The sequence below is a fragment of the Choloepus didactylus genome, chromosome 3, assembly GCF_015220235.1.
Source record: "Choloepus didactylus isolate mChoDid1 chromosome 3, mChoDid1.pri, whole genome shotgun sequence".
NCBI classification, from domain to species: Eukaryota; Metazoa; Chordata; class Mammalia; order Pilosa; family Megalonychidae; genus Choloepus; species Choloepus didactylus.
Window position 1 is genome coordinate 45,577,593 of NC_051309.1, and position 144,179 is coordinate 45,721,771.

At 39.9% G+C, this 144,179-nt stretch overlaps 2 pseudogenes; both read right to left on the minus strand.

Annotated features, from left to right (window-relative positions):
- Nucleotides 1-28,727: 28,727 nt before the first annotated feature.
- LOC119528597 lies at nucleotides 28,728-31,513 on the minus strand (annotated as a pseudogene).
- Nucleotides 31,514-44,635: 13,122 nt separating this feature from the next.
- LOC119530249 lies at nucleotides 44,636-75,070 on the minus strand (annotated as a pseudogene).
- Between the last annotated feature and the right edge of the window lie 69,109 nt (nucleotides 75,071-144,179).

Here is a 144,179-nt window from a genome sequence, read left to right on the forward strand (position 1 = left end):
CATCCAAAGTGTACCATCAGTGATTCATAGTATCATCATATAGTTGTACCTCCATCACCACTGTTCTAGTTTGCTGATGCTGCGGAATGCAAAACACCAGAGATGGATTGGCTTTTATAAAAAGGGGGTTTATTTGGCTATACAGTTACAGTCTTAAGGCCATAAAGTATCCAAAGTAACACATCAGTAATCGGGTACCTTCACTGGAGGATGGCCAATGGCATCCGGAAAACCTCTGTTAGCTGGAAAGGCACATGGCTGGCGTCTGCTCCAAAGTTCTGGTTTCAAAATGGCTTTCTCCCAGGACGTTCCTCTCTAGCAAGCTTGCTCCTCTTCAAAACGTCACTCACAGCTGCACTCCGTTCCATCTCTGAGTCAGCACGTTTATATGGCTCCACTGATCAAGGCCCACCCTCAATGGGTGGGGCCACGCCTCCATGGAAATATCCCATCAGTTATCATCTACAGTTGGGTAGGGTGCATCTCCATGCAAACAACCTAATTCAAACGTTCCAACTTAATCCCCACTATTATGTCTGCCCCACAAGATTGCATCAAAGAATATGGCTTTTTCTGGGGGACATAATACATTGAAACCGGCACCACCACAATCAATTTTTGAACATTTTCATTGCTTCAAAAAATAAAAATAAGAATAAAAATAAAAAAGAACACCCAAAACAGCCTATCTCCTCCCTATTATTTATTTATTTTTGTCTTTATTTTCTTACTCATCTATCCATACACTGGAAAAAGGGAGTGTCAGTTACAAGGTTTTCATGATTACACATTCACACCATATAAGCTATTTAGTTACACAATCATCTTCAAGAATCAAGGCTATTGGATTACTGTTCAACAGTTTCAGGTATTTCCTTCTAGCTATTCTAATACACTAAAAACTAAAAAGGGATATCTATATAATGCATAAGAATAACCTCCAGAATGACCTCTCAACTCTGAAATCTCTTAGCCAGTGAAACTTTTTTTTGTTTCATTTCTCTTCCCCCTTTGGGTCCAAGAAAGCTTTCTAAATCCTAAATGCCAGGGCCAGGCTCATCACTGGGAGTCATGCCCCACATTGCCAGGGAGATTTACAGCCCTGGGAGTCATGTCCCACATCGTGGGGAGGGCAGTGAATTTACCTGAAGAGTTGGCTTAGAGAGAGAGACCACATCTGAGTAACAAAAGAGGTTCTCTGGGGGTGACTGTTAGGCATAATTTTAAATAGGCTTAGCTTCTCCTTTGCAGGATTAAGTTTCATGAAGGCAAGCCCCAGGATCAAGGGCTTGGCCTATTAAATCGGTAGCCCCCAATGCTTGTGAGAATATCAGGAATTCCCCAGGTGGGGAAGATTAATATTTCCACATTTTCCTCCAGTCCCTCAAGGGAGCTTTTAAAATATGTTTTTATTCTGTGCCCAAGTTACTCTGGTATGTATCAGGGCTTCACACTAACCTGTACAAACCAACAAGGTCTCACTCCCTACTCAAGATTCCAGATAATTAGGGTGTTCGAATAAACTGATCTTAGATGTTAAATTAGATGGTGTGCTACAGAAGATATAAATTTGCACCAAATAAACATCTCTTCCTTTGGTCTCACACAGAAGTTGAAGTTTTAAAACACAGTCTGATTTGCCTAAGTCATAGCCAAATCAGCTTCATTCATATCTCTAATTGAAGTCTGAGCTCTTTTTCTACTTTTTTTAACAGTGGCTGTATGGGGTGAAGAGCTGCATTGCTTTTTGTGGCAAACAAAAAACATGAAACAACCTCAATGTCCATCAACAGAACTATTGAATAAGAAGATTCATACATTAGAATATTATGCATCCATTTATTTTTTTATTTTTAATTCATTTTTATTGAGATATATTCACATACCATGAAGTCATACAAAGCATACATTCAATTGTTCACAGTACCATTATATAGTTGTATGCATCCATTTAAAAAAATGAATTCCACCTATATCTGTTGTCTTGTAGGGATATCCATAATGCAGTTAAAGGGCAAAAGGTAAGCTGCAAAATTATGTGAAGGGTATGATCCAATTTTGTATCTATATTTTATGTGGATAGAAAAATATATGAAAGTATACATATTGATTTTCTCTGGGAAAAGAGTGAGAATGGAGGGACGTGATAAGGGAGATTTTAACTTTTTCTTTATGCATTGTTAAATTCATGTCATTTGGTACAATGTGCGTGTGTCCCTTTTAAAATTAAAAAAAAAAAAATTAAAAGTGTTAAAATGACCAAATGAGATAATGGAAATGAGGTGCCCTGGTTGATTGACATTATTTCTACACTCTGCCAGATTTTTATTTTATTTTATTATTTTATTTTCTATTATGCTCAAGAATTAGAAAATCATCCTATTGAGAATGGACAATTTTCCCTGTGATTGGATAATATTTTTCCAAATATAAGCCATGAAGTAATACTTCCCAAGAGTTCTCAAAGCCCAGATCCTCAAATTCCAAGTTCTTATATTCAGACTCAAATTACTTATGGACCAAACAACAAACAAACAAACAAACAAAACTAAACAAAACAAAAAACAACCACACACACACAATGGACAATAAGACAACTTACAACACCTAGATTAAAAAGCCCTCTGGCTGTGAAATGATGTGGAGTCAGCTTCCAAAAGGAAGAGTTCTTAGGGCCTTTGAACCTCTTATAGGGTCCTGGTCTCACAGCCAGTAATACTGGTTCCAACTCTTCCAACTTCTGTCTTAGAATATAGTCCTATGTTATATTTCCACTGTCCTACACTGCCACTTAATATGGGCAAAAGGCATTAAAAATTGTTCCAAACGAAAATGTTTCTCCCTCCAATTTAGAACACCTTTGAGGATTTTACAGGCTATTGTAATGAACTATAAGTGTCAGACACCCCTGAGAATATTCTGCTTCTTTGAACTCTTTGGTTTTGAGGATAATGAGTAAACAGAAATTTCCTTTTATATGTTGGCCATCACCATCTCTTGCCAAACCTGGCATAATGAACCGACGCCAACTTCTACCTGTCTTGTTTTAGAGTTTACAGCCACCAGAACAGAAATTTGGGATGGTTTGCTTTCCAGTGAGAGTTGGGAGCCTCTTGGTTAGACTCCACTATTCCCTGCACATGTGACTTGAGGCAGGTTATTTAAGAGCGGCGATCTGGTGGGACGGACAAAGCTTATAGTTTGGAATTAGAGAGCAGCTGTAGCCCATGCCTTTGTGTGTATGTATTTACAAGGCTTAGAATTGCCTAGATAATGATTGTAAGCACTTTCTGATGTTTGTAACCTGTAAACAAATGCCAGTAATTGACTGACTGGCTGAGCCAGATGAGTTTCCCAGAGGATGGGTTCCTGGCAGCTTTCCTGTGTATCTTCAAGCATAGCTATTTGTAATAGAAGAAATAAAATTGGAGCAAGAGAACAGCTTGGCTTCATTCCTTTGATAGTGGGAAGGGGTTGTGACTTGAACTCATCTGTCTGTAGCCTGATGTTAAGAGTAGCTCAGATGAAAATTTCAAATTAAATAAGTAAGTCTAAGAGAATGCATTATGAGCTCAATGTTCAATGAACAAAATAAAAATGATTTCAGCCGAGGGAGTTAATTTGACTCTGGGGATGAGTTTATATATTTCCTCTTTAAACATGATTGGAATTCAGTCCTGAGGATCAAATATTGACATTTACAAGATGACTTCTTATACTATACAGCAATGGGAATGAATAATTGTAGCTACATGCAACAATATGAACGAATATCACAAATATGATTTTACAAGAAGACAGATACAAAAGTACTTGCTGTGTGATTCCATTTACATAAAGGTCAAAAACATGCAAAACTCTTCTATGGTGTTAGAAGTCTGGAAAGTAGTTGCCCTTGGGGAGTTGAGTGACACAAAAGAGTACAAGGCAGGGATTTAGGGTGCTGGTTTTGTTCTATTTCTTATCTAGGTATAGGTATGTGAGCGTGTTCAGCTTTTGAAAATTTCATTAATCTATATACTAATGATAAGTACGCTTTTCTTGTATATGTTACATGTCAATAAAAAGTTAGAAAAATCAATTTCTTTTGGCCATCTTCCCATCCCTTCCATTCCTTTAACTGACCTATTTGGTGTCCTTGGTAGCTGGTAACCATCCTTCATCCCCCATCACGCTACCATCTTATGGGTAGGTAAATCTTTAATAAGGGTTACAGTTGATTAACATTAAATTCCTTTGAGTCCTTGACTACTTAGAGTGGGTTCAATTATTTTAGTCGTTTCCACCTGATATTTTCCAGAGAGGATCATCTGATAAATAAGTCTCATTAAAATTCCAGAGTGAAGGGTGCCATAATCATATATAGAAAGTCAAATTTCACCTTCTTCACAAACTAGTTTAGGGCCTGGTCTGCTAACTAAGCTTTTTTATTTTTAAGTAGAGAAGTTGTGAGTTTACAGAACAATCATGCATAAAATACAGGATTTCCACATACCATCCCACCCCACCCTGTTACAATTAATGGTAGCCCACTTTCACAACCACACCATTAATCAAAGTCCGTGGTTTAATCTAGGGTTCACCGTTTGGATAGTGTAGTTCCATAGATTTTTTAAAAAAATTTTTTTCTGTTGCCATGTATATGATAGAATGCTTCCCTTTTTAATCATATTCAGGTATATATTTCAGTGCTGTTAATAATGTCCACAGTGTTCTGCTACCATCACCACCATCCAATACCAAAAGATTTCCAAAACAAATAGGAGCCATGTACATTTTAAACTTTAGCTTCTCATTCCCGATCCCCATTTCTACCCCCATCCTCACCCCCACTTCCCCTGGTAAACTATAGTCTAGATTCTAACTCTTTGAGTTTACATATTCTAATTGGTTCATATCACTGAGCTAATAAATATTTGTCCTTCTGTGTATGGCTTATTTCACTCAACATATCTTTGAGGTTCATCCATGTTGTTGCATGTATCAGGACTTCATTCCTTTTTATGATTGGAAAATATTTCATTATATGTATATACCTCATTTTGTTTATCCATTCATCAGTTGATGGACACTTGAGTTGCTTCCATCTTTTGGCAATTGTGAATAATGCCACTATGAACATCAATGTAAATATCTGTTCCAGTCCTTGCTTTTAGTTCTTTTGGGTATATATCTAGTAGAGACATTGCTGGATCCTATGGTAGTTCTATACTTAGCTTTCTGAGGAACTGCCAAACTGCCTTCCACAGTGGCTGCACTGTTTTAAATTGCCACAAGAAATGAATGAGTGTTCCTATTTCTTCGCATTATCTCCAACACTTTTTATTTTCAATTTTTTAAATAGCAGCCATTCTAGTAAGTGTGAAATGATATCTCACCGTGGTTTTGATTTGCATCTCACTGACGGCTAATGGATATTGAGCATCTTTTCCTGTGCTTTCTGGCCCTTTGGGTGTCTTCTTCGAAGAAATATTTATTCAACTCTTTGGCTCATTTTAAAATTAGGCCTGGCTTTAATACTACAATATTGAGGACCAAGAAGGACAAAGAGGATGGAGGGGTGGGGAGGTTTCAGGTCATTATGACTTGTCTGAGAACAAGTCTGAGAATAGATTCTTAAAACAGCACAGGGCAAGAAACAAATAGCCTCATTAGCCTCAGAGAAGGTAAACTAAGAGACCATTCCCTAAAACAAAGTCCTAAAGACGCTTCCCTATGTTTTCTTCTACAAGTTTGATAGTTCTAGCTCATACTTGTGTCTTTGATCCATTTTGAGTTGATTTTTGTATATGGTGTGAAGTAGGGGGTCTTCCGTCTTTTTTTTTTTTTTTTCAAATGGAGATCCACTTTTCCCAGCACCATTTATTAAAGAGACTATTCTTTTCTAATTGAGTGGTCTTTGCCACCCTGCCAAAAATGAGTTGGCCATAAATGTGAAGGTTGATTTTGGAGCCCTCAATTCTATTCCATTGTTCTATATGTCTGTCCTTGTGCCAGTACATTGCTGTTTTGATTACTGTGGCTTTGTAATAAGTTTTAAGTTCATGAAATGTGAGTCCTCCAACTTCATTCTTCCTTTTCAAGACGGCTTTAGCTCTTTGGAGCCCATTACCCTTCCATATAAATTTGATGATTGGTTTTTCCATTTCTACAAAGAAGGTTGCTGGAATTTTGATTGGGATTGCATGAATCTATAAATTGCTTTGAGTCATATTGGCATCTTAACAATATTTAGTCTTCCAATCCATGAGCATGGAATATCCTTCCATTTATTTAGGTCTTCTTTCTTTCTTTGGAAGTGTTTCATAGTTTTTGTATACAAGTTTTTTACATCTTTGGTTAGATTTATTTCTAGATTTTTGATTCTTTTAGTTGCTATTGTGAATGGAATTTTTTTTCTTGATTTCTTCTTCTGATTGTTCATTGCTTGTGTTTAGGAACATTACCTATTTTTGGGGTGTTAATGTTGTACCTTGCCACTTTGTTGAATTCTTTTATTAGCTGTAGGAGCTTTATTGTGTTTTTTCAGGATTTTATGTAATAGGATCATATCATCTGCAAATAGGGAAAGTTTTACTTCTTTTTTTTTTGCAAATTGGATGCCTTTTATTTTTTTTCTTGCTTAATTACTCTGGCAAGAACTTCCAGTACTATGTTGAATAAAAGTGGTAACAGTGTGCATCCTTGTCTTGTTCCCAATCTTAGAGGGAAAGCTTTCAGTCTTTCACCATTAAGATTGATGTTAGTTGTGGGCTTTTCATATATGCCCTTTATTGTGTTGAGGGTTGAGGAACTTTCCTTCTATTCCTAGAGTTCTGAGTATTTTTATCAAGAAAGGGTGCTATTATTTTGTCAAATACTCTTTCTGAGTAATTGAGATGGTCATGTATTTTTTTTCCTTCATTCTGTTAATGAGGTGTATTACATTAATTGATTTTCTTATGCTGAACCAATTTTGCATACAAGGGATAAATCCCACTTGATCATGGTATATAATTCTTTCAGTATGCTTTGGGATTCAGTTTGCTAGTATTTTGTTGAAGATTTTTGCATCTATATTCAAAAGAGATATTGGTCTGTAATCTTCTTTTCTTGTGGTATCTTTAGCTTTGGTATGAGGGTGATGTTGGCCTCATAGAATGAATTAGGGAGGTGTTCTAGTTTGCTAATGCTGTGGAATGCAAAACACCAGAGATGGATTGGCTTTTATTAAAAAAAAGGGGGTTTATTTGGCTACACAGTTACAGTCTTAAGGCCATAAAGTGTCCAAGGTAACACATCAGTAATTGGGTACCTTCACTGGAGGATGGCCAATGGCATCCAGAAAACCTCTGTTAGCGGGGAAGGCACGTGGCTGGCGTCTGCTCCAAAGTTCTGGTTTCAAAATGGCTTTCTCCCAGGACGTTCCTCTCCAGCAAGCTTGCTCCTCTTCAAAATGTCACTCACAGCTGCACTGCATTCCTTCTCTTTGAGTCAGCTCATTTATATGGCTCCACTGATCAAGTCCCACCCTGAATGGGTGGGGCCATGCCTCCATGGGAATATCTCATCAGAGTCATCACCCACAGCTGGGTGGGGCACATTCCAAGCAAATCTAATCAGCACCAAAACTTCTGCCCCACAAGACTACATCAAAGATAATGGCATTTGGGGGACACAATACATTCAAACTGGCACAGGAGGGTTACCTGTTCTTCAATTTTCTGGCAGAGTTTGAACAGAATTGGAATTAAGTTTATTTGACAGAATTCCCCTGTGAAGCCACTTGGTCCTGAGCTTTTCTTTGTTGGGAGGTTTTTATGACTGATTTAATCTTTTTAATAGTAATTGGTTTTTAAAGATCTTCTATTTCTTCTTTTTTTGTTTTTGTTTTTTTATTTTGAAATAAATTCAAAGTTACAGGAACAGTTGCAAAAACAATACTAACCCCAAACACAGAATTCCATCATACCCTGACCGCCCTCCCCTGATAGCTCAATCCACCAACTTTAACGTGCTGTCACATCACTATTTCTTTCCCTCCCTCCCTCCCTCCCTCCATATCTATCATCCATCATCTTTTGCTCTGTCTTCTGAACATATGAGAGCTAGCTGCACACATCCTTGAACATACACTATAATTCACGTATACACTTCCCATGAACAAGAACATTCTTTTATGCTTTCCCATTAAGTGCAGCTAAGAAGTACAAGAGATTCAACAATGATATGAAGCTTACATTCTATATTTCCTTTTCCTTATGTCTCAACTGTGTCCCTTTGAGCCACCTGTCCTCTATCCTCCAATCTCATCCAAGTTCATCCTTGGCATTCAATTGTCATCTATTTAGACTGTCTTTTTTTTTTTTTTTTCAATTGTGGAGACATATATACAGCCTAAATCTTCCCATTCCACCCACTCCCTAGCCTTCCATTAGTGGGATTAATCACATTTAGAATGTTGTAATGCTCTTTCCCATCATCCATTACTAGAAATTTCCCTTCACCTCAAACAGCAACCCTACACTCATTTCTTAACTCCCCATTGCCCCTTCCCCCATTTCTCTTAACCCAAACTCTACTTTTCATCTCTATGGTTATATTCTCTGATAATTTCTTTGTGTTTACTGTGGGGCTTAAAATTAACCTCTTAAATCCATTTCAATCTTGTTTTTCTTTGATACCACCTTCACTTCAATAGGACACATAAACTATGTTCCTATACTCCTCCATTCCCCCACATTTATATAGTTGTCTAAAATTACATATTTTATGTTGAGTTCAAAACCACTGATTTGTCATTAGAGTTTGTGTATTTTATATCATGTAGGAAGTAAATAGTGGAGTTACAGTTCAAAAATTATTGACTTCTATTTGTATTCCATTGTGGTCAGAGAATGTGCTTTGAGTATATTCAATTTTTTTTTTTTTTTAATTTCTTGAGGCTTGTTTTATGTCCCAGCTTATGGTCCCTTCTGGAGAAAGATCCGTGATCACTGGAGAAAAATGAGTGCCCTGGTGATTTGGGATGTAAGGTACTATATATGTCTGTTAAAATTCTCTATATCTCTTTCTCCTTTCTTTGTTTCTCTGTTGGTAGGGCTCCCTTTAGAATCTGAAGTAGGGCAGGTCTTTTATTGGCATTTGTTTGTCTGTGAAAAATTTAAGCTCTCCCTCAAATTTGAAGGAGAGTTTTGCTGGATAAAGTATTCTTGGTTGGAAATTTTTCTCTCTCAGAATTTTAAATATGTCATGCCACTGCCTTCTCGCCTCCATGGTAGCCGCTGAGTAGTCACAACTTAGTCTTATGTTGTTTCCTTTGTATGTGGTGAATTGCTTTTCTCTTGCTGCTTTCAGAACTTGCTCCTTCTCTTCAGTACTTGAGAGTCTGATCAGAATATGTCTCGGAGTGGGTTTATTTGGATTTATTCTATTAGGAGTTCTCTGGGCATTTATGCTTTGTGTATTTATATTGTGTATAACGTTGGGGAAGTTTTCCCCAACAATTTCTTTGAATACTCTTTCTAGACCTTTACCCTTCTCTTCCCCTTCTGGGACACCAATGAGTCTTACATTTGGACGTTTTATTTTATCTATTGTATCCCTGAGATCCATTTCTATTTTTTTGATTTTTTTATCCATTCTTTCTTTTGTTCTTTCATTTTCTGTTCTGTGGATTTCTAGGACACTGAGACATTGTTCAGCTTCCTCTAGTCTTGTATTGTGAATATCCAGAGTCTTTTTAATTTGGCCAACAGTTTCTTTTATTTCCATAAGATCTTCTATTTTTTTATTTACTCTTGCAATGTCTTCTTTATGCTCTTCTAGGGTCTTCTTTATGTCACTTATATTCTGGGCCATGGTCTTCTTGATGTCTTTTAAATTCTTTGCCATGTTTTCATTCCTCAATTGTAGTTCTTTGATTAATTGTGCAAGGTATTCTGTCTCTTCTGATATCTTGATTTTTGTGTTGGAGTTGGATTCTCCATATCATCTGTTTTTATCATATGCATTAAGATTTTCTGTTGTTTTTGGCCTCTTGGCATTTGCTTTGCTTGATAGGGTTCTTTCAAGTTGTAAAAAAAAAAAAATACCTATCTAATTTTTCAGAAACAGAGTTTGGTGGCATACACTTTCTCTAACTACCCAGCAGATGGCGTCTATGAGTCACCTTTACCCCTCAAGTCAGTTCTCCACCTTGTCCCTGCGGTGTGTGGGGAAATGATTCTTGTGGGGTTCAGTTGGAGAACTCAGTTTGGGTGTGTTGCTGGAGCCATCTACCCTGAATGTGGGGCATGTGTATGGGTGGCCAGGGGGGAAGAACAGTTTTAATATTCAAATCTCCCAGGTTCCCGGGGATTCAAGGCCACCGCAAGTTTCATTTCAGCCCCAGACCCTCTCTCTCGCTGTCCCACAAACCACCGGACTTGGCGTAGTGTCCCTGGGTCCTCCGAGCAGGTCCCCCCGCCCAGCCACAATCCTCCAGGACCTCTGCTGAGGGAATGCTGTGCTACATCACCAGTGCACGCCATCCCTCAAGGGAAGCCCCGGGCTGCCGGGCCATGCTGGGGCACTTTCAACCTGATACAAAGATGGCCAAATGGGGCATCTCCACACCCTCCTCCTCGCACAGTTCCTCCTTCCCAGCTCTGGGACAACTGGCGGGACTCTGGGCTGTGGGCATGGCCCCGGGCAGGAGTTTATCCAGCCCTCCGGGGAGCCAGCTGCTAGCCATGGGGTTTCTTTCTGCTTCTGGCTCTCCTCTCCATTCCCCTGGCCCCAAGGGTATCTGCAGCAGGCTATCTTCCAGGCCAGATACCAAGAGGCCAGCCCAGGCCCCTCTTACTGTGTTTTACTGCATGGTTCCCACTATTGCAGCTGCAGCCGCTCCTGGGTTTTTCCCTTTTTTTTTGTTTTTTTTTTTAAAGAGCCCGTCGGTCTCCAAATGCCAAACCCTGGCTTTCCCAGACCGCTGCATGGCTGTGGGTCTTCTAGCCAGCTTACTCACTCATTTCAGAGTGCAGACTCCTGGTTTCACCAAGTATACGGCCTCTGTGGAATTAGAAGACCTTGTCCAGCTGGTGCATCACTGTAACTGGTATTCTGGGTCACTTTCTGGTTTTTATGTAGTGTTTTTCATGGAGGTGTATTTTTGCCCTGTCTCACCTAGCCTCCATCTTAGTTTCTTCTATTTCTTCTTGACTCATGTAGATAGTTTGTGTATTTCTAAGAATTTTTTTTTTATTTCATAAAGGTTATCTTATTTATTGCCATACAGGCTTTCATAGTATCCACTTATAGTCCTTTTTATTTCAGCAGGGTCTTCAGTAATGTCACCCTTTTCATTTCTGATATCATTATTTGTATTCTCTCTCTTTTTTTCTTTGTCAGTCTAGCTAAAGATTTGTCAATTTTATTAATCTGTTCAAAGAACCAACTTTTTGTTTTGTTGATGCTCTCTGTTATTTTTTTGTTTACTATTTCATGTATCTCCACCCTCACCTTTATTTCCTTCCTTCTTCTCATTTTGGGTTTAGTTTCCTCTTCTTTTTCTAGTTCTTCCAGTTTTGAGGTTAGTTCTCTGATTTGAAGTCTTTTTCTTTTTTAACATAAGAATTTAGAGGTATAAATTCCCTCTCATTACTGCCTTTGCTGCATCCCATAAATTTTGGTATGTTGTATTTTCATTTTCATTTGCCTCTATATATTTCCAGATTTCACTTCTGATTTCCTCTTTAACCCATTGGTTGTTCAAGACTATGTTGTTTAACTTCCAAATATCTGTGAATCTTCCCTTTATCCCTCTATTATTGATTCCTGGCTTCATTCCATTGTGGTCAGAAAATATACACTGTATGGTTTCAATATTTTTTAATTTAGTGAGACTTGCTTTGTGACCCAACATATGGTCTATCCTGGAGAATGATCCATGTGCACTTGAGAAGAATGTGTATTCTGTTTTTGTTGGGTGCGGTGCTCTATATGTGTCTATATATGGTTTAATGTATCATTCAAGTCCTGCACTTCCTTATTGATCTTCTGACTAGATGTTCTCTCCATTATTGTGAATGGTATGTTAAAGTCTCCTACTATTAATGCAGAACCATCAGTTTCTCCCGTGAAATCTGTCAGTATTTGCTTCATGTATTTTGGGGTTTTGCTGTGAGGTGAATATATAAAATATGATTGTTACATCTTCCTGTTGAATTTTGCCCTTTATTAGTATGTAATGACTATCTTTGTCCCTTGTAACAGTTTTTGACTTAAAGTCTATTTTATCAGATATTAGTATATCCATTCCAGCTCTCTTTTGGTCACTACTTGTGTTCTGGTTTCCTAATGCTGCCATTATGCAAAATACCAGAAATGGATTGGCTTTTATAAAGGGGGTTTATTTGGTTACAAATTTACAGTTCTGAGGTCATAATAGTGTCCAAACTAAGGCATTGACAAGAGGATACCTTCACTGATGAACGGCCAATGGCATCTGGAGCACCTCTGTCACCTGGGAAGACACATGGCTGGCATCTGCTGGTCCTTTACTCCCGGGTTGCATTTCAAAATGGCATTCTCCAAAATGTCCCTGGGTTTCTCTTAGCTTAGCATCTCCAAATGCCCTCCTGTCCACATCTTCCAGAGTCTAAACATCAGCAAACATCTGGGTCTGTGTTGGCTCTTAGCTTCTCTCTTAAATACTCCAGTAAACTAATCAAGACCCACCCTGAATGGGCAAGGCCACATCTCCATGGAAAAAATCTAATCAAAAGTATCAGCCACAGTTGGGTGAGTCACATCTCCATGGAAAAACTCAGTCAAAAGTTTACACCTAATCAAAAGACTAATAAATATGCCCCCACAAGATTGCATTAAAGAATATGTTTTTTTGGGAGACATAATATATCCAAACTGGCACAATTTGCATGGCATATGTTTTTCCATCCTTTCACCTCCAACCTCCTTGTACCTTTGACTGTAAGGTGAGCCTCTTGCAGACAGCATATAGTTGGTTCATGCTTTTTTATCCATTCTGCTAGTCTCTGCCTATTGACTGGAGAGATTAATCCGTTAACATTTAAATTCACTACTGATAATACAAGACTTTCTTCTGCCATTTTGCTACTTATCCTTTGTAAGTCTTAAACTTTTTTGTCCCCCACTTCTGTTAATGCCTGATTTTATATTAATTTGCTTTCTTGTGTTGCGCTATATTGAGTGCCTTCCCATTTCTAACTGGATGTATTTTTCATCTATTTTCTTTGTTGTTAACATGGGTTAAAATATAACATCCTAAATATATAACAATCATATTTGGTTTTATACCAACTTAATTTCAATAGCATGCACATATACTTTTCCTATACCCCTCCATTCCTCCATCATTTTTTTACTTATTACCAGTTATATCTTGGTTCATTGCATGCCCTAGAACCTAGATTTATCATTATTTTTTATGTATTTGCATTTTAGCACCTGTAGGAAGTAAGAAGTGGAGTTACATCCCAAACAATACAGTACAATAATTCTAGCATTTGTAATTACCCAAATAGTTACCTTTACCACAGGTCTTTATTTCTGTTATGCTGCTTTGAACCACTATCTAGCATGCTTTCATTTTGTCTGAAGATCTCCTTTTAGCATTGCTTGTAGGTCCGGGCTACTGATGGTGAACTTCCTCAGCTCTTGTTTATCTGAGAATGTATTAATTTCTCCCTCATTTAAAAAATTTTACTAAAGCAGTTGTAGATTTACAGAAAAAGCATGCAGGAAATATGGACTCCCCATATACCTCCCCTATTAACATCTTGCATTATTCTGGTACATTTATTACACTGTACTATAATCCATAGCTTACTTTAGGGTTCTCTGTGTTGTACAGTTCTACAGATTTAAAATATATATGTGTGTGTGTATATATATATTATTGAGATTGTTCACATACCATACAACTATCCAAAGATCCAAAGTGTAAAATCAATTGCCCATAGTACCATCGTACAGCTGTGCATCCATCAACACAATTAATTTTTTTTCAATTTTCAGAACATTTTCATTACTCCAGAAAAGAAATGAAGACAAAAAAAGGAAAATAAGATCCTCCCATACTTCTAACCATGCCCCTCTCCATTATTGATTCATAGTTTTGGTATAGTACATTTGTTACTGTTGATGAAAGAATGTTAAAATACTACTAACTGTGGTATATAGTTTGCAATATGTATATATTTTTCCTATATGCCCCTCTATTATTAACTTCTAGTTATAGTGTGATACATTTTTTCTAGTTCATGAAAGAGATTTCTAACATTTGTACAGTTAATCACAGACATTGTCCACCACAAGATTCATTGTTTTATACATTCCTGTATTTTAACCTCCAACTTTCCTTCTGATGACATATGTGATCTGAGCTTACCCTTTCCACCACCTTCACACACCTTTCTGCACTGTTAGTTATTCTCACAACATGCTACCATCACCACTGTCCATTTCCAAACATTTAGGTTCACCCTAGTTGAACATTCTGCTCATAATAAGCAACCACTCCCCATTCTTTAGCCTCATTCCATATCCTGATAACTTATATTTCATGTATTTGAACTTACATATTATAATTAGTTCAGATCAGTGAGATCCTGCAATATTTGCCTTTATGTGTCTGTCTTATTTCATTCAATATAGTGCCCTCAAGTTTTCTTCATCAACCTATTTATTTTAAGAGGGTTTTGTTCACACACCATACATTCCATCCTAAGTAAACAATTGTTGGTTCCCTATATAGTCACATATTTATGTATTCAGCACCATTGCCACTATCTATATAAGGACATCTCCATTCCTTCCACAAAGATGGAGGAAGAGTCAAAGAAAGCAGAGAGGCAAAAGAAAAAGGAAAGAGAAAGAGAGAAAACAAACAAACAAAAACACACAAAACTTGATAGCTAGAAAGCAACAAAAGGAAAAATAGTATTAGCCTAAAGTAGAATAGAGTCAGACAACATCACCAATGCCAGGAGTCCCATACCCTTCCTCTATTTGCCACCCACCATATGCATTTAGCTTTGATATATTGCCTTTGTTATATTAAAGGAAGCATAATACAATGTTTCCGTAAATTATGGTTTCTAGTTTGCAATGACTGTATTTTCCCCCCCAATCCCACCCTATTTTTAACACCTTGCAATGTTGACATTCATTTATTCCAACTCATGTAAAAACATATTTGTACCTTTTATTACAATCGTTGAGCCCCCTAGGTTTCCCTGAGTTATACAGTCCCAGTCCTTATCATTTGTCTTTCGTTGTGGTGTCCCACATGGCCCCAGCCTTCCTCTTTCAACCATATTCACAGTCATCTTTGTTCAATGTACTTACATTGCTTTACTACTATCTCCCAAAATTGTTTTCCAAACCTCTCACTTCTGTCTTTTCCTTTCTGTCTGCAGTGCTTCCTTTAGTGTTTCCTATAGAGCAGGTATCTTGTTCACAAGCTCTGTTGTTGTCTGTCAGAGAATATTTTAAGGTCTCCTTCATATTTGAAGGATAGTTTTGCCAGATATAGGATTCTTGGTTGGTGGTTTTTCTCTTTCAGTATCTTAAATATATCACCCCACTTCCTTCTTGCCTCTATGGTTTCTGCTGAGAAATCCACACATAGTCTTATCAAGCTTCCTTTGTATGTGATGGATCACTTTTCTCTTGCTGCTTTCAGGATTCTCTCTTTATCATTGATGTTTGATACTCTGATTATTAAGTGTTGTGGTATAGGCCTATTCAGATCTATTCTGTTTAGGGCACACTGTGCTTCTTGGATCTGTAATTTTACGTCTTTCATGAGAGATGGGAAATTTTCATTGATTATTTCCTCTATTATTGCTTCTGCCCCTTTTCCCTTCTCTTCTCCTTCTGCAACACCAATGACACATACATTCTTGTTTTTTGTTTTGTCCTTATGTTCCTGGAGACATTGCTCATATTTTTCCATTCTTTTCTCTATCTGTTCTTTTGTGTGTAGGCTTTCAGGTGCCTTATTCTCCAGTTCCTGGGTATTTTCTTCTGTTTCTTGAGATCTGCTGTTGTATCTTTCCATTGTGTCTTTCATCTCTTGTGTTGTGCCTTTCATTTCCGTAGATTCTGATGGTTTTTCGAACTTTCAATTGCTACCTTATGTATGCCCAGTGTTTTCATTATATGGTTCAGCTCTTTCACCATATTGTTCCTAGACTTTTTGAATTGACTTATTATTCATTATTTAAATTCCTGTATCTCAGTTGAAGTGTAAGTTTGTTCCTTTGGCTGGGCCATAACTTCATTTTTCTTGGTGTAGGTTGTAGTTTTCCGTTGTCTAGGCTTCATTTCCTTGGTTACCCCATTCAGGTTTTCCCAGACCAGAGCAGGCTCAGGTCCCAGAAGGAAGAAATATTCCATATCTGGTTTCCCTGAGGGTGTGTCTTAGAAAATTGGTACACCCTGTGATGCCTCAGGTCACTGTGCCTTTCTACCCAGCAGGTGGCGCCTGTCAGGCTGTAGCTCCACACTGCTATAAGGAGGTGTGGCCTGTGGCTGTTCTCCCTCAGGCTCTGGGGTCTGATTCCGAATGGAAGGCAGGTAGTAGAGCTAGGCCCTACCCCTTTACTCTTAGAGAAGATAGACTCCCCAGGGAGAGGTCATTAGCATTTCAATTGTCTCTCTCTGCCTGTGCTATCTCCACCCTTGTCTGGGTCAGAGTACTGGGAACTGAAAATGGCTGAGGCTTTCTCCACTGAGCCAAAACAGGGACAGAAATTCCCCTTCAGAGCTAGTCCATGGTGACCCTCCAGTTCACCAAGGTCAGTCGTCACCCAAAACCTCTGTCTGCTTGTTGGGGATTCGTAATGAGCAGTCCACACTCTCTAATTAAAACCCCAGTTGGAGCTCAGCTGAGCTATATTCACTTGCTGGGAGAGAGCTTCTCTCTAGCACTATCAGGCTTTGCAGCTCAGGCTGTGGGGGGAGGGGTCTCCCCTTGTGGATCTGCAGTTTTTACTTACAGATTTTTTGCTGTGATCTCAGGCATTACTCCCAATTCAGGTTGGTGTATGATGAGTGGATGGTCACATTTGTCCCCCCACAGTTATTCCAGATTATTTACTAGTTGTTCCTGGTTTTTCATTAGTTGTTCCAGGGGGACTAACTAGCTTCCACTCCTCTTTATGCCACCATCTTCTTTTCTCTATATAGCTTTTTTTTTTTTAATTCTTTTTATTCTAGTAACATACACAACCTAAAATTTCCCATTTTAACCATGTTCAAAAGTATGATTCAGTGCTATTTATTATGTACAGTGTTGTACTGTCATCACCACCATCCATTACCAAAACTTTTCCACCAACCCAAATGGAAACTCTGCACAATTCAAGCATTAATTCCTTTCCCTACCTCTTTCCCTAGCTTTTTTTTAATTGCATGTCTTTATTTTATTACTCATCTAACCAAACACTGGATAAAGGGGGTGTCAGTCACAAGGTTTTTACAATCACACGGTCACAAGATAAAGGCTATATAGTTATAGAATCATTATCAAAGATCAGGGCTACTAAATTACAGTTCAACCATTTCAGGTTTTTTCTTTTGGCTAATTTAATACACTAGAAGCTAAAAAGAAATATCTCTATAATGAGTCCATAGTCATAATCATTTTTAAAATCCTAGCTTCTCAGTTACAGCTCCCCCCTTTTATTTGAACATTGTTTCACTCTTCAGGGATATCTGGGCAGTGTCCATTCTAGCTTCATGCTGAAAAGGGGTGTAGGCACAACAGGGTAGAGGAATGAAACTGGTTGATATTCTTGGAGAGATTGGTTCATCTGGGTTTAGAGCTTATCTGACATAGGTACAATCTGGAGGCTTTACATTTCTGAAAAAAATAATCTTAAGTAAAATATTTAGAGTCTTATATATAGCCCAGGGTATTCTTCAGGGTTTTCAGGAATACTGTTGTTTGGGGCTTGGCATACTGTTGCAATTTGCAATATCTGGCTGAAGCTTGCATAAGGGTAACCTCCAGAATGACCTCTTAACTCTCTTTGAAATCTCTTAGCCACAGAAACTTTATTTTGTTTCATTTCTTTTTCCCTTTTTGGTCAAGAAAGCATTTTCTATTCCATTTGCCAGTGCCAGGCTCATCCCTGGGAGTCATGTCCCACGATGCCAAAGAGACTTACACTCCTGGAAGTCATCTCCCATGTGGGGGAGAGAGTAGTGAGTTTATTTGCAGAGCTTGGCTTAGAAAGACAAGCCATATCTGACCAACAAAAGAAGTGCTCTAAGAGTAACTCTTAGGCATAATTTTAAGTAGGCTTAGCTTCACCATTACAGAAATAAGTTTTATAAGGGCAAGCCTCAAGATCAAAGACTTGGCTTATTAAATTGGGAGTCCTATTGCTTGAGAGAATATCAGGAATTCTCCAGATGGGGAAGTTTAATAGTTCCATATTTTTTCCCCAGTTCCTCAAGGGACTTTGCAAATACTTTTTCATTTTCTGCCTCAAATGCTCTGGAATGTACAGAATATCAAGACTTCATTTGTATTCTAGATTCTATGTAATTAGGTTGTTTAAATAAACTGACCAGACAAGTTAAATTATTGTGCAGCAGAAAATTTAAATTTTGGACAAAATAAACATCTCTTTCTTTGCTCTCACACAGAAGTTGAAGTTTAAAAATACAGACAATTTCATCCTTTACACTGTATTCTGATTCACTTTAGTTCTCACCAGATGAGCTTCATTCATATCTCTAATTGAAGTCTGATCTCTTTTTCAGCTTCTTTCAACAGTTGCTGTATGGAGTAATGCAGACTTCTAGAGCTGCAGAACTCTTGCTCTGAGTCTCAGGTGTCACACAAAAAAACAAAGTTCCAGGGGACTACCAGGTTATACACAAAAAGCACAACATCTCAATATTTAGAAGTAACAGTTAAAACACAGGAATAGATGTGGCTGATGTAAGAGTTTAAAATCTATGCCTTAATTTTCTTATAGGCATTTTCTAAATGAAGCTATTTTCAGAAATAAAAACATTTGACAGTTGACTTATATTGGGGTCATCAGCCACCAACACTAGCAGAAGTTTTGTCCTGTCTCACCTTCATACATTTACCAGGGTTATGTTAATTACCAGGTAGGACATAATTTATATACTTGCCTTGCTTCTGTCTCTTTTTTTTTCCAAAATGGTTTTATTCACACACCATACAAACCATCCTAAGTGTACAATCAATGGTGTTTGGTATAATCACATAGTTATACATTCACCACTACAGTCATTATGAGAACAGTCTCATTTCTTTCAAAGGAAAAAAATCCCATAACCCATATATCTCCGTTTTTGACATTTAGCTTTGGTGTAGTGCCTTTTTACAATTAATGAAAGAATATTTCAATGTTATAGTTAACTATAGACCTAAGTTTACATTAATTGTGTTTTTTTCCATATTAACATCCTATTATTAACACCATGTGATAGTGACACACATTTGTTCTAGTTCACATGAGAACTCTCTTATATTTATACATTTAAACAACATCATTGTCCACTCTGGGTTTTGCTAATTAATACAGTCCTAGTTTTTATCCTCTAGCTTTCCTTCTGGTGACATAGACAACTCTAGTCTTCCTCTTTCAACTATACTCACACTCCACTTTCTTAATTACACTTAAGGTATTGTGTTACCCTCACAAAGTATTATGCTATTCATTTCTGAACCTTTACAATGAGCCTTATTTAACAGTCTGTACTCCTTAATCATTGACTGCCCAGTCTCTTCCCACTTTCTATTTCCTGATAACCTATGCTCTTGAATTTAATTCTCAGAGTTTGCTCATTATAGTTAGTTTATGTTAGTGAGACCATACCATATTTGTCCTTTTGTTTCTGGTTTATTTCATGCAACATAATGTCTTCAAGGTTCATTCACCTTGTTGCGTGCCTCAGAACTTCATTCCTTTCTACAGCCACACAATATTCCATTGTATGTATATACCACATTTCGCCCTTCCAGTTGTCAGTTGATGGTCCCTTGGGTCACTTCATCCTTTGGCAATCGTGCATAATGCCACCATAAACATCAGTATATAAATGTCTATTTGTGTACCTGCTTTCAGTTCTTCTGGGTATATACCTAGTATGGGATTACAAGATAATATGGAAACCTTACACTTACCTTCCTGTGGATCTGACACACTGCCCTTCAGAGGGACTGCACTATTCTACTTCCCTACCAACACTGAATAGGTATATCTTTCTCCACATCTTCTCCATCACTTATATTTTTTTGTTTGTTTTTAAATAGCTTTTTTCACACACTATACAACTCAACGTAAGTGTACAGTCAATGGTTCCTGGTATAATCATATAGTTATGCATTCACCACCACAATCTTTATGAGAATATTTCTATTTCTCCTGCAATGAAAGAAGAAAATAATAAAAAAGGAAAGAGAAATGAAAAAAAAACAAAAAAAAGAAAAAGAAAAAATCCCATACCCCTCCCTTATACCCTTCTGTTATTGGTGTTTAGCTTGGGTATATTGCCTTTGTTATAGTTAATGAAAGAATTTTACAATGCTACTGTTAACTGTAGACCCTAGTTTAATACATTGTATTTTTTCCATATACCATCTGATTTTTAACACCTTGCAATGGTGACATACATTTGTTCTTGCTTATGTAAAAATTTTTTACATTTGTACAGTTAATCACCATCATTGCCCACTCGAGATTTTGCTAAGTTATACAGTCCCAGTTTTATCCTCTGTCTTTCCTTCTGGTGTCATACATGCCCCTAGCCTTCCTCTTTCAACGACACTCATACTCAGCTCTGTTAATTTGATCTCTACCCTCTTTCTACCTCCTGATAACCTGTGTTCTTAACTTGAACTCTCAAAGTTTGTTCATTATAGTTAGTTCATAATAGTCCTTTGGATTTTATACAACATATCTTATTTTTTTTCTTTCTTTTTTACCCATTTAATTACCCTTACTGATAATCTTCCTTTCTACACGCTCCTTCAAATCTTTCTCTCCTGTCTTTTCCTACCAGCCCCAAACACTCCCTTTAGTATTTCTTGTAGAGCAGGTATCTTATTCACAGATTCACTCAGTGTCTGTTTATCTGTAAATATTTTAAAATCTCCCTCATTTTTGGAGGACAGTTTTGCCAGATTTAGAATTCTTGTTAGGCAGTTTTTCTCTTTCAGTATCTATGGTTTCTGCTGAGAAATCCACACTTAGTCTTATCAAGCTTCCCTTGTATGTGATGGATTGCTTTTCTGTTGCTGCTTTTAGAATTCTCTCCTTTTCTTTGGCATTTGACAATCTGATCAGTAGGTGTCTTGGAGTAGGTGTATTTGGATCTATTCAGTTTGTGGTACGCTGTACTTCTTGGACCTGTAATTTGAAGTCGTTCATAAGAATTGGGAAATTTTCAGTGATTATTTCCTCCATTATTCTTTCTGCACCTTTTCCCTTCTCTTCTCCTTCTGGGACACCCATAACATGTATATATTTGTGTGCTTCATATTGTCATTCAATTCCCTGAGACCTTGCTGATATTTTTCCACTCTTTTCCCTGTCTGTTCTTTTATGTGTAGGATTTCTGATGTCCTAACCTACAGTTCAGTAATCCTTTCTTCTGCCTCTTTAAATCTGCTATTGTATATCTCCATTGTGTTTTTCATCTCTTCTATTGTGCCTTTCATTACCATAAGTTCTATCATTTTTTGTAAGCTTCCTAGCTGTTCTTTATGATTATCCAGTGTCTTCTTTATATCCTTCATCTCTTTTTCCACACTTTCCTTCAACTTGTTTAATTGATTTAGAAGATTTGTTTGAACATCTTTAATTAGTTGTTTTAACTCCTGCATCTCATCTGAAGTTTTAGTTTGCTCCTTTGACTGGGCCATATCTTCATGCTTCCTAGTAGGATTCATGATTTTTTACTGGTGTCTTGACATCCAATTTTCCTGATTAATTTATTCTGGAGATCATTTTTTCTCTTTTGCCTGAAGTTTTCTTATTGGTTGGTCTTGTGCTCTAACTTTTCTTTGACATTTGGTTCAACTTATTCTAGATCTCTAGCATAGCTTCTGTTTAACTGATCAAAATTTTTTATCTCTCATTTTTCTGATTCTTGCTCTGCCTATATGGAAGCTTTTTGAGATTGCCCCTTTTTTTTTGAAGTTGTTTCACACCCAGGAAAAATCCTTCTCTTCCTTCTTCCTCCTCAGGGAATGTTGATCTTCTGTCTGTTTTGTGTTTTTTTTTTTTTTTTTTTTTTTTTTTTTTTGCCTCTATATGTTTTCAACACTCCTTTCATAACCTCTTGCAACTTTTTCCTGGGAGGCTGACTCTGGGAGGAGGGTCCCCCCAGATAGGATCAACCTCAGTCATGTTTTCCCAGACAAGACAGGCCCATGACTCATGAAGGGGGTGTAGATCAGTATCAAGGTTCACTGGGGATGAGACCCAGCAGGGTACCAGTCTTTCCTGTGAAATCTGCTGATTCTGTGCTTTTCCTGCCCTGCCCAGAAGATGGCCCTTGTCAGCCCACTGCTCGCCAGAGGCCTAAAGTGATTTTGTGCCTTTAATTTTTAGCAGACTCAACCCCTGCCAGGGTCAATAATGAGACAGAGGCTGAGGCTGGAGGGCTTAAACTGTTTCTATTTTCCCAGCTCCTGGAGTTTAAATTCTCTAAATAACAGTCACCATCTGTGCTCAGCCTTGCCCCCCTCTTTTTTGAGGGAGAAGCCACTTTTCAGTCCCCTGTATCTACAGGCTGAAAAAGTTACAGGACTCTCAAGCAGCCCCACTTCCACCCCTGTCAGGAGTGTGTTTGAGACAGACTGGGCTCTGCTTTTTGTAGGTTGAAACTTGCTGATATCCCAGCTCCTGGGATCTGAATTCTCTGAATGAGAGCCACCACTTGTGTTGGGCCCTGTCCCCACTTTTATTGGGGAAGATATGCCTTTTAGGGAACTATCTCCTCCATCTGATTAGTTACTTTGTCTCTCAGTCAGTCCTACTTCTACCCTTGCCTGGGGCAGGACTAAAAATGGAGAGTGCCTGCTGCTTACTTTAATGGACTGGAGAAAAAAGCTGTTCTCAGAGCTGGTCCCCAGCCCTCTGTGTTTGCCAATCAAGAGCCAGAGTTGGTACCCTGCTCAATGTGCCCCTTTTGTTGGGGCACAACCCTTTTCCAGTAATCTGAGCTCCAGTAATCTGCTGCTGGGAGAGGGGATGATATAAAACTTCCAATTTCATTCTTGTTTGTGTTGTAGATTTGTCTGTGCTTGGAGCTGGTATTCTGCAGTCCAAATTCATTAATCAAATCCACAATTGGAGTCTGACTGAGCTCCCCCTCCCTTGTTCCTAGTAGAGAGGGCTTCTGTTTCCCCCTGGGGATTGACTCTGAGGCAGCCTGCCATGCCTGTGAGGGAAGGCACCAGACTCCACAGTGTGGAAGAATCTGCTAAGTGCTCTGTGCTGTGATTTACGAGTCTCAGCCCTTCCACCCATTCCTCAGCTGGTGTACAATGTGCATTTGGTCTCCAAAGTTCTCCAGTTTTTCCCTCATTTTTGAAAGAGACTGTCACTGGATATAAAATTCCTGGCTAGCAATTGTTTCCCTTCAGTACTTTAAGTGTTTCAACCAACTGCCTTCTTGCTTCCTTAGTTTCTGATGAGAAATAAACCCTCAATATAATTGGGACCCCCTTTTATGTAACATGTTGCTTTTCTCTTGCAGCTTTCAGAGCTCTCTCTTTGTTTTTGCATTTGATAGTGTAATCAGTATATTATTGGATGTATTTTTCTTTATGTTTATCCTGTTTGGTATTCTCTGAGCTTCTTTTTGGATGTGCACATTCACATCTTTTTCTAAGTTTGGGAAGTTCTCTGTCATTATTTCTTTTACTCTTCCTTCTGCCCCTTTCTCTCTTTTTTCTCCTTCTGGGACTCTCATAATGCAAATATTAGTGCACTCAATGGTGTCCAATAGTTGTCTTAGGCTATTTTTACTCTTAATATTTCTTTTTTCTTTCTGTTTCTCAGCCTGATTCATTTCAAGCGTCTTGTCTTCAAGTTCACTGATTCTATCTTTTGCCAGCTCCAATATGCTCTTGAAACCCTCCTGGGCATTTTTTTTATTTCAGTTACTGTGGTCTTCAACTCCAGTAGCTCTATTTGGTTCCTTTTTAAAATTTCTTTCTCTTTACTTAGACTCTCAAATTGCTCATTCATTGTTTTCCTGATATTCTTTAATCCTTTCTCTGTACTTTCCTTCATCTCCTTGAGAATTTTTAAGATCAGTTTTTAAAGGCTTTATTTGGCTTTATTTGGTATCTCCAATGTCTTCTTCATTGATGTTTTCTGTATTTTTTAGCCTCTTCTTTGGATGGGCCATCATTTCCTGTTCTAAAAGTGCCCTGCTCCAAAAGTGCCCTGTGGAGGGCTTCAGGAAGTTACCAAAAGCTGCTCTGATGTCTCCCTAAAGCAGAGATTTCCTGGCCTTCTTAGCAAATGCAGCCTTTCAGCTAACTGTCCCCTGTAGCCCTGTGGAAGCTCTGCATCTTAAACCTTCAATGCCTCCACCCCTTTCTGGGGAGGGTTGAAACAGTGGCTCCCAACATGTTTGTTGGGGTGAGGTTGAAACAATGGCTACTGTCACCTTTGTCTGGGGTGGGTTGAAACAATAGCAGACTTCAGAGCTGGGACCCAGAGATCCAAATTCACGAATCAAAAGCCATGTTCAGTGATTGGCTGTGCCCACTCCTCTCCTTGGGGAAGAAGATTTTTGTGTGTCTTGCTGTCACCAGCAGCTAGCCGGGGACTGGACCCCATTTCAGCCTGCTGTGAGAGTTGATAAAGGGCACCGGTAGCCACTGCACAGAAAGCAATTTACAGTTCTTTACCGTAATCTATCTGCCTCTTCCTCCTGCTCTTCCCTGGATGCTTTACAGTGTTCTTCTAGCCTCTGGAGTTTCAAAATGGTTGTTTCAGACAGTTCTTATCTGTTTAATAGTTGTTTTGGTGGAAGAACTCAGTCCTGGCACTCCATACTCTGCCACCCCCCCACCCCCCCCAACTAAGATTTTAATCTCTTTCCTGGGTAGTTTGTTCATTTGTCTTGTCTAAGGGCAAGATTTCTATTAGCAAACCTCTGGAGACCTTTTGTAACCCTTTTTATTTTAGAAAACTAGCTCTATCAATGGCTTCTTATTTCAGAAAAGTATGTCTAACAGCAAAGCTGTAAGACCTTCCAGTCACATTTAGGAAATAAGGACAATCCTCTCAAAAAAATAGGACCCCCAGAAACCTGGGGTCCATGAGTGAGGACACTTCTGCTTGTTCTTCAAAAGCGATGACCAAGCAGGGGTCACATGGGGAAGAATGAAGGTGGCAATGAAATCTGCATGGTTGGTTTCTAGGTCAGGATATCTTGCTTTGCAGTTAAGTGGTGTCTCTCTTGCTTCTTTCTGAACCCCTTCCTTCTGAGTCTACCCAAGCTGTCCATAGCTTCACTCACCTTTGGCTTATTTACATCTCTTACTTCACTTCTGTTTGTTGTGATATCCTGGTGCCCACCCTCCGGACTGATCCATCTCTCACCACTGAATTAAGTTCCTGGACTTCATTATTAATTAATTATTAGATTTTTATTGTGGTAAAATATACCTAATATAAACTTTGCCATTTTAATCATTCTTAAATGTACAATTCAGTGGCATTAATGACTTTTACAGTGTTGTGCTACCATAACTATTACTAAAACATTTCTGTCATCCAAAACAGAAAATCTCTTCCCTTTAAATAATAACTCTGCATTTTGCTCACCAACCCCCATCTCCTGGTAACCTGAAATATACTTTCTGTGTCTATGAATTGGCTTTTTCTGGATATTTCATATAAGTGGAATCTTATAATATTTGTCCTTTAAAGTCTGGCTGATTTCACTTAGCATTAGGTTTTCAAAGTTCATCCATGTTGTAGCATGCATCAGTACTTCCTTCCTTTTTATGGCTGAATTGTACTGTATTATATAGATTTACCACATTTTGTTTATGCATTCATCCGTCAGTGGACATTTGGGCTGTTTCCACTTTTTGGTTATCATGAATAATGCTGCTATGAATATGGGTATATAAGTTATCTGTTTGAGTCTCTGCCTTCAATTCTTTGTGGAAATACCTAAGAGTGGCCAGTACTTCACCTGTTAGGGAAGACTCTCTACCTTTTGGCACTTGGCTAATATTATACTCAATCTTCTTTCTATAAGAGAACTCAACCCAGCTTACCATGGAATGTTTCCTCACCTAGGCTTGGACTACCCCTTCCCTTGCATATTAGTGGCCTTTAGCTGTCCCTAAACAAACAGAAAGCAATGAAGATAATTTTCTTTTTCAGAAAAAATGTGCTAGTTGGTTTTTAGAATACTTTAACTCAAATGTTACTTCTTTATGGAAATTTTCCCCAAGCTTCCTTGCTATGATGGTCCCATCATTTTTCAGTCATATTGCTCTGTTTTATTTTCTTTGTTACTATTGAAATTATTTTGTGTATTTGCTTACTTGTTTGCTAATTCTTCACTGCCCCACTACTGCTATCTCTGTAAAGAAACCTTTACCTATCTTGCTCAACATGATGCCTTGATGCAAACAGGGCTTGGCACCATGGTAGGACTCAGTTAATATATATTTTTCGAACAAATGAAAGAATGAATTACTAAAAACATTTCAAAATGAAGAAGGATTGAGGACTCCTACTTGGAACATATGTATGAAAGTTAAAATAACCTTGATCTATGAGATAAATTCCTAGTATGATGATCTTTCCTTGCAAAACCCAACTGGCTGAAAATTATCAAACACCCACTGGGATTAGTTACACTATGCGGCTGATGTAAATTTTCTTGGAATAAGTAGGGCTAGTTTGCCTATGATGGAGATGTTACTTTTATAGATCAGTTTCTGATTCCTGACTGTATACAGCAGTGTGGCTTTTAGTTGTAGAGTTGGGAAGGCATGCAAGGTTAATTTTGAGTTAAGCCTTAGGGTTTAACTCCCCAGGGAGACCTAGAAATGTCTAAGATCTTACATTAATATGTAACCAAAATTTAAACTTATATTTCAGCAACAAAGAATAGTAAATAATGCATTGCTTCATGAAGATTTGCTTAGTTTATTTACTTACATTATTTATAGGTTATTTTGGGAATAGACTTAGCTTGCTCTGCTTTGTTCACAGTAACATTCCATAAATATAACAGCAAGCAATAAAATAGCATTGATTCAGAAGTGAGCTCATAGCTTCGTATAACATCAAACATAAAAGCTGTATTACAATGATAAGTACTAAATCTTTAAAATATCTTTAAAATATCATTGGCTTTTTACTGCCATTACTTATGCAGTGTGTATTGCACATTTTCATATTCAGTACTGTACTTTTAACATGTGAGTTATGTCCTGGAGCTTTCGGTGCAGTCTGTACAAAGTAGGCATTTAGAACTTTGGGATGGGTGGCAGAAGAACTTCATTCTGGTACAAAAGAGCATCATAAATTTTCACCAGGAAAATCTCAGGAAGAGAAAAAAGGGCAATAAAATACATTGGCTGTGGTAGATTGAATCATGTCTCCCACAAAGTTATGTTCAAGTCCTAACTTCTGCTCTTGTGGGTGTGAAGTCATTTGTGAATGGGACCTTCAAAGATTCTCTTAAGATGAGGCCAAACTGAATTAGGGTGGGCCTTGGTCCAATATGCCAGGAGTCCTTAGAAGTGAAGGCAATTTGAACACAGTAGGAGAAACCAGAGGAGGATATGGAAGGAGACAGATCCATGTGATGGAGGCAGAGATTGTCACCCAGCTAACTACAGAATGCTATGGATGTTGAAGAAAGCATGGCTTGCTGATACCTTGATTTTTGGGCTCCTAGCCTCCAAAATTGTGAGCCAGTAAATTCCTATTGTTTAAGCCAACAAGTCAGTGGTATTTATAACAGCAGCCCTGACAAGCCAAGACACTGGCCTCCCCCCACCACCACCCGCCAAGTGAGTGGGAGGGTCAAGCAATCCAGGCAAAATAGTGAGGGTTTGACAGAAAAGTATTTCATTCTTCCTGTGGTAGGCAATGTCCTTGTTTTCCCAGTTGGTGTGTCCTAGAGGTTTGATAAGGGTCTGAGGGCTCTGCATTGCCTCACTGGTCTGGGGTGGTGCAAGATGGTGCCTTGCAGACAATGAGAGACAGATATATATGTTAAGACCTGGACTAAGGAATCAGGTAGCTCTAGGCTCAAATTTTGGCTCTGCTACTAACAACTTGTATGTCCTTGAGCAAGTGACTTACCCTATTTTTTTCCCAGAGGTTTCCAACACATTTTATTGTGCTGACCATTGGTTTATAGTTTTTGAGGACCAACATCTGCATAAATTCCTACAAATGTCTGATCAATTTCAGTTCTCTAGCAGCCCCACCTCCTGAACACTGTGTGTGGCTTCATCTCTAGGAATACCTGTGTAAGGCCTGCTGCCCATTCATTCCAGGAGGCCACAGCTTCTCAGGAGCCTCGTTTGTAATTTGTATCCATTCACAAATTGACCTAAAGTCACTGGATGTGTCAACATGAGATTGTTGTGGTTTACAGTGTTTAACTGAAGTAACGGTAAAGGAATAGTTCTATGTAAAAACAAAATCAGAGAGCTAGTGTGGCCTGGATTAGGAGGTGGTACCAGGTGTGGGGTTCACATTCTGAGCAGCCACTTGTGTGGCCATTTCAATGATCTGGGTCTTGTCTATGATTCTGGCTGTGCGGTTGCCCTTCTCCACAATCCCAATAACCCATTCTTGGTGGCCTTCCCTGTTCTTGGGGGACTTGATCTTTGGCAGCAGTTTCCTTTGGCAAGAAGTCAAATGGTTTAGGTGGCTTCTGTGCCTGGAAGCAGGAAGTGTTAGGAAATTTGCAGAGACATGGTGCTTTTTGTCTCACAAAGACAGACCCTTGAGGATCTAGTGCACTTGTGCTTGATAACGGGGACCCCTAAAATTGTTGAGTAGCCCAAAATATAAGGAAGCCTCTTTTGAGTAACATGGATAAACACCTTTTTAGATCACCAATCTGTTCTAGAACTACAAAATTTAATTCAAGAAAAAATTTAAGTCCTGTGAAAGACTTACAAGTTTTATAAAATTAAAATCTAGTCCCTGCCCCCTCCCCAATAAATTGTACTTTAGGCAAAACCCTCCCAATGCTTCTAAAATAATACTAAAAGGGGCATCTGATTATACAGGATCAATAAAAAATTAAATATTTATTTGAATAACAACTTTAAGCTGCAAAGTTGGCAATGCAGATTTCAATTCAGATCACGAAAAGCATACACAGAAAAAGCATTGGCACAAAGGACAAAATAGTGCTGAGAATTTGGCTAAATAGCTGCTGGTTTTAAGAAAACAAAAGGCCTGAAATCACTATACAAAATATGAAATGTATTAAACACTAGCATCCACAGTCTTTATTATTGATTATATTTAAAAATTATTTGTATAGTTAATTATATATTGAATTGTAAGTGAGTATTATATATGAGCCCCCTTTTGGGAGGGCAATTCCTTGTTGCACTTTAGAAAATCTAATTAAATTGCAAAAGTATCCTTTTTTTTTTTTTTTTTTTTTGCTGTCAGTAAGGAGTTATTGATATTACTGCAAATACCTGGAAGGCTACCAAAACAAAAGGAAATAAAATTTCTTTTTTGTCTTCAAAGTGCTTTCCCATGCAGAGTCAAGCACTTGCCCCATGTAACTGAAAGCACTACTGGCTATTGTCCTGGGTTGGAGATGCTCCTGAATGATAAGACTGGATAGAATGAAGACTTTCAGAAATTGTGCAGCTCTCCTACTACCAGGATACCACCATATCATTGACTGGTTTTGTCTTTCCAGGATACCGTTCAAGAAGCAAAAAACAGCTCAGACTTATAATGATAAATAGACATAATATGAAAAGACACCAACTGACTGCAGTTGACATTACTCTTCATAATGTCTGTGCCATTTGAAAGTACCTTTGAAAGAGCATGTCAGCAAGAGATGTGGCCGAAGATTGAAAATGAATCAACAGTGTTGGATAACAATATAATTCTCAATTTAGAAGCTGCCTCAAAATTAGGTGCATCTTCAGTTAATGTAACAGGAAAAGAAGACAATGGGCTTTATTTTATTAATTGTATCCACTCACAAATTGACCTGGTCACCTGATGTGTCAACATGAGATCGTGTGGTTTAGTCTTTAACTGAAGTAATGGTAAAGGAATAGCTCCATGTAAAAACAAAACCAGAGAACTAGTGCAGCCTGGATTAGGAGGTGGCACCAGGTGTAGGGTTCACATTCTGAGTGACCACCTGTGTGGCCATTTCAATGATCTGGGTCTTGTCTATGATTCTGGCCATGTGGTTGCCCTTCTCCACAATCCCAATAATCCATGCTAGGTGGCCTTCCCTGTTGTTGAGGGACTTGATCTTTGGCACAGAACAGCATACCCTGCTTGCTTGGTAAGCAGATCAGAAGGCCTCCTGAAGTATCCGGGCAGGTCCTGTGCATGAAGCCGAGCATGTTCCGCAGTCCTTACTCATGGTAGCCATCTTGGCCAGGACAGAGAGGTTGTGGATGATGAAAGACACCTTGTTCCTCTACTGCTTGGCCAGGTTCTGTGCATGGCCCAAGATCCTGAAGCCGGTGATATTGGTTGCCTTGTGGGCATTGAACATGTGCATAAGCCCTGCAGCTGTTTTGTTGAGACTTGGCATATTCATCTTTGCTTCTTGGTATGACAACTCTACATCTTCCTGAGTGACCACTAGGTTAATTGTATTCCCTTTTTCAGGGATGTCCAGACACTGGTGCATAGCTATGGCCACCTGTGCGGCCAGCGGTTTGGTCAGAACAAGCACATCTCCCAGCACTGTGTTATCTGGCATGATGAACTCGTTGGGCTGACAGACAGCCATAGCGACTACACCTGAAACAATCCAGGGGTTTAATACTGTTTGACCATCTGTTACTGATGCCCCTGATTCCTCTGCTTCATCTTCAAAACCCTGTATAATTAGGGGCATCACTTTATCCCTTTCCCTGATGGTCATCTTATTGCTGATCCCAAGGAGCACGAGCATATTGTTGCATTGCGTGACCCCCATTGCGTAGAGGTTGCGGAGGACACTGGCACAGGCTATTCATTATATAAAGGTCACCTACAATAGGGTAAATGTAGTCTGTGGTCTGCACCAAGGAGAGGACGCCATGCCTCATCTGGATGACGCACGTGTCCATCCCAATGCCGAGCCTCAGCATAACTACTTCCAAGAACTGCTCACCTTCTTGTAAGTGGTTCTTTTGAAAGGATTTCAGCAATTTCAGTAAGACGTCTTGGGGCACTTTGCAGCCCGTGCCCTTCAGCTCAGTGAATCCGGTCAGCTGGAAGTTCTTGTCCAATTCGTGACTTTCTGGGTTTAAAGGATTCCGGTACCCACATGGTTCTCGGGTGCACACACCTTTCAGCCTTCCCCTCTCTCTCTTCATCTGCTGGTTTCTTTACAGATCAACCAGCTCGCCTTTCCCCCCCTCCTCCTCTTCCCTCCCTCTTCCCTTCCCACCCCCTCCTCCCCTTTTCCGGAGACCGAGACCACGTTCCCACAATGTGCTGGGCAAGCTGGAGGTCGGGGGGTGGGGCCTGGGATCCCCAGCCTGGGCCTCGGCTGCGTTTGGCGCCATGCAGGTCCCGGCTGCCTGCTCCACTGCCAGCGTGCCAAGTGACTTATCCTTTTGAGCCTCAGTGTCTGTCTGTGTGTGTGTGTGTGTGTGTGTGTGTGTTTGTAAAGTAGGGATAATACCATGTACCTAATAATGCTATAGTGAGTTTCCAATGAGATAACGTTTATAAAGCACAGTGCCTGGCACATACTGAGGGTCCATAAGTGTTGCATTAGCTTGTGAATGGGCTGATGAGGGGGTAAAGGTATCGTGGCTGTGTAACTGAAATTAAAATTTGCAAATTAGCTAACCTTTATGATAGTGATGAATTATCTGAAATGGTCATAATGATACACTGAAACCTGACCTTAACATTGTGTGGCATTAGGCATGTCTGTCTTGGATGCTTTTCAAGGAAGTTGAAATAAATAATAAAGGCCTTGTAATAAAGTGACTTTATGCATGTCTGTTTCTATGGCAAAGGGTTTGAATATGTTTTACATTTTAAAATATAAATGTATTTTAAAAACACAATCTGTGAAATAGGTAATCTGAGTGTTTAGATAATTAAAAAAACTATTTTGTGCTGTTATGAAGGCACAGATTTATTTTCAGTGCAGTGGTCAACTGACAGAGGAATGGAGCATACAGAGGGACCCAAGCCCAGGGAGGGACTGACAAATGGTCTCAAAATGGAACCAGTCAAAGCAAGCCTCATTGTATAGGCCACCACTTTCCACACTGCACATTGGGTGAGTCTGCTACCCCTCACCCACCTCCAGGTCTGCTTTCAGCATGCAGATTCAACAGTGGCTCAGATGTTTTCAATCCCCATGTGATGGGACCTAAACTGCAGCCTCTGTATACTATAACCCAGGGGATTTCAGATGTAAAATTATTTTCTATATTATATGGCAGCTTTACTACTAATTTAATCCTCTCTCAAAATTTCAAGAATACATAAGAATTATGGTATCTTGATAGGGAATGGAAAAAATATATGAATTTTTAAATTAAACCTTTTAATTTGGAAAATTTCAGAACTACAGAAAAGTTGCAACAGTGATAAAAGGAACTCCCATATACCTTCATCTACATGGACCCGTTGTAAATATTTTGCCACATGTGCATATCTAGGATATGATATGTGATACAGGATTTTGATATATATTCTATATTTTTTAATTCCTTTTTTAGAAATATTTGAGTAAATTGCAGCAGTCTTGACATTAACAGCAAGTATTTCTTAAGAACATTAAGTGTATCAATATCATAAACTTATCAAATCCAGGAAATTTCACTTTGTTACAGGCTATTATCTAACATACAGTCCACATTAAAATTTTGCCAATCATCCCAATAATGTCCTTTCTAGTAACTTTTTTTCCCCACTCCAGGACCTTGTATTATTTTAGATGTAATGTTTCTTTTGTCTCCTTTAATCTGGAACCATTCCTCAGTCTGTCTGTGTTTTCATGACACTGACATTTGTAAGTATTTGTAAGATGCCCCCCATTTTTGGTTTGTTTGATTATAGCTCCTTATCATTTGCTTCAAGTTCTGCATTTTTGTCGGGAAGACCGTTGGAATAATGTGGTGTCTTTCTCAGTGCTTCTTGGCAAGGAATACACAATATCAGTATGAAAATTTTCATGGTCATTAAAATATATCTTGAATAGTTTTACTTCTTATTTGTTAAAATGATGACTATGGAGTACTTCTTAGTTGGAAAAGTCTCTTTGAAAATCTTATTACACAAAACATTAACGCCAGAGGCCTGCTACAATTTCTTGGAAAAATGGGTTGTAGATTCATCTTTCTAGTCTTTATCACTAGAGAGAATGGTGCTGATGTGTTTAAATATATAAATATCTTAGGCATTGTTATGGGTTGGATTGTGGCCCCCAAAAGATGTATTAGTATCCTAACTCCTAGCCCCTTGAATATAACCTTGTTTGGAAATAGGGTCTTTCCAGATATGATGAGTTAAGATGAGGCCAAAGTGGATTAGGATGAGCCCTAATCCATTATGTATGGGTCCTTACAAGATGACAGAAATTTGGACAGACAGACAGAGGAAGATGCCATGTGAAAATGAAGGCAGAGGTTGGAGTGATGCACCTACAAGCCAAAGAAAGCTGGCAAACATCGGAAGCTAGGAAGAGTCAATGAAGGATTCTCCCCTACAGGTTTCAGAGAGAGCATGGCCCTTCTGACATCTTGATTCTTGACTTCTGCTTCTAGACCTGTGAGACAGTACATTTTTGTTCTTTTAAGCCACCTAGTTTCTGATACTTTGTTATGGTAGCCCTAGGAAACTAATACAGGCACTACTCTAGGTTGCCTTGTTATAAGGAGAATTGAAGTGTATTGGAAGTTTGAGGGTGCTAATTAACCACATTTCTTCTACAATTTCTTAACCAGTTGAGAATATGATGAGCAAAATGTTGATCAGCTTTATTACTAGTAAAACTGGAAGGCCTTCCATTCCTTCTTCAAAGCAGAATCTTAGTTATTCTCCCACTCCTGACCTAACCATTGAGTTGCAGGCTGAGAAGCTGATATTGGAAAGGTTGAGAGCTTGCTAGGCCTGCCAGAGGTGAGCTCTATTTGTTTACTAGTTGGGAAAGGAAACACAGCTCTCCATCTTGTTGTGTACATACAGCTCAGAGAGGCTGAAAGCAAATGAGAAGGGGCAGATGAATGCTGATCACCATTCTCTGGAGTGACTCTACCCCTTGCATATGTGGCCCATGACTGTCCAGTTCTTCCCAGTCTCATCCTTTTCCATGGGGAGGAGGCAGTGTCAGAGGTGAGAGAGAGACTGCAGGTATTCTCCTTAACACTTCACCCTTGAGGACAGGAAATGAAATCTTATCTATGATTTAGGGTGGGAACACAGGGATAGGAGGAAACTCACTCTTCCTATAACATTGTCCACATTTATTTCTTGGATTGCACCAAAGGGGAAGGAAAATGTGAAGTTCCCTAGAAAGTGCAATCACATCTTTCTAATTAATGCTGCAGATTGCTTTTTCAACTTTGCAAAGCTCATTGAAGAGAGAAATATTTTTCAGCTTTGCCAACCTAGTTAGACACAGTTATTATGACAGCCCCTCCTGCACCATTTTTCTTTTTTAAACAGATAATACATTCACATGGCTAAAAACTTTAAAGTTACAACATTGGCAATGATCTCTTTTTCACCTTTGTCCTCTACTGCCCAGTTCACCTTCCCTGAGGCCACTAGGGCTATCTGTTTTTTGCCCTGTGCTGTTTTAAAAATCTATTCTCACATGTCTGTGGTGCAAACATTCATCTTTCAGACAAGTCATAATGACCTGAAGCCTCCCCACCCCTCCATTCCTTTTACCCATCTTGGTCCCCAATCTTGTAGTATTAAAGCCAAGTCTAATTTTAAAATGGGCAAAAGAATTGAATAAATATTTCTCCAAAGAAGATATACAAATGGCCAGCAAGCACATGAAAAGATGCTCAACATCATTAGCAACTAGGGCAATACAAATCAAAACCACATATCTCATTGTGGTATCTCATGAAATGGCTACTATTAAAAAAAAAGGGAAAATAACAAGTGTTGGAGAGGATGCAGAGAAATAGGAACACTTACACATTGTTGGTGGGAATGTAAAATGGTGCAGCTGCTGTGGAAAACAATTTGTTGGTTCCTCAGAAAGTACAGAATTACCAAATGATCCAGCAATCCCAGTTATAAGTACATACCCCAAAGAATTGAAAGCAGGGACTGAAACAGATATTTGTACACCGATGTTTACAGTGGCATTGTTCACAACTGCCAGAAGATAGGAGCCACCTCAACTCCATCAACTGATGAATGGATAAATGAAATGTGGAAATACATACAATGGGATATTATTCTGCCATAAAAAGGAATAAATTTCTGAAACGTGACAACATGGATGAACCTTCAAGACATCATGTTGACTGAAATAAGCCATATGCTAAAGGACAAATATTATATGATCTCACTGATATGAAATAATTAGAATAAGCAAATTCATACAGTCAGAAACTAAAATACAGGTTACTAGGTGCTAGGGTGGGTATAGGAAATGGAAAGTTAATGTGTGATGGAAAAGCTTTGGCAGTGGATGGTGGTGATGGTAGCACAATACTGCAAATGTAATTAACACCACTTAATTGTATGTTTGAAAGTGATTAAAATGGGAAATTTTAGGTTGTATATGTCACCAAAATAAAAATTTAGAATAACCATTGAACTGTACAACACAAACAGTAAACCCTAATCTAAACTATGGACCATAATTCATAGCTCAATTATAATAATATTGGTTCATCAATTGTGGCAAAAGTACCTCACTAATGCAAAGTGTTAATAATAGGGAAAATTTTGTGTGTGAAGGGGGGTATATGGGAACTCTGTACTTTCTGCACAATATTTCCATAAACCTATAACTTCTCTAATAAGACAAAAAGACTATACAAAACACACTATTAAAAAAAAAAACAGGCCTCTTCTGCTTTGGGTGATGACAAGGTTTTAATAATGAAAGTGGTGATGGTAGCACAGCATCATAAAAGTAATTAATTCCACTGAAAAATGGTTCAAGTGGCACATTTTACATTATATATACATTACCACAACAAAAAAATTGTTAAGACTGAAAAAGAAAAAAGTACTTGGAGTGGGTAAGGATGTCTTACACAAATCACAAAAGGTGGGAACTTTTAGAGAAATGATTGATATAATTGATCATATTAAAATAAAAAATTTCCTTTTGGCAAAGAATCTAAAGAAAAGATAAGCCTCAAAGGCAGAAGATATTTACAACACATATAGCCCAAAAGAGTTATCATTAAGAAAATATTTAAAAAGTATTAAAAAAAGAAAAAAGAGTAAAAGAAAAAAAAAAAGCCAGGCCTGGAGAGTGTCAGCACTAGATTGGGGAAAATTCTAGACATGTATGTATGTATATTTATATGCCTTTCAAAGTCAATAACCATATAAATGGTTTAGGAATTACTCTTTGAGTCAGCTAGTAAATCAATCTGCACATATTTATTATTCACTTGTTATGTGCTGTGGATGATACAAATAAGTACAAGTAATGGTCTCCTGAATCCAGAAAGCTTTAGCATTCATTTGAAGAGGCAAACTTAATCAAGCTATTTTAAAACAACTAAATTCTAAATTGTGTGGCCTAGATTGTGGGTGCAGAGGTAGTCCAGAGGGAATGGTGAATGTGAACTGGAGTATTTGGGGAGGGTTGGTGGAGAAGTTAGGATATGAGCTGGACTTTGAAGGCTGAGTGGTGTTCAGTGGGTGCTGAGGAGGGAGAGGTAACTGCTGAAGTCACACAGCTTCCTTGCTGTTCCTCCACCATGCCAGGCTCCTTCCTGACTTAGGTCCTTGCTCTGGTGTTCTCTTAGCTGGAACATTCTCCCTTTCCCCATATTTGCTTAGTGGCTTCTCTAATGTCACCTGCTCCATGAGACCTACCGTGACCACCCTGTTGAAAAGCAGAATCCACCTCCAGGCTCCCAAAGCCCCTTCTACTGCTCTAGCTTTCCCAAAGCTCTTATCAGTTTCTAAGACACTGTATCATGCATGTTATAAAATTATTTTCTGTCTCCTCTCACTAGAAGGTAAGTTCTGTAAGGGCTGAGATTTTTGTATGCTTTGTTTCCTATTGTAATCCCAGCCCCTAGCAACTGGCTTACGGTAGGAAATCAGTAAATGTCTGTTGGATACATGGATGAATAAAGCCATCCTTTCTTTTCCCCAGACAGAAATTGAGGAAAGAGATGGTCCATAGGTAAAAAAAAAAAAGAATCAATCACACCTATGGACTCCAGGCTTCTCTTTGCATTTCTAAAGGAATAACTATTAAAATGTATATGGCTCAGAGCTTGGCCTCTTTCTTACTTTCTGTAGGCCTGAAGATGTCCAGTGTGGAAGTAGAGAATGAAGGAGAGAAACTAAACATTGTTCTGCAAATTAATGAGGCACACAGACTCTATTGAGAGATGCATCTTGAAAATTAAGAACAATTAGGCAACAATTTTTCTTCATCTTTCTGGGATTATATGGCACTGATGAACTATGTTCCCTCCCCGGGTAAGCTTGGCATTAAAACCCCTCTACATGCTGAGGTTGCCCAAATTTATTTCTGCTATTCTGATATCTCTACTTGGATGTCTTTTAGACACTTCAGACTTAAATTTCCCAAATTGCCCTCCTCTCCGCCATTGTCGAAACCACCCCCCCAAATACCCTCAATCTTCCCCATCTCTGTAAATGGGGCTATCACATACATAGCTGCTAAAAGTCACAAACCTTCCAGTCATCTTTGATTCTTCTTTTTTCTCCACTTCTCACATCTCATTCACTAGCAAGTCCTGTATGCACTTCCTCCAAAATACACTACAGCCCAACACTGTTCACTGTCCATCTCTACCACTAACACCCTAGTGCAAGCCACTGCCATCTCCCCTCTGGACTGGATCAAAAGACTCCAATTGATCTTCCAGCTTCCTTCCTTGTCCCCAAGAATCTATTCTCCACAGATCAGCCTGAAGGAGATCTTGCAAAAATGTAAATCCGATCATGCCACCTTCCTGCTTAAAACCCTGTAATGTTTTCCCATTGCACTTACAATTGAATCTAAACTCCTTACCATATCTGGACTTGCTACCTGGTCTGGCTCTGCCTGCCCCTCCACCTCGTCGCTCATTGGCTTCCTTTTCTTTCTTTGAATATATTGAGCTCATTTCTATTTCAGATCTTTGGCACTTGCATTTTCCTCTACTTGGAATGTGCTGCCCTCTGTCCATTATTCAGGTGATCTAGTCACAGAGTCTTTCCTGATCACCCTGTATAATACCTTCCCACCCCCAGTCCTACTCTTTTCACAATAACCTTGGTTTTATAAGCAGTATCAGGAATCATCTTGATTTTATGTCTTTCTCTCTATATCAGTCAGAACACAGCAAAAGACAGCCCATTCAAATGGGGTAATTAAGGAGAGCTAAATGAAGGGACAGGGACATAGGCAGGGTAAAGGAAAAGCAAAAAGGAATGGTGGAGCACCCCCTTCCATGACTGAAGGGGTAGGGGTGGGAAGCAGTTACTTGAACCTGGAGAAAATGGCTTTAGTTATAGGAGACACCATCTGCCAAGAATTGTGACCCAGTAGAGAGGGATTTGGGGGAACAAACACTTAGAGCTCATTCTCCTCCTTCCTCCTATCTTCTGCTAGTGCCTCTCACTGGCCTAACCCAACAAGAAGTCAAAAAGCAAGGTTGCCAATTGATGCAGTCCATAAAGGTCAGTCTCCCAAGACAGAGTAGGTTTGAAAAGAGTGAAGAGAGGATCTGGAGGGACAAACAGAAATATCCAGCACATGCCTCTACTACAAAGTAAGCTTCAAGAGAGGAGCAATTGTCCCCTAAGTTAAGAAGAGTTTCTGCCACATAAGGTGACTTAGTTTTCCAGAGCTGCTATGACAAATACCATAGAATAGATTAACTTAAACAACAAAAATGTATTGGCTTACAATTTTAGAGGCCAGAAGTCCCAAATCAAGGTATCAGCAGAGCCATGCTTTCTCTTGGAGTTCGTAGTGTTCTGGTTTTGGTTTGCTGCAATCTTTGGGGTTCTTTGACTTGCATCTCTGCATCAAGCACATGGCAATGTCTTTGGTCTCCTCCTGCAGCTTTATCTGACTTCTGGCTTTTATGTCTTCTGGCTTCTCCTGGTTTCTAGCTTCTTTTGGTTTCTGGCTTCTGACTGTGTCTGAATTTCCTCCCTTTATAAGCTCTCCAGTAATGCTGATCAATTTGGGGACACCTTAACTAATAATATCCTCAAAAGGTCCTGTTCACACCCACAGGGACACAGCTTAAGAGTTGAACATGTCTTTTGTGGGTACACGATTCAATCCCCAACACGTACCCAAGAAATATTTGTACAATGAATTAATGAATAAATGAGAATCCTCTGATTTTGAGAGATGTGTGTGTTTGGCTCAACAGTTATTAATTATAAAATTGTGAGAATAAATAGGTGTGTCTCCAGTTTATACCAACGAGGGTGAGGGTGGGGGTCTTGAGTGGACTCACTTTGGAAGGCCTGTGCCATCCCTGTACTGTGCAGCTGGAAGCCTTCCCTTTTGAACCCCCAGCTGAAGCACTGGTCATGGGGTTACTATCTGCCTTCCTCAGAATTGGAGAAACATCCCTTGGATTGGGGTATAGGAGGCGATTGATTTGGGGTTAAGGCCAATCCCTGAGAGGAAAGTTCAGGATTTCCCAAAATATGGGTTGAAATTCACAGGGAGAAAGCACAAAGGAAGTACTTTAAATTGTGCAAATCTGAGGGTAGGGGTTTACATGGGAAGGATTGAACTTGTCATGTTATCTTCTGGATATGGCATCTGAAACACCTTAGCTACCTGCTATGTAAGAATTTCCCCTTCCAATTGGGAGAGACAGTACTAATATTAAAACCATTTTTTTCTCAAGGAGGATATGCCAAGTGTGACTGCATGCATGCTCGCATTAAGGGAGAATGAATAATAAATGCAGATTTGTTATTAGGAATTCTCCTCTCTTGAAGCTTCTTAATATATTTAGAGACTTTGTCCCTCTCTGTAAGGTCTAATGGAATTTCACCGATGCAATGTTTAATGGAATTTTGTCAAGGGTAGAAGCCTAAAGGGATTGGGGCTTGAGGAAAGAAAGGTTCATTGTGATTGTGGGTCTTGTAATCTATGTCCAGGAAAAGTTATGAGAAAGGGGGAAGAGAAGGGAGAGAAAGAGAAAGAGGTAGAGGGAGAGGTAAAGGGGGAGAGAGAGAGAGAGAGAGAGAGAGAGGAAGAGAGAGAGAGAGAGAGAGAGGAAGAGAGAGAGAGAGAGAGAGAGAGAGAGAGAGAGAGAGAGAGAGAGAGAGAGAGAGAGAGAGAGAGAGAGAGAGAGAGAGAGAGAGAGAGAGAACCACCTTTCCAGGAAGAGAAGGGGAGAAGGGGAGGTAAATTTTTATTAAGTACCTTCTTTGTTTTAGGCTGAGGGCTGGACACTTCACATATATCATTTCATTTATTGCTCCCGACAATCTTAAATGATGTATTATTGTTTCCTTTCTACAGATTGGCAAACTGAGTTGCCCAAAGTCACATAGCTAGGAACTAATGGAAACAGCCTCCTGCCTTTAGTCCTGCATCTCTCCAATCCATTCTTCTCACTGCCAGAGAGAATTACCATGAAAGGTTGCAGGGAACTTAATTGTGACACCTAGGGGTTTTCTTTTCTTCCCCTTCCCCTTCGCCTTGGCTTTTTCCACAGTAGGCTCTGTCCTGAACTGGCTTCCCAGTTATGAATGCAGGTTTTCGATGGGTCCACAGAGCCTGGAAGAGGTGGGGGCAAGCGAGAGACTACTGTCTGTGAGTAGAGAAGGGAATTGGTTCATGTGTGCTTCATCCTGTCTTATTTGAAGAACACCACATCTGTTTCAGTTTAAGCAAAGGCTTTTCTTTTAAAGAAGAGATAGTGAGTTTGTGTGAACAATATTTTCCTAACCCGATTATGTCAATGATGATTAGGGAGCAATATGGATAATGCACTGGTGGGTAATCAGGAGTGAACACTGCATAAATTGTTGTAATGATCATCACTTCTTGAATTTCAAAAAGGAGACCAGACCAAGCTTTCTTAGAGGAAATGGAAATATTGGCCCAGAGAAGCCCCCCCATTGCATGACATTTTTGCACTCAGAGAACACCTTTTGTGAAAAGGAAATTTAGGGATGGGAGCGAAAGGAATATGCTGGTTTAAGTTCTTTATTTTTGGATAAAAATAAGGAAGAAAGCAAGGTGTGAATAACTGCTGGGAGAAAGGTTTGTGCAGGAGGGGACATAAAGCTACCCCTGGTTACAGCTGGGCTATGTCATGTTGAGTGTGTATTTACCTTTGGACTGGCCAGCTCCACTGAGCATGAGGAAAGGCAAGGCAACCCACGTGTCATAACACTCCCGTCCATGCTCAATCACACTGAAGTCTGTGAGGTTTAGAGGAGATTCCATTGCCATGGCACCAAACTAAATCTGCACTATGTCCTTTATAGTTGTGGTAGACATTGCTAATACTCATCGATATTTCCAGTTCTCCTTCCCTTCTTGAACATAAGGAAGATTATATCTTCCTGCTCCTCCATTAGTTGCATGGAACTAGTTTCAGTCAAGAGCTTAGGAATAAAAATTACACATATTACTTCCAGGAAAAGTATTTAAAAGCCTGTGCATAATTTTTCTATCTTTTTTCTCCTACTGTGGTGAACCTTGAAGTATCATGTTGAGACTTAAGTGCCCAAAGATTGAAACCTGGAATGGTGAGTGGAAAAGTAAACTTCTTTTGTGTTGAGGCCCTGAGATTTTTAGTGATGTTTTATTACTACAGCCTAACCTGGCCTATCCTGACTAACATACTAGTGGGTGGATACACATGTTCACATACACACACACAGATTAAGTCAAGAAGAATATACAAATTAGGCCATTTGTCCTGGTTCTGATTATATCTTCCAATTCAGACAAAGCACGTGGAGAATGCAGGTTAGGGATGACTCCTCTCTTCTATGCAGCCTGACTCCCTCTACCAGCTACTCAACCAGGGCATCTGTAATCTTGGTTCTTAGGGACACCCCATGTGGTTGCTTCTCAGGTGATTGTTGTTCACACCAAAACTCTCTCCTCTTTGTTTTAACTCCCCTTGCCCAAAGTCTAGCAACATCTGCTTCCCAGCCTCTGCGGTGCACTGCCAGTCATTCTGTTTTGTTTTGAGGGCAGGGATGAAGGTGATGAAGATTCCTGTGTGAGAATCATCAAAAGGAAAATTGGACTTTCCTCCTGCCAAGATGGTCTCCATTTACCAGAGATCCTAAGAGTTATGAGGCTGAAAAAACTCAGTATTCTTCTTTGCTTATCCTCACTTTGATATGTACCTTGTGTCTGAAAGAGGTGTTTAATGACAAGAGGTAGCAAGAAAAGGGAAACAGATCACTTTTCCTCCCACAGAAAGAGACAAAAAAATGAAACTCATCTCTGCCAGGACTCTGTGGATGCCCAGTAAATGTCAATAATGATGATGCCTGACTTTTCATTTATATGGTCTTTTTTTAGTTTCTGCCCTAACCTGAACATGGTGTCAAGGGAACTATTAATGGCTGCTATTCAGGGACATGTGACTCGGTATTTTTATATTGCCTGCCCACTTCATAAAGTGCTAATGAATGTTTGCAAAGCTCTTTGAAATCCTCTGGTGAAAGGTGCAACATTAAGTGAAAAATATTATTATTAGAAGGTAATGGACAGCTTTGAATGATTGGCCATAAGAATAATTGACATAGCATTAAAAGATGCGCCAGAAATCATCCTGACACGTTCAGCTCCTCCAGCCCCATCAGCCTCCACGTTACGTATATTACACTGTTTCCCTGACACCCATTCTAATAACCATATAATTCATACATTAAATCACCATTTCCAGGGAAAGGCTGAGCTTCACTCATAGCTCTATTGACAGTGACACTGAGAGGGTATTAGGTGTGGGACGTGCTCTTACCTGGAAAGGCCAGATCCAGCCACTGAATGGCCACAATGTTTAAAGGTTGAAAGAAGAATGAGTCAGAAATACCTTGAAACCCAAGAAGGAACTTTAAACTAGATGTGAGATTGGAAATCCATGAAAACATTAAAAATCTAAAGTGAGATGTGTCAATACATAGCAGTATTCTTCATTTTATTGTGTAAGCTCTCTGGCTTGAAAAATAGTGGCAGTACAAACTAATGGTTTTCTAACTCCTTTAACTTTGTGTTGTTTAGTATTTCTCTGTCTTCTTCCACCTAAAATTCAATTTCATCAGGGTTGGGAAATGGGGTACAACTTAATTGCCAACACTGGTTGTATAGCAGTAGCCATCAGAAGTACACTGTTAAGAATTGGGGGGGGGGGGGGGGAATAGGAAAGGGTGTTCGATCCACTAGCAATGTCTGCCATGGGAGAGCAAGGCGAAGGGGTGGCACGTATGTGGGGTAGGCCTGACCTTGGAGTTGAGTCCAGGTGTGAGGACAGCTGAAAAGGACACCTTGGACTTAGTTCAAGGTTGTTCTACCTTTGATTTACAACCAAAGCTGCTAGTTTCCCAGGGCTGCTATGTCAAATACCACACATATGTTGGCTTAAATAACAGGAATTTATTGGCTACATTTTGAAGGCTGGAAGTCCAAAATCAAGGTATCGGCAGGCCATGTCTTCTTTGTAGTCCCCAGCATTCAGGTGGTGGCTTGCTGGCGATCAATGTCTGCCCCTGCCGTATGGTGATCTATCTCCTTCTGTCTCCTCCTGGTTCCTACTACCATGTTCAAATTTCTTTTGCTTATAGGGACCCAGTCACACCCGATTAAGGTCCATCCTGATTCAATTTGGCCTCATCCAGTTAGGATATTTGAAGCTTTTATTTACTGAGTACACACTCACAGGACCAGGGGTTAGGACTTGAATAGTCTTCATGAGGGACATGTTTCGATCCCCAAGAATGGGTCTAAAGGATTTACTTGTGAGAAGGGCATAAGCAGAAGGAAACAGCTTCTCTCTTGTTTTCTTACAGGGAACCTCAGTTTGGTGGCCCTGGCAGCCTGCGCAGTGGAGAGTCTCCGGCGTGCCGGAACTTCCGGCCCTTGCAACCGCCCTAGGGTGTGGTGTGGCTGTGCGGGATTCTTGGGGCCACCTCCTGGCCCTTGTGGGGGCAACAGGGCAAGACAGTGCTTCAGCCCTTGGGGGGGGTCCACTACTCCGGGCTCGGCTGCTCAGACTCAGCCCCTACACCCTCAATGTGGTCACCTCCTGAACCCGCGCGCCATCTGTTACGGTTCCTACATCCACAGCTGTTTTGTTTTTGCGACCAGGAAGCTTCATCTTCCGGATCACCTGGGAAACGGACTGGATGGTTGGTTGGTGCGGTTCATGAACAACCCCTTGAGCATGACTTGGTTGAAGGTAGAGTTGGTTCTCCCGGCCAGAAACCTGTCCAGCTTGAACAGCAGCCGTAGGTAGATGTCCCGTCTGGGATCCTTGCGCTGAACCTTTCCGTCCTTGTTGTCAAGGATGTTGACTCCCAAGATGGCAACTTCCGCTCAGTCAGATCTGCAAGGAAGCTGGAGCTGTTATGTTTTATGTCCCGAGCTACATCCGCACCCAGAAACAACTTATACTATCTGCTCAGGAGGTAATTCTGGCACTCTGAGGGCCACATCTCTGAAGCCTGATGTCTGGGGCCTCCGCTGCGGGGTCCGGGAGTTTTCCATTTATGTCCACTTAGGGGCTACCCGTGGGTGGACCTGGCCATGGATCATCATGATGGGCCACAGTATCGTGAGTGGTTCTGAGTGGCGTCCTGTGACCTGCAAGCTTCTTTGGATGTTAAGCTGCTTCTTGAAGTCTTACTGTTTATTATGAAGGTGATCCTATTTCTTACTTTTTTTTTTTTCCATTTGATTTTAAAAAACACATTTACAGAGTTTCTGTTTGCGGTAATGGAAAGGTTTTGGTAATGGATGGTTGTGATGGTTGCACAAAATTGTAAATGTAATTAATACCACTGAATTATATTCTTAAAAATGGTTAAAATTTCAAATTTTATGTTAAATACATGTTACCATAACTTTTTTTAAGTAAAAATAGAAAACTTTATTTGGTCTATTCAACAGAGAAAATCACATACATCTTGCCAAATTTGTTTTAATACAAATCTAAGTAAGGGTTTCGAATGTAGGTAAATATGTCTTCATTTGCAAAATCTCAGATACAGGCTGCCATAACTTTTTAAAAAGTATGATTGCCCTAAAATTATTTTATCAGTAGAGATGGTTTAGGGGGCAAGGGATCCTTGCTCAATAAATTATCATCATCATCGTCATCCTTAAGATCGCTAACATTTACTGAGCATTTACTATGCATGAAGTATGGTTCTAACTATTTGCTTTCATTTCCTCATTTAATACTTTAAAATCCAAATGATTGTTGTCCAGTGTACAGTTAAGGACATTGAGACTTTGAGAGATTACTTTTTCAAGGCCACACAAGTGGAACATTAGGAGTTGGATTTGAACCCAAGCCAGTTGACCTGCAGGCTTGCACTCTTACCCACTTCACAGCTCTTCTTTCCAATGTTGTGCTGACTTGGATAATTGTTACAGCAGACAGGGTGAACTGTTTCTGGTCACTCCTGTTGGTTTGTTAAACAGTCTTCATAGAGAGCTAAATTAAAATATTTTGGTAGTCTGTTCTCTCCATTTTAAAACTTCAATCTCAAATGTGACCTTCAGATAATGTGATTGCATATGTCACATTTATAGCTCATCAAAAGGACTTTGGTTTAAAAAAGAGGATAACATTTCCCTCTATTTTTCATTATTTGGTTTATAAAAAAATCATAAAAAAAGTAAAAGTATAAATTGATAATATCTAACACCAAAAACTTTGATTTGTTGCTAGGTATTTCTTTGATTTAAGTTATTAAATTAGAAGCAATATAGATGTTAAGCCACTTCCTCCTCTAGGTGACATATTGCCATTTAAACCAGCATATAGTTCAATGTGCATTCAATTGGCATCTTGGATTGTTGTCAACCAACTTTACTGCAATGGGAAGGCTCTTATGTTACTATGTTCTTGGGGTTTACAGCTAGAAAACTGAGTAGTTTTACAGCTTTACTATGCATTCTCTTCAAGGCAGAACTATTTTGTCTATATTGATATAACCTGAATATGGGACATACCATAAAAATCAATTTGTCACTGTGGAACCTGAATCTGAGAACAGAATTGCTAATTTCACAAGATTCTCTTGAGGTTCATAGATTTACCTTTGGTGATTTCAAATTTGGGCTATGGATGCTTTTTGGCTGTGGGAAGTTAAAATGGTTGAAATTTGGTAGTGACGAAATCACTGGTTTACTGAAAATGGGCCTTTACTAGGATTCACTCAGGTTCCCTTGAGTCAATTACTTTAGAAAATCATTAGCATATTTACATAAATAATTGCAAACTTCTAATGTGGAGATACTATTTTTTTTAAGTGGAACTTAAAATGTCTGTCTACATAATTTCTTCTCTCCTTTTCTTCCATCCTCAATCCCTGACCTATTTTTGTCAATGCCAGGCAGAGTGAGAAGAGAAATGAAACCAGAGAGGGAAAAATGGAGCCACGGTTGCTCTTGAAAATCTTGTCCATCCACAAAGAAACTGTGGTGGAGATATTCCTGGCCTTGATCCACGTTCTGGTGGGTGTGGACCCAGTGCAAATAAGAGTTCTTCAAGATGTTACTTCAGTTCAGGTGTGGTCCAACTGAATCAAGTGGGGCTTTAATGCAGGTTACTGGAGTCCTTTATAAGCAGTGTGGAAGTCAGACAAAGTGAGAAGCTCCACGAGTCACCAGAAGCTTGTAGTCAGTGGAACCTGGGAGAGAAAAGAAAAGATGCCATGTACATTGCCACTGATGGAAAAGCCAGGGACCAAGAATTGTCAGGAGCCAGACCCAAAAAGCCACAGTCTTCAGGGAGAAAGCATGGCCTTTCTAACATCTTGATTTTGGACTTCTCCTAGAGTCAAAACCATGAGCCCATAAATTCCCATTGTTTAAGCTAATCCATTGTATAGTATTTGTTTTAGCAGCTGGGAAATTAAAACAGAAGCTGTAATTTATAATGCAGAAAATATAGTTGGAAAAGCTTTTTGATTTAATTGTTACTGAAATCTGTGTGGCATCAAATAAGTTAGAGCAGGAAGTGATCTTAGAATTCTAGACGGATTCAAAGTGATTAGACAGTTGGAGAGTGAGGACTGGACCACTCGCTTAGGCATGATTTGGGCATAAACCCTCAGCCAAGAGCTGTAACAGTGTCCGTTAGGCTCCTTGAAGATAGCAACCGGGTTCTAATGCTTTCTGCATCTACAGTGTATTGTATAGTACACATAGTAGGTACTTCATAAATATCTGTTGAATTATTGAACTCTTGGCTCCTAATATGACAGAAGGGTGGGCCTCTCTGTTCCCACATAACTGTTGTGTCCATTGAATACACTGTTTGGTTCCTTTCAGTTCTTTCAAAACCTGGTTTTTATTGAGTGCTCAATACTATATATTTGGAACCCCCCTTTTTTTTTTCCTGCTGGCCAGTGTCTCCCATAGAATCTCTTGCCCACATTCAGAACTTTGAATGAAGAGAATAGTTCTTATTCTGTTCTTCAATAGGCTTCTTCCTTTTAAAAATTCAATCTTGCTTGTGATTCAGAGTTTGTCTCTTCTCCCACATCCAGCACAGGCTGGAGCTGTGGATCTAGTGATTTGGAGTGTAAGTGCATGTGTGTTCATGGAGGGGAAGGTGGTCTGGCTCTCAGATATCTCTTACCTCTTCTAAGAACTAACTTCTCCAAGATTGGAGCTGGGGGAGGGAGAAGAAAAAGGAAAACACGTCTCTGCCATCCTGGGCAAGTTTGCATCCTCCCCTTGGATGGCTGTGCGTGCTCTTCTCACTCAGTGTCCATCCAGGAGTGGTGGACGGTGGTCACTTGCCCTTGTCCACTGAGAAGGGGCTTACACACAAGCAGCTCCCTAAGCCTTGGCAGGCCTTTCAAGACACAACTGCATCTCACAGTGGACCCCTGACTGGTGGCAATCCGCTGTATTCCTCTGATGAATGTGCCTCTTTGGCCTTCACGCTCCAACAGCCCACATTCTCTGCTACCAGCTGTAGCCAGCTCTTCAGCAGTGCAATCTTTCAACTACCTTCCTGCCCCAGGAACTCAAGTGAGTAGTCCTGATCCTACCTCTATCCCCCCAAACCCCTGGCAGTGTTGCACCCTGTTTCGCCTGCCCTGCCAGGTCACATCTCCATAATTCTCTTTTACATTGTTGTAAGCACTGGAGACAGATCGCAAAGTCTCCTAGCCAAGCAGTCATTTAACTGGGCAAGGAAAGGCTGGGCTCCTTTTCCTTCAGGCAGCCCTCTCCTGTCCAGTGAGTCTGTGTTAGGATGAGTGGAGGGAATAGTCTCAAGTGCTTCACTCTTCCAAATGCCACCTTCTTACTCTCAATTCCCTCCTTACATTGACTGGAGAGATTCAGAGGGAGGCATTTATAATAATATATAATATATCCAAAGATATGAGTTGGCACTTATTGTAAGTCCTGCAGGGAGGTGACCAGCTCCAATTAATGGCACACTTAGAATGTGATGTATTAAGCACCTTTGGCCCCAAGCATTGGGCTTTGCAATTCTAGAGCAATAAGAAAAGTTCTGGTATATTTCTGCATAGACTTCAGATGTGCATTTTAACTCTTTATTTACAGCCAAACCACTCTTACCTTTAAACTAAACAAAGAGCACAAGATAAGACCTAAATTAAGAGGCAAAAGGTAAATAAACAAACGATAAAATGAAGCAAATACAAAATACAAGGCAAAATATATTATTTAGTACAAATATCACAAACTTCGTTCCCCTTCAAAAAAATAATAGCTTGCTATTTAACAGGCACGGTTCTAAGTGCTTTAAATGTATTATCTCATTTAATCCATACAAAAATGCTATAAGAAAAGTCCTATTATTAGCATTTATAGATGAGAAAATGGAAGCACATAGAGGTAAACTGTAATTGGGCATATAAGCATGCATCAGCAGCAAATACATAAAAAGCACGTTGAGCTGATTTTCATGATCAGCATTCTATGTGTGTCAATTATAAAAATAGCCTTTAGGCCATTGTGGCACAGTCTAGAAATTTAAGGTATTTGGCATCAAATTCTCCCAAAAGACAGTGCAAGTATAGTGCTTAAGAGTATAGACTCTAGAACCAGACTATATGAGATCAAATCTTAGTTCTTTTATTTTCTGGGTGGCTATTTATAACCGGGGTGCCTGTGCCTCAGTTTCCTCATGTGAGTGGTATTTAGCTTAAAGAATTGGTGGCAGAATTAAAAGAGTTGATAAGTATAGAGCCACACTATCAAATAGAAGTAATATGTGAGTGACATATGTTATTTAAAAATTTCTAGTTGTCACATTTAAAAAGAAACAGGTGAAATAAATTTTAATAATATATTTTACTTAACCCAATATATTAAAAATATTATCATTTCAACATGTAAGTAACATAAAATTATTAATGAGATATTTAATACTATTTTTCTTGTTCTGAGTCTTTGAAACTGAGTGTATATTTTACACTTAAAACCCATCTCAATTTGGACTAGCCCCATTTCATGTTCCCAATAGCCGTGTGTGACCAGTGGCTGCCATATTGGATAGTGTAGCTCTAGAACACTTAAAACAGTGCCAGGCACATGGTAAGTGCTGTATGAGGGTTATCTATTATTTTATCTCCAAATATTTTTTCCAACCAATTGCTTCTCTTCTTTTTCACTGCCATTGCCCTTTGACCAATTTATTATCATCTTTGCCTGGAGAAATACATTAACCTCCTAACTTGGCCTCTCTATTCACTGGTCACCACCACCTGCCATCTGTTCTTTACACTGAAGTCCAAGAAATCCTTTCAAGGTACAAATCTGATCATAGCCCACCCCATTACCCCTGAGCCTCCCTTTGTACTACTCCCCTGCATCTCTAGGCTTCAGCCACTTAATCTTTGTTCAGTTCCATACTCTTACCTGCTGCTGATCCTGTGGACATGCTTCCCTTTCTCTATCACCCCCCATTCTTAATTTCACCCTCCTTTGTATCTTCCTTAGGAAAGCCTTTCCTGGAGTCTTCCAGTCTCTGTCAGATTGCTTTGTGAAAATGTCATAGAATCATCTTATTCCAGAGCACTTGTCTCCTCTAGTAATTTTGCTTTCATTAGTGGGACAAATTAATTATCCTATCTACTGCCCTTATTAGATTGGAAATTCCTTCAGGACAGGGACTATATTTGTTTTTGTTCACCATTTTGTCCCCAATACCTGGCACATTGGCGGCCCTTATGAAATATTTTTGAATAAATGATTGAAATAAATAAACAAATAATCATTCCTCTACAAGACCCTACAGAAGCTGAATGAAGGGAATTTTAATCAAGGAGGAAAATGCCACAATGTCAGCTTTTAGTTTGATTTGAATTCTTAAAGGATAAGAACAGAGGGATTCTAGAATAGAATAATATACCATGTAATAAGATTCAGAAAACTTCAAAAACATGAAAGTTCCAACATTTAGACTGACATAAGACAAAAGGATGAGCTGATTGTGCCTGGAACCACTGGGAAAACAGAAAGGGATATTGTGAGCCATGTTCTTCTGTTGCTCCTGAGAAATTATGAGATGGACATGGTGAAGTATTTGTGGTAACGAAAGCATGGTGACTATATGACCCAGATTTTATGTGATAGTCCTTTCAAATATTCTGTACTGTTTTCTCTGTAAATAGCTGAACTATGATGAAAATTCCAATATCTCAAAAAATAGTAATTTATAAAAGTTGGTCAATGAGTCAACAAATATTTGTTTCCTATGTGCTATGTGCTGAGTATACAATGGAAAATGAGATAGCTGGGTTTATGGATACCCATTCATCTCTCACTTCCTTCCCTCTCAGTTCTATATCAGTTGAGTTCAGACACAAAGAACTAGATGGGAATTAAAAGTACAGTGTCAGGATGTATGAAACAAGGGTGGTTCAATGAATCCCACTAATAAGGTAATTCATTCATTCTTCCCTACTAGAGTGGTGATGATGGAAATAATCTGAGTAGGAGTCCTCAGTATTGCTCCTTCCTGAACATAGAGTGGATGACTTCTTCTCTCTAAGAAAATATGAAAAATGAATGACAATATCCACTCTTTGATAACACTAAGTTCTGGCTTCATCAGTTGAGTGGGGGAGAGAACACTAGAAAGAGGAGCCAGTTGGAAACAGAAGCAGGCAGAGAGAGGCTGAATTCAATGCTGGATGAGCTAAATAATGCTGCTGTAACAAATTAATCACAAAATCTCAGGGATTTAATTCAGGAAAGATTTGTTCCTTGCTCACACAATGCCTGTTGTGAGTCAGTCAGCTCTCTAGGTCAGCTCCTTTCCTAGCAGTGAAAGGAAACCAGTTGCTTTCATCTTGTGGCTCTGTCCTCTCACCATGACTTGCAGACTTCCAGGTGAATTCCAGGTTGCCAGGGCAGGGAAGAGAAAGCCATCATTCACTGTCTCAGCCTGGAAGGCACATAAGTCACTTCTGTTCATGGTCCCTGGTGCAGAACTAGTCACATAGCCTTGCCTAGTTGCAGGAAAGCTTAGAAGTATTGTCCTCTGTGTGCCCAGGAAGGAGGGCTACTAGACATTAGTAAACACTAAGAATTTCCATCACATCGATGATGCATTTATGGTACCTGTAAAAAATCCAAGTGGAAAGATCCTACAGGCACTTTTATTGAGGGGCTACAACTGTGGGTCTCAAACTTTACTGTGCATAAAAATCATCTGGCAATTGTTAGAAATTCAGATTCCTGGGTCCCACTCTCAGAGTTTCTAATTCAGTAGGTCTGGAGTTAGGCTCTGTGTTCTGAATGTCTAGGCAATACAGAGATCATAATTTGATAAACGCTAGACCAGAACATTAGAAGATTCGGTAGCAAATGGATGGTACTGTGGTAGGGTACAGTCCTAGCACAGCTTGCCACCTCTCCCTGGGACCTACAAATAGATCCTGTGTTCAGGATGAGGTGAGTCAGCCAGGTGGGATAAAACACAATCCCCTGGTCCATTCCTTCTATTGCCATGAACGTACGCAAATATTCACTAGAGACAATCTGATTTGGGTGGACCTGTTTCATGGCATCTGGCTCACACCCAGCAGTTTATCTGTCCATGGTGAGGAGAAAGTGGGGTTCCTCCACTCTAGCACACAGGCAATAAAGGGGTGCTGCATTTAGAATATCTCCCTGCATCAGCCACATATGGAGACCCGCTGGCTATGGAGAACCAACGCCCACTAGTGAAGCTGACTTTGCTGTGTCTCTTCTCTATGTGAGTAAAATATTGTTCCATCCAGGGCTGTGTGGGTGGGTCATGCTTCTGTTGGTGACCCTGCCACCTGTATTGGAGTGGGTTGATATCTCCTTAGGTGTCTCTCCTTCTGAGGGACAGTACTCATGGCCCTGGGGGGGAATGCGATCACCTAGACAGAGAGTAGAGGAAGACAGGGTAAGAAAAAGAGAAGCAGCTCCAGGCTAGAGCCCTGAAGAATGTCCAGGGGAGACTGTTTCCAGAAGGTAGGAGAGGAGTACTAGTTTATGTTAAATGCTGCTGAGGGATGGTGTCGGATGAGGACTGAAAATGGTTTATTGTATATAGTGAAAGGGAAGTTATCGATAATCTTAGCAAGAGCTGGAGGCCAACACCAAATCGGAGTTTGTTGAAGAGCGGTTGGGAATAGACAAGTGTAAACACTTAGGAGAAGTTTATCTGTAAATAAGAGAAGTGAGATAGGGTGTTGGTGGAAGGGAGAGGTGGGATCAGGCGGATTGTGAAAATATAGGTGAGACTTGAGCATGATTAAATGGTAATTTGAAGGAGCCGATTGTGAGGGAGGAGCTGAAGATAGAGGAGCCGAGAGATGATCAACAGAATTCCTGAGAGTGTGGGAGAGGATGGGATAGTCACAGGAAGGATTTCCTCTAGCTTGGCAGGGGGGACACTCCTTTATTTTATCAGGAGGGAAAGAGAAAAAAGCAGGTATAGACAAGTTGTCAACTTTGGGAGCTCACTGGAATCAACTAGGAGGCTTTAAAAAATTCCAATGCTAGGTTCCAGCCCAAAGATTCGCTAATTGGTCTGCAATGGTAGCCTGGGTGTTAAGATTTTGAACAAGCCCTCCTAGATGATTCTAGCGTGCAGCCAAGGTTACAACATTAACACTGGCTAGAACAGGCATACTTAGGGTTCTCACATGTTCTTCATGTCATAGCTTAGACAGCACTTCCTCAGGAAGCCCCACAGGAAACGCCATTAAGTTAGGTCCCTGGGGTATATTCCTATAGCACCGCCTTTATCCTCCTCCATGAGAAACTGCTCACTTCTTTCACTTCTAATTTTTTATTTAATGTTTTATACACCATCATGGCGATGGCTATGTCTGTGCCATTTACTTCTTAATCCCCACCTGGCAGAAAATAGACATTCCATAATATTTTCTGGATAAAGGCACCAATCGAAACCATGATGTGGGAGGAGAGGGCCCAGGTTGAAGGGACACTGTGGTTACTCAGAACATGGCCATGCTGCTAGGATCTTGTCTGTCCATGACTATGTAGGTGGTGCATACGGGCTCAGCGTCTCTAGATGCAGAGCTCACCCTAACAGCATGAATGTAGAAACCCATGTAATTGTACCTGTGAGGCAGAGCTGATTGCCATATAAGGTGTTAACAATATTGAGCATCTCTTGTATCATCAAGCATAGTTATTTTGTCTGTAGTTTAAAGTTGTTTGAAGTTCAAAATTACTTAATTATAAAGTTGTGGTTTGTTTCCAAATGACTGCAAGGACTAGAAAAGAAAGGAGCCTTTTCATGAGATGATTCAAAGGAGTTTATCCCCTTAAGGAAACATCACGATCCACATGTAACTTTGTACATGGAAAGCAGTAGGATAAATGATGCTTATAGCAAGATTTCTGTAATTTCTTCATCAGATTGTGTGGACTACAGACAGGTCCTTGTTACATAGTTGTGGTGTGGTTGGGTATGTGTGATGTTGGGTCATAATTATATAACCCAGGGGTTGGAAAAGTTTTTCTGTAAATATTTAAGCTTGTTTGGGTCCTACAGTCTCTGCTGCAACCACTCTACTCCACCACTGTAGCCCAAGTAGCCATAGACAAATACTTAAATGAACATGGCTGCTGTATTCATTTTCTGCTGCTGCATAAAAAATTGCAACAATGTATATTTATGATCTTATAGTTCCATGGGTCAGGAGTCAGCTTAGCTGGTCCTTTGCTTAGGATCTCACTAGGCTACAATCAAGGCATCAGGTATGGTTCCTATCTCACCTGAAGTTTGAGATCCTCTTCCAAGTTCATGGGCTTGATGGCACAATTCATTGCCTTGCAGTTGTTTTAATACATGATAGCTTGTTTCTTCAAGGCTAACAGGAGAGAGCATCTCTCTGAGCTAAGGGAGGGTCTGAGCCATTGTTTAAGTGCTCACCTGATTAGGTCAGGCTCACCCAGGATAATCTTCCTTTGGTTAACTCAAATCAACTGATTAGGGACCTTAATTACATCTGCAAAATCCCTTCACCTTTGCTAAATAAGGTAACATAATCACAGGAGTGTTACCCCATCATATTCACAGGTCCTATTCCCGCTCATGGGAAAGGGATTATACAGTGTGTGTACTCCAGGGGAAATTTTGTGGGTTCATTTTAGAATTCTGCCTACCGCATGTGTTCCAGTAAATTTTAGTTATGGACGCTGAAGTTTGAATATTTGAATATCATATAATTTTCACATGTCACAACAATATTATTCTTTTTTTTGACCATTTAAAAATGTAAAAACCATTGTTGGCTTGGAGGCTGTAAAAAAAAGCAGTGGTCTGGATTTGGCCTGTAGGCTGTAGTCTGCCATCTCCTGATGTAATCTGTGAAAAACATCATGAGATAGCCCTGGCAGTCTAGTAAGAAATGGTACTGAGAACCGGATGTGAGATCCAGGGGATCTGGCTTGCTAGAGACAGTGTTTGTGATATGTGGGAGCTATGCTGGACTTTAAGGGTGATCTGTCTGGGGTGTAAGAGACAAGATCCTCTCTCAGAGCTTCCCTGTGGCTTGGCAGGATCTAACCCAGGATGAACAGAATAGCAAGGCCACTGACCTAAACTCATCTCCCATATGAAAACATCGGGAAATCTGATATGCTGTCCTCACCTAATACCCCTAGTCTGATCACTCCCAGTTTGCTTGGTGAGGTTGTCCTCTTTGAGTTTGTTATGCAAACAGTAGCTTTTTGGAACTTATGTGTTCAAGTGTTTATTTCCTCAAGCCTCCATCTGAATCCTCCATGGGGCTACTGCAACTTCATGTAGTCAAATATCAGCATGCATTTTAGCTTTCACTGAAAATATAATCTTGCTAAATGGGACTTACAGCAAAGAAAACAATCATTTTTTTTTGTACTGTGAGGCACAATCATAGTTTCAGATATTTGGATGTACGTTGAGGCTAATTTCCATATTGTTTAAATCCAAATTTTCAACAGCACAAACAAAAGGAATAACAACTATGAAAAACATCCTTGTTCCAGAAGCTCAAGAAAATCGTAATAGTTATTGTGTGAAACATCATCAAATCTTAGATTTATGATATACCCCACTAGCCACAAATGTACTTAACAAATGTTTATATGTGGTGTTTACTATGTGCCAGGCACCATTCTAAGCACTATAAAATATTAATTTATTTAATCCTTATAACAGCCCTTTGAAGAAAGTGCTGTTATATCATCCTTGTTTCATAAAAGAGGAAATGGAGGCAGGGAGTCCAGTGTCTCTTTGCTGGTAAGGGGCTGAGCTGGGATTTGAATCCCAGCCATCTCACTCCAGACTCTGGGCTCTCAACCACTGTCATGTGCTCCTTCTCAAGCAAAATAATATATATATTTTATATGTATATATATGATTTCCTGAATATGCTGAAGTAATTCATGCCATACAAATAATCAATATGATACTTTAATGAAAAAAACTAAAATTAGTGTGAAAGTTCTGGAAGGTGACATCCTGCTAGGTGACTGAAGTAGCCAATTAAATGATGTTTCCTCCAGTCTGAGCCCCAGCAGGCTTGTTGATTAGCTTGTCAACGTGTCATCTGATATTTCTAATGCCAGCTTTGAGATTCTTTTCCAATAACAGCCATATGAGAATCTTGGTAGGGATCAGTTGCATGGTATACTTTTGCAACTAATATATTAATAATGCATCATATTTTTTTCAATTAATGCAGTTACTATTGTAAAATTATTCAAAATTTGTTACATTTCTATAATATGAGAGAAGACACCGAAGTAATTGTGTAATTTTATCAGACAAATTTGGTCCTATTCAAACATAAGATTTCTGATACAGATGCTTGTTCTTGAAAGAATACTAATAATGTTTCAACCATCACATGCTTAGTTTTTATGAGCTGAAAAAGTTCCATTGTCAAGACATTTTCCAAAGACCCTAAATCAAAACAATGCCATTGCAATTTTCCATGACATTTTTTTCCAAAATTGGAGGGGCAGAAAATTTCTCTCTGTGAATCTTTGCATTTTAATGAGAATTGAAGAGGAAGATAAAAATGTGAATGGCTTCATTCTAAAAATAAAAGAATTTCAGAAGAAAATTGCTAATGATGTTAAGTATTTATTGCATTGTGGATTTTGTGAAAGTGGTAAGGGAATGGGAGCTGAATCACTTACTTTAGGAGATGTGTATCGAAAAATATTTAACAATTTTGTTTAATATATTTGGAAAAAATAACAAACAAAAAAAACTTGTTAAAAGAGAATTTTTTTCTATTACTATGAATACTTGTTGATCAGAAGCAGGAGAAACAAAATGCATCAGAAAATTTTCTTGGAAAAACGTATTACTTATTCCCATGTTTCATACCACCTGATATGACTGATTTATCAGATAATTTTGCTAACAATTTGGGGGATTAGAAAAGTAATTGATATAAAACCTTAAATCCAAATGAATTACTGAAACTTTCTAAGAGATGTTTGAAAAAATAAAAAAACAGATTCTAATGGGCCAAGCTGAATTCTACAAATGAGCACAAATGGAAAACTGCCATCAGCTTCAATAAGAGATGATGAAAATGACAAGACAAAAATTGTATTAGCTCATTGGTAATGTTGCAGAGTTTTGCATTCATTTGCACATACATTTTACTCTTCAATAAAAGGTGATTTACTAAATGGATAACTCATGAGATTTAATTTTTCTAATTTTTGAGGCTTTCTAAATATAAATTCACAAATTAAAAAAAAGTCATTAGTCAGGACATGAATTCAAATTTGGGGATCTAGAAATACGGTCACCATAGATTTTTGTGTTTATTCTGGATTCAGAGAGCCAGAAAGAGTGAAGCAAAACAGGGTCACAGTGCATATAAATGAAAGAAAAATGAAGTGTACGTGGTTTGAGGATTAATGGAGACTTTTTTTGTCCAAGAAGAGAAACATTACAGTCATAAACTGATTCTTGATAAGGTAATAATTGCTTACTATAGTCAAACTCAAAGTACTTCTGGCAGAAACTACTAAGCACCAGGAAAGAGCTTTTAGGCATTGTTAAAGCAATTGATCACTTCTATCATTATTTGTATGGCTGGAATTTCACAATCAGAATTTATCATATTTCTTTAGGAAGCCTTCTGAAATTCTGTGAATTCAGAGGGACAAATTGGCTGGATGATTACAAAACTGTAAGCCTATCATTTTCAAATTGAACATCGACAGAGAGTCAAAAAAAACCTATCACAATGCAGATACATTATCTAGGCACCCTGTGTTGGAATAATGCTTATAAACTGATATTAGGCATGAAGAAAAGAAACAAATAGTCTAACAGATCTGGTAGTTAGTATTTTAGAATAACCAAAGGTTTCTGACTGCGAGGATGAAAAAACACTCCTATTTCCTGAATAGAAAGTTATGAAATGGTTCATTCATTCTTCCAACGAATATTTATTAAGGGGGTACTTTGTGCCAGGCACCATTTCAGGCATCAGGGATACACTAGAGAGCAAGAAAAATCATGGAACTAAGGTCCAGCAAAGCCACAGAGAGAAAAAAATATTATTTTGTAAAACCTGGATTGACTCTATACAAAAAAGAAATATAACTTTTAGGAAGAAGAGGTATCTATATTACCACTCTTAAATACTTTAGACATTGTGTAAATACAATCAAATTTTTATTAAAAATTCTTTTGTATGGAAGTGATATTTGTCTGATTAATAAAGGACATGTCAGGGAACTGTATCTGTTTCTTTTTTAAAAATGTAATATTGAACTTTTACACAATCTTAGAATCCACTCATTTAGTTTCTTAGAAAATTTAGGCCATTATGCATGATCAACAAAATTAAAGCACATTTACAAAAAAGTGGATTTAACATATACAATCTAGAAAAATCTAACTTTGAGGAAAATACAATGAAACTCAATGTAGTTCCACTTTATACATTCTTATAAATTAAAAGTGTTTTCAAGGAATCCACCAAGTTTTTTATGTTTCTAATGTACTGAATTCTAGATGTTTGCATTATTTCTCAGATGTTTTCTATAAAGGACTAGTACTGAAAAGCAAATAGAAGTTTCTAAGCACTTCACACAATGCTTGGCACATAATATGTGCTCATTAAATATTTGTAGACTGAACAAGCAAATTGCTTATTACAATTTAGTTTCATAATAATTAGGTGACGGGGCAGATCCAGTTTTGTGGGATCTGCAGCTTATACAAGTTGGGGAACCCTCTTAAGAAAGAATACAAAGCCATGTAAAATTAAGCATGGAAATGAATATTTAGAATGATTAATCACTACAAATTATAATATTAAAAGGACAGAAAATTACAACAAACATTTTCTTTCATTTTGTCATATTTAATCAATCTGAAAAAATATACACAATCTGAAATTAAGGCATATAAAAGAGCAATGCAAATGCATTTTTAAAAGGCTGCTATGTTGTATTGAGCTCAATTACTCTTATGTTACAATGACTTATGAATTTTGTCATTAGAATATTTGTTTTTCAGGTCATTTTGCTGTGTTGGTGGCAAATTTGCATGCTATTTCATCTGGAGCTGCCAGACCCCATTGGGACATGTATCAGATATATTAAGATGTGACCGAATATATATGGGATGTATAAAACATGGGACTTTGCACACAAATGTACTCACTGCTTATTGTACTGCTATAGGTTTCTACTAGGCAAACACAGGAATTCCATAAACTCTGTTTCATGAGATTCCTGTCAAAAAATAAAAATAACATATGGTGTATTTATAACTGTATATGCTGCATTATTGAGTTTATGCCTAACAGAAAGAACTTCTGTTTTTACTGGCTATTACTGAGAACTGAATCCTCCACTTATATATTTACATGTCTGATATTGGAAGAAGTTTCCACAGACTAGCTTCTGGCTCTCTATATTTTAAATCTTGTTTTCCCTGCACTAGCCACATTCTACCAGTGCTGAGTGACATAAGATATGTTCATGTTGGAATTCTGCTGGCCCTGGACTTCAGTGTCTTGACACTAGATGAGTCAGCATGGTGGAGGTGGGAGTGCAAAGGAGTCAGGTAGCCTTGTAATTGTAGGTGGACTGGCTTATTCATATGTTCCTAGACTTAGAATTAAGTATAAATGTTTGGGTTTTGCAGCACTGGTATAGCTGCCTGTTTGTGCTAACTGCTATGAGACAATCTCCCTTTCCTGGACCTCTCTCTGGCCAAGATAATTTTATCAGTGGGTTGGCACCTAATATTGACAATGATTTGCACAAATAATACAATAAAAGCCACCCTCAAAGTCCTTCTTGCCTGTGTCTTATAATAAAGAGTAGTTGGAATTGTGTGGGCAATTTGGGAGATGGAAGCAGGGATTGGCTTTGTGACCTTAGACATAGACTCACATGAGAGAAGGAGGCTGCCAGAAGGGCAATCATCCTAACATATGATCCCACTGGCACTGCCACACCCTCAACACTCTTGCTCCGACTTGCCAGTTCTCTTGCTTACGGGGTCTGGATCCTACGACCCATTCCTCCAGCCCCTAATTGGGGTCTGTTCCATCTCAAATGCTCGGCTTGGACTGTGGAATGCCCCCTTCTGCCCAGAGACTCTGTTAGCTCAACCCAACCTCCAGATCCATCCAGGACAGATGGAGCCTGAGTTCTCTGCCTTCTTGCACACTGAGATCGAACAGTGCCTTTTATTTTCCCCCATCGAAAACAAATCTACAGCCGTGTTTGCCTCCCAAGCCTGGATGGGCACTGCCCCCCTATTCCTAACTGGGCACAATTGAGGTTGCAGGATCCCTGGTAGTCAAGATTGGAGGGCTTGTTTTGGGCTTCCCACAAATGCTGTCCTCATGCCGATCCTGGTGACTGGGGTCGCTGTGAAGGAAGACACAAGAACACCTGGATGCCAGCTTTACCTTCCTGAGACCCATCTTGAATCTCTCTGGCTTCAGGTGCCCTCAGATCTAAACCTATTGTTCTTCTCTTTCTGGATTGTCCTTGATGCCTTGTTCAGTCTTAGTTGTTCACTCTTAATTTCCCAGCTCTATACTTTTTCTTTTAGCAATATTGATGCGAAGACTCTGAGGTGATGATCCCAGTAGCTGCATCTGGGCCTCAGGTTTGAAGTTCTGTGCCACACACTCAACCTAGTCCCTCAGGAGGCTGCCATCAGGGCATCACTGCTCATCCTCCCTAAAGGGGAGAGTCCCCAAGGCAAATGATCAGGCCATGGATGCCTCTAGGGTATCATTTATCAAATGTTTGGTGATGACCGTATGGAAACACAATTTACGTGGCAATTCAGTACACACATACACACACATGTAAACATCACAACACAGTGCACATACACATGCACACACATGCAACTGTAACAAAAATATCTGTTGTGATGTACACAATTCTCGCTAGGTATCTGGGGGATTCAATCCGAAATTTTCTTTTCTGTACTATTTTTATAAAATTGTTTTCAAAACTCACTAATGGATAATGCTTTAATGGGAACACTGAAAAGGATCTTCCTTCTTGTTGGAAGGGTCCTAATCCTGACCCTCTGGAGGATTCCACCCTGGTCACCCAGCAGCTCTGGACAGTAGCTGTCCAGACCTATTTTATTTTGTGGACAATTAGTACTTCACAGTGATGACCACATCTCTTGGGCCTGATGAACTCCTCACTTGCTTCTGGTGTATGAGTTCCTATAACTTACCTTCCCAGTCCTTGAAAAAGCTAATTATCCTGGAAAGGACAGAATAGATCTAGGAAGACTGCTGCTAGGCAGATGGCTCTCCTGAAAACACAGACGTCTTATTTCCTTGGCCTTTTTCTCATTCCCCTTTCCTAACTCTTCTCATTGTTCTTTCCAGGGCAAAAAGGTTATCATCACAGACATCATGAAATGCATCATGGTCCTCTCTCATATGTCTTTGCTTCTCTGCCCGGAGTACACTGTCTCCCCTTTCTCTTCTGTCTCATTTTTCTTCCTTCAATACTCTCCTCATACATCGCCTCTTCAAGGAAAGAGGTATCTCCAAAGTCTGGATGAAGTCCCACTCTTACTTCTACCATGACACTTACCTACTACTTGGAAACTGGCTGTTGACTTATCTGAGTTCCTAATAACTCTTCAGCTCCCCTAAGTGAGAAATACATCTTTTATCTTTATATTTCACTGCCTAGTGCCCAGTAAATATGCAAGACATGCTTGTTGAATGAATGATTGTGATTTATTGACTTCTGTTGACATCAAACTATTCCAGACAATAGTGATCTCAAATCCATCATCATATTCTGCACAAACTGATTGATATCAATCCCTTACCATTGCTTCATGTTAAAAAAAGCTTTTGGAAATATGATGCATAGCTATAAAACAACAAGAATGATTCTACAAACCACACATAAATATCAGTCTCATTACTTTATAATTATCCTTCACAAGTGACTAAGAAAATTAAATGGCCTAAATTGCAGTCAGAATTGAACATGTGCTTTAGGAATCATAATTTAGTTTGCTGGTTTAAAACTAATAACTTCAATTTAAAATTTTGTAAAGAAACAGGAGAGCCTGGAGAAGATTTGCAAATAATATTTCATTTCATTTCCACCAAAAACTTTGCCTGATTTGTTCCAATGTCTTAATCTTCAAATTCTGTTTTTCAGTGAAATCTCTACCTGTCTCCTCTGGGACACTCATTATTGACATAAATCTGCTGTTCACCTAGATCTCAATACACTTTATTCAATTCCACAAAAATTGGTTGAATACTTACTACTAGCATTGTGCCAGAAAAGAGTCAGGATATTGTATACAATTTTTTTTGTTTGTTTTCTATTCATTCATTTCTTTATTCAACAAATATTGTAAAGTTTTCACTTAACTTCATAAGTTGCTACTCTAAATGCCATAAGAGAAAGAAGATCAAAGAGTTCCTGATTTCAGAGAAAGTATAGTTTAGTTAGGAAGATGACGCACACAGGCATAACATGTTTAATGTCAACGCTGAAGTTTAATAACCACATGAGCAATAATAAGGGAAGTATCTTATGATTTAACCACATCCTCCCTGGCTCTCCCTGGATTTCTGAGTTCTCCCCCACAGGAAGCCATGGTAAAGCTAGAAAGAGATTTCAGGCAAGACATTTGTGTTTGAGAACAGGTTCTGCCACTTTTTGGCTGTTTTCTTCTGGCCTCAGTTGCTTCATCTGTATCCACTCAAAGAATAACTGGGAAGACTAAACATGAAAAAGTGTATATAACTGGAAGTATAAAACTCTAAAGTCCCATTCCCTTTCTTCTGATTTTCCTCAAGCTGTGTAGAGGAAGAAAGATATCCTGTGTGCCTCATTTCTCCCTTCTGTAGGACATATCCTCAGTGGGAGAAGAGGTTAGGGATAACAGTGCCACCAGCAAGTGGAGAGACTCTGACAGTCCCTTATCAGCTTTTCAGAGTAGACAGAGAAGCAGCCTAGGCCACTGATGGAGGAGTTCTAGTGAGGCTTTTTCTTGGGCCTCATATTTGTGGCTGAGAGCTAAGACAAGAGGAGCTAAGAACATCTTATGCTAATGAAAACTTACAACAATTCGGTTGGCAGTCACCTCCTGCCCACCCCTCTGGTTATCTTGTGGCCACAATACCAGTCCCATCACTGTCAACCACCAACCACCCTTCCCACGAAGAGAGCACTGGGGAGGTAAGAAAAGGAGTTGCCCAATCCCCAGTCTTGTAAGAGAGCGTGGTGAGGTGATGAGACGATTTCCACTCTTCTCTGTGGCAGAGGAAAGGCTGGTGTATTCTCCACTTATCCACTGGGGAGAGGCTTTAAGAGTCTCTTATAGAGACTGGAGGTGCCTTCAGTAAGAGGAAAAGGGCAACCCACTGCCCAGCTGGAACCTGCTGAACTTTAAAATTTGTGTTTCCACCCTGGTGTGGCTATTGGAGCAGAATGGGAGTGCGCTGAAGGAGTATTTGCGGGGAGCCTAAAGATGAGGGTTATACTCAACCATAAAAATTAATGCCACTTCTCTTTAAGAAGTGAGAAGAAGAGGAAGAGTAAACCTTGGAAAGGATGAAGGCAAACCCACCTGCATTTCCAGAGCCCCTGGAGGATATGGAGGAAATGGAGGGGAATGCCAGGGTTTCCCATGGTTCCCACGAAGGAGCAGGAAGTTAGAGGAGGGGACAGGGGTATAGAGTGACCCTGTGGATGCTAGCAATGCCCTATTCAGAGAAGTGGCTGAAAACATGGATTCCTGGTGGAGCCAGGAGACATGACTGCCCTGCTTTGAGATGGTCTGTTCTAGTTTGCTAATGCTGCGGAATGCAAAACACCAGAGATGGATTGGCTTTTATAAAAAGGGGGGTTTATTTGGCTATACAGTTACAGTCTTAAGGCCATAAAGTGTCCAAGGTAACAAATCAGTAATCAGGTACCTTCACTGGAGGATGGCAGATGGCGTCCGGAAAACCTCTGTTAGCTGGGAAGGCACGTGGCTGGCGTCTGCTCCAAAGTTCTGGTTTCAAAATGGCTTTCTCCCAGGACATTCCTCTCTAGCAAGCTTGCTCCTCTTCAAAACGTCACTCACAGCTGCACTCTGTTCAGTCTCTTTGAGTCAGCATGTTTTATATGGCTCCACTGATCAAGGCCCACCCTGAATGGGTGGGGTCACACCTCCATGGGAGTATCCCACCAAAGTCACCACCCACAGCTGGGTGGGGCACATTCCAAGCAAATCTAACCAGCACCAAAACCTCTGTCCCACAAGACCACAAAGATAATGGCATTTGGGGGACACAATACATTCAAACCGGCACATGGTCCTTAGAGAAAAAGGAGCTGGGGTGAAGCAGATCACCCCAAGAAAACTATTCCCACCATCTACACCTGAAACCATCACACAAATCCCGACCAAATCAGAATGAGGTCTGAGACACCTCCAGTGCCCCTCTCCCACCACAGAAGGCAGCTTTGAAGGAGGTGTTCCAACTCACATTAGCCTGACCAAAGAACACGCCTGGCATGGAGTTATCCATGAGTTTAATTAGGGACTTGCAAAGCAGGAGGATGATTCTTCCCAGTGGTGGCAGGTCAGGAAAGTGAAGTCAGCGATCTGTGCAGAGAAGAGACAGGGGATAAAGATTTGTGATGATGGAGTTTCTTGAGAGATTTGGTTACAACAGGATCTTGCAAGATTTTGTTACCACAAGGTCTCATGAGATTTGGTTACTAACAGTGATTAGGGGAGGGAAGTTTGAATGCCCCCTCCAGGGAGGAAGGAGCCTGTTGACTTTTAATGTCTTTCCTGGTCATATAGGTGGCTGTATGCAGCTGAGGGGGAGGGGCCCTGGGTCCTGGGTCCTCACAAGGAGCTGGAGATGTTTCAGAATCACCCCAAGCCAGCAAGCACCCCAAGCCAGTACCCCAATGCCCTCTCCCTACCCAAGCAGCCAGGATCACAGCTTGAGTCTGCAGTGGCAGGAAAGAGATGAGATGAGATTTAAAGCACATTTAAGACTAACTTGAAACTGGACCAGACTTTTAATAATCACAAATGACTAGAAGTTATGAAATCTGCCCAGGACATCATTGAGGAGCAGGGAAAGGGATATGACACAGCATAGTTGGAACTAGTGATGGGAAAACATGAAATATGTTCCTATATTTATCCTGTTGCTGCCTTGAGAGTCCTCAACAAACTCCAGATCTCATCCTTGAGATTCAGGAGCAAAGCTGATTGGGGTTGAACAGTGTGAACCATTGTTTTCTCTGAATAGAAGTTCCAGGATCTCCACAGCTCTGGGCAAGAATAAGAACCTCCAGTTTAGGAGGAGGAAGGCTTAGATCAAATTAAATTAAGTTGAATTTGGAAGGCTTGCCTACTGCCATAGTTAAGAGCATAGCATCTTGCTCACAGACATAGGGGACTGGTGGTTTGATGGGCTGAGCCCTCTACCACGGGACTTGCCCTTGGCAAGACTGTTGCTGCAAAGAAGAGGCTAGGCCTGCCTATAACTGTGTCTAAAAGCCTCCTCCTAAATGCCTCTTTGTTGCTTAGCTGTGGCCCTCTCTCTCTAGCTAAGCCAACTTGGAAGGTGAAATAACTGCCCTCCCCGCTATGTGGGATCTGACACCCAGGGGAGTGAATCCCCCTAGCAACGTGGAATATGACTCCTGGGGAGGAATCAAGACCCAGCATCATGGGATGGAGAACATCTTCTTGACCAAAAAGGGGATGTGAAAGGAAATGAAATAAGCTTCAGTGGCAGAGAGATTCCAAAAGGAGCTAAGAGGTTACTCTGGTGGAACTCTTACACACAATATAGGCAATCCTTTTTAGGTTCTAATGAATTGGAATAGCTAGCAGTAAATACCTGAAGCTATCAAACTACATCCCAGAACCCATCTATCTTGAAGATGATTGTATAAAAATGTAGCTTATGAGGGGTGACAACGTGATGGGGAAAGCCATATGGACCACACTCCCCTTTGTCCAGTGTATGGATGGATGAGTAGAAAAATGGGGGCAAAAAAAAGGCACCCAGTATTCTTTTTTACTTTAATTGTTCTTTTTCACTGTATTTTTTATTATTATTTTTGTGTGTGTGGTAATGACAATGCTCAAAAATTAATTTTAGTGATGAACGCACAACTACATAATGGTACTGTGAACAACTGAATGTACACTTTGTATGACTGCATGGTATGTGAATATATCTCAATAAAAATGAATTAAAAAAAAAAAAGAGCATAGCATCTAGAGACGGAGACCTGTGTTTTCTTGGTCAATTGATTCACCCTAAGCTTCTTCATCAATAAAATAGGGATGATAAAAGAATTTACCCTGTAGGGTTGTTTTGGAAAAAAAATGAGTTTATGTTTTTGAAGCATTTAAAACAGTGCCTTGAATATTGGAAGCACTAAGTATATATATTTTAGGTATAAATGTAAATATAAAGTAATGGGATGATTCTTGCCTGTCCAAATTTGTAAAAGTAAAAATCAGGCCTGCTATGATTTCTTCAGGCTAGATGCCTGCAAGTGGGTTTGCTAGTACAAAAAAGCAGGCAGTTTAAAAAGATTTCTGGTACATGTCACAAATTGCCTTTCAGTAAAGGGCACAGGTCCGTAATTATATATAATTTCACTTCAAAACATTGATACAGGTCTATGAAAGTGGAACCCATGCATCTCAGCTGCAATCAAGGCAGCTTTTGGTTTTCACAAAGAAGGAGGAAAAACAGTGGAAGGGAAAGCAAGCTACATGACAAGCCCGACTTGCATTATGAAGTAATTAACAAATACCTTTCAGCAATGCTGGCCTCAGGAGATTTTGAAGTGAAGGAGCGTGCCTGTGGTGCCCTCAATCTCCTCCTCCAGGCCTTCCCTCCTGGGTCCTCCCAGTGCCTGGTGCCCTTCCTTTCCATCTCTTTCCTTCTTTCCCAGCTGTTCCCCCAGGTACTGGAACGTCATTCAGGTATTTGTTTATAGTGGTTCATGATGATTTGCACATTACCTCCAAGAAATATTTTAATTTTCAGAGGACTTTTGAAAATTCAGAAGTACATATTGGGAATTTGGGAATTCCTATAGTTGGCGATTTGGGGAGAGTAGAGATTCCCAGCCCTCCCCTTAACCCTTCATGTTGTACCATATAGGTGGTCCCTTATTTGTCTCCCAAGGTCAGGCTTTTGTGGGGTGCTACCTGGTTAGGATGGTGGACCTCAGTGTTTCTCAGTGAGGCATTTCTTTTGGCCTCTTCTTAAGCAGCATGATATTATGAGGGCCCAGATCCCAGGGACTCACCCCTTCCTCCATTACTGAGAAATGCGCTGATGCCTACAAGACCAGGCAACAGGCCCCTTCCCCACCAGGGGGGAAAGCATTAAACCAGATCTTGGGAGACCTTGTAACCAAATCTCATGAGATCCTGTTGTAACAAAATCTCGCAAGAAACTCCATTGTCACGAACCTTTATAAGCCCCCCACCTTGGCACTCCACTTTCTCTCTCTCTTTGAATGGTAGAATATTGACTTCACCCTCCAGACCCACTTTGCCATTGGGAAAAATCATTTCCTGTTTTGTAAGCCCCTATTTAAACTCATGAGTAACTCCGTGCCAGGCATGTTCTTTGGTCTTGGGGCTAATCTGGGTTGGAACAGATATTCAGCCCTTTTTCTCAAAATGTGGTCCCTAGACCACCTGCACAGAATCATCCTAGAAGTACGTGTGTTCAAAATGCAGATTCCTTTGTCCAACCCTAGACTTGCGTTGTAACAGAGTCCTCAGATAATTCATATGCATAATAAAGTTTAAGATCCAAAGCAGTAGCTCTCAGCCCTTACTGCCGTCAGTATCACCTGGGGAAATTTTACATTTTTCTAATTCCCAGGTCCACTCCCAGGGACTCTGGTTTTCGTGGTCTGCAGTAGGTGCCAGTCATCAGTGTATTTTAAAGCTTCTCAAGCTATTCTGATGTGTAGATGAGAACCCAAATCTATCCACCCAGACACTAAGTTTGGACACTAAGAACTGATACTGCCTTACCCCCTACACACCTTACTCTCTACACTAGCATGACTTTGCCCTATTACTGTCTTCGTTAGCATGAGTTTACATTTCAGAGAGTTTCCTGCCCAGGCCAATGGCTTGTCTTTTGCAGCAACTTTTGAAAAGACCCCAAAACTCTACAATAAAATGCATCAGAAGACAGTTTGTGCCCTAAGATTCTTTGAAGCCCTCACCTCAAAATCCTCACCTTGCTGTTTCCATCAACCCTTGACTGTTGGCTAGTGATCTTTACCTGATCCGAATTCCCACTTTGAAAGGCCCAACTTAAACCAAACTTAATTCTCAACAAATTTTAACTTTGTCTACCCTCCTCCCAGACACTGCCAAAGCACTGATGAGATGGTGTCCTCCTTTAGAGCAGGAAGCAATAAACTCAGCTTTGCCTTATCAGCTGGTTGTACTGGTGACATTTGGGAGCCAGAATTTGATATAGTTAAGGTTGAGAACTACTGCTACAGCAGAAAGAATGCTTAAGTTGACATCAGGAGGCCTATTTTCTGGTCCTAGCTTTTGCTCATGAATTAGGTGACCCTTATTAAGTCACTTAACCTCTCTGAGCCTTAGTATCTTTTGTAAAAACAAGAGATCTTATATCTCAGGATCACTGTAAAGCCCAAGGAAAATGAAGTATGTCAAAGTGATCCACAGCCTGGACAATTCTTCCTAAATATAAAGTAATATACAGTATAAATAGTAGCTTCCATTTATTGAGCACTTACTACAGGGTCAGAAAATACATGGCTTTTGGATCATAATCCCCTTTCTATTGCACAGATCAGACATAGTTTATCAATTGCCATGGCCATTCCTGCAGCAAGCTTGAAAACCTCAGGATCCTTCTTGACACAGCACTTTAATCAACTACCAACAATTGATCCAGGTCGGCACTCTTGCTAAAACATATTTGTCATCCTGGAAAACTGCCTGCCAGGCACCTTGCTAGGTGCTTTATTAAGCTTCCTTTATTTAGTCTTCATAATAACCTAGCATGGTAGGTTTTATTGTCTCCATTTTTCCAGACAAGGGAACTGAAGATCAGAGAAACTAAGTAACATGCAATTAGTAAGTAGCAGAGGCTTCATTTTGAACCTTTCCACTTAGCATGTTTTATTCATGCAATGAACATTTATTGATTATGTACATAAGGGCTACGCCCTTTGATACAAAATAGGTTAAGATGGTTATACTTTTACCTTAACTGTGTGGTTGGTGACCTTGATGTCTAACTGGAGAAACCCTGGAGGGACTGTGTCTGAAAGACAAATTCCCTGAACAGAAAGAAAAGCAGGTGGAGATACTGGCCACACACTTCCACCCCTCTTACTGCTGAAGTCTGCTCGAGTCCCAGGGCTGCAAATATACAAGCTAATGTCCTTGTACTGAGAATGGCTTCTTCTTCCTCTTGTCTCACCTAATCTAAAGGGGAAAATGAGCTTCTGCCCTAAGAAGCCAATATAACCTTGAAGAGACTAAATGAACATGCATATTGATGGAGCAATTTGAGTACGTATTGATCCTGGTAACCACTGTCTGAATTCTTAGCTCATATAACTGTGGTGGGGTTAGTTATAAAAAAGGTTACAAAATACACTTTTTTTTTTTGCTCAACAAACCCTTTGGAGATCTTAATTTGTGTTTATAAATACTCAATTGATGGAGGAGGCAGCATGGCTTGTGGAGGTGCTTGGTAGTTACTGATTTACAGACCATAATAAACAGGGCTCAAAACCTAGAGGTGGCTACTGAGACAGCCCTGAACAGAAAGCAAACATGATTCTCTATTGGGAAATTGATAATGTAAAGAGGAATTCTCCTAAGGTGGGGGGGGGGGGTGCCTCTTGGAAAGGAACCATGTTGATTTTCTTCTGGAATGAGGGAGATGCAGCTCTGGAAAAGCCAGGAGTAAGAGTGAATGTGATGGACCATGGAATTCTACTTCTATTTGTGTTTAATAGTTCAGGAGTTAAATGACTTGCATTTATTTCAGGTCTCCTGCTCTTAAAATAGTGTTCCAGGGTTTTCTTTCCTTTCTTCCAACCCTATCAGGTCACAATGGGGACAGAAAAGTCATTGTCTTGGATATGCATGAGAACAGAAGGAGGCTGAGAGTTCTTTGGTAGATTCCTGGGGAATGGACACCTAGTAATATTGTAGGTGGAACATCCATTCATCCATCCACTCACTATACTTTCACTGAGCACTGGACACTGTGTTTATGTTTGGAGATAAAAAGATAAACAAAACACAAGTCCCTGCCTCAGGAACTCACAGTCTTGTAGGGGAGAAGGGAAGACAGCTATGCAAATAAATATAGGCATCTTCTTTTTAAAAATGTATTAGATAGCATATTTTCAGATGGGGGCCCTAAAACAATGTGTTATGGTTTTAAATTGGAGTAATAGTAATGTGTCCCTTTCCCATCCAAAAATACCAACCAATTTCTCCAGGAATCTCTCAAAAACTGTGAATGCCTTTGACAATTACCCACCAAAGATTTCTGGTTAATATACAACATTTTAAACACCAATCATCTAATTTTTTAACACTTAATGACCTCCTATGGTTTTGTGCAGTATGAAATGATACTGAAGACTACTGGCCATGAATTATGTTTTTGTCTACTGCAAAGAACATGCCACAGTGCATCCCACCTGGACTGCAGCCACCCATCCACTGTTCATGGTATTTCACCAGATTTAAAAAACAAAATGCCATGTCCAGTGAAGCTTTCCAGAACCAACACTTCCATAATTTGCATTTTCTCATGCATACAGAAGACAGTATGCACAGCAGATGGGGATACACGCATGGCCAAGCTTGTGTCCTTTGTGAGCTTACCTGTCAATACATTTCTTCACTCTAAAGCAAGGGCTTTTACAGGTGATTCACATTCACCTGCTGTCTCTATAGGCTTTGATACTTTAGGGGAAGACATTTTCACTTAATGTTGTGGGATATTTGAGAGCAATAATGCACAGTACTCTTAAACAAAGGAAGCTGGAGATAAAGTCCTTTTGGGAGAAGAGCAGGGTTTTTCATGATGGCTTTTTCATTTGGATAGAGACTGTTGAGTGCAAATATTTGCAAGTCAATATAGTGAATATTCATAAAGTGAAACCCACGGAGAATAACAGATACCTGTAATTTCAAGAGGGGTGGTAATAAGTTAATGTGATCATGTAGAGGAAAGTGATGAACGCTCCCCAAGGAAGTCAGAAAGACTAACCTGAAGGGAAAAGAACAAAGAAGATCTGTAGGAGGTTGTTCACCCAGCAAGTCAAATGGAGAAGTGGGGTGGAGGGCATTTTAGACAAAGAGAAAACATGTGCAAATTCGGAGATGCAAAAAACAAAAACAGAAACAAAAAACCCATCCTATCATGTTCAGGGAACTGAAAATATTTCCAGATTGCTGAAGTGTAAGGGTCAAGGAAGAGTGAGGTGGGGATGAGTTTTGAGAAAGATGCATCAGCCTGGTTGCGAAGGGCCTTGTTTGGATTTTATTCTGGAGGACATGGAACAAGAGAGTGATAGCTACTGATTTGAAGTTTGGAAAACTACTCTAGAAAAAAACAGAAACGGGATCTAAGGACAGACACCACTTGCCAGGAGACGAGACCATTGGAGGCTATTGTGGGAGTCCTGGTGAGAGGTGACGTGGACCTGCGCAAGGGCAACTGCAGTGATGATAAAGAGGAGGGGAGGGATTAAAGACGGTGCTGAGAGGTGATACAATTTAGTGATTTCTGTGAAAGAGAGGGTAGCTCTTTTTATCCCAGTCACATGGATTAGGAAATTGAGATCAGGGGTTATGTCTTTTTCATTTAGTTTTTCCCAAATTTAACACAGTTTCTGGAAGACATCCAGTAAATAGCAAATGGATAAATTCCATTGTTTAGCCAAACACATCTTCATTGAAATGCTGAGTGAATGAGCCAAAAAATGAATCAATGAATGAATTAATAAATTAAATGACTACTTACCTTGTAGGGTCTGATGATCCCCCAAAACATTTTGGCTTTTCTTTTAAATTTCCACCATTGTCCCAATCACTTGGAGTTACAAGTTGCATTGTGTGCCCCAAAAGATATAACCCCTATTTCCATGCATGACTTTTTTCGAAAATAGGGTCTTTGAACATGTGATTAGTTAAAATGAGGCCAAACTGGATTAGGAGAAGCCCTATTCCCATAACACTAGTGTCCTTATAAGAAAAGAAAATTTGAGCACACAGACAGATACTGGGGAGGCCATTGAAGATGGAGGAGGCAGAGATTGCAGTGATGTATCTACAAGTCAAGGAACGCCAAGGATTGCCAGCAAGCACCAGAAGCTACAAGAGGCAAAGAAGGATCCTCCCCTACAGATTTCAGAGAGAACATGATCATGCTGACACATGATTTTGAATGTTTAGCCTCTGTAACTGTGAAATGATAAATTTCTATTGTTTTTAAGCCATTCAGTTTGTGGCACTTTGTTACAGCAGCCCTAGGAAACTGACATGTGGGGACCAGAAGTCTCACTTGGGATACTGCTATATCCTCCTAACAGATCTTGTGGCCTCTAGTCTCTTGTCTAAAGCTCCAAAGCTAGAAAGGGCTTGAAGTCAGGTCTCCTGACTCTCAGTGCAGGGTTGTCTTGACCTCTGCTGGGCCTCAGTCACTCAACTTTTCCCATCATCACTTTCTCCCTGATAGAAATAATGATCCTTATTCATTCACCTCACACAGATGCTGGACAGATTGATTAGTTAATGTTCAGAAATTGCTTGGAGGATGAAAAGTGACGATTATTATTATTATGTTGTCTAAGGGAAATTCCCTACCTTTTAAAGGGAGCCACAGAATGGTCACTGGCATTTGATTTAAATGCTCTGCACCTCACAGGTGGAATATTTATTTACCAATAAAGAAAAATATCTCCATATAGGATAGGTTCTTGAAACTTGTTCATTTGTTTTTAAAAGATACGACCAAATTACTCAAAGAATGTACCTGGGGCAACAGGGTTAAGGTCAAAATTAAGGCATCTGGGACTTATGTTTGCAAGGGCTTTGTCCTCATATTTAGAGGCACTGATGATAAACGTAGCTTTGCCTCTTGTCAGAAAAATGCCACCTCAAATAATGCTACTGACATCAAGCTAAATCATATACAGGGTGTTGGATATATACATATATATATATATATATATATATATATATATATATATATGTATATGTGTATATATATAGTTTTCTTTTTCTTCCAGAGTGCTTTGAACTTATAACCTTTCACCTTGGCCGGGAATGAATAATGATTTCTCTGAGTCATTTTGTTTCATTTTGTTTTTCTGTACGGAGATGATTTTTATGAATACAGCTCAGAAAGTTCAATATTGAACAGCAATAATAACAAAAACAACAACAAAAACTGAACAGGTGAACATTTTGCATTTTCTTTTTCTTTCTTTCTTTTCTTTTTCTTTTTTTTTTTTTTTTAAGTTTGGGACTTGATATAAAGTCAGGGAAAGTCATAAGAAAACTTTAAATTACATTTAAATAACAGGGAGAAAAAACACCTTAATTTGAAGTGTGCAACTGTAGAATTGATGCTAGCAGCTTGATATTCCAAGCTTGATTTGCTGCTAGTTTTCTTCAGCAACTTGGGCTTTTAGTGTGATTTATGCTTAAACTTTCAGAGTGAAATTTATGAACTGCATTAAGTGCTAAGGAAGAAGCATAAAAATCAGTAATTTGAGAGTCTGGAGCAGTGGAGTGCTGTGTACAAATAGGCTAAATGGAAATAATAGGCTAATAGCTGCGTTGGAGAAAAGCAAATGGCTTTCTGACGTCAAGGAACCAGAGCTTTGGAAAATTCTTTAATTATCATCTAATCGGCTGGATGAGATAATGTTGCTAAAGATATATGAAATCCAAGAGTATCATTTTTGAAATGAAACAGTTTGGTTAAGGATATGGTGAAATACACAGCGGGGTTTCATGAAGGTGGTCAATTAGACCAGAATAGAAAATCAGTAGGAGTTGTCCCATATCTGGACTTTGCCTGGCAGGTGGCAGAAGCCAGATTTCAAGTCCAAGTGTGCCGGGCTCCTGAACCCGCACTGCCTCTTTGGCTGCTGCTGCATTACCTGGGTAATGAGTCTAGCTGAGGAAGTCCTTGCCTCTGGAGCCATCTTCCTGAGAGGGATGAATGTTTCTGTGTGGCTAGAATTGCCCTCGGTGAGCCTGGTCACTCTGAGCCTTTGTTCTTGGGCTACTGTGGACCAGAGTCTTCTTTCTCCCATGGCTCCGCTTCCCAAGATTCCTCTGCCAGCCAGGTTGTTCCCGGGGCATGTCCATGGACTTCTCCTGATTTTTCTCTTTATTGAAGAGCAGTTCCTCTGTCATGCTCCAACTTCTACTCTCTGAGCTGGCCATTGATCATAACTTCAGTGCTGCTACTGCCATCTGGATTTAATTATGAGAGACTTTGTCCAAAAGTGCTAACAATATGCAGGGGATGGGAGTAGGGGAAGGTTAGCCTGTAAGTCGTTGATTTAGGAGTTTAATGTTTAACCATTTCCACAACATTATGGGTAGAGATCATTTTCCCTTTTGATGAATGAAGAAATGGAGGCTCAGAGAGAGTACAGAGCTCGTCTTGTCCACTGAAAGTTTTGCAGTAGTAACTACCCTTTTTCCCCTCAATATTTCCTATTACTCTTGACTCTGCCACCAATTCCTGTGACATTTAGATTCACCAGCGCCATGTGGATCCATGACTTCAGGAAAGGGTTGTTGCAGCAGAGCTGTAATGGAGTCTCAGAGAGAGGAAAAATTTGATGACTCGGGGCAAGGCAAACACCCCCATTCCTGTCCTCCCAGACCGGGTTGGGTTGGAGAGAGTTGAAGGGCAAGCGGGAGTGAGGAGACCAGTGTGTCCCTGAGACTGGGAGGAGCTGATGTCATGCCCTCCAGGTGGACTGAGGGCAGGATGGGTGGGGGCGCTGGGGAAATAACAGAAAGCCCAGCTAGGTGTGCAGGGTTGGTGTCCAAGTGTAGAGTGACCCTGTGATCTCCTTTCTAAGTGCAGGTGAGACCCTGAGGGTCATGGCTGTGCTTTGACTTGGGACCTGAGCCTCACAGAATTCCCAGCCACAGGGTGGCCTTTTGTGCTCAGGAAAGACAAGGGAGTCCACAGAGGAGGACCAAAGTAGAAGGTGACTTGGGGTCGGAACGCATAAGGATGGGCTGTGACTGTGTAGAGGGATGCAACTGAAGACCAGATGGGAAGGGGAAGGGCTAAGTGGATGCCTCAAACTGCAGAGGTAGTGATCAGGACCAGATGCCAGCCTGCCATGCTGTAACCCCACATAATCCCCCCTGCATTCTGTTAGATAACAACAGTGAGACACAAGGAAGAACCATAATTGGCTCTGACCATGTTTCTGCTCCCTGGTGGAATGGGGGCTTTTAATGGTTACATTTATGTGTCAACTTGGCCAGGTTATGGTGTCCAGTTGTTTTGTCAATCAAGCACTGACCTAATTGTCATTGTGAGGATATTTCATAGATATAAATCATCAATAAGTTGATTGTATCTATGGCTGATTACATCTAAAACCAACTGAGGAGATTGCCTTCAACAATGAGAGAAATCTCATCCTTTAAAAGAAGTGATGATTTAAGCAGTTAGAAGAGGGAATTTCCTTCTCATCTTCAGCCAGTCAGCTTCTCCCAGGGAATTCATTGAAAACCTTCATTGTAGTTCCCGGCTTGCAGTCTACCCTACGGAATTTAACTTACCCATCCCCACAGTCATGTGAGACCATTCTTATAAAAATCTCAATATTTTTCTTTCTTTCTGTCTATCTATCTATCTATCTATTTATCTATCTATCTATCCATCTAATCTGCTGTCAGTTCTTTTCCCTACAGAACACTGACTAATACAGGGCTTATAATAGATATTAAATTAAATGAAGGAAATTTTCAAGAGTTATGTTTCACGTCCATCAGCGTTTTTGGACTAGGGTCTGAATCCAAGAAGCATTGAACCTGGTATTTCTGGCTTCCAAAACTCTTCATTTCGCTTCGCTAGGAGGAAGCAGCATTTTCAGATCCAGGATTTGACATAAATTGAAGCAACCGTTATCTCTTAACTATCTAGATGCCTAACATTATTATTTTTAAAAGAAATATTGCACAATCTAAACCAAGTTAATTCAAGGTTCATTTTCTGCACATCATTTCCATTCAATTTAATGGGGTTTTACTCAGTATTTTATTAAGGTGAATCACTAGGGATCTCTCTTCCAGTATTTTCAATATGTTATACAAAAAAGCACTCTCTATATGTAAATAATATTTTTTTCATGAAGCTGTGCATGACTTCAAGATAATACATACTTCCCAGACACACACATAGAACCTCTCAGATAAGAATTATTCATCTATTTGAAGTGAATTTTCACATTTTGAGGTAAGCCAAATATCCTCAATCTTCAGTAAAATAATCACAAAGAAGAAAAAATTCAAAAGGCATTTGCATCAGAATTTTACTGGTTTATGCCCCCCTTGCCTCACAAACTGGTGCTGCAAAATTTCTAGGGCTTTCTTGGCCTTCATTTTAAGAAGAAAGCGCATGACTTTCCCAAGGTCACCAGGTTTGCTGGTAGTCCAAGTGGTTTTTATTGGCCCTGTGCTGTGATTTATGCAACCTCGTGGTAGACAATTTAGAAAGGGAGTGAGGGTTGCTCTAGTGGGGGTTGACTAGCATGGAACTGAGGACAGTCCACACCGTGGGTTTGTGAGGCCTATTCCTGATTGAATTCCTTCACGAAGGCTGTGTTTTCCTCCACTTTGGGTTGCACCCAGCAAAAGGAGCAACTTCTCAATGGTTAATAATGTTTTTTAATATCAACCTGCCCAGCCGTCACTCTGATTAACAACACTGCCTTTGGCTCTGAATTACCAAACATATGCATGAAGGGAAGCAGAAAATAGGCCTAAACTTTGCATACATATCCTGGAGAAAATGAAATTCACCAGAATTCAGCTCAGACAAGAGCTGCTCTAATATGCCTATTTCACCATGTAGATGGCAGTAGAGACAAAATTCCACTAGAGGGCACTCTCAGATTCTCCATGAATCGAGAGCTTGTGAAAACAGTTATACGGTAATGGCACAGACTCTGCATGGGAGCCTAATGGGGTTTATATAAATAAATGAATGTGGATATGCAGACTTTTTCATCAGCAAATAATACCTCTTTGTTTTTCAGGTCGGCATCAGTGAAAGTCACGCACATGTGGAAAAGTAAAATATGCAGAATTTCTTTTTGTTTCCTTTGTGAATGAATAGTGAGTGAACCCTCACCTCTAGGGGAGTTTGCTGTAGTTCACTGCTGTGTCATATTTATAATTATCAGGAGAGGTAGCAAAATGAAAAGATTCAACTGCTTAACTCCTCAGCAGTTGAGCTGTTGGCCCTGGGGACATGCTGGGAACTTCATGTTCTGGCGGAGCTCTGTGGAAATCCTCAGGGATGGCCATTTGACCCTTCACTCAGCCACCTGAGGAAATCAGCTTTGGTTAGATTAGATCAACCATAATTGACTTTTGAGTTGTTAGAACACATTCTGTGTACACATTTCTCCCTGTTTTGAGAAGCGTGTGTTTTACTTGGATCCATTCAGTGGAAAGAGGATTCAAACACTACTTGGGTGGGTGGTTGGACCAGAATGCTGTTTCCCAAGATCTGCTCTACCTCTCACTTCCCCCACTTCCCTCAAGTCCTTTCCTCAGTGACAGGGTGCCTGCTAAGCCCCCCACTCCACTCCTCCCCTCCACACCTGGGGACAGGAGAAGCTTAAGTCCATTTTGGTCTGCAGTATAATTTGCAAAGGAAATACTGGTCTGGATGATTTTAAGGGTTCATTTCAATCCTTAGAGTCTCTGAATCCACAAATTCACAGATTTCGAAGTAAGTGGAACATAAATATGACTTCCAAAGCCACTTGTAAATGGTACACCTATTTTCCCTACCTCTAGTCATGCCCTTCCCCAAACCCTTCTCTGGTGACCAGAATGATCTTCTAGAAGTATACATCAGATCATGTTTTTCTTTCCTGTTGAACACTCTTCAGTGGTTCCACATTGCTTTTATGGAAAAGTCCAAACTCCTTAGTACACATGACTTAGCAAGACCCACCATGATCCGTCCTACAAACTCAGTCCCCCATGTCAACTAACACACTCCATTGCATTGTTAGTGTTTTTCATCCTTTAGGTCTTGGTTTAGGTGCTTCTTCTGAGAAAGCTTCCCAGGCTCTCAAAGACTGGTTTAGGTGTCCCATCTTACGTTATCTTAGCATTGTGTTCTCTCTTTAGCCTTGAAGAGATAGGTTTTGCATTCAGAAACTGAAAGGACTTCCATGCAGAAGCCTGGTTGGGCTATCTAAATATTCAAGCCCGTCTAAGACAAAGTTCATAAAGTTTCCTTATCTACCAAAAGCTTCTACCCCACACTCAGCCTGGACACTGGGAACTGAAACCATACCTTCCTGTCTTGACATGACTTTCTACTATTCTTTTGTCTTCATTAGCATGACTTAATTTTTCTAGGAGTCTAATGATCAGGCAAGTGGATTGATTGTCCCATACAGGAACTTCTCAAAGGACTCCTCCCAACTCTTTAATGAAAATCATCAACAGACAGTTTGCACCCTAAGATTCTGTGCATCCTTGCCTCAAAATTCTGCCTTACTGTTTCTATCAATCCTGGGCTATTGCATCATGATGTTCTCTCAATCCCAACGAGTTCCTTGCTTTAAAAGACCTGCCTTAAATCAAACTTCCAATGCTCAGTAAATTCTGACCTTACCATCCTCTCCTTTGAGACAATGCCAAATTTTTGCAAGGTAGTTTTCTCCCTTAACTCCATACACAATAAACTCAGCTTTGTATTACCAACAGATTGTGCTGGTAAGTTTTGAGGAGCCAGCTTTCAACATATCTCTGTAGTCAGGAGGACTGGGTGCTTACCCCTTAAGACTCATAGTGAGCTCCATCAAGCTTCCGAAAAGGTGTTTGCCTGGATTTGGGTGTTTGAATTCTGAACCTAGAGCTCCCAAGGGATGACTCAGGAAATAATGATATGGTAAAGCAAAGGGCTCTGTGGTCTCTGTAATCTTCAGAAGCTTTTTCTCTACTGACTCACTCACTCACTCACCAGACCTATATTGTTTCCCAGTGTACCTGTTAGAGATCGTTAATTAGCAAGGGAATTCTTCAACCCCTCCTTTACTGAAAATATACAGGAGACTTTCATGGAATCCAAAGATAAGAAGTGCAAGGGACCTGGAAAGTGACCAGGGCATATCTTATTCCCTAGGACCATGCCATCATTGAGCTTTGCTTCTCTTTGTGCATCTCTTCCATTCTTCCTCCTTATACTTTTGCTTCCATAGTTCCCCATCTCCCACCAACCAAATGCCTTATATGTAAAAGGGGCTTTCAGAATTCAGAAATCCCTTTTTTTTTCTTACCAGTTACCAGGATGCTGACTTTGGCCCTGACTCTACATGACTTCATGGGACCAGAGTCTTCACCAGCCTGGATCTAGTCCCCATGTCTTTGGTTCACATTCATGAGGATTAGTCACTGACCAGCCAGAAGAGGCTGGCCAGAAAAGAAATTGATCCAATCAGCAATGGATAGGGGTTCAGGGTCATCTAACCTTATGCTCTCTCAGCAAGGATTGCAGAAGTGGGTAGATTTCTTGTGATGGCCTATGGTTAGGATGGTCAAATTTGCCAGTGTAACAGAGAGTCTACTTATTGAAATATATGAAATGTACACGCTTCCTTTGCACTTCCTTGAACAGGGGCTTCCCCCATATTCTGCCAGAAGCATCCCAGCAGGAATCCAAAAAGAAAGAATCAGTGTTCAGCTTAGACTTCAAAACAGGGTCTCGAATTCCATAATGAAACAATAGTCTTGGAAGCCTGGCTTTGTTGAGAGGAGAAAAAAGGATTTCTAAATCGCAAAAGCTCCTTTTATATATCCAGAGCAGAAGGGGAATGCATTGGAATTGAGAGTTTTGTTACAAACCAAAGATAGAGACAACTCAAGATATGGTATAGGGAAAGTTCCTACCAGCCTTCATGGGGCAGAGAGAAGACAAGGGGTATGAGAAGAGACAGAGAGAGCAAGAGAGGCTAGAGATTCCACATGAGAGTCCTGGAGCCCCTCGTAAGTCTGGCTCCCTTTTGTAAGTCATAAAGCCCAGGAGGGTGTTGGGCTCTTACTGTAGTACAGCTTATTGCTTGCTTCTCAGGGATAACCTGGAAAACTGTTAGCCCCTCAGATAAGCCCTGTGTTTGCCATGGAGCTGGAGCTCCATGGAGCCACCCAGGTGGTTAGTTTGAAAACGGCTGAGTAAGCCAGGATATGTGCAGAGTATCTGTGAGTCCCTGGAATCAAAAAGAGTCTGGGATCAGAATAAATCTGCAGCTTTAGGGCCACACAATTCTAAAAATAACCAGGTGGGACCAGCTCTGCCTTCACTGAGCACCCACAGGACAAGGCTAGACCAGCCTCACCATGGCAGGGACCTGTAGAAGCCCCGGGGACAGCACGGGTCTATCATAACCGTATGTGACCTTCCCCTCGCACCCAAGGAAGTCCTTTTGAGAGGAGAGAAATAATCCTGAGAGGAAATTTGATCGTTGAATTGACTGAATATACACGCAGAGGAGACTGAGTTAGACCAAAAAAATCTCTTTTGAATGAGAAGAGATTGAGTTAAGTTTGCAAGTTTAACTTTCTTTCCCCCAATCAACAGGAATGGGAGTTATGTTATCAAGTAGCATTTTTTTGCAAAGCTGATTTGTAGTGTGTAAACTTTGATCTTATCAGTGTTGTGTCTACGAAACCTGGATCCTTCCATCCATCAGTTAAAGTGTACACTTTATCTTATTTGTTCAATGACTATTCATTGAACAGGTACTGTGTGCTGGCTCTAGGAGAGTAGTCCTGAACAAGACATACATGGTCCCTGCCCCAAGCAACTGGTTAATCTTAGGAACAGAGGAAGGCAAGTTACTTTTTCTGTCCAGCTAAAGGTTTGTCATGGTTGTTCATTGCATTCTTTGGCCACTTGGAGGTATTTTCTGCCCATGCTATAGAAAAAGTTAGTATAATTTATGTATTGGGTAAAGTGGGAAGGTGCTGAGTTAAAACTACTTCTAATTTGAATTTATTTCCCTTCTTCAAAGTTTCCCAATGCCTACTGCTTTCCTGAGCATGTATCCACTCATTCATCATCATTCACCCAGTGAATGTTTATTTTGCTGCAGTTTATAGGCACTCTACTAGATGTCAGAGATTTAAAGATAGATTAGTCCCTTTCTACCTTCAAATTGTTGACTGTCTAGTGGGAGATACAAATAAATCAATAAACACAGAGGAAGAAATGAGGCTAACTCTACCTGAGTTTGTGTGTCATGGGAGAAGGCAAGTCTACTATTTATGTTGTGCAGGATGTGCACTGCACAAGGGTGGAGGTAGAGGCAGGGCAGAAATCCAGCCCACAAGCCCTGGTATACCTAGGGGAAGGTTGCATTTTTTTCTTCCCACAAAGATGCCATTTGCTCAAAAGTATTGTGTCCTTCCATTCACTAGAGAGTGACTACCCAGAGGAGACACATTTTTCTAGTTTGCACAAGGGTAATTTGCTATAAAATGTAACAGGTAGTCATGAGACAAGAGGGGTTGTTTGAGCAGAGTTTAAAAGACTGGGTAGAAATTTCTCAAAAGACAGAAGTGGTGGAGAGAGTTCCAGGCAGAGGGAACATCATGTACAGACATGCTGAGGAAGAGAGGATAATGTAATTGAAGGACAACAAACAGTTTGTAAAAGGGACTGTCCAGGAGAAGCCTGGGAGATTTGATTGCAAGGGCAGCCAGGCCTGAAGGGGTGGGCATGCCAAGCTGAGAAGCTTGCCATTTGTCCTGTAGCTTTGGGGAGCCCCTGCAGGGTGTGCTGGTTTGGATGTATTATGACCCCAAAATGCCATGTTCTTTAATGAAATCTTGTGGGGGCAGACATATTAGTGTTGATTAGGTTGGAATCTTTGGATTAAATTGTTTCCATGGAGATGTGACCCACCCAACTGTGGGTAATACCTTTGATTAGATTATTTCCATGGAGGTGTGGCCCTGCCCATTCAGCATAGATCTTGATTAGTTTACCGGAGCCCTATAAGAATAATTCAGACAGAAGAAGCTCGCAGCTGCAGCTTAGAGAGAGATTTTGAAGATGGCTGTTGAAACTGATGCTGACATTTTGGAGAATACTGTTTTGAAATGCAACCTGGGAGCAAGCAGATGCTAGCCATGTGCCTTCCCAGCTAACAGGTTTTCCAGACACCAACGGCCTTTCTCCAGTGAAGGTACACTCATGATTATGCCTTGGTTTGGGCACTTTTAGGGCCTTAGGTCTGTAACTTTGTAACCAAATAAAACCCCTTCTATAGAAGCCAATCCATTCCTGGTGTTTTGCAAAATGGCAGCATTAGCAAACCGGAACAGAGGTTTACTATCACCCCCAAATCTATATATTCGATCTAGATGACTCTTTCCTCACCAGTGAACCCTTCTCTCTCCCACCTGCTTCTCTGCTTCTGTGACCTCTCATTTTCTTCCTGCACTGGCCACACACCTTGGGATTTAATTATACTCTGTCTTGTTCTCCATCTATCTATTTCCTGTGAAATCTTTCTTTCCCTTTATTTCTCACTGGATATAAAGCTTTGTGACAGTAACAGCATTTCTCAAAGTATGTTGCATTTGTGGTGAGGTGATTTTAAGTAGCCCACTGACAAATATTTTTCTTTTAATATATTTATTTTCACATGTATTAAGAAAAAATACTATTGGCGCACCAAATCCGTGATTACACTAATGTGACTGTTTAGGATGAGACTAAACTAAAATAGGGCTTAAGTGAAACAATCAATGATTGTTAAAAAAGAAACAATGGCAGTTCATAGATGTAGCAAAAATTGCAAAGGTGATGTGTAAATGACTGAAATTTGAGACCTAGAGCGGAGTTATTAATGTCAGTAAGTGCTTTACAAATAGCCATTGGAAAATTGACTTTAAGTTAAATCTAGATATTTGAGATAGTTTGCCTAAAATTTAGTATGAGTTATAAGAACTTGTAAGGAAGGAAGAGAAGGAGGGAGGAAGAGAGGGAAGGAAGAAGGAAGAAAGAAAAGGGAGGGAGCGAGTACCTAGTATGGGACTTACAGCCTGAAGAAGTTTCCAATTTTCCATGGTGAGACAGCTGTTGCTGGGGGCATAATGAGGTGGGCTCCGAGTCCTGGGATTCAAGGGGTTCACCAGGTGGCCAGGATGAGGCTGGAGTTTTATCCCTCACAGGTGAGAAGTGTACCCTGGTCTGGAGACAGAACTGTATCATTGTCATATCATCATCTGGCCTTCCAGGTGTCCAGCTCTGTTTGGATTTCTCTTCTCATCCTCAGTGGTGATTCCTCGGCTTCCTCACCCCCACCTGACACACACACACACACGCGTGTGCACACATGTGTGCGTACACACACACTTCTTTCCTACAGTCTTGCTCATTTGGGGCAGAAAAGCGCTGATCCTGACATTCCTCAACCGAAAACAAAACATGTTCACTTCAGTAGGTTACCTCTGGAAAGAGTTCATATTTTTAAGTTTTTAATATCTGATTACCCAATAAAACACTCTGTCTTTCATTAAAGGAATTTTTGTTAAAGCTCAGAGGTGGAGAGATTGGGGGCTTGGAGAGGCACAGGACCTTCCCTTGGCTTTGAAATCAGTCAGTACGGTGGCCTGGAGGGTTAACAAGGATGCTCAACAATGTCAGCCCCAGCACCTTGGTTCTCTCCATTGGTTCCCATGTCCACAAATACAGGTGGTCCTACATTTTCACATGACCTCTTGTATCAGCCAGGATCACACAAGGAACTCATGGAGAATTCAGTGTTTGAAGAACATTTAATGAAGGGGCTATTTGTTGAGATGGGACAGGATTAAGGGAACCAACAAGGGGTGAAGTTCCCTGGGGTTAGCAAAAGTAGGAAGCTGTTACTGCCCCCAGGCCATGGGGTAGGGTAGGGGACCAAGGTGACTTTTCTGAACTGGATGAGGCAGAAACAATGGCCATAGTTGAATGCTGCTATTGCCAAAAAATGTGACTGGGCAGGGAAGAAATGGGGGGATAAATACACCAATTTGTTTTTCTTCCCATCCTTTGATTTCCCATCCAGTGCCTTCCATTGGTCAAACTCAACCAGAAATCAGAGAGCAGGGAGACTGGGTGATGATTCTATACAGGTCCACCTCCTGGGGCACAGAGCGGGCCAGAGGCAGAGAAGGATTGGAAATGGATCAGAAAGTCAAGGAGAATAACTAGTATCCCCCTCTCTGTCCAGTTCCTAGAGACTTCCCATCCCCAGCCAGAGCTTGAAAATCCCCATGCTCCACAGATCAGATATACAGGATTAGGAAAGCAAGAAATAAAATAAAGGACACCTTTATAATTTATGCTTTATAGATGTCAATGTGATATTTTGCATCTTTTGTTTACCTCACAACTTTGCAAAATAGGTACTACAGAAGGTAAGTGGGTAAACGTGTGTGTAGTTTCCTAGCTGCTAAAACAAATACCATACAGTGGGTTGGCTTAACAACAGGAGTCTACTGGCTCACAGTCTCGGGCACTAGCTTCATCCCGGGATTGGTACGTTCATCCTGGGATTGGTACCTTCTGGCTGGCTGATAATCTTTGGGATTCCTTGGCTTTTCTGTCACACAGGAATGCATATGGTGGCATCTTCTTTTTCTTCTGGGTTTCATTGAATTCCAGCTTCTGGCTGCTCCCATGGCTTCTATCTCGCTGTCCAATTTTCTTTGCTCATAAGAACTTCAGCCATATTGGATTAACGCCCATCCTCATTCAGTTTGGACACATCTTAACTAATAACATCTTCAAAGGTCCTATTTACAAATGGGGTTCACACCCCCAGGGTTGGGGGCTGGGACCTGAACATGCCTTTTGTGGGGGACATGATTCAATTCCCAATAGTTTATCTTGCGCAAGTCACACTTATTGGAATCAGGCCTTGGCTTGACCCCTGTGTCTCTCAGCTTTTCTATTTCCTTTGGACCAGTCTGTGCATCTCAAAGCATTGGGGAACTTATACTATTTCAGTGGATTGTGATCAGCCTTTGAAAAATGACAAAATAGGATTCAAGAGAGTAGATTAGAAGAGAAGATATCAGAATGTATTACCCAGAATGAGGGTAAATATTGTTTCTTGGAACTTTCAGTTGCATGCACACAGACAGGCAGGCAGATGCACACACCTATACGCTTATGTTCACTGTGTTGTAATGTAAAATCTATTTCTTTCTGAGGTGTGTGTTTAAAAATTTCTGAAAACCCTGCACTAAACCATTACTCTACTCTAATTTTATTCATTTAATTCATTCATTTATCTCCATTTATTGAGAATCTTTTATGTGCCAGATCCTGAACTCAAACATCCCAGCTCCAAAATCACCATCTGGGCCGTCTCTTACTGATGTCCTCTTTCAGTGCAAATTCTTTCTCCCCTTTCTCCTTCCACTCCCTACCTCACTACTTTCACTTCCCTGTACAATCTATGCTTTTTTTCATCTTAGGGGCCTTTGCAAAACTTTAGTACTTCTCTACCCTTTCTTTGAGCTAATCACTGTTCAACCCCCAGCTGAAGAATCTCTGCCCTATCCTCAAACACCAGTTTTGTTTCTTGAGGCAGTTTGAAAATAAGGTCAAAAATTCTTTGATACTCTTACAGAGAGGCGGGGGCTAGGTGAACTTCCCTTGAATCTGGGGTACATTTGTTACTGCTTTGATCAACAGAGAATGAGGAAGCAAAACCAGGTGATTGTTAAAGCTGGGTCACAAAAGGCCATGCAGCTTCTGCCTTGCTTGTTGGAACACTTGCTTTTGGAACCCTGAACTGCCATATTCTGGAGGCTGCCATGCTGGAGAGGCCATAGGTAGGTTCCAGCGGACAGTCCCCATCAGTCCCAGCCTTCCAGCCATGCCTACCAAGGAGCCAAACATGTGATTGAGCTTTCCTGTATCCTCCAGACCAACCCATCTGTCAGACTTATGCCACTGGGTGGCCTCCATTAGATACCGTGGGTAATAGAAGAATCACCCAGTCAAGCCCTGCCTGATATTGTGACCCACAAAATCATGAGCTGTAACAAAATAGTTGTTGTTTTAAGCCACTGACTTTTGGGCTGGTTTGTTATGTAGAAATAGATAACTGAAACAGTTTTCTCTACATATGCTTTCACAGCATTCTAGTTTGTCCCCACTGTGGAGCTTATCAGATTGTAGCTTAATTTCCTAATATCTACTTGTCTGTCTTTCCTAGTAGGCAGTATATGAGCTCAGGAATGATGTTTTGCTGACTATTATATTATATTCCTAACATAAAGCATCGGTTCTGTGCAAATTACAGGCTTAATAATTATTTTTAAAATTTTGTATGGGATGGAATTAAATTGACTGGAACAGAGCTGATTCCAGGTAGGGTGTCTATATCAATGTTTGCCTGGGACCTATTGACCTGATGCAATTATTAGTAGAGGCTTCCTTCATTCTTAATATTTAAAGAATAAATTAAAAGGGCACCCTAATTAGAGGTGCCCTTCTAGGACAGGGGAAGGATCCTTAGTGGCACCCACATGTTTTATTAGAGTTTAGATTTGGCTCTGGCTGGATAACTATGTTGGAATTTTGGATGAGCGACTTTGAAGAGTGATTGTTATTACCCCTGTTGCCATTATTTTTTGATTATGTGCTCTATAATTAGATGTTGAAAATGCTAATGCATATTAATACTTGATTGATTTGATTACCCATTCTAATTACACTTTGATCACTTTTGATAAATATATTGATTCATATTTTATTTACTTCACCATGTTCTTTGTAAAACTATGCTTTGATAATTTCTGATTACATCTTAATATTTGATTGCTTTGAGTAGCTCTTGTTTTAACCATTAGGAAGTTGGATCATATTAACTATGATGTGCCTGCTAGTGCTTATGAACATAGATTTTGCAATAAAACACACCTGGGTTTGATATCTCCTCCTACATATTACGTGAGATATTGGGTAAGTCACTTAACTCTCTGGCCTTTCATTTCCTCATCTATAAAATGGAAATAATGATAAAAGCTACTCAGAAGGGTGCCAGCTGGATTAAAGGAGATAATACCTATTGTAGGGTATCCTGGCTGGGTCCTAACTGACATTCTAGGTAATTCTAATGTGTAGCTCACAATCTCTACTCCCACCCAAATATCTATGTGGATGAGCTGATACGCATTATGGCTTTTGGTTTTTATTGTTTCGGGATTGGGCTCAGGGAGAAGAGAGAAGTTGTTAGGGGTAGAGTGCTGATGAAGGTAATAAAGGAGAAGAGAAGAATGCAGGGGTGGGGTGGCATTCTTCTCTTCTCCTTTATCTATCATTCAGATCATCAGGAACAGATGCTCACTGCAAAAGAGGGCCTGGTCAAAGGGGCAAGTGGAGGCAAAAATCCGTGCCTAACCAGGACTGCATTTGCTTGTGTATGGGGGAGTTGTCTTTTCTGATTAAGACAGAGGGGCTACGAGAGATATTCAGAGGTGCTGTATGTCCACTGGTTTGAGATCCAGTAGAAAGAGAGCTAGAGCTAGAAGAAGAGGGAAAGAAAGAGAGAAAGAGAGAACAGCTAAAGGGCCTGTATTGTGAAACATTTTATGAAACTCAATAACAAGAACAGTTGTTTGGGGACCTAGGAAGACATTTCCCCCCTTACTGCTGTAGGCTACCCTGGATCCCAGACAGCCCAGAGGAAAATGGCTGTGCTTAGCTAACCAGCATCCTCATAAATTTCAGTGACATGTGCGTGTGTGTATGCATATGCACAGCCCTTAATTACTGCAATAGCCAGGAATTATAGAGCACTTAGCTCTGGACATTCTGCTGAGCAGTTTATATGCATCATCACTTTTAAAGGTCATGACAACCCTGTGAAGTTGGGACTTTTTTATCCCATTGTACAGATTGAAAACAGAGGCAAAGAGGGATTAAATAGTTACTCCAATTAAGTTCCTGCAATGATACAGAGAGTTTAGTGACACAGCCAGGGTTGAATCTAGGTGGTCAGATGGCAGAACCACTACACTTAGCCATTACCCCATACTGTCTCTTCATCAGGGAGGCTGGAACCCTTCCTGAGTACAAGTGAGCCCTAACCACGCCCACCTGGGGGAAACCTGGAATGGGGAGACACTGAATTCCTTCAGGAGCAGGTGATCCTAAAAATCACTGAAATCTGGGCTTCCATGTTAATGAGACCTCATCTCTTCCCTCAGCCTGGGAATATGCTTAGGGCTCAGTAAAGAGGCTCATTTGTATTATAGATGATTGGCTTAGCAGCTCCTTTCTTCAGCTGTGCTATTAGAAATGAGAACATGGAAATCATCTTAAACAAACCAGTGCACTCCTTGGCCTCCCATGGAGTCCCAGACCCAGCCTGTGGATGACAGAGCAATGGAATTATCTGCCTTGTCTCGGGCTGAGGAGAGACTGGGAGTGGGAAATTGTCCCTGGCATCCGGCCATGGGGCCAGCTGTCCATCCCTCGGCATCACTGGCTGCTCCCCAGAAGATCCCAGAGCCCTGGGAATATGCAGCGCAACGACCAGACACAGCCCATGTGCTCACACAGCACGAGAGTGACCACCCTGATGGTGAAAGGGCACTTGTACAGAATCCCACAGGAATAACCACAAATTAGCGAGCATCTTCTTTTCCTTCCTTCACCGAAAACCAATTTGCTCATGCTCCTGATATTGCAAGATGTTATCTTTTTCTTTTCTGTCATTCTATTTTATAACTTTTTGAGTATTATTTTTAATGTTTGGGATTTTCAAAATTACAAAGTTACTTTTTTACTTTATATATGATGTTAAACTCTTTTTTTTTTTGTCATGCATGGACTGAAAAAAAAAACCCTTGGAGACAATACAAAAATATGAACTAGTCTGTGGGTGTTGCGATTATAAGTTATTTAAATTTTCTTCTTTATACTTTTGAGTAAACATGTGCTACTTTTATAATATGAAACCAAGTAGATTTTGTATGTTTGTTTCTTTCTGTGTATTTGTTTTTTGAGATTAGTCGACTCTTCAATACAGTTTTATTCTATAGTGGAAACAACTTTTAGTTTGAGTAGACATGCTATGTTTTGCTTTCACTTCATTTTATTCCCTGAAATTCCTCCATGACAGATCTGTTCTGCTGAGAAGGAGCTGGATTAGAGACCAAAAGTACCAATCCAGCCAACTTCTCATCTGCAGGTTTAATGGAATACTCTCTGAATTGGGTCAGAAAGGTAAGTTCTAGTTAAGGCTTCACCAAACATCAAGTACCCCAGTGTCCTAAATGGCAAAACCAGAGTTTAGATACACCTTTTGGCTCTATGACCCCTTTCAGACCTAAGGTTCAGTGAATCTTTGGCATCTTACTGAAGTCAATGGGGAATAGGGCAACAATTAGCCTACAGCTGACTTTTTTGGAATACAATGATTTAATTACCTGAAGACCTGGTAGTTCACATTAAGTATGAGGATAGCTTTTCCTACTGCTGAGTGAAGGAAGAAAATTCAGGGGGCAACACTCTAGCAGAATTTCCTGGGATTGGAGCAATCTTTTTAAAGTCATAAAGGGCATCGATATGGAGGAAAGAGGACAGTCTGGGACTTATGGGCAAAGGAATGGAGGTGGAAACCAGCTCTTTACACATGGACGATGCATGGGACACAAAGAGGCAGAAACACAAAGAGGAAGTTTGAAATGGCCCCCGGCTGATGGGAAGTACAAAGTCTCGTGTGTCTGTCTTCTCATTCACGATAGCCTGCAGTAGCAACCCAACAGCAGCCTCTACATACTCTGTGACAGTTAACTAATATATTTTGTTTTTCTTTCATTTTGCTGTAAGTTTAATGTAAATATTGATATTTTCTAAGATATAAAACCAGTCACTCATTACAGTGCATTTCAACAAAGCTAAACAGTTTGGTGTCCTAGACCCACGAAGGTTTCTCCTAATTAGATAAAAAGATGAAGTCTGTGCTTTTTCATTTGCCTGATTAATTACTGCTCTGAAGTACTTGAAAACAGACATGGTCTGTAAGTGGTATCTGTTGTTTAATCTGGGACAGATGTTTTGGAATCATCTGAGAGAATTACTGACTTTAGTGAAGTGAACCACTGAACTGTATGTTTTAAAAGTGACTGTAACATTCCAACAAAAATAATTTTTCACTAGTGTTCACCTTAGGGTCACTATAATTGTGGCTTATCCTAAACTTCCAGCATCAGGAAGCTGCACCAAGACATGGTAAATGGTATCTCCAGCCACCCAGGGGTCTAGGCAAAAAACCTGGCAGTCACCCATGATTTGTCCTAACTGCACTTCCCTCCCTGGTCCCTGCTGTGCCCTAGCCTAAGTATCTCTCCAGCTGTTTCCTTTGGTTGATTCCTACCACCACGGCCTAAGTTAAGGCAATTGTATCAATTAGGACTGGTGGGAAATTAAATTCATCCCAGATGGTTCAAATATGAAGACTTTCACAAAGAGACCACTTTGGAGATGTGGTCAGAGTTTATGGACAAACGAGGGACAGCAGGGCACCCAGAGAACAGGAATAGTGAGAAGCCAGTACCACTCCTAGGGCTGAGGGGCAAGGGAAGGACATTATGTTCCCAAAGCCCAGTGAGAGCCAGAGAAAGAGGCTACTATAGGACAGTGGCTGCCTGGAGGTCTCTGTAGTCAAGGAAGGGATATAGAAGACAGTTGTGGCACCAAAGCTGGGGACGGGGAATAAATACCCCCAAACTCTCTTTCCTTCTGCCCTCCAGTCTCCTGCTGGTGCCCCCTATTGGCCAAAGCCAACTGAAACCTAGTGGTGAGGGAGTCCAGGAGATGCTGTCCTCAGCGATCAGCTTCCTCATGCCCAAAGCAGAGTACAGAATGGCAGAGAGTGGATCTGGGGGCTCAAATGAAGAATAATTAGCCTGGCAACCACTATCCCACACTTGAACTACTGCAACAGCTTGTTAAAAGCCTCCCTGCTTCCAGGCTTCTCTCCCTTCCTGGTTATTCTCCATAGTGTGTCAAGAATGCTCTTTCTAAACCAAAAATCATCAACTAGCTCCCTTGCTCACAACCTTTCAATGACTCCCCTTGACTCTCAGGATAAAATTGAAACTCCTCGATATGGTGTACATTGTCTTGTGAGCCTCATTTCTATCTACTTCCCTAATCCCTTGAACTCTGTGCGGTTCTAAATATATGAAATGCTCTTTCTCATCACCCAGACTCAACCCATATAGCCCTCTGCCTGTAATACCATTTGATTCCATTGTGTCCTACTCTTCACTTGGCTAAGTTCTGCTCCAGCTTTAACTATCAGCTTAGATGTCACTTCCTGCAGGAAGCCTACTCTCCCGCTTATACTGCATAGTCTCCCCCTTATATTGCATTGGAGTAAAAAACCACTCCAAATCTTGGTGGCGTAAATCAACAATCACGCATCTGTGGGTTATTGGGGTTCCCACATGATTTCTGGTGGATTGGGCTGGGAGCTTTGCTTTAGACTACAGTGGCTAGGGCTGCTCTGCTTCTCTGCAGGCCTGTGGGTCTGCTGGGATGGTTCTCCTCCTCATGCCTTATGCTTTCTTGGGATGAGTCTTATAGACTGGGTATGTTCTCAGGGCAAAGGCAGAGGCACAAGAGGGTGTGTAGAAACATGATATTTTTAAAGCCTAGGCTTATTGGTACACACTTTCAATTAGCTAAAGTAAGTCAAATGGCCAAGTCTAAAGTCAAGGGACATGATGAGGCTCTAGCAAGGGTATGGATGGATGGGGGACAGGGTGAAGAATTGGGACCAACAAGGCAATCTACTGTCTGTCCCTTTGGTTACAGTTATCCACTTCCTTCCAATATGTGAAATATTCTTACCTTTATCCCAGGGCCCCAAAGAGTATCATCCAGTCATGGCATTAGCCTCAAGACCAGGCTATTATGATCTATATCTGGTCTGAACATGGCTTCTCTTGATCCAGAGACTTAAGATTAAAATGACAAGTTATATGTCCCATATATACCCAACACACAGAGGTGGAACAGGAAGAGAATAACCAGATAAATATTCCCATTTGAAACATTCCCGTTTTTGCCCACATGTCCTAGTCCATAGCAAGTCACATGATCAAGCCCAAACTCAAGGGGCACTCATGATGAGGCCATGACAAGGTAGGGGTGTAGAACTGAGGACAATATTTTGCTTCATTGGAAATGGAAAGATGGTTTTTCCTTCGATTCCCATCATCTGCCTTGGTCACTTCAAAAAAGGGTTTGAAAAATATGCCCTGTTTGGAATCAACCAAATTTCTCAGACCGTTTGCTGCCTGGAGCAAGTTGGGAGCTCAGAGGTCTTTTTACATTTCAAACAGTTGTAGTCCTTTTTAGTCAAGGCTGGGAGTGCTTTCTCGAATAATTCTCTCTCAAAGACTTTGTGGGGGTTTTGCGTATTTATTCTAGTCCCTGCCATGTGCCAAAATTCTTTTTGGGGCGTGCCTCTCTCTCTCTAAATCTAGTTGCTGCTAATTGGTGGATATCAGGCTTTGGTGAGATCATGCCCTTAAGTTTTCTAGGAACCTGGTTAACCAGCTGAAAGGGTCTGTTACTCAAAAATGAAGCATCTGCATCATCTTGGATCCTGTCCAAAATGCAGGCTTATCCCAAGATTTATAGAATCAGAATCTCTGGGGGATGGGGCGCAGGTATCTCTGTGTCAACAAGTATGCGAGGTGATTCTGAAGCACGCTTAAGTTTGAGAATACTCTACTGGAAGCCACTTTATTTTCTTTAGAGTTTTGTCTATACCCTGAGGACTCGGCTTAACTAGCAGAGCCCTGGCTGGTATTTGTTTCCAAGTTGTATTTTGATGCTCATGCCCTTGATTTGATCTTTGTCCCAGGCTGTATTATTTTATTTTATTTTATTTTATTTTTTTTAGCATCCTTCACTGGCTGGAGTGGCTGTAGGTGGAAAAGAGTTTTATTTTCCAGCCCAGCAGGTTCTGGGCTCTTTATATTCCCTCGAAATTCTGCTTGCAATCTAATCAGTTCTTCTCTGAGCTGTACCTTATCAAGCAACAAGCTCCCAATAGTAACATTCTGCCAGGCGATATTCTTGCCCAAGTACACAGGTTCATTAATACGTTTTCTGAACTCCAGATTGCCTCAGGTAACAGTTTTACCAAGTATTTTATCACTACATACGTAGGTCACAATTTTCCAGCCACCTGTAACAAATTCCTTGCTATTTTTTAAGACTTTATCTGCCTCCTGGGCCCAAAGCCAAAACTACATATTTATTTTATTACCAATTTCTTCAGTGGTTTGCTATTGCTGCATAACTAACCACTTCAAAAACTTAATGGCTTAAAACAATATTTCTTATTGCTCACAAGTCCATGGGTCAATTCTGGTTTGGCTGATAGGTTGGGTTGGCTGGGTGGTTCTGCTTCAGGCTGTGGTGGCAGGGGTATCTCCACTTCTCTCTGCAGGCCTGTGGGTCTGCTAGGGGAGCTCTGCTCTGCACATCTCACTTCTTCCTTGGACTAGTAGGTGAGCCAGGCATATTCTTCTCATCACAATAGTAGAGGCACAAGAAGTCAAGTGGAAATGTGGATGCTTCTTATGTTCTAGGCTCAGAACTGGCATATTTTGACTTTTGCCCACATGCCACTGGCCAAACCAAGTCCTATGGTCAAATACAAGGCCAAGGGACACCCATGAGGAGGCGATGACAGGGGACAGATAAAGAATTGGGGACAATACTTCAAACTGCCATCTTTCCCTGCATAATAATATGAATCTTTCCTATGTACTGCTATAGTCTGAATTCCTCCCATCAGAGCCTTTTTGTCATTGTCTATTTGTTTATTTGTATTACCAATTAGACTGTAAGTTCCAGAAGAACAGGGCCATATCACCACTGTTCCTCCAGAGCCCAGACAATGCCTGGCACATAGTAGGTGCTTAATAAATACTTGTTGAACAATTAAATGAATAGATAAACAAATAAATGAATGAATGATTTCCTATTGGATAGTTCTCAAAGTTAGGTCTGTACAGACCAGGAATTAAGTGCTGATCTGGAAACTTGTCAGAATATTTAATTTGAATGCTCAGGATTTTCATCAGTATGTCCTAGGAAAATAAAAGCTTGCCTTTGTGTTTGAACTTCATAGGAGCAAAATGATGCTTAGTATTTGGAAGACACCAGAAACCAAAAAAGAGTAATAAAAGAAAAAGAATGCAACAAAAGGGAAATTGCTGAGAGGGAAGAGCTGATGAAACACTTGTGTGGGTTTTCATGCTACTTTCTTTTTCTTTAACTCTTTCTATAAAAATGATGAGCAAGGAGTTCAAATAGCTGTCCCAGGGGCACTCAGACTGTCACCATTTGTGGCTACTGGTCTGTTTTTTAACCAGATCCAAGAATAAATGGGGGAGGTTAGCAAATAACAGCGGCAATATTTCTCTTTCATAAACCCCTCTTCTCCATTCTACTCTTTCAGAATTTTAGTTTTATGGCATATTGTCCTGCTTGGAACTGAAAGGAGAGAGGAAAGTTTAACTTCCCTGTGACTTTAAGATCCTTGAAAATCAGATGCATTCCCTGTTTATTTATACAGATGCTTAATTTGGTTAAGCTTCAGGGCTTTGCTTATGCTGTTCCTCTCTCAGCCTTGCCTTTTCTTCCCACATTCAACAGACCATGCCTGTTCCGGTTTGCTAATGCTGCCATTTTGCAAAACACTCGAAATGGATTGGCTTTTATAAAGGAGGTTTATTTGGTTACAAAGTTACAGTCTTAGGGCCATAAAATGTGCAAGGTAAGGCATCAACAATAGAGGACCTTCACTGGAGAGAAGCCACTGGCATCCAGAAAACCTCTGTTAGCTGGGAAGGCATGTGGCTGGCATCTGCTTACTCATGGGTTGTGTTTCAAAATGGCATTCTCCATAATGTCAGTGTCAGCTTTCAACAGCCGTCTTCAAAATGTCTCTCTTGGCTGTACCTCACTGAGCTCTTTCTGTCTGAACTTTTATAGGGCTCTGGTAAAACTAATCAAGACCCATGCTGAATGGACAGGGCCACACCTCCATGGAAATAATCTAATCAAAGGTGTTACCCACAGTTGGGTGGGTCACATCTCCATGGAAACAACCTAATCCAAAGATTCCAACCTAATCAACACTAATATGTCTGCCCCCACAAGATTCCATTAAAGAACATGGCATTTTGAGCACATTCCACCCCGTGGACCCCAAAATGACATGAACTTTCCATATACAAAATACATTCATCCCACCACAGTATTACAAAGACTTAATCATTTCAGTAACAACAGGTAAGTACAAAATCCCATCAAAATCAGTTACAGGCATGGTCTGTCCTAAGGCAAAATTCCCCTCTATCTGTGGACCTGTGAAACTTAGAACAAGTTATGTGCTGCCAACATACAAAGGAGGGACAGTCATAGGATGTACATTCCCATTGCCATAAGGAGAAATTGAAAGGAAAAAAGGGTTCATGGGAGCAAAACAATTCCTAAAACCTGCAGTGCAATCATTTACTGAATGACATTTTATCCTTGGGGCTTGAGAGAACAGGAGTCCAACCCTTTCCAAAGGCTTATGCAACAGCTTTTTTCTCTCCAAATGCTGGGGTCAGTGCTCCAATACATCCACACATTGGTGAGACCACCTTCTTCTCAGCATCCCCCCATCCTCAAACATTGGGGTGACACCTGGACTCTGCCTTTCTGGAGCAAAGGCTCTCCTCTCTCCAAACATTGGGGTGGTGGCCATGTTCTCCCCAACCCCCAGGGAATGTGCTCCACCCTCTCTGAGGCCTGGAGTAGCAGCACTCTTCCTGAGCAGTGAGGTGGAAGTCCTGCCCTCTGCCTCTGGGGCAAACTCAGCTTTTCCACATGTGTGGGCCACTCTGCTCTCCCTGCCCGAGACCTCTTGATTCCAGACCTCAATCTCCATGGCTCTGTCTTTGAGGAAATTTTTCCTTCCATTTGCTCCTTCTCCATCCCCTTCAGTCCAGACCGGCAGTGGCTCTGTGTATACAGATCTCGCAAAAATCTTGTTAGCTTGGCATGAAGTTTACAGGGGTCAAAACCTTCAGGCAATAGGAGTTTCCACAAATCCTTTATGGATAACTCCATCTCCAATCCTGGCTTGTACTGAAATGGTGGTCAGGTTCCATGTTTGGTTAAATTCTCACATGGGGCTGTAACTTCTAGGGTCTCACTTTCTAGAGGCCCAGAATTTTCCAAACTATCAGTTTCTGGTTTCTTTTAACCCAAGGGTTCATTTCTTAGCTTATCCCTTTGTCTCACATTTTACGATAACCTGCAAGAAGTCAGGCTACGTCTTCAACTTTTAGTTTCAAAATCTCCTCAGCTAAGTATTCCAGCTCACCACTTTCAAATTCTGCCTTCCATCTGACACCAGGACTCAATTTGAACAAATTATCTTCCACTTTAAAACAAGGATCTCCTTTCTTCCAGTTTGCAATGACACATTCAACATTTGCTGAAGGCCTCATCAGAAGTATCTTTAGAGTCCATATTTCTACCAATAGTCTCTTCAAAGCAGTATAGGTCTTTTCTGTCAAGCTCCTCACAATTTTTCCAGAATCTTCCCCGTATCCATTTAAAAAGCTATTCCAACATGTTTGGTATTTGAAAACCCAGCAGCAGCAGCACCCCACTCCTGGTACCAAATCTGTTCTTGTTTGCTAATGTTGCTGTTATGCAAAATACCAGAAATGGATTGGTTTTTATAGAGGGGGTTTATTTGGTTACAAATTTACAGTCTGAAGGCCATGAAAATGTCCAAATTAAGGCATCAACACAAGCATACTTTCACTGAAGGAAGGCCAATGGCATCCAGAAAACTGAAGGAAAAACACGGCTGTTGTCTGCTTGCTCCTGGGTTGCATTTCAAAATGGCATTCTCCAAAATGTTGGTGTCAGCTTTCAACAGCCATCTTAAAAATGTCTCTGCAAGCTGCTCTGAGGTCCTTCTGTTTGTGAGCTTTTATAGGGCTCCAGTAAACTAATCAAGGCCAATGCTGAATGGGTGGGGCCACACCTCCACGGAAATAATCAAAGGTATTACCCACAGTTGGGTGGGTCACATCTCCATGGAAACAACCTAATCCAAAGATTCCAACCTAATCAACACTAATATGTCTGCCCCCACAAGATTTCATTAAGGAACATGGCATTTGGGGGTACATAATACATCCAAACCAGCACAATGCCCCATCTGGCCTTCATTAAGGGAGGTATCATAGAGAGTGCATGCAGGAGTGATCCTGATGTGAATTAAGATTCCTAGTTCTGCTACTTCCTAGCTGTGTTACTTTGGGGGAATTACTCACTCTCTTGGAGCTCAGTTTCCTCATCTGTAAAGTAGGAAGAGCAGAATATTGTGAGGGAGTTAGATACTGCAAATAAAACATAGAAATTTTTCAATGTATAACTTTTTTAAAAAGAGAATATTTTAGTGTCCTATCTTCTCCCTTAAACTTCTTAGACAGGGTTCTCCACCTTGCATGGTCTTCCATTATTCCATGGTTTTATTTTAACTGTCCACCAAATTAAACTTCTCCATGAGTAGAAACCACTGATGATATTTCTTTTATATCCCTCATCATACATGGCATATGGTAGATGTTGAGTGTTATATAATGCAACAAGTTTAAATCTTTTTTAAAAATCTTTTAAATAATTTTTGGTATAAATGTATAAATGTACCAAATGTACAAAATGTTCTCTTTTGTGTAAAGAAACCAGGTGTTTGAGGATATAGGATAACATTTTGAAGATCTCTTTCAGGATGCTATACATTGACGTGACTTCAGGGTTAAGGCAAAAACATTTAAGGAGACTTGGATTCTGACACTTAGAGTTTCTTTATTCAACACATTTCAATTTAGTGTTTGGCGTGTACCAGACTGGCTGTGCCAGGTTCTGAAACCTGATGAATTTAGACAGAAAAAAGAAAAATCAGACAAACAAGTAAAGATTTACTTTGCCCTCATGGAGCTTACATTCTAGTCTATATGGTATTGGAAGCTAGCATTACATTTCTTGGCTTTTGTTAAGAAGGGAGCACAGAAAGATTAAGTGAATTTCCTGAAGAAACAAACTTCAAACCTAGATGTATTTGATCAAAAAGGCTTTGCTCTTTGCACTCTATCACACTGCCTCTCCAAGGGCTGTAATGGAGAAGTTGGTTTTGGGGGTAGTGAAAATAGAGGAGGGAAAGAAGAAAGAAGGGCACAGAAGGGGAAGGAGGGAGGAGGTGTTAGTAGACCCTGAAAACATTCTGGGAGATGTCTTCTTCAGACCTGGGTATTATGGGAGTCAGTGTTTGCCCTTTTCTGTTATCTGTACAAGGGCTGCTCAGTAAGAGCTCACAATCAAATTGTGAGTCATGCCTGGGAAGATTCAATTTGGGCCCTGGTAGCTGGTATCAAACTGAGTTTGAAAGAAAAAAAAAAAAATCTTTGCCTCAAAACCAGTGCCTGTTTACATGAATGGCAAGTTCACATTCCCCTTCTGGTTTTCAGTACAATTGGAACCAACTCAAGACTCATAGAATTCTAGGGCACAGCAGTCTTCAGAATTGGTGATGTGGGAAGGGTAATGAGAAGTTGTTAATCTAAGACGGTGACCTTTTCCCTGTAAAAGGGTAGAAATGCTCATTTGCTGTCCAAGAACTCTGTCCAAGATCACCTCTCCAGGTTGTCATGACCCTGCTTGGGATAAGGCCTGTCAGCAGGAAAATGAGCAGATGAGCTGAGGGAGGTGGCAGGGCTCTGTGAAAGGCCATGCCCTCAGCTTCCCAGAAGTCCCAGGGTTTGAGTCTCTTCAGTTAGACCCCAAGATAAGATGGGCTTTATGGTGCTTAGAATGAAGAGGGTGTTTGGGGTGGAGCACCCCCTGGATTGTACCACCAGGGCTGAGATTTGGGTTGACTGCTTGGCCCAGAGGAAAGGTGGGCTTTGTCTGCATTTCAGGACCCCTGAAAAAGTCAGGGTGGGCTCTGCCTTAGTAGTTGTTGAGTTCCAGATTTTGCCCTACGCGGCTATAAGAAAGTTCTTGATAACAGATTAACACTCTCTGAGGGTAAAAGATCTTCTCACAACTTGTCACCCGGTGTATGCATATTTTGTTTAACCAACACATATCTAGCACTCACTATATGCCAGACTTTTCTAAATGCTTTACAAATTTTAACTTCTATAATCCTAACAACCTCATAAGGTATCTGTCCCATGATACAGAGAAGCTGAAGCACAGAGAGGTTAAGCAACTTGTCCAAAGTGACCTAGCTTGTAAGAGGTGGAATTTATTTCTCCTAAGTAATCTGTTGTCAAGTCTGTTTTTCTAACCACAGCACTCTACTGACCCTCCACGTGTATTAAAAGACAGAGTTTGGAGAAAAGATTTGGAAAGTCCTGCAAAAATCCTTCTCTAGGCTCCCTCTTTAAGAGCTGCAAATTTTGTTCCCATCTCACATGTTCACTGAACATTACAAAAGCAGCCACACTGTGAGAATTGAAGGTTCATTTTTCTCCTGGGAAAGAGGGTACCAGCCACAACCTTATTTGATCACACTTCGGAGGAGCAAACACCTGAGCATCTTGGAGTTGGGGGTACATTGTATCTGCAGGGATGCCTAGCATGAGCACTGGCACAAACCCAAGACCCTAACCCCATATGGCAAATCTATGATTAGTGCTCATGGCGGGACTGATGACCTCCTCAATTTCTTACAGAATCCGAGTGATATGATGGAAAGAGTGCAAGTTTGGGAGACAAAAATCCAGCTATGTGACTTTGAGCAAGTCATTCCGTCTCTCTAAGCCTTGTTTCCTTGTTGGCAGAATGCAGCCAATAATACCTTCCTCATAGGTATTACCTCCATAGGTAGACTGAAAAGTCTGCATGGGACAGTCAACCAGGAGTGGTGACATTCCCAGAGGACATGTAATATGAAGGCTGGGAATCAGGAGGTGGGCTCTGGAATGGTGTCTTAGTTTCCTTTGGCTGTTGTAACAAAGTACTATAAACTGGGTGACATAAAACAAAAGACATTAATTCTCTCATAATCCTGGAGTCCAGAAATCCACAGTCAAGGTGTTGACAGGGCTGTGCTGTCAAGACACCTTCCTTGCCTCTTCCTAGCTTCTGGTGCTTTGGGCAGTCCTTGGTATCCCTTGGCTTGTAGCTGCATCGCTCTGGTCTCTGCCTCCATCATCACATGGCCGCCTTTTCTCTGTGTCTGTGTCTCTATGTCTCCTTGAATGAGAACAGCTGTTATTGGATGTAGGGCCCACCCAAATCCAGTATGACCTCATCTTAACAACTTACTTCTGCAAAGACCCTGTTTCCAAATAAGGTCAACTTCTGGGCTTCCGGTAGACATGAATTTGGGGGAGCACTATTCCACCCAGTATAGAAGGTGACATTCTGATTAGAACAGAAGATGAGTTCCCTAGCTGTGTGGTGTAGCTGAAAGAGCAGGGATTTAGGGGCCATTCAGTTCTGGTTTCAACTCCTAGGTCTGTCGTTTGCTAGCTGTGTGACCTTGGAAAATCACCTAAACTTTTAAAATCCAATTTCCTCATCAATAAAATTGGTGTATTAATACACACCTCTTAGGGTTGTCAAAATTTTATGAAATAATGAAAGTAGAGAGCAAATGTTTTAAAAAGCCAGTTTTCCCCAATCCTATAGCTTAATAGCTTTAACTATAAAGTAGCAGTAACAATACCCACATCCAAAGGTTTTGTAGCAAAACACCTATCACAATGTCCATTGTACCTATCACTGCTATTATTTTATAGCCATAAGCCATGTTGAATCACTTATATTTGCAGAAGGAGGGAAGGGAACTGGACCCCATCAGACATTTACACAAGTAGCCTAACAGTGGGGAAGTTTTTCCAGTTTTCCTTTTGTGAAAGTCATTCCCAGATGTCACTGGCATGTGCTTAACCTTTGTAACGTGACTTGGGGACCTGGATTTTGAGGAGGTTAGAGTTTTATCCAGAGAAGTCTTTCTTTCCTTCTCTCCCATCTTTCGCTCTGTAGAATCACTTTTTGACAACGTCCTCCAGTTTTGACCCAATAGTGGGGCACTTACTTTCCCTATAATCCAGGGAGCCCTAATGGGCTCATCAATGGGCTTAAAATGGTAGGAATCCTTGAAACTGTCTTACATTTCTCCAGTTAGAGGGTCCATAGCATTCATGTGGCTCAGTGACTACTCCCTCCCCTCCAAAGATTAAGAAACACGGTTCTGGAAGAAGATGGCTGCAGAAATGCCACTACATTTGGGGCCTAATGCAATTTATTTCTGCAAAAGGATGGGAGGCAGATTTCACTGGAACTTTTCCCACTTTCTTTAATACAGAAGTTATAGCAGTAAAAAGAAAGATCTAAATCTTTTGTACAGTTTATTTCCCCCAAGTATTTATTTTTGCTCTCAGCGGAAGAAGTCCTGTGTTTTTGACTCAGGGAACCCCCAACACTGGACCTGCCCACAGAGCAGGTAAACTTGCCTTTTCTGGAAAATCTTTGTCCCTGAAACCCTTAACTCAGTGATGGATGTTGTCATTAAAAGCCCTCAGCTGAGCAGAAGCCCTGCTGGACTCTGAGTTATTGAGTCGCCTGCCCTGGGAGATGGTTACTAGTTAGATGACTCTGGGTGACCCTTTGAACTTCCCTTATTACTGCAGACCGCCTTGCCCAACACTCAAACTCCAGGTGCCAGAAATCTAGTTATAGCATTTAAAATGGATTTCTTCCTCTTTTTTTTTTTTGTTATTATTTTAATTTTTTATTAGAGCAGTTACAGGTTTATAAAAAAAATCATGCAGAAAGTACTGAGTTCCCAAATACCACCCACCTCACCTCCAGCCCCAGCCAGTCACACACACAGTTTTCTCCCTTATTAACATTTTGTATTAATGTGGTACCTTTGTTTCAGTTGATGAAACAATATTAAAATTATATTATTAACTACAGTCCATAGTTTACATTAGGGTTCACTCTTTCTATTGTACAGTGCTATATTTTTTAAAAATGTATTCTGATACTGTGTGTGTGTGTGTATATATATATATACAGTCTAAAATTTCCCATTTTAATCACTTTCAAGTATACAAGTCAGTGGTGCTAATCAAATTCACAGTGTTGTGCTATCACCACCATCATCCAAAATTTAACAAAACTTGTCGCCCCAAAACAGAAACTCTGTACCCATTAAGTGTTAACTCCCCACCCCCCACCCGTCCCTGGCAACCATATTCCAATTTCTAACTCTATGTATTTGCATATTTGTATTCTTTTATATGTGACATCATACAATATTTGTCCCTTTGTGTCTGACTTATTTCATTCAACATGACGTCCTCAAGGTTCATCCATGTTTAGCACGTATCAGAACTGCGTAAGGTGATTTCTTCTTATGCAGCTTCTAGAGGACCTTAATTGGTGGCCTTTAAAATAATTTGGTCTAAAACAAGCACTGTAGACTGATCGGCTCTTTTTGGCATTTGTTTCTCATAAATCCTGCTCAGCTTAGGTGAGCCTCAAGTTGGACTGGAAAGAGAATTTCTTTAGTTATGTTGGGCTGTAAGCACTAAATTGGGCCATATTGTCACTTCTCTTTGGTAATATAAACAAGCCCAGAGACCGTTCCGCTCTTGTCAGTGAATGTAATCGGTCAAGTCTGCTTGCTGGGCTATAACTCAGAAGGAAAATGTCTGATAACTTAGTCTAAGCTTCACCTTTCATGAGCCATCAGTTCATACATCACCCATGACATAAAAAGGGCCTCGTTCCCACAGAGTGAGCCCCAGAAGGTTTTTCCTGGTGTGATGTTCTTAAAAATAGCATCTGTGCTGAGGACATTATTTTCCAGAATTTTACACAAGTGCCAATGCTACTCCTAAATCAGCCTTGGAGGATAATTCCTCAAGGCTCCTTTTGTTTATTTAGGCTGGAGTGACTATTCAGGAAAATAATATTTTACAGGTCAGTATTTTATTGCTTGATCCTCACCTTGTACACTGGTCAACAGGGGCTCTGAAGCGATAGGTTCACCTGCTTGTCTTTCAGAGCATTAGTCATCTGGCGAACAGTTACACTGAGCCAGGCCCAGTGCCAGTCCCCAGGGCTAAAGCACAGAATGGGACGGGCAAGGTTCTTGGCTTTCTGGAGCTTGTATTCTTATGGAAAAGACAAAACAAGTAAACAAAACAATTATGGCTAGATAACAGAACTCTGAAGGAAATAGCTAGGATGCTGTAATAAAGGACCACAAAGATGGCGAAGGTCAGGGAGGGTGTTGCTGAAGAATAGATGTTTCAGCTGCAGCTGAAGAAGGCGCCAGCTGGTCCAGAGCAGAGAAGCGCTACCCTGGCTCTTTCATCATCTTCTTGGTGGTGTTGAACAACAATTGTGGATGGCTTCTTTATCCACTGGATTGTTAGAAACCTGAAACTCTGGCTTATTGAAAATATTGCTTGAAACTAGCTTGTTATGATGTTTTGAGATTCAAAGCATTATGATGAATAATTGAGCAGTTTCACTTTAGAAGAATCCCTTTCTATGGACCCCCTGCTGACGTCTGAGGCAGGGTGGGGTTGGGGGGTCCAGCTTGTGGAAGAGTGAACCTAGATCACCCCCTGCTGCAATCACTAGAGACCTGGGAGAACACCAAGAACCAACTGTGTTGCTCCCATCTCCCAGTGGAAAAATTACTTCCTGGTTATAAATTAGTCACCAGGGAGAGTTGGTTTTCCCTTCCAGAGGTCAGGCTTGCTATTTAGTACCGTGATTTCCAGCTCATGGAGAACTGGGATGCCCTAATGTCAGTTGTTAAATTTCATGATTATCTCATCCTCCAAAAGCATTATGTGCTTGTTTTAAATATTTTAACTGAATATAAAATTCATTTCATTTTGAGGAGCTTTGAAAAATTGATGAAACCCCAGGTGTTGCAGAGCTGTTGTCAGGAATTGAATAATATAATGATCTTTGCAGGACCCTAGGAGCCTGAAAGAATAGCTCATTTCTTAAGCTGTTTATGTAGTTCGGGAATGGAGGCAATGTAATTATCTGAAACAAGGCAAACCCTGAAGAAAAAGAAGTGTGAGGCATACATTTGGATTTATATTTGTACAACAGTGGGTAATCTGCCTCACCTGTGAGAAGTACAAACAGTTCCTGGATTTACAGCCGCAACTTCTGCAGCTGCTGCTCTCTGCTGATGGAAATGGTTTCACAGAAGTCCCCATTCCTTCCTCCAGGCAGCTAAAGATGCTGGGACTTCCTCTCCTACACCTCCTGAAGCCTGTCCCAACATTGCACTGGGAGCCACTCAGTGGAATTTTTCATTTACTGCCACATGCATGTACTCAATAAGCATAATGTAAATAAATTTAATGTGAACACACACTTGCTACAAGAAACTTCTCCTTAGATCTTCCTTTACCCTGGGTTCAGAGGGACCTAGAACTCAAAAGTGTTTGTCGGAGGGCAGGCCAAGATGGCAGACTGGTGAGATGTATGTTTTAGTTACTCCTCCAGGAAAGTAGGTAGAAAGCCAGGAACTGCGTGGACTGGACACCACAGAGCAATCTGACTTTGGGCATACTTCATACAACACTCATGAAAACGTGGAACTGCTGAGATCAGCGAAATCTGTAAGTTTTTGCGTCCAGGGGACCCGCGCCCCTCCCTGCCAGGCTCAGTCCCGTGGGAGGAGGGGCTGTCAGCTCCGGGAAGGAGAAGGGAGAACTGCAGTGGCAGCCCTTATTGGAAACTCATTCTGCTGATCCAAACTCCAACCATAGATAGACTGAGACCAGACACCAGAGAATCTGAGAGCAGCCAGCCCAGCAGAGAGGAGACAGGCATAGAGAAAAAAAAAACAACACGAAAAACTCCAAAATAAAAGCGGAAGATTTTTGGAGTTCTGGTGAACATAGAGAGAGGAAGGGCCCTGAGGCGCATATGCAAATCCCGAAGAAAAGCTGATTTCTCTGCCCTGTGGACCTTTCCTTAATGGCCCTGGTTGCTTTGTCTCTTAGCATTTCAATAACCCATTAGATCTCTGAGGAGGGCCCTTTTTTTTTTTTTTTTTTTTTTTAATCCTTTTTTCTTTTTCTAAAACAATTACTCTAAGAAGCCCAATACAGAAAGCTTCAAAGGCTTGCAATTTGGGCAGGTCAAGTCAAGAGCAGAACTAGGAGAGCTCTGAGACAAAACGCAATAATCCAGTGGCTGAGAAAATTCACTAAACACCACAACTTCCCAAGAAAAGGGGGGTGTCCGCTCACAGCCATCATCCTGCTGGACAGGAAACACTCCTGCCCATCGCCAGCTCCATAGCCTAGAACTGCCCCAGACAACCCAGTGTGACGGAAGTGCTTCAAATAACAGGCACACACCACAAAACTGGGCGTGGACATTAGCCTTCCCTGCAACCTCAGCTGATTGTCCCAGAGTTGGGAAGGTAGAGCAGTGTGAATTAACAAAGCCCCATTCAGCCATCATTTCAGCAGACTGGGAGCCTCCCTACACAGCCCAGCAGCCCAGAACTGCCCTAGGGGGACGGCACTCACCTGTGACATAGCACAGTCATCCCTCAACAGAGGACCCGGGGTGCACGGCCTGGAAGAGGGGCCCACTTGCAAGTCTCAGGAGCCATACGCCAATACCAAGGACTTGTGGGTCAGTGGCAGAGACAAACTGTGGCAGGACTGAACTGAAGGATTAGACTATTGCAGCAGCTTTAAAACTCTAGGATCACCAGGGAGATTTGATTGTTAGAGCCACCCCCCCTCCCTGACTGCCCAGAAACACGCACCATATACAGGGCAGGCAACACCAACTACACACGCAAGCTTGGTATACCAATTGGACCCCACAAGACTTACTCCCCCACTCACCAAAAAGGCTAAGCAGGGGAGAACTGGCTTGTGGAGAACAGGTGGCTCATGGACGCCACCTGCTGGTTAGTTAGAGAAAGTGTACTCCACGAAGCTGTAGATCTGATAAATCAGAGATAAGGACTTCAATTGGTCTACACATCCTAAAAGAACCCTATCAAGTTCAGCAAATGCCACGAGGCCAAAAACAACAGAAAATTATAAAGCATATGAAAAAACAAGACGATATGGATAACCCAAGCCCAAGCACCCAAATCAAAAGACCAGAAGAGACACAGCACCTAGAGCAGCTACTCAAAGAACTAAAGATGAACAATGAGACCCTAGTACGGGATACAAAGGAAATCAAGAAGACCCTAGAAGAGCATAAAGAAGACATTGCAAGACTAAATAAAAAAATGGATGATCTTATGGAAATTAAAGAAACTGTTGACCAAATTAAAAAGATTCTGGACACTCATAGTACAAGACTAGAGGAAGTTGAACAACGAATCAATGACCTGGAAGATGACAGAATGGAAAATGAAAGCATAAAAGAAAGAATGGGGAAAAAAATTGAAAAAATTGAAACGGACCTCAGGGATATGATAGATAATATGAAACGTCCAAATATAAGACTCATTGGTGTCTCAGAAGGGGAAGAAAAGGGTAAAGGTCTAGGAAGAGTATTCAAAGAAATTGTTGGGGAAAACTTCCCAAATCTTCTAAACAACATAAATACACAAATCATAAATGCTCAGCGAAACCCAAATAGAATAAATCCAAATAAACCCACTCCGAGACATATACTGATCACACTATCAAACACAGAAGAGAAGGAGCAAGTTCTGAAAGCAGGAAGAGAAAAGCAATTCACCACATACAAAGGAAACAGCATAAGACTAAGTAGTGACTACTCAGCAGCCACCATGGAGGCAAGAAGGCAGTGGCACGATATATTTAAAATTCTGAGTGAGAAAAATTTCCAGCCAAGAATACTTTATCCAGCAAAGCTCTCCTTCAAATTTGAGGGAGAGGTTAAATTTTTCACAGACAAACAAATGCTGAGAGAATTTGCTAACAAGACACCTGCCCTACTGGAGATACTAAAGGGAGCCCTACAGACAGAGAAACAAAGACAGGACAGAGAGACTTGGAGAAAGGTTCAGTGCTAAAGAGATTCGGTATGGGTACAATAAAGGATATTAATAGAGAGAGGGGAAAAATATGACAAACATAAACCAAAGGATAAGATGGCTGATTCACGAAATGCCTTCACGGTTATAACGTTGAATGTAAATTGATTAAACTCCCCAATTAAAAGATATAGATTCGCAGAATGGATCAAAAAAAAATGAACCATCAATATGTTGCATACAAGAGACTCATCTTAGACACAGGGACACAAAGAAACTGAAAGTGAAAGGATGGAAAAAAATATTTCATGCAAGCTACAGCCAAAAGAAAGCAGGTGTAGCAATATTAATCTCAGATAAAATAGACTTCAAATGCAGGGATGTTTTGAGAGACAAAGAAGGCCACTACGTACTAATAAAAGGGGCAATTCAGCAAGAAGAAATAACAATCGTAAATGTCTATGCACCCAATCAAGGTGCCACAAAATACATGAGAGAAACACTGGCAAAACTAAAGGAAGCAATTGATGTTTCCACAATAATTGTGGGAGACTTCAACACAGCACTCTCTCCTATAGATAGATCAACCAGACAGAAGACCAATAAGGAAATTGAAAACCTAAACAATCTGATAAATGAATTAGATTTAACAGACATATACAGGACATTACATCCCAAATCACCAGGATACACATACTTTTCTAGTGCTCATGGAACTTTCTCCAGAATAGATCATATGCTGGGACATAAAACAAGCCTCAATAAATTTAAAAAGACTGAAATTATTCAAAGCACATTCTCTGACCACAATGGAATACAATTAGAAGTCAATAACCATCAGAGACTTAGAAAATTCACAAATACCTGGAGGTTAAATCACACACTCCTAAATAATCAGTGGGTTAAAGAAGAAATAGCAAGAGAAATTGCTAAATATATACAGATGAATGAAGATGAGAACACAACATACCAAAACCTATGGGATGCAGCAAAAGCAGTGCTAAGGGGGAAATTTATAGCACTGAACGCATATATTAAAAAGGAAGAAAGAGCCAAAATCAAAGAACTAATGGATCAACTGAAGAAGCTAGAAAATGAACAGCAAACCATTCCTAAACCAAGTAGAAGAAAAGAAATAACAAGGATTAAAGCAGAAATAAATGACATAGAGAACAAAAAAACAATAGAGAGGATAAATATCACCAAAAGTTGGTTCTTTGAGAAGATCAACAAGATTGACAAGCCCCTAGCTAGACTGACAAAATCAAAAAGAGAGAAGACCCATATAAACAAAATAATGAATGAAAAAGGTGACATAACTGCAGATCCTGAAGAAATTAAAAAAATTATAAGAGGATACTATGAACAACTGTATGGCAACAAACTGGATAATGTAGAGGAAATGGACAATTTCCTGGAAACATATGAACAACCTAGACTGACCAGAGAGGAAATAGAAGACCTCAACCAACCCATCACAAGCAAAGAGATCCAATCAGTCATCAAAAATCTTCCCACAAATAAATGCCCAGGGCCAGATGGCTTCACAGGGGAATTCTACCAAACTTTCCAGAAAGAACTGACACCAATCTTACTCAAACTCTTTCAAAACATTGAAGAAAATGGAACACTACGTAACTCATTTTATGAAGCTAACATCAATCTAATACCAAAACCAGGCAAAGATGCTACAAAAAAGGAAAACTACCGGCCAATCTCCCTAATGAATATAGATGCGAAAATCCTCAACAAAATACTTGCAAATCGAATCCAAAGACACATTAAAAAAAATCATACACCATGACCAAGTGGGGTTTATTCCAGGCATGCAAGGATGGTTCAACATAAGAAAATCAATCAATGTATTACAACACATTAACAAGTCAAAAGGGAAAAATCAATTGATCATCTCAATAGATGCTGAAAAAGCATTTGACAAAATCCAACATCCCTTTTTGATAAAAACACTTCAAAAGGTAGGAATTGAAGGAAACTTCCTCAACATGATAAAGAGCATATATGAAAAACCCACAGCCAACATAGTACTCAATGGTGAGAGACTGAAAGCCTTCCCTCTAAGATCAGGAACAAGACAAGGATGCCCGCTGTCACCACTGTTATTCAACATTGTGCTGGAAGTGCTAGCCAGGGCAATCCGGCAAGACAAAGAAATAAAAGGCATCCAAATTGGAAAGGAAGAAGTAAAACTGTCATTGTTTGCAGATGATATGATCTTATATCTAGAAAACCCTTAGAAATCGACGATACAGCTACTAGAGCTAATAAACAAATTTAGCAAAGTAGCGGGATACAAGGTTAATGCACATAAGTCAGTAATGTTTCTATATGCTAGAAATGAACAAATGAAGAGACACTCAAGAAAAAGATACCGTTTTCAATAGCAACTAAAAAAATCAAGTACCTAGGAAAAAACTTAACCAAAGATGTAAAAGACCTATACAAAGAAAACTACATAACTCTTCTAAAAGAAATAGAAGGGGACCTTAAAAGATGGAAAAATATTCCATGTTCATGGATAGGAAGACTAAATGTCATTAAGATGTCAATTCTACCCAAACTCATCTACAGATTCAATGCAATCCCAATCAAAATTCCAACAACCTACTTTGCAGACTTGGAAAAGCTAGTTATCAAATTTATTTGGAAAGGGAAGATGCCTCGAATTGCTAAAGACACTCTAAAAAAGAAAAACGAAGTGGGAGGACTTACACTCCCTGATTTTGAAGCTTATTATAAAGCCACAGTTGCCAAAACAGCATGGTACTGGCACAAAGATAGACATATAGATCAATGGAATCGAATTGAGAATTCAGAGATAGACCCTCAGATCTATGGCCGACTGATCTTTGATAAGGCCCCCAAAGTCACTGAACTGAGTCATAATGGTCTTTTCAACAAATGGGGCTGGGAGAGTTGGATATCCATATCCAAAAGAATGAAAGAGGACCCCTACCTCACCCCCTACACAAAAATTAACTCAAAATGGACCAAAGATCTCAATATAAAAGAAAGTACCATAAAACTCCTAGAAGATAATGTAGGAAAACATCTTCAAGACCTTGTATTAGGCGGCCACTTCCTAGACTTTACACCCAAAGCACAAGCAACAAAAGAGAAAATAGATAAATGGGAACTCCTCAAGCTTAGAAGTTTCTGCACCTCAAAGGAATTTCTCAAAAAGGTAAAGAGGCAGCCAACTCAATGGGAAAAAATTTTTGGAAACCATGTATCTGACAAAAGACTGATATCTTGCATATATAAAGAAATCCTACAACTCAATGACAATAGTACAGTCGGCCCAATTATAAAATGGGCCAAAGATATGAAAAGGCAGTTCTCTGAAGAGGAAATACAAATGGTCAAGAAACACATGAAAAAATGTTCAGCTTCACTAGCTATTAGAGAGATGCAAATTAAGACCACAATGAGATACCATCTAACACCGGTTAGAATGGCTGCCATCAAACAAACAGGAAACTACAAATGCTGGAGGGGATGTGGAGAAATTGGAACTCTTATTCATTGTTGGTGGGACTGTATAATGGTTCAGCCACTCTGGAAGTCAGTCTGGCAGTTCCTCAGAAAACTAGATATAGAGTTACCATTCGATCCAGCGATTGCACTTCTCGGTATATACCTGGAAGATCGGAAAGCAGTGACACGAACAGATATCTGCACGCCAATGTTCATAGCAGCATTATTCACAATTGCCAAGAGATGGAAACAACCCAAATGTCCTTCAACAGATGAGTGGATAAATAAAATGTGGTATATACACACGATGGAATACTACGCGTCAGTAAGAAGGAACGATCTCGTGAAACATATGACAACATGGATGAACCTTGAAGACATAATGCTGAGCGAAATAAGCCAGGCACAAAAAGAGAAATATTATATGCTACCACTAATGTGAACTTTGAAAAATGTAAAACAAATGGCTTATAATGTAGAATGTAGGGGAACTAGCAATAGAGAGCAATTAAGGAAGGGGGAACAATAATCCAAGAAGAACAGATAAGCTATTTAACGTTCTGGGGATGCCCAGTTATGACTATGGTCTGTTAATTTCTGATGGATATAGTAGGAGCAAGTTCACAGAAATGTTGCTATATTAGGTAACTTTCTTGGGGTAAAGTAGGAACATGTTGGAAGTTAAGCAGTTATCTTAGGTTAGTTGTCTTTTTCTTACTCCCTTGTTATGGTCTCTTTGAAATGTTCTTTTATTGTATGATTGTTCTCTTTTTAACTTTTTTTTCATACAGTTGATTTAAAAAAGAAGGGAAAGTTAAAAAAAAAAAAAAAAAACAAGGAAAAAAAAAAAAGATGTGGTGCCCCCTTGAGGAGCCTGTGGAGAGTGAGGGGGTATTCGCCTACCCCACCTCCATGGTTGCTAACATGACCACAGACATAGGGGACTGGTGGTTTGACGGGTTGAGCTCTCTACCACAGGTTTTACCCTTGGGAAGACGGTTGCTGCAAAGGAGAGGCTAGGCCTCCCTATGGTTGTGCCTAAGAGCCTCCTCCCGAATGCCTCTTTGTTGCTCAGATGTGGCCCTGTCTCTCTAGCTAAGCCAACTTGAAAGGTGAAATCACTGCCCTCCCCCCTACGTGGGATCAGAAACCCAGGGGAGTGAATCTCCCTGGCAACGTGGAATATGACTCCCGGGGAGGAATGTAGACCTGGCATCGTGGGACGGAGAACATCTTCTTGACCAAAAGGGGGATGTGAAAGGAAATGAAATAAGCTTCAGTGGCAGAGAGAATCCAAAAGGAGCCGAGAGGTCACTCTGGTGGGCACTCTTATGCACACTTTAGACAACCTTTTTTAGGTTCTAAAGAATAGGGGTAGCTGGTGGTGGATACCTGAAACTATCAAACTACAACCCAGAACCCATGAATCTCGAAGACAGTTCTATAAAAATGTGGCTTATGAGGGGTGACAATGGGATTGGGAAAGCCATAAGGACCACACTCCAGTTTGTCTAGTTTATGGATGGATGAGTAGAAAAAATAGGGGAAGGAAACAAACAAACAGACAAAGGTACCCAGTGTTCTTTTTTACTTCAATTGCTCTTTTTCACTCTAATTATTATTCTTGTTATTTTTGTGTGTGTGCTAATGAAGGTGTCAGGGATTGATTTGGGTGATGAATGTACCACTATGTAATGGTACTGTAAACAATCGAAAGTACGATTTGTTTTGTATGACTGCATGGTATGTGAATATATCTCAATAAAATGAAGATTAAAAAAAAATTAAAAAAAAAAACAGTGTTTGTCATTATTATCCTCATTATCTTCTTTGCTATTTATTCTGTGCTAAATCCTGCATTAAATGCTTTACTCCTATTATTTCGTTAGTTCCTTACAAGGTAGGTCTCATTATACCCATTTTACAGGAGAGTAAACTGTGATCACCTGTTCTAGTTTGCGAAGGAAGGCACATGGCTGGCGTCTGCTCCCAAGTTCTAGTTTCAAAATTGCTTTCTCCCAGGACGTTTCTCTCTAGGCTACAGTGATTTAATTTAGACCCACCCTGAATGGGTAGGGTAACACCTCCATGGAAATTACCCAATTAGAGTCATCACCCACAGATGGGTGGGGCACATTTCCAAGCAAACAACCTAATCCAAATTTACAACTTAATCCCCACTAATATGTCTGCCCCACAAGATTGCATCAAAGAATATGGCTTTTTCTGGGGGACATAATACATTAAAACCAGCACATCACCCATCTGATTAGTGTTGGAACTCAGGTTTTAATTATTGTACTAGGGGGCTCAGGACCTGACTTAGGAGCCTCTGGAGGGCTGCGAGCTAATAGTCATACTAAAATATAGCTTCTTTATAAATTAAGTAGTCTTTGAGGATTGGCATAGGAATCTAGCCACCAGGATAAGATCATGTGTTCCTAGTTTCACATAACTGACTGGCTAATGAATCTTTGGTGCGTGTCCTTTAATTATGTTTATGAGGGGTTATGTTTAGAGGTTGCCTATGTCACTCATTTGAAATGTTATGTACTTATAGCAATTATTGAGAAATTGCAAAAAATGTGCAGAAATGTGCTGTATTTTTTGCTAAATGTTGAAGACTTAAAATATATCTTTTCTACCTGCTGGAAGAAGCAAGGTGTTAATGGAGCTATTTAATTACACACTAACAGGATGGCAACTAAATTCAGGGAAAGTAAATTTGAGGGAGAAAAGCTTTGTGTTTTAGTACAGACACTGACTTTTACAAATTAAAAATAGGGATGTTGGGTGACACACTTCTCAAGAACTCAAACAATCACACTTTTTGGATAGCGATGGCCCTGTTTACTCCCTCTTACCCTTGCAAATGTTTTATTCAGAACAAGTAGTATAATCATGATTGATAAATGTACAGGAAAAGCTTCTATAACTAGAATTAGTTGGGGATATTGTAATCATAAAGTTGGCATAAACACTGATTAGTTATAAACATTACTTAATAATCAAAAGAGATTTATTCTATAATTTGCTTGGTCAACACATTTTCTAAGATACTCTCTATTAATCATGTCTCTATTGGGTGCCAAAAGCTTAAATCAAATCAGCTTTTAAAAAGGGTTGGGATTTTCAAGTCACCTAACTGAAAAGTCTTGTGCAATCTCCATTATTCAAGAAAGAACAATGTATGAACCTAGGTTCATATGTTGATATTAAAAATGTGATGTAAATGTAAATCTAAATTTCATAGTCCTCAGTACATTATCTTTGGATTAGAAGAGTTTAAAACTACCCAATGCCAGTGGAGGGATGGAAGCTTGAAGATTGTCAATTTTGAGCAATTTTTAAAAAAATTTTTATTTTGAAATAATTTCAAATGAATTTTTATCATTTTGCCATATTTGCTGTATCATTCTATCTATCCATCCATCTTTCTATTTTCTGAACATTTGAGAGTAGATTTATACATCACACTCCTTGAAAACTTAATAGTTCCATGTATTTATTTCCTAAAAATCAGGATATTCACTTGTGTAAACACTTTAAGGATAGTTATCAAGCTCAAGAAATTCGACATTGATATAAAGCTTATAGTCTATACACCAAGTTTTTCATGTACCCCAATAATTTCCTTTCAGGCATTTACTCTTCCATTATTAAATCTAGTCTGAAATCATGTACTGCCTTAGTTGTTATTGTTTCTTTAATCTCTGTCTTTTTTTAAATTCCAGAAACATATCAACAACATGAATTTTCCCACTTCAACTACTGCCAAGCAAACGATTCAGTGGGATTAATCACACTTACAGTGCTGGGCTACCCTCACCATCATCCAATACCACAAGTTTCCTATCACCCTAACAGAAACCCTGCACCCCTTGTGTATTAACTCCTCCTTCTCTTTCCTCTCCTACCAGTAAACTGTATTCTACTTTCTGTCTCTATGAATTAGCATGTCGTAGCTATTTCATATAAGTGGAATCATACAGTATTTGTCCCTTTGTGTCTGCCTTATTTCACTTAATGTGATGTCTTCAAGGTTCACCCATACAATGGCATTATCAGAACTTCATTGCTTTCTGGGGTGAATAATTTTCCACTATGGGTATATACCACATTTTGTTTATCCATTCATCTGCTGCTGGACCTTTGAGTTGTTTCCACCTTTTGGCTATTATGAATAATGCTGCTATAAACATTGGCATACAGATATCTGTCTGAGTTCCTGCTTTCACTTCTTTTGGGTGTACACTTAAAAAGTGGGATTGTTGGATCATATGGTAGCACCCTGTTTAACTTTTTAAGGAACAGCCAAAATGTTTTCCACAGCAGATTCTCCATTTTACATTGCCATCAACAATGTACTAAAGTTCCCATTTCTCTGCATCCTCATCAGCACTTGTTACTTTCTGTTTTTGTTTTTTTCAAATAATGGCCATTCTAGGGTTGCAAAATAGTATCTCATTGTTGTTCTGATTTACATTTCCCTAATAGCTAATGATACTGAGAATCTTTTAATGTGTTTTTTGACCATTTGTATATCTTCTTTGGAGAAATGTCTTTCAAGTTCTTTGATCATTTTTGTATAGAACCCTTTAGAATCCCTTCTCATTTCTTTCTGTACATATTTTTCCAGTATTTTCTTTGTGGTTTCCATGGAACTTAAATCTAACATCCTCAATCTATAACTATTTTATTTGGTTTGATACCAACTTGTGCCGGTTTGAGTGTATTGTGTCCCCCAAATGCCATTATCTTTGTGGTTTTGTGTGGGGCAGGCGTTTTGGTGATGGTTGGATTTGCTTGGAATGTGCCCCACCCAGCTGTGGGCAATGATTTTGATGAGATGTTCCCATGGAGGCTTGGCCCCACCCATTCGGGGTGGGCCTTGATCGGTGGAGCTATATAAATGAGCTGACTCAAAGAGGAAAGAGAGTGCAGCTGGGAGTGATGTTTTGAAGAGGAGCAAGCTTGCTAGAGAGGAACGTCCTGGGAGAAAGCCGTTTTGAGGCCGGAGCTTTGGAGCAGATGCCAGCTGCCTTCCTAGCTAACAGAGGTTTTCTGGAGGCCATTGGCCATCCTCCGGTGAGGGTACCTGATTGCTGATGTGTTGCCTTGGACGCTTTGTGGCCTTAAGACTGTAACTGTGTAGCAAAATAAATCCCCGTTTTATAAAAGCCAATCCATCTCTGGTGTTTTGCATTCTGCAGCATTAGCAAACTAGGACACAACTTAACTTCAACAGTGTACACACACTATGTTCTCATACCCCTTTATTCTCCCACTTTTATGTAGTTATTATTGCAAATTACATATTTATACACTCTGAGTCCAAAACCATTGATTTATCATTGCTTTTTATGCATTTACATTTTAGATCCTGTAGGAAGTAAAAAATGGGATTACATGCCAAAAATACATTAGAGCTAGCATTTATGTTCACCCACATCATTATGTTTACTAGAGATGTTTATTTCTTTATGCAACTTTGATCTATTGTCTACTGCCCTGTTCTTTAAACTGAAGAACACAGTTTGATGACAAACTCCCTCTGCTTTTGTTTATCTGGAAATGTCTGAATTGCTCCCTCAGTTTTAAAGACAATTTTGCCACAAATAAAATTCTCGATTGGCAATATTTTGCTTTCAGTACTTTAAATATACCATTCCACTGTCTTCTAGCTTCCATGGTTTCCAATGAGATATTGGCCCTTAATTCTATTGAGCTTCCCTTGTATATGACACATTGCTTCTGTCTTGCAGCTTTCAGAATTCTTTTATCTTTCACATTTGACTGTTCAATTATACCATGGCACAGTGTGGGTCTATTTGGGTTTATCCTGTTTGGAGTTCAATGAGCTTCTTCAATGTGCATATTTATGTATTTCACTAAATTAGGGAAGTTTTAAGCCATTATTTCTTCAAATATTCTTTCTGCTCTTTTCTCTCTGTCTTCTCCTTCAGGGCCTCCCATAATGTGTATATTGGTATGCTCAGTGGTGTCCCACTGATTCTCAGGCTCTGTTCACTTTTCTTCATTCTCTTTTCTTTCTGTTCTCAAGTTTGAATAATTTCAATTGTCTTATCTTCAAGTTCACTGGCTCGCTCTTCTGCTAGCTCTAATCTGCTGTTGAGCCTCTAGAGAACTTTTAAAATTTCTGTTACTGTGATCATCAGGTCTTTTTTGTTCCTTTTTATGATTCCTATCTCTTTGTTGATGTTCTCTTTGTGTTTGCCTATCATATTCCTGATTTCTTTTAGTTCTTTGTCCATGTTTCCCTTTAGCCCTTTGGGCATATTTAGGACCATTTTTAAAAGCCTTTGTCTGATAGGTACAAGATCTGGTCTTCATTGATGGTTTCTAATTCTTTATCCTGCATGAACCATCATTTCCTGTTTCTTGTATGTTTTATAATCTTTAGTTGCAACCTAGACATTTCGATATTTTATTGTGTTATCTCTGAAATTTACACACTGAGGCATTGATTCCTTAAGCTCATATGTAGCTAATGTTATGACAGAGATTTCCCTGAATACCAGGAGCTAACAAACAAACAAACAAAAATTAAAAAAGAAAAAAAAGAAAAGAAAAAGAAAAAAATCACATTTCACAGCTTTCATAGACTGGCCTGTGTGATTGTGCTCCTTCAGAGCTTAGTTGGCCTAACAATAAGTTTAAGTAACAGCCCAAGGCAAAAGTATAAGGTCCTTCCCGGTCTTTTTTGTGCATGTGTATTATCCTAGGCATGCACAGGTAGCCCTAGGAATTCCCCTGTTTATATGATCTGAATGTCTCCTTCTCCCTAGGAAACTGTTTCTTCATGGGCTCAGGCACTGCACTGTATGTCCCATAGCCAGTAAACCTTTTCCCCAGGCAGCTGCAATTTGATGTTCCCTTACAGCATTCTGTAAAAAGATTCTGTAGGCTGCTTTCTATGTACAAGACAAGTTCCAGGATTGCAAGTGTAAGACAAGTGTTCTGGTTCAGTCTTTCAAGCTACTTCTAGACAGATTGGTACAGACTTAGATGCTCCCAGTATGTGCATGAGGGTTATTCTGCTCCCTCTAGAACCAGGACCAAGGACCTGTACTGGGAGCATGGGCCAGCTCCACGCAGAGCCTGTAAGGGGGTTGGGGAAGGGCCAGCCAGGGCACCACAAGGAGGTTTTCTTACCTTTTTAAAGTTGCTTTATCTTGACTTGATGCTTGCCTATTACTACAACTCTAATTGTTTTCTGCAGCTTTGAGAATGATGGTTTTGCCAGCTCTGGTTTGATGCTTAAAGCTTAGAGCCCTTAGTGACTCTTCCTGCCTTCTTGATGACTGGAAACTCTCTACTTCTTAAAATTACCATAAATGTGTTAGTTGCATTTAAATGTCTGAAGAGGCAATTTTAATTAGAAAAATTAGAAAATTTGCTTATAAAGATTATTTTGTCCACAAATGCTAAGAAGAGTAGGGAATAGACACAAAGATAATTGAATAACTCTAGCACTTCCAAATAAAATATGCATGATATCCACAAATAGTACCTGACTCTCATCATGTGCTTGAAAATGGCAAGCTTTGGTAGGAATGCATTTAAGTTGCACACTTTTTTGAAGGCATTTTGCTAGCATGTTGAGCTCTGGTGAACAGGAAAATGCTTCTTCTCTTTGCCTTCCCTCCTAGACTAATGTTCCATTAAGGTAATATGAGTTTTACATGAATGATCTTACATGCTGGGATGAGACCTAACTTCCGTGCCTTGGATTAAAAGATGGGAAGTATAAGTTAATAAATAGATTTCACTGTTTCATGGGGGAGAAATGCCTTTTTTTCAGGTTAAGATATTTTTCTTGGAACCAAAGACCCTGAGAGAGTGAACGTCTAGAGACTCAATTTTGAAAATATTTTGCTGAAGGCAGATAGAAATATTTATGGTTAATGGAAGACAGTTGGATGGCATGGAAAAGATGTAGGAATGGGAGCCAGAAAACATAAAAATCTGTGTTCTAGTCCCAATTCTGCCATTATCTTGGAAGCTTTCCTAGAAGGATTGTGATGCCATTCACCGGGGCAAAAAAGTATAGAATGAGTGAGAGGGAATGATAAGATCCCATACCCACAGCATAGCAGTCCAAACTTCTGCCAAGTCATTTAGGTTGAATTGAGGACAAGTTGTGCTTCCTTGATGACCACAGCACCAGAATAATTCATCAATTCCTTTAAGAGTAGTAATAAGGGGGATTGTGGGAAGATGGTGGAGTAGGAAGTTCCAGGAACCAGTCCCTCCACCAGAACAACTATTAAATAGGAAACAACTGTATGAATCAACTATTTTGAAACACTGGCATCCTGTAGAATATTGTGCAACATCCAGGGAAAAGCAGGAGAAAGAGGCTGGTAAATTGCTGTAAATACCAGTGAATTGCCTTCTCTGCAAAGTGGCTACTGTCACTCCTTCCCAGTCTTGCAGCTCACAGCAAAAAAGACATCAAACCCAGGCCCTGGTGCAGCATGCTGATGCCAGGGTGGGGCATAAAGACTTTGCTCCCTAAAATCCATGGGTATAAGGCCTGATTACTGATCACTGATTTTTATTAGCTACTTCAGATCACTGGGGTCTGTCTCTGAGGGCAGCCACTGTTCCAGCTCACCCTAGATAAAGCTGCCAGAGGAGACGTAAAGTTCAGCTTTCTTAACTCAGCACCTCTCACAGCAAATGCAGCCCTTCAACTATCCACACAGCTTTGAGGAAGCATATCATCTTGAAGTCTCCTCTGGGGAGACATCCAGGTGAAATGGACAAATTTCTAGAAACATATAAACTACCTATACTGACTCAAGAAGAAATAGAGAGAACCTAAGATGGCAGCTAGGTGAGACAGGGCAAAAAACACCTTCGTGAAAAATACTAGATACAAGCCAGAAAGTGACCCAGAACAACAGCTCCAGTGATGCGCCAGCCGGACAAGGTCTGCTAAATCCATGGGAACCGTGCATTTGGTGAAACTGGGAGTCTGCATTCTGAAATGAGTGAGTGAGCTGGCTGAAAGTCCAGCGTCAGCGCTGCAGTGTGGGGAAACTGTGGGTTGGCATTTGGAGATGGACTAGTTCCTTTAAAAAAAAGAAAAAAACCTGGGAGCAGATGTGGTTATGATGGTGAGAACTGCACAGTGAAGCATGGCAGGAGAGGACTGTGCCAACGTCTCAGTGTCTGGCGTGGAGGATAGCCCACTGCTGATTGTCTCAGGGCCAGGGGGGAAGAGGGGAGCCAAAAGGAGAAAGAAACTGTGCCCCTTGCAGCCATCTCCCCAGCAGGCGGGGGACACTCCTGCCTGGGGCCCAACCCACAGCCCAGAGCTGCGCCAAGAAACCCAGTGATGGGGTGTGTTTTCTGCAGCACTACGCACATGCCACAATATTGGCTGTGGACAGTGGCCTTTAGTGCACCCACAGCTAATTGTCCCGGAGCTGGGAAGGTGGAGCTGTGCAAAAAAGGGGGAAATTAACATACCCCATTCAACCATCTTTACAGCAGGCTGGGAACACTTCTGCATGGCCTGGCAGCCCAGGGCTTCCCTGGAGGGCTGGCACACACTTGTGACATGGCATAACCTTCCCTCAGCAGAGGTCCTGGAAGAGCATGACTGAGAAGGGGGACCTACTGGGAAATCCCAGGGACCCTATGCCAATACCAAGGACTTGTGGGTCAGCAGCAGAGACAATCTGTGGCAAGACTGAAATGAAGGCTTAGACTCTTGCAACAGCCTTAAATCTCCAGGAACACCTGGGAAGCTTGATTATTAAAGCTCCCCTGCCTCCCTAACCACCCAGACACATGCCCCACATTCAGGGCAGACAGCACCAACAACACACTCAAACTTAGTGCATCAATTGAACCCTACAAGAATCAGATCCCCACACACCACAAAGACAAAGTTGGAGAGAACTGACTTGAGGGGACTAGGTGACTTGTGGACACGATCTGCTGGTTAGTTAGAGAAAGTGTACTCCACCAAGCTGTAGATCTGCCAAATTAGAAATCGGTATTTTTTATATCCAGAAAGAACCCTATCAAGTAAAGCAAATGCCAAGAGGCCAAAAACAACAGAAAATCTTAAAGCATATGATAAAACCAGACAATATGGAGAGCCCAAACCCAAACAGATCAGAAGAGACACAGTACTTGGCACAATTAATCAAAGAACTAAGGACAAACAACAAGAGCATGGCACAGGACATAAAGGACGTGAAGAAGAGCATGGCACAGGATATAAAGGACATAAAGAAGACCCTAGAAGAGCATGAAGAAGAAATTGCAAGAGTAAATAAAAAAAATAGAAGAACTTATGGAAATAAAAGAAACTGTTGGCCAAATTAAAAGGACTCTGGGTACTCATAATACAAGATTAGAGGAAGTTGAACAGCAACTCAGCCTCCTCGAGGACCCCAGAATGGAAAATGAAAGAACAAAAGAAAGAATGGAGGAAAAATTGAAAAAATTGAAGTGGCTTTCAGGGATATGATAGATAAAATAAAACATCCAAATTTAAGAATCATTGGTGTCCCAGAAGGGGAAGAGAAGGGCAAAGGTCTAGAAAGAGTATTCAAAGAAATTGTTGGGGAAAACTTCCCAAACCTTCTACACAATATAAATACACAAAGCATAAATGCCCAGTGAACTCCTAATAGAATAAATCCAAATAAACCCACTCCAAGACGTATTCTGATCAGACTGTCAAATACTGAAGAGAAGAAGCAAGTTCTGAAAGCAGAAAGAGAAAAGCAATTCACCACATACAAAGGAAACAACATAAGACTAAGTTGTGACTACTCATCGGCCACCATGGAGGTGAGAAGGCAGTGGCATGACATGTTTACAATTCTGAGAGAGAAAAATTTCCAATGAAGAATACTTTCTCCAGCAAAACTCTCCTTCAAATTTGAGGGAGAGCTTAAATTTTTCACAAACAAATGCTGTGAGATTTTGCTAATAAAAGACCTGCCCTACTTCAGATACTAATGGGAGCTCTACCAACAGAGAAACAAAGAAAGGAGGGAGAGATATAGAGAAATTTAACAGACATATATAGAACATTGCATCCCAAATCACCAGGACACACATTCTTCTCTAGTGATCACGGATCTTTCTCCAGAATAGACCATATGATGGGACATAAAGCAAGCCTCAATAAATTAAAAAAAAAAAATTGAATATATTCAAAGCACATTCTCAGACCACAATGGAATACAAATAGAAGTCAATAACCATCAGAGACTTAGAAAATTCACAAAGAACTGGAGGGTAAAAATGAGGGGGAGATGAAAACATTCCCAGATAATCAAAAGCTGAGGGACTTCATCACCAGTAGATCAGTCCTATAAGAAATGCTAAAGGGAATTGAGCATGCTGAAAGGAAGGGACACTAAACAGTTGACTGAAACCACATGAAGAAATAAAGATTTCCAGTAAAGATCACATGGTAAATACAAATACCAATACTACTGTATTTTTCATTTGTAACTCCACTATTTACTTCCTACAGTATCTAAAATACATAAACTGTAATGATGAATCAGTGGTTTTGGACTCAATGTAAAATATGTAATTATTGACAAGAACTAAAGAAAGGTGGGGGAATGGAGGAGTATAGGAACATAGTTTATGTGTCCTATTGAAGTTAAGTTGGTATCAAAGAAAAACAAGATTGTTCTGGAATCAAGAGGTTAAATTTAAGCCCCATGGTAAACACAAAGAAAGTATCAGAGAGTATGACCATAGAGATGAAAAGTAGAGTAGGTTACGGGAAGTGGGGGAAGGGGCAATGGGGAGTTAAGAAATGAGTGTAGGGTTTCTGTTTGGGGTGAAGGGAAATTTCTAGTAATGGATGGTGGGAAGGTGATAGCATTGCAACATTCTAAATGTGATTAATCCCACTAATGGAATGCTAGAGAGGGGTTGGAATGGGAAGATTTAGGCTGTATATATGTTTCCACAATTGAAAAAAAAAAGTCTAAATAGATAATGACAATTAAATGCCGAGGATGATCCTGGATGGGATCTGAGGATGGAGGAGAGGAGGCTCAAAGGGACACAGTTGGGACAAACAAAAGAAAAAAAAAGGAAATATAGAATGTAAGCTTTAAATCAATGTTGAATTTCCTGAACTTCTTAGCTGTGCTTAATGGGATTGTATAAAAGAATGTTCTTGCTCATGGGAAATGTATATGTGGATTATATTGTTTGTTCAAGGATGTGTGCAGCTTGGTCTCATATGTTCAGAAGACAGCAATAGATGACAGATGATAGGGAGGGACGGAGGGAAAGAAAGAAATGGTGGTGTGACAGGATGTTAAAGTTGGTGGATTGGGGTATCGGGAGGGGAGTTGGGGTATGCTGGAGTTCTGTGCCTGGGGTTTATATTGTTTTTGCAACTTTTCCTGTAAGTTTGAATTTATTTCAAAATAAAATTTAAAAAAAAAAAAGAAGAAGAAATAGAAGATCTCAACAATAATGTAACTAGTAAAGAAAATGAAACAGTCATCAAAAATCTCCCAATAAAGAAAAGCCCAGGACCAGATGGCTTCACAGGGAAATTGTACAAAGCATTCTAAGAAAAATTAACAATAATTCTGCTCAAACACTCCCAAAAAATTGAAGAGGAGGGAACCCTCCCTAATTCATTCTATGAGGACGACATTACACTCATACCAAAGCCAGATAAGGATAGCACAAGAAAAGATCACAGGTGAATATTCTTATGAATATAGATGCAAAATCTTCAACAAAACACTAGCAAACCAATGCTAGCAGCACATTAAAAGATTCATACACCAAGATCAAGTGGGATTTATTCCATGTAGGGAAGGGTGGTACAACTAAAGAAATCAATTAATGCAATATACCACATTAACAGAATAAAGGGGGAAAACCACATGATCATCTCAATTAATGCAGAAAGGCATCTGAAAAAAAAATCCAGCACTCCTTCTTGATGAAAACACTTAAAAAACTAAGAATAGAAGAAAACTTCCCTAACATGATAAAGGGCATATATGAAGAACTCATATTTTTCATCAAACTTAATGGTGAAAGATGGAGAGCTTTTCCTCTAAGATCAGGAACAATTCAAGGATGCCCACTGTCACTACTATCATTAAAAACTGTACAAGAATTTCTAGCCAGAGAAATTAGGCATAAAAATAAAATAAAAGACATCCAAATTTAAAAGGAAGAAGTCCATTTTTTCCTATTTGCAGATGTCACTATCCCATATACCAAAAAATCCCAAAAAATCCACAACAAAGCTATTAGAGCTAATAAATGAATTCAACAAAGTGGCAAGGTACAAGATCGACACCCCTAAATAAGTAGTGTTTCTATACACTAGCAATGAACCATCAGAAGAAGAAATCAAGAAAATAATTCCATTTTACAATAGCAACTAAAAGAATCAAATATCTAGGAATAAATCTAACTAAGGATGGAAAGGACTCTTATACAGGAAACTACAAAACACTGCTAAGAAATCAAAGAAGACCTAAATAAATGGAAGAACATTCCATGCTCATGGCTTGGAAGGCTAAATATTGATAAGGTGTCAATTCTATCCAAAGAGATTTACAGATTCAACACAAATCCAATCAAAATTCCAACAGCCTGCTTTGCAGGAATGGAAAAGGCCATCATCAAATTTATATGGAAGGATAAAGGCCCTCAAGTAGCCAAAGCCATCTTGAAAAAGAGGAACAAAGTTGAAGGACTCACGTTCCTAACCTTGAAACTTAACGCAAAGCCACAGTAATTGAAACAGCATGGTCCTGGCACAAGGACAGACATATAGACCAATGGAATATTTGAGAGTTCAGAAATCAACCCTCATACTTATGCCCAACTGATTTTTGACAAGGGGATGGAGATCGTTCAATTGGGAAAGAACAGTCTCTTCAACAAAGGGTGCTGAGGAAAGTGGATCTCTTTATGCAGAAGAATGAAGGTAGACCCCTGCCTCACATCATATTCAAAGATCAACTAAAAATGGATCAAGGACTTAAATACAAAACCAGAACTATGAAACTCCCAGAAGAAAACACAGGAAAGCATTTCAGGACCTTGGGTTAGACAGAGGTTTCTTAGATTTTACACTTAAAGCACAAGCAAGAAAAGAAAAAATAGATAAATGGGACCTCATCATAATTAAAAACTTTTGTGCATCAATGGACTTCCATGGAAGTGAAAAGACAGCCTACACAATGGGAGAAAATATTTGGAAACCACATAACCAATAATGGTTTAATATCTAGAATATATAAAGAAATCCTACAGCTCAGTAACAAACAAAACAAAACAAAACAAAACAAAAAAAACAATTAAAATGGGCAAAAGACTTGAATAGACATTTCTCTGAAGAAGATATACAAAAGGCCAAAAAGCACGTAAAAAATGCTCAACAATATTGGCTAATAGGGAAATGCTAATCAAAATTACGAGATATCATTTCACACCTACTAGAATGGCCACTATTAAAAAGACAGAAAACTATAGGTCTTGGAGAAGATGTAGAGAAAGAGAAAAACTCATTCATTGTTGGTGAGCATGCAAAATGGTGCAGCTGCTATGCAAGATAGTTTAGCAGTTCCTCAGAAAGTTAAATATAGAATTACCATATCACCCAGCAATCCCACTTCTAGGTATATGCCACCAAAAGTTGAAAGCAGGGACTCAAATAGATATTTGCATGCCATTGTTCATGGTGTATTATTCATAACTGTGAAAAGAAGGAAGCAACCCAAGGGCCCATCAACTGATGGGTAGATAAACAAAATAAAATGTGGTACCTATAATAGAGTGTTGTTCAGCCCTAAAAAGGAATGAAGTTCTGATACATGCCACTGCATGGATGAACCTTGAAGACATCATGTTAAGTGAAATAAGTCAGATACAAAGGGATAAATATTGAATTATCTCACTGATATGAAATAATTAAATAAGTAAACTTGTAGAGTAAAAATCTAGACTATAGGTAACCAGGGGATGGGTCAGGGATAGGAAATAGGGATTTAATGCTTAAATTGTACAGTTTCTATATGGGATGTTGGAAAACTTTTGGTTATGGATGGTGGTGATGGTAACACAACATTGTGAATGTAATTAATAGCACTGAATTATGTATTTGAATGTTGTTAAAGGGGAAATTTTAGGTTTTATATATGTTACCAGAATAAAATTTTTTAACAAAACTCCATGGGACTATACAGCATATACAGTAACCCCTAAGAGAAACCATGGACTATATAGTTAATAGCACAATTATAAAAATGTGCTTTCATCAATTATAGTAAATGTACCACACTAACACAAGGTGTTAATAATAGAGTGGGAATAGAAACCTGCATTTTATGCATGGTTGTTCTGTCAAGCCACAACTTCTCTAATTAAAAAAAAAAAATCATGAGCACTCATTTATGTTTGCCTAATTAGAAAAAAAAGATTGGTAGTATCAAGATTCTCTCACTCTTATATTGTGCTCAGCCCAAGTGGTGACCTATGGTAAAGATACCTGGCCCCAAATTGTTATCCCTCCTTCAATAATCATATACACACAGTCAATTACCCCATGTGAAATGGCCATTCCAAGGTGCTTGCTGTGGGCTTCAATCTCAGCTGATTCAGAAGCCTCTGCTCACTAAGGTTTTGGTGGGGAATCTGAGGTTGTAATGGAGGCTTTCTGAACAGAGACCACATGGTAACTTCCAATAATCTGGTCTTGGTCAGAGATGTTTTGCATCTTGCTGGAAATGAGGACAAGGATTTAGGGTCATTTCTTTTCTCTCAGGCAGCTCAGCCATGCTTAGGGAATCTGTGCAGGGACATAGCTGTGTGTTAAGCAAGAATGTTGCCTATCTTTACTCACCACCCAGCATCCAAGTCCTCAGTGAAAATGTGAGAGATAAATCCAAACTTCACGGCTACCACTGGCCCCAAGTCCATCAAACATATCCTGTTACATTGGTTTCAGTATCACACGTTTTTCAAATATGGCAAGTTCAAAATGCTGATGAGATGGACTAACAGACTCTTACAGACGTGGCACATTTCACAGCAGTGTAGTTACCCAAGTCTACTCATCTAACCATCTACATGCATGCTATGGTTAAAGCAAACACTGTAGCATTTGTGAGAGTCAGTGATGATCATTATGCTGTAAAAGCCCAAGTGCTATCAACAGAAAGAAGACAGAGAAGTTGAAGCCCTTAGGAATAGGATTACTCAGAGTGTAGCTCACATTAGGAGATAAATAAAAAAAAATTAAAAAAAAAAAAAAGAATGTAAATGCTCATTGAAAAGGTTACACAAATCTTTCAAATCTTATTTCTTATTTCTTCTCTCCAGCTCATACAGTACGATGGAGCCAGGGTTGTACTTTCTTACGTTACTTTGGGGGTATTTTTCTAGTCTGATTCCCTGATCCTGTTATATTTCTAAAGGATTCTCAGGAAGCAAAGTACCAGGGTGGCAGGAGAATACAATTGGAATCATAGGTTTGCAGGCAAAACCCAAGAGTTGGCAGGCAAGACGACTACTTAGTAGCTGTGTGACTTTGAGCAAGTCATTTAACTATCCCTGCAGAATGGGGATGATGAGATGAGGGTATCAAATATCCCATGTGATTGTCATGAGTATCAAATGAGATTATACATGAGAAAATGCTTTGTAAAATGGGAAATACTGAACAAATACTACTGCTTTTATTAGTCAAATTACAATAGAAGAAGAGTCAATGTACTTAACTCCCATTGGCTTTCTTGTTCCCTCTCTTTGGGATCACTAACTTACAGTAGCCACTACAAGGTGTGCCCAAGCATCGAAATAATCTCATTATCAATTACCATAGAAATAGCAAGAACACAATCAGGCACAGAAGTTTACCGTTCCAATAACACTTCTGGGCTTCACATCACATTAAAAACTCACGTCAAAAGGCCTGTGCTTGACCAAACAGATTTTCTCATTCTTCCCAGTACCTAAAAAGGGTCATATAGTCCTAATTAGGCCTAGAGAGGCCCACAAAAAAACTTGTTTCCAAGAGTTCTGGATTTATGGACTGAAAACTGTAGGCTACTGTATGTTTTAATATATTCAGAGAGACAATTAAGATAATTTTAGTTATGGTTTTGGAAAATAGGGCAGAATTCAACTGAACATATAGCCTTTCTCTGTCAAAAAACAAACTGAAATGACATTTTTGGAATCAACTCACTCTGTTGAAAGCAACCAACCATCTGAAAAAATGCAATGAATTGGAATAAAGTTGTACAAAGTTTTGTGATTCTCAGGAGAGGAACAAAAGTTTGGAAGAAAGTTTTAGCTGCCAAAGTGCAGGAACAGACAATTCACAAAGGAGGGAGTTAAATGGCCTGTAACGTATGAAAAAATGTTCAACTTCACTGAACAAAGAAATGTCAGTTAAAACAACAACAAAACACTATTGACTGAGATAAAAATAAACTCTAGTACTCAGTGGCAGTTAGGTTCTGCAGAAACAGGCATTCTTGTACCCTGTGGATAAGAATGTAAATTGGTAAAATCCTTTTAGATGGCAATTTGGCAAGATGTAGAATGAAACTTTAACTTCAGAACCCCACTTCTAGAAATTTGTTCTAAGAAATTTATCTTAGATTTTTTTTTATAATGGATCAAAGATGTTTATTTCTTACTCACATAACATCTTGGGTGGGGTTCTAGGTTGATGGGCTGCTCTGGGATCTTCCTTCTTGTTTCTCTCCCACCCCATAAGACATCCTTCTCATAATCAGGTCAAGACTTGGGAGGGAAGGGGGAAGATCCCAGAGGTTCTTCCTTTTCTTCTTCTTTTTACTGTGGTAAAATATATGTAACATAAAATTTGCCATTTTAACCATTTTTAAGTGTGCAATTCAGTGGCATTAATTAATTTTTCAATGTTTTGCTACCATTACTGTCTTCTCTTATCAAAACCATGTCATCACCCAAAACAGAAATTCTTTACCCTTTAAACAATAATGCCCCATTCTCTCCCCCTCACCCCAGCCCTTGGTAACCTCTAATCTACTTTCTGTCTTTATGAGTTTGCATTTTCTAGATATTTCATGTAAGTGGAATCATACAATATTTGTCCTTTTACATCTGGCTTATTTCACTCAGCATAATATTTTCAAGGCTCATCCATGTTGTAGCATGCATCAAAATGTCATTCCTTTTTGACTTAATAGTATTCCGTTGTGTGGATATACCATATTTTGTTTATCTCTTCATCTGTTGATGAACATTTGGATTTTTTCCTCTTTTTGGCTATTGTGAATAAATACTGCTGTGAACATTGGTGTACAACTATCTGTTTGAGATCCTGCTTTCAATTCTTTGGGATATGTACCTAAGGGTGGAATTGCCAGGTTATATGGTGATTCTGTATTTAATTTCCTGAGGAACCACCAAAATTTTCTTCACAGAGGTGTACCATTTTACATTCTTACCAGCAACACATGAGAGTTCTAATTTCTCTACATCCTCACCGACACTTGTCATTTTCTGGGTTTTAATAATAGCCATCCTAGTGGGTCTGAAGTGGCATCACATTGTACTTTTGGTTTGCATTTTTCCAAAAGCCAATGATACTCAGCATCTCTTAATGTGCTTATTGGCCATTTGTATATCTTCTTTGGAGAAATATCTATTTAAGTCTTTTGCCCATTTTTAAATTGGGTTGTTTGTCATTTTGCTGTTGAATTGCAAGTGTTCTTTATATATTCTGAATCTGAAACCCTTATCAGATATATGATCTCCAAATATTTTCTCCTATTCTTTTTTTAAAAAAACTTTATTTATCAAAAATTTAAAAAAATTTAAATGAGACAAAACAAAGAAATAAGAAAAACAAATATCCTAAAATAACTACATTGCTTCTAATATGCTCCTACCATACCCCAAGAAAATTAACGAGCCATAGTCATTCCTGAGCATTCATTAAGATTACCCTTAGAATATTTTCTCCTATTCTGTAGGATGTCCTTTCACTTTCTTGATAAGATCTTTTGAGGCACACATTTTTAAATTTTGATGAAGTCCAATTTATCTATTTTTTCTTTTTGTTGCTCATGCTTTTGGCATCATATCCAATAATGCATTGCCTTTATCATTGATTTTAAAAACAATTATGAATAAAGGCATTCATTGAAATATTATTTACATTCAGAAAATTGGAAATAACCCCAATATTCAATAGGGGAATTGTTAACTGCATTGTGATACAATCATCCATTTATAACACATGATGCAGTCTTTAAATTTTATTATTTTGTAACTTACTTTATGACATTTGGAATATTGTCTAAATGTTAATTATAATAAAGGAGGATGCAAATTGCATATAGTATGTAGTGCCTATTTTGGCAATCTAGGTACAGAAAAAGAGTGGAAGAGAATACAATAAAATGTTAATAATAGTTGCCATCATTTGGTGGGGCTGTGGGCAGCTTCTATTTTAGTTCTTTATACATTTTTTTCATTTTCCAAATTAGATAGAATTTACATGTCTGCATAATTATTTTAATAATCAATAAAACATGATTTTTAAAAGAGCAAATATTTGATGCCCTCTCAAAACTTTCAGCTCAGATAGGTTTCAGTGAAAATGGGGACACCACCTGCCCAGTAAGGAGGATCATTTTGATTTCTGCTTATTTTTTCTGAGAAGGATTCCAGATGGAGCAGGAGATGCATCATCAAAGTGAACACATGGGATTTTTAGTTCTGTCAACTGTCAAAATCCTCTAGGATAAGAATTAAAACTGAATAGAGTAGAAAATCCCTTATAATATAATATTTCTGTTCTTTTTCATATTTATTCTCCCCTTCAGTTCTAAGTTCTGTTAAATTTTATCTTTACATTCTGCCCAATTGATAATCTGCAAATGAAGATAAAGAGAGTGAGACACACGGGACTTTGCCAACACAGTTAATTAAAACGGCCTGAGAAAGGCATGATTTTTTTTTTTTTTTTTTAGGTATGAGATGAAGCTGTGCATTCCCTGGGTTTATACTGCATAACAATCTTGAGTCTAGTTAATGGTTTAACTAGGAGAGCCTTCTCCATTAGAGCAAATGGAAAATGACACACACTTTGTCTCGTATACCTATAAAAGGGACTGGATCATGATGTGGAATCAAGAACAAACGTGCTAGTTGACATAGATGCTGGATATTTTCTGTTTGTCCCTTTGGGTATGCTTTGTATTCCTTCCCATGCTCTCTGGCCCAGAAGACTGGCCTTTATGGACTACATCAGTGGCCTGTGCCATCTGAATTCTGGTTGGGTTTGGCCAAAGGGAGAACCAGGAAAGAGAAGGGGAAAGACCTTGAAGAGTTATTCCCCTGACTCCCTTCTTGCTGGGCCAGGGCTTGTCAGTAGCTATATCCTGTTGACAGCTTCCCCTACAGCTATAGTTCTCTGTGGGTTCTAGTAACTGATTCCTTGCCCTCCTCTTCAAGCTTAGGGGAGGTAGGTAGTAGCAGCTTCCTGTTGGTGCTATCCTCTTATTGCTTCATCAGCCCTTGTTGGTTTCCCTAAATCTGCCCATGCCATTTTAAATAGTTCTTTCATCAAACTCTCTTCAATCTCTGTTTTTTTAATGTGCAATCTGTTTCCAGCCATGTGGTGGCTTAGAGTTATGCACCCCATAAAATGCATGTTCTTAATCCATTTCTGTGGCTGTGAACCATTGTAAAGGTGAGGCCAAACTGAATCAGGATGGGTCTTAATCCTATTATTGGAGGCTTTATGGGGAAGGCCACAAAGAGAAAAGCCACAGGGAACAGCAAGAAGTTGGAAGAGAAAGGAGAACACACCACTGTGTGAAGTGCGTATGACAGAAAAGCCAAGGACCAAAGATAATTGACAGCTAGCCCCAGAATGCCACAGTCTTCAGGGAGAAAGCAATGCCTCGCTGATGCCTCGATTTGTGACTTTTCCTAGCCTCAGAACCATGAACCAATAAATTGCTGTTGTTTAAGCCAATCCATTAAATGATATTTATTTTAGTAGCTGATAAACTACTGCCAGCTGAGAAACTACTTCCTACGAGACAGTGTAGCTTAATTCTATGTCATGACTACCCATGAGAATATTCTGATGGTACATTGGGTAGAGCCCACTTCTCATAATTATTATGAAAAGTTTGCAAACATCTCACAGTGAGATCATGGTCATCATTAAGTGCTTAGGGTCTATCACAGTGGATCTCAGCAACCGAGTTTCACAAAACACTGGTGTTTCAAAATAGAGGAAACTTGGATGTAATTTATAACATAACGAGGAACCCAGTTTTGTGCATTTAAAAAAATAAATTAATGAGTAGATGTTTTTAAATAATTAGGTTATTTTAGCTCACAGACATTCCAGAATACTCTCTTGAGAGACAGGGAAAGGAGATAGGGAGTTTGATTAAGTGCACTAAAAATTGCCTATGTCTGCATCTATTCTTATCCATATGGAAATTCATAGGAATGACCCTGGGAATATGTTCCATGTGTGATATCACCCATCTTATATATAATGGTAGAAAGAAGGTAGAGAATTCTTTTTGGATCACTTAGCAATCCAGTAAAAGATTTCCTTTGACTCAGTATCTGTATGCTACTTGTCCAATTTTTCTCACCAGTCTGTGTAGTAACAAAATTACTATTTTGCCAATATTTTTTCTATTTCACTAAGTGCCTTAGATGTATCATCTCATTTAATTCTCATTATAATTCCCATTTTACCAATCAAGAGTTCATTAATCAGCCAAAAGGGAGACAGCTATAGGGTACATTCCTTACTTTCCCCAGGGATTCTGTCTCAGTTTCTTGGGATAAATGTGAGTTGAGAAATGCTCATACCATTGACCATTTCCTGCCGAGGCTATGACTAATAGATTCCAAATCGTGGAAAAAAGTTAAAATATTTTCCTTTGGTCAATTTACTTCAATTAAATTGCTAAATCTTGAGGATACTGAGATGAATGAAACCCAGTTCTGCCCTCCAGGAATCTGAAGCCCCATTGGTAGACAGAGATAGGAACAAGGAACTATAGAACTGTAATAAAATATGATTAAAATGATAATAGAAACATGCTTAAAATTTAATGGGAAAACAGATGAAGGAGCAATTACTTCTTTGAGGGATATAGAAACCTTGTGAAAAATTATGTCCTAATGATGATGGTTAAGCTTGACCTTGAAGGATGTTTAGGGGTTTAACAGTGAAAATGGTGGAGAAGGGGTATAGTTGATCCGCATTATTTGTGGGTTCCATATTTGTGAATTTGCCTACTTGCTAAAACTTATTTGTAACCCCCACTTTCATGGTCATTTGCAGACATGTGCAGAGTGGTGAAAATTTTGAGTTAACCAATGTGCATGTTTCTAGCTGAAGTTGAACAAGGTGATGCTCTGCCTTCTTATTTTAGCTTTCATACAGTAAACAAGTGTCCTTTCAGTGCTATAGTCAATGCCATGATTTTTGCATTTCTGTGGTGGTCTTGCTCTTTAAAATGGCCCCCAAGTAGAGTGCTAAACTGCTGTATAGTGATCCTGAGTGTAAGAAGTTTGGGATGTGCCTTACAGAGAAAATATGTGTGTTAGATAAGTTTCATTCAGGCATGAGTTAATGTGCTGCTGGCCATGAGTTCAGTGTAAATGAATCAATAATGTATAATAAATATGGTGTCTTGAAACAGAAATACACAAAAAACAAGTTTATGTATTGGTAGGTTGATGAAAATGTTGTGACCAGAGGCTCACAGGAATCTAACCCTGTATTTCCCCTAGGAGCAATAGCTCAGTGTTCACTAATTTGGTGTTTGTGATGACATTATAAGAACATAACCACTGCAAATAACAAGAGTTGACTGTATTACAAGCAGAGGGCCTAACAAGGATCTTTCTTTTCCAGTAGTTTTTTCAACAATGAATTTTCTATGATATGTCTAGATTTCTCACTCAGTCCTCCTTGGACCTAAGGGAGTAAGGAACAATTGGAGGACAGGCACTGGAAGTTAAGTAGAGATAACTGCCCTGGAGTAAAATCCAACCAGTGATCTCAGTTTCAGCAGGACTGTGTACCCATCACCTGAGAAAATCAGCTAGAAAACCCTGGGTCTGTAATCTGACAGAAATGCAAGGTCTGAGGAATGGGTATCATGGATCCATGGGGTTGTCTCCAACATGGTTTTACAGATAAACTTGGTATCAATTATCTACCAGAGATTCCTGTGGCCACATGGAGTTTGAAACTTGAAAAGTATTAGGGAAATATTAGGAAAGGAGAATATATAGTAGGGATTTATCAACCCAATAATAATGTACTATATCAGATCAAGAAGAGGAAAGAAGATTTAGAAGATTGTCTAAGATGTCACAAAGATTGATGGAGTTTACTTGACTGAGAAAAGCAGGCTGGTTAAATTCAATTTCAGATTTTTAAATATTTGAGAGTCTTGTAACTTCTTATCTTTGCCCCCAGACAGATGTGAATTCTATTTTGTTAAGACACTGAAGATTTTATTCACCACTGTCTTATGTCACCTTGCCTTTAAACCCTAGATATTTGAAGGTCTCTTGTTCGCCAAATATGGTCAGTAGAGATACCCTCAAATCACTGAAAGAGACTGATGGACTTGGCAAAGGGTAAACAAATGGTATGCAAAAATTTGTTACTCTTTATTTAGAATCTCAGATCAAGTGCTTGAATCAGCTTGGCTCCAAAAAGTAACAGGATGGAGGAACTTCCAGGTAAGATGTTGGAGTAGGGAGCTCCAGAACTCATTACTTCCCCACAACAGCTAGTGGGCAGGAAGGAACTGTCTGAAAGAACTGTTCCAGGGCACTGGTGGCCAGGGGAGCACTCTACAACATCCAGGAAAGTGCAGGAGGAAGAGGCTGAGAAGCTGCAGTGAAGAACTGTGAATAATTCACTCTGTGGTGGCTGCTGGTGCCTGTCTCCCACTCTCAAGGTGGGCCACCTCAGGGTCTGGTCCATGGTGGGCTGCTGCAGACAGAGAAGGACATGGATGCCCTCCTCCCAAGAACAATGGGGGGCACAGCCAAGCACTTATCATGGCTTTTGATTGTTGAATTCAGATTGCTGAGTCCTGGCTCTGAACTGCTGCTTCAGCCCACCTTGCCAATGGCCATTGTTTCAACCCTACCCCCAAAAGGCACAAAAGGGATGGAGGTTTATAGACACAGTACCTCCTTAAGGCTGCAAGGATTGGTTTGCTGAAGAGCACCATCTACTGGGCAGGCCAGAAGAGTATAGCTTAGGGGATTCATCAAAAAGGCTTCTGGTGTCTTTCCTGACCCCCTCCCCAAGGGCTCTTTGGGTCCTTCTTGGGTCCCTGGCACTGTTTTGACTAGGAAATATTGACTAGGGAAAGTCCTCTCTGGGGTGATCCTCTTCCCAGAATTTGCCCTCCAGGCAAAAACAGCTAGAGGCAATGAAAGGAATGTAAAAATACCTACAGAGGAAAAATGAAAACAAACAGAATAGATCAAGATTACCAGAGAAGGAGCAGAGGAAAGGAAACTTTCTTTCAGGGTGAAAGAACTACACAAATAGTACAACCTTAAAAATTATACTGCATATCCAGAGCAAGAATCAGTTGAAGAAGAACTGGAAAAATCTGAGCAATTAAATTCCAATGGTCTAGAATAAATTGAACCAAGTGTCAAAGAAGAGACTTAACATAAATCCAATCAAAAATCAAACCATAGGCAAGAGAGAGAAACTGACCTTCAGAGTAAATTCATCAAGATAATGAGATGCCTAGACATCAGCAAAAAATTAAAAGCCATACTAAAAAACAGAAAGATATGGTCTAGCCAAAGGAGCAAATTAAAACTTCACAGGAGACACAGAATTTGAAACAACTAATCAATTATGTTCAAACAAATATCCTAAATCAATTCAAGGAGATGAAGAAAAATATGGCTAAAGAGATAAAAGATATTAAGAAGACATTAGGTGAACATAAAGAAGTATTTGAAAGTCTAAAAAGAAACATCACAGAAATTACAGGAAAGGAAGGCACAATAGAAGAGATTTAAAACATACTAGAGACATTCAACAACAGATTTGAACAGGCAAAAGAAAGAATTAGTGAACTAGAAGACAGGATATTCAAAATCATACAAACAGAAGAACAGATAGAGAAAACATTGGAAAAAAATGAGCAGGGTCTCAGGGATTTGAATGACAGCACAAAGCACACAAATATATACATCATGTGTGTCCCAGAAGGAGAAGAGAAGAGAGAAAGAGAAGAAAGAATAATTGTGGAAATAATGGTAAAAAAATTTCCCAACTCTTACAAAAGACATATATATACACACCCAAGAAGAGCAATGTACTCCAAACAGAACAAATCCTGATAGACCTACCCTGAGATACTTAGAAATCAGAATGTCAAATGCCAAAGATAAAAAGACAATCCTGAAAGCAGCAAGAAAAAAGCAATTTGTCATATACAAGGGAACTGCAACAAGGCTAAGTGTCAATTTCTCATTAGAAACCATGGAGCCAAGAAGGGTGTGGTATGATAAGTTTAAGGTACTGAAAGAGAATTTTTTATCTGGCAAAATTGTCCTTCAAAAATGAGGGAGGGGCAGGGCAAAATGTGGATTGGTGAGCTGTATGTTTTAGTTACTCCTCCAGGAAAGTAGGTAGAAAGCCAGGAACTGCATGGACTGGACACCACAGAGCAATTTGACTTTGGGCATACTTCATACAACACTCCTGAACATGTTGAACTGCTGAGATCAGCAAAATCTGTAAGTTTTTGTGGCCAGGGGACCCACGCCCCTCCCTGCCAGGTTCAGTCCCATGGGAGGAGGGGCCGTCAGCACTGGGAAGGAGAAAGGAGAACTGCAGTGGCAGCTCTTATCAGAAACTCATTCTACTGATCCAAACCCCAACCATAGATAGACTGAGACCAGACACCAGAGAATCTGAGAGCAGCCAGCCCAGCAGAGAGGAGACAGGCATAGCAAAAAAACAGCAAGAAAAACTCCAAAATAAAAGCAGAGGATTTTTTGGAGTTCTGGTGAACATAGAAAGGGGAAGGGCAGAGCTCAGGCCCTGAGGCTTATATGCAAATCCTGAAGAAAAACTGTTCTCTCTGCCCTGTGGACCTTTCCTTAATGGCCCTAATTGCTTTGTCTCTTAGCATTTCAATAACCCATTAGATCTGTGAGGAGGGCCTATTTTTTTTTTAATCTTTTTTTCTTTTTCTAAAATAATTACTCTAAGAAGCCCAATACAGAAAGCCTCAAAGACTTGCAATTTGGGCAGGTCAAGACAGCAGCAGAACTAAGAGAGTGCTGAGACAAAAAGCAATAATCCAGTGGCTGAGAAAATTCACTAAACACAACTTCGCAAGAAAAGGGGGGTGTCCACTCACAGCCATCATCCTGGTGGACAGGAAACACTCCTGCCCATCGCCAGCCCCATAGCCCAGAGCTGCCCCACACAACCCAGTGTGACAGAAGTGCTTCAAATAACAGGCACACACCACAAAACTGGGCATGGACATTAGCCTTCCCTGCACCCTCAGCTGGTTGTCCCAGAGTTGGAAAGGTGGAGCAGTGTGAATTAACAAAGCCCCATTCAGCCATCATTTCAGCAGACTGGGGGCCTCCCTAAACAGCCCAGCAGCCCAGAACCACCCTGGGGGGATGGCACTCACCTGTGACATAGCACAGTCATCCCTCAACAGAGGACCAGGGGGTGCACGACCTGGAAGAGGGACCCACTTGCAAGTCTCAAGAGCCATACGCCAATACCAAGGACTTGTGGGTCAGTGGCAGAGACAAACTGTGGCAGGACTGAACTGAAGGATTAGACTATTGCAGCAGCTTTAAAACTCCAGGAACACCAGGGAGATTTGATTGTTAGAGCCACCCCCGCCCCCGACCACCCAGACACATGCCCCATATAAAGGTCGGACAACACCAACTACACACACAAGCTTGGTACACCAATTGGACCCCACAAGATGCACTCCGCCACTCACCACAAAGACAAAGCAGGGGAGAACTGGCTTGTGGAGAACAGGTGGCTCTTGGATGCCTCCTGCTGGTTAGTTAGAGAAAGTGTACACCATGAAGCTGCAGATCTGATAAATTAGAGATAAGGACTTCAATTGGTCTACAAATCCTAAAAGAACCCTATCAAGTTAAGCAAATGCCAAGATGCCAAAAACAACAGAAAATTATAAAGCATATGAAAAAACCAGACGATATGGATAACCCAAGCCCAAACACCCAAATCAAAAGATCAGAGGAGACACAGCACCTAGAGCAGCTACTCAAAGAACTGAAGATGAACAATGAGACCATAGTATGGGATACATAGGAAATCAAGAAGAACCTAGAAGAGCATAAAGAAGACATTGCAAGACTAAATAAAAAAATAGGTGATCTTATGGAAATTAAAGAAACTGTTGACCAAATTAAAAAGATTCTTGATACTCATAGTACAAGACTAGAGGAAGTGGAACAATGAATCAGTGACGTGGAAGATGACAGAATGGAAAATGAAAGCACAAAAGAAAGACTGGGGAAGAAAATTGAAAAAATCGAAACGGACCTCAGGGATATGACAGATAATATAAAATGTACAAATATAAGACTCACTGGTGCTCCAGAAGGGGAAGAAAAGGGTAAAGGTCTAGGAAGAGTATTCAAAGAAATTGTTGGGGAAAACTTCCCAAATCTTCTAAACAACATAAATACACAAATCATAAATGCCCAGTGAACTCCAAATAGAATAAATCCAAGTAAATCCACTCAGAGACGTATTCTGATCACACTGTCAAACACGGAAGAGGAGCAGGTTCTGAAAGCAGCAAGAGAGAAGCAATTCACCACATACAAAGGAAACAGCATAAGACTAAGTAGTGACTACTCAGCAGCCACCATGGAGGCGAGAAGGCAGTGGCATGATATATTTAAAATTCCGAGTGAGAAAAATTTCCAACCAAGAATACTTTATCCAGAAAAGCTCACCTTCAAATTTGAGGGAGAGCTTAAATTTTTCACAGACAAACAAATGCTGAGAGAATTTGCTAACAAGAGACCTGCCTTACTTGAGATACTAAAGGGAGCCCTACAGACAGAGAAACAAAGAAAGGAGAGGGAGACTTGGAGAAAGGTTCAGTACTAAAGAGATTCAGTATGGGTACATTAAAGGATATTAATAGAGAAATATACATAATAGGGAAAAATATATATGACAAACATAAACCAAAGGATAAGATGGCTGATTAAAGAAATGCCTTCACGGTTATAACGTTGAATGTAAATGGATTAAACTCACCAATTAAAAGATATAGATTCACAGAATGGATAAAAAAAAATGGACCATCAATATGTTGCATACAAGAGACTCGTCTTAGACACAGGGACACAAAGAAATTGAAAGTGAAAGGATCGGAAAAAATATTTCATGCAAGCTACAGCCAAAAGAAAGCAGGTGTAGCAGTATTAATCTCAGATAAAATAGACTTTAAATGCAGGGATGTTTTGAGAGACAAAGAAGGCCACTACATACTAATAAAAGGGGCAATTCAACAAGAAAAAATAACAATCATAAATGTTTATGCACCCAATCAAGGTGCCGCAAAATACATGAGACCAACACTGGCAAACCTAAAGGAAGCAATTGATGTTTCCACAATAATTGTGGGAGACTTCAACACATCACTCTCTCCTACAGATAGATCAACCAGACAGAAGACCAATAAGGAAATTGAAAACCTAAACAATCTGATGAATGAATTAGATTTAACAGACATATATAGAACGTTACATCCCAAATCACCAGGATATACATTCTTCTCTAGTGCTCATGGAACTTTCTCCAGAATAGATCATATGTTGGGACATAAAACAAGGCTCAATACATTTAAAAAGATTGAAATTATTGAAAGCACATTCTCTGGCCACAATGGAATACAATTAGAAGTCAATAACCATCAGAGACTTAGAAAATTCACAAATACCTGGAGGTTAAACAACACACTCCTAAACAATCAGTGGGTTAAAGAAGAAATAGCAAGAGAAATTGCTAAATATATAGAGATGAATGAAAATGAGAACACAACATACCAAAACCTATGGGATGCAGCAAAAGCAGTACTGAGGGGGAAATTTATAACACTAAACGCATGTATTAAAAAGAAAGAAAGAGCCAAAATCAAAGAACTAATGGATCAACTGAAGAAGCTAGAAAATGAACAGAAAACCAATCCTAAACCAAGTAGAAGAAAAGAAATAACAAGGATTAAAGCAGAAATAAATGACATAGAGAACAAAAAAAAAAACAATAGAGAGGATAAATATCACCAAAAGTTGGTTCTTTGAGAAGATCAACAAGATTGACAAGCCCCTAGCTACACTGACAAAATCAAAAAGAGAGAAGACCCATATAAACAAAATAATGAATAAAAAAGGTGACATAACTGCAGATCCTGAAGAAATTAAAAAAATTATAAGAGGATATTATGAACAACTATATGTCAACAAACTGGATAATGTAGAGGAAATGGACAATTTCCTGGAAACATTAGAACAACTTAGACTGACCAGAGAAGATATAGAAGACCTCAACCAACCCATCACAAGCAAAGAGATCCAGTCAGTCATCAAAAAGCTTCCCACAAATAAATGCCCAGGGCCAGATGGCTTCACAGGGGAATTCTACCAAACTTTCCAAAAATAATTGAAACCAATCTTAAACTCTTTGAAAACATTGAAGAAAATGGAACACTACCTAACTCATTTTATGAAGCTAACATCAATCTAATACCAAAACCAGGCAAAGATGCTACAAAAAAGGAAAACTACCAGGCAATCTCCCTGATGAATATAGATGCAAAAATCCTCAACAAAATACTTGCAAATCCAATCCAAAGACATATTAAAAAAATCATACACCATGACCAAGTGGGGTTCATTCCAGGCATGCAAGGATGGCTCAACATAAGAAAATCAATCAATGTATTATGACACATTAACAATTCAAAAGGGAAAAATCAAATGATCATCTCAATAGATGCTGAAAAAGCATTTGACAAAATCCAACATCCGTTTTTGATAAAAACACTTCAAAAGGTAGGAATTGAAGGAAACTTCCTCAACATGATAAAGAGCATATATGAAAAACCCACAGCCAGCATAGTACTCAATGGTGAGAGACTGAAAGCCTTCCCTCTAAGATCAGGAACAAGACAAGGATGCCCGCTGTCACCACTGTTATTCAACATTGTGCTGGAAGTGCTAGCCAGGGCAATCCGGCAAGACAAAGAAATAAAAGGCATCCAAATTGGAAAAGAAAAAGTAAAACTGTCATTGTTTGCAGATGATATGATCTTATATCTGGAAAACCCTGAGAAATTGACGATACAGCTGCTAGAGCTAATAAACAAATTTAGCAAAGTAGCGGGATACAAGATTAATGCACATAAGTCAGTAATGTTTCTATCTGCTAGAAATGAACAAACTGAAGAGACATTCAAGAAAAATATACCATTTTCAATAGCAACTAAAAAAAAACAAGTACCTAGGAATAAACCTAATCAAAGATGTAAAAGACCTATACAAAGAAAACTACATAACTCTACTAAAAGAAATAGAAGGGGACCTTAAAAGATGGAAAAATATTCCATGATCATGGAAAGGAAGGCTAAATGTCATTAAGATGTCAATTCTACCCAAACTCATCTACACATTCAATGCAATCCCAATCAAAATTCCAACAACCTACTTTGCAGACTTGGAAAGCTAGTTATCAAATTTATTTGGAAAGGGAAGATGCCTCGAATTGCTAAAGACACTCTAAAAAAGAAAAACGAAGTGGGAGGACTTACACTCCCTGACTTTGAAGCTTATTATAAAGCCACAGTTACCAAAACAGCATGGTACTGGCACAAAGATAGACATATAGATCAATGGAATCGAATTGAGAATTCGGAGATAGACCCCCAGATCTATGGGTGACTGATCTTTGATAAGGCCCCCAAAGTCACTGAACTGGGTCATAATGGGAGAGTTGGATATCCATATCCAAAAGAATGAAAGAGGACCCCTACCTCACACCCTACACAAAAATTAACTCAAAATGGACCAAAGATCTCAATATAAAAGAAAGTACCATAAAACTCCTAGAAGATATTGTAGGAAAACATCTTCAAGACCTTGTATTAGGCGGCCAGTTCCTAGACTTTACACCCAAAGCACAAGCAACAAAAGAAAAAATAGATAAATGGGAACTCTTCAAGCTTAGAAGTTTCTGTACCTCAAAGGAATTTCTCAAAAAGGTAAAGAGGCAGCCAACTCAATGGGAAAAAATTTTTGGAAACCATGTTTCTGACAAAAGACTGATACCTTGCATGTATAAAGAAATCCTACAACTCAATGACAATAGGACAGACAGCCCAATTATAAAATGGGCAAAAGATATGAAAAGACAGTTCTCTGAAGAGGAAATACAAATGGCCAAGAAACACATGAAAAAATGTTCAGCTTCACTAGTTATTAGAGAGATGCAATTTAAGATCGCAATGCGATACCATCTCACACCGATTAGAATGGCTGCCATTAAACAAACAGGAAACTACAAATGCTGGAGGGGATGTGGAGAAATTGGAACTCTTATTCATTGTTGGTGGGACTGTATAATGGTTCAGCCACTCTGGAAGTCAGTCTGGCAGTTCCTTAGAAAACTAGATATAGAGTTACCATTCGACCCAGCGATTGCACTTCTCGGTATATACCCGGAAGATCGAAAAGCAGTGACACGAGCAGATGTCTGCACGCCAATGTTCATAGCAGCATTATTCACAATTGCCAAGAGATGGAAACAACCCAAATGTCCTTCAACAGATGAGTGGATAAATAAAATGTGGTATATACACACGATGGAATACTACACAGCAGTAAGAAGGAACGATGTTGTGAAACATATGACAACATGGATGAAGCTTGAAGACATAATGCTGAGTGAAATAAGCCAGGCACAAAAAGAGAAATATTATATGCTACCACTAATGTGAACTTTGAAATATGTAAAACAAATGGTTTATAATGTAGAATGTAGGGGAACTAGCAATAGAGAGCAATTAAGGAAGGGGGAACAATAATCCAAGAAGAACAGATAAGCTATTTAACATTCTGGGAATGCCCAGGAATGACTATGGTCTGTTAATTTCTCATGGGTATAGTAGGAACAAGTTCCCAGAAATGTTGCTATATTAGGTTACTTTCTTGGGGTAGAGTAGGAACATGTTGGAAGTAAAGCAGTTATCTTAGATTAGTTGTCTTTTTCTTACTCCCTTGTTATGGTCTCTTTGAAATGTTCTTTTATTGTATGTTTTTTTTAATTTTTTTTAAAATTTTTTCAATTATTTTTATTTTTCATACAGTTGAATTAAAAAAAAAAAGTTAAAAAAAAACAAGGAAAAAAATATGTAGATCCCCCTTGAGGAGCCTGTGGAGAATGCAGGGGTATTGGCCTACCCCACCTCAGTAGTTGCTAACATGACCACAGACATAGGGGACTGGTGGTTTGATGGGTTGAGCCCTCTACCACAGGATTTGCCCTT